This window comes from Primulina tabacum, chromosome 13, assembly GCF_025594145.1.
Source record: "Primulina tabacum isolate GXHZ01 chromosome 13, ASM2559414v2, whole genome shotgun sequence".
NCBI lineage: Eukaryota > Viridiplantae > Streptophyta > Magnoliopsida > Lamiales > Gesneriaceae > Primulina > Primulina tabacum.
The window spans coordinates 31,343,362-31,487,540 of record NC_134562.1 but is presented as its reverse complement, the minus strand read 5'-3'; the positions used below and the strand labels follow the sequence as shown (position 1 = coordinate 31,487,540).

Here is a 144,179-nt window from a genome sequence, read left to right as displayed (position 1 = left end):
ATCATAGTACTGAAGAAACTTGACCATCCCAATATCATCAAGCTTGAAGGAATAGCCACTTCAAGAATGCAATATAGTCTCTACTTAGTTTTCGATTTCATGCCTTCAGACTTGATGAAAGTTATCGCTCGTCCTGAAGGAAGGCTCACGGAACCTCAGGTAAACAAAAAGAAAAGAAAATTGTCCCTCTAAACTTTACTTTTGAATCGTGAAATGATGGTGCTTTTAAATATTGAAGGTCAAGTGTTACATGCAACAATTGCTTGGGGGTCTGCAGCATTGTCATGAGAGGGGGATCTTGCACCGGGATATAAAGGGATCAAATCTTTTGATCGACAAGAATGGTGTGCTTAAGATTGCTGATTTTGGGTTAGCAAATTTCTATAAAAATAAGCCGAAACGCCCCCTAACGAGCAGAGTAGTGACATTATGGTATAGAGCTCCAGAGCTACTACTTGGCTCCACAGATTATGGAGTTGGAATCGATCTGTGGAGTGTAGGATGTATTCTTGCTGAAATGTTTGTTGGACGACCTATTATGCCGGGTACCAATGAGGTAAACAAAATGCTCATGATTTATTGTTGTAGTTGTACCAAAATCCATAGCTATCGAAACATTATATTATGCTAAAATGATCCTATTTTAACTGTAAAGTGAGGTGGTTAATCTACTCTATGTTATTTTTTTCATGACGTTTTTTTGTATTAAGATCGAGCAACTTCACAAGATTTTCAAGCTCTGTGGTTGTCCATCAGAGGATTACTGGAAGAAATTGAAGCCACCGGCAACTTTTCGACCCCAACAACAATATAAACCAAAATTCCGAGAAACATTTTCGTATTTCCCCGAGTCAGCATTCAGCCTCCTGGAAGTACTTCTAGCACTTGATCCAACCAATCGTGGATCCGCTGTTTCTGCCCTTCAAAATGAAGTAAGTGAGAAAGAAAGTAATCATAGTACAATGCATCCTGAGATTGAACTTAACGAATGACAGACTGATAGGCACTGTCACGCCCCTATTCGTGAATATTTTATGCCGAAATTTTCACTGCTTCCTCTGTATTTTTTTTTCAGAGGTATCTTTCTACATAAGAAACTAGTATATAGTGCAGAAAGCTTACTCTTGAGTGATTTTTGGACACAGTTCTTCAAGACGAGCCCTTTGCCGTGTGATCTCTCTGGTCTACCCATAAATGAGGCAGAGGAAGATGGCCATATTCAATCCATGGATAGAAGGTATGCTATATAATTACAAAATGAGGCATGTTTTCTTGTTTCTGGACAATGTTTCATTGTTCACATTTCATTTCATTTCCACCAGAAATAAGAACTTCAACAAAATGCTACAACCTCACGAAATCCAAGCACGCCATAAAAGAAAGGTCTCATTCCCTGAACTCATTGGAGAATATGCTTTCAACACCAAGGTGGTGATGAACTATTTCATGCTACATTTTCATTTTATAAAAACTGATGATTGGATTTGATTTTGTATATACCTTATTATACTTGTAATAATAACAACAACAATAAGTTTCAGAATCAATAATATATTATATTTACAGGTTATTAATATGGCCAAGAACTCCTCCCAAATCCAAGAAACATTCAATAGTTCAACAAGTGAATCTTCAAGCACAAAACCGAGCAGCAACCAAGAAATTCCACCACGTTCGCCTACACCAGCATTTCGTTCTCAGCACACCCGATCTGCAAAAACCGAGGCTCATCCTAATGCCTTGAAGAACATCAAGAACTATCCTCTCTTGCTAGCATCATTGACCGAGGCTGCTCATCACCTTGAAGAGAGTAATTCGAGACTTTACCGAAGGTCTATCTCGAACATTGATTTTAGGAATCTTGATCTCGAAAAGATCTCAAAGTTGTTTGGATTAGAAGATCAATAAGCCACTATTCTTGTTAATCATGATACTTTTAGATGCATTTTTTGATATGATATGAAGCAATATATATTTGTTTTTAGAAGCGGAACATCAACTAATGACAAGTAAATAAAGTTTTTTCTTATGTCTTGCTTTATATATTTAAATGTTTCATATTGCTGCAAGTTATAATAGCTTTGTTTCATGAATCCTGATCAGATAAACCAAGCCATGATTCTGCAGCATACTGTTTAACTTGTATGCTAATTGATTTAATCTGATCATGTAAGTCTAGTGCTTCTGAAAACTACTTTAACTTCTCAAATTTCGTGGATCATCTTTTGCTCAACGTTTTCGAACTAGTTGCTGCTGAGAGCCTGAGACCACCCAAAGAAATTCACCATTTTTTGAGATGGAGCTAGAGGAATATCCGACTGCAATCGGGCCCGGTTTCGAGAGCATTTTCCAAGCTTAAAAGAGTACAAAAACAATCGAGTGATGTATATTAATGCCAAAAGAACATCACAAGTACACAAACCAAATATATATTACAGAACCTCACAGGGGAGGAGAGAAAAAAAAACTATTCAAAACTAGATGAGAATTACTTGATTATATAATCACACACTTGAAGCAAGCCATGTATGTTGGAGCAAAACTTCTTGAAAAGCAGCCAATCGAACACCTTGTGTCTTCTTCTTTTACCTCAGGATCATTCATACTAATTATCCGTGAGTTTGTTCTTGATCCACTTAAAGCTGTTTCTTAACGATGACTTGAACTTACCTTCCACGGCGAACTTATTATATCCGGCCACCCTTTTCCTCCTCTTCATCTCCGGGTTGTCAGTCGGGCCATTGAAACTATAGGACTTGGCACGATCTTCGAAGTCGAATCGTGCTTCGGCGTATGAAGTGGAGTAGTAAGGGAAAGATATGCTAGTGTCCATGATCAAAACACAAGAGGTTGACAAAGGAGAAGAAACAAATTGGTTGAAATTTATAATATTAGCTAGAAGAGAGTAGGAAAGCATTATGTGTACTTTTAATGTGGGTTGTATGGGTCATGATTTTGACATTGATAATGTAACATCACATAGATTGATATACATAAATCCAAAACCTCCCACGCTTGAATTGCACACAAATATTTATTGGATACTTGGCAAATACGTGCATGTCTCCAAACTTTTCTAAAATAAATAAATAAGAGAATCTTGATTTCATATTTGAATCTATATATAGGAGCACTGTATATAGATTTGCAAATATTTTATAGTGGGGTTAATTACATACACCATGATAGGATCGATTGAGAGATAACTGTTGAGATACAATATGTCGGTTCTTGAAATATTGAATACTGAGAAATTAAATCGAGTTTGATTTTATAACCAAGCCGAAAGAACTCAAACTAATCACCCTAAAAACCTATTAAACATTTTATAAAATATCTAAAAGATATGCAAGTTGACTGTGTAAAAACATTTTGATAGAAGCATTTTATCGACCACTTGATATGCAATATTTGGTATTTGAATAACACATAAAATACTTCAACAATACATCTTAAAAATAGTAACAATAAGTAAATGAAATAAAGTAAGTATGCAGAAATTTGTTTATGGATGTTTGGAGAATAACAACTCTTATGCCATCTCTTCTTCTACCTAGGAAAGTATCACTAGAAGACTTTGATTTATAAAACTCTTGTACAAACTCATTTCAAATTAGGACTTATTTCTTGCTTAATTGAAACTCCTAGCACACTCGATTGTAGGCTGCAATCTCACAATCTGTATAATATTTAACATCTATTATGTCAAAACTACAAACACAATATTTAATGTCTTTGTGTGAAGACTCACTCATCTGAACTTCGAAACTTAACTGTCATGTGTATGTGTGAGTGACTGTGTGTGAGGATTTAATTTTTTTATAGTGTATCTATATCTCAAATTCATCATCACAATTGGGCTTTCTCTCATTCTAACAAATTTCTTCATGTAGGTTAGTTGCTCATGCTTTGAATCCACTTCCAAAGCTTGTATTTGATATTCAAATTGTTGTATTTATGATCTCCAAAAATGATATAAACGTTAGATACAAGAATATGACGGTTAGTAAAGTTTCTATATTATTTCCGACATTGAAAGAATCATATTCGCGATTATGTCCACTTTCCTCATCTTCTGTTGATTTTGGGCTCTTCTGGATGTAGCAGCTACCGGTTTTCAGTAGCCATCTCTATTAGTTTGTGCTTTGCTGCACTACGAGGTATGATTTTCAGCACTCACAATTTCAACATTCATGATTTCAGTAGTCATGTTTCTTGCTTATAACTTTTTATTCATTACTTTCTGGATAAAGTGATGAACATGAAGTTATATCTTCTTTTCTTATCTTTCCACGGAATTAAGAATCATATAACTTAGAGCTCAAAGAAGAGTGTTATGCTCGAAAAAAATCAGTCGCGTTAGAGATTCTGCTCTAGTGACTTTTGAGCAATCTCGAGATTTCACAGTACTTATGCAAGCATTAACCTTTTATAATTCATTAAACAATTTACCATGTGGGTTGTATATTGTATTGTAGAATATATATCACTTTAGCCATGTATTCATATTTTTAAAAGATGAATTATTGATAACTTGTCATGATTTTACATATATTATGCTGGTGCAATGCAACCGTGTGGGAAAAGTTTGTCTATTTTGTGGTGCGTTAGTGTTCATCGCTTAATAATCGTCATTTTCTGAATGGGTGGTGGGGCCCGATATTTATAACACGATGTGGAATGAGCTCCTCTAGGGCCCAATGGGTTCTAAAACAGACAGCATAATGGTGGATTGGAAGGGCCCACTTAATTGAGGCTTTTTTTGTTCATTCATTTGTGGGCCTCCAATGTCTTCACCATACCATTCATCCCAAACACATCATTTCCAGCTAATTCCATTTCTTTTGTTTTTTTTATAAAAAAAAAATAGCATAGGCACAAGTTGCACTGTGCAAAATTAATATTAACAAGTTCTGTTATATAATAATAATAATATTGCATATAGATATCTATTTTAAATATAGTTTCTTAAATATTGAAATTATAAAATTATATATTTAATCTGTGAGACGGATCGACTCGATCCATGTATACGGTCTCACGTAAGTTTTTGTGTTAAAAGAATTATGCTGACATTCTTCAACTTTTGATTTTTCGAAGCTGAGTTCAAACTAGATCAAGTTTATTAGCTTGATCCTTGAATTGAGCTTCACCAGCTTACAATTTGACAGTAATGCACTAAAAAATAAGACAAAAACTTATGTGAGACGGTATCACGGATCGTATTTTATGAGACAGATATCTTATTTGGGTCATTCATGAAAAAAGTATTAATTTTTATGCTAAGAGTATTACTTTTTATTTTGAATATCAGTAGGATTGACCCGTCTCATAGATAAAGATTCGTGAGACTGTCTCACAAGAGACTTACTTAAAAAATAATGACACAAGGTCAACTCCGAGGTAGTTAGTAAAATAATTTTGATCAATTTTTGTATTAAAAAATAAATTTCCTTCAAATTATAATAAATTATAAATACAGAATTTTTAACATTGAATGTGTAATATTTATAACTACTAGTAAAGGATACTTTGAATGTGTGTAGACAGACACCTAGCTATGATAAAAAAATGTAATAATATCTGGAGAAAAAGAATACCTAAATTTTGACAAATTGAATGTTTTTGCGTGAAAAAATCTATAAAGAATTTTGAAAAAATATCGCCATACATAAATATGATGGCTGGCTGGATCACATGATGCTGGGCAGAACTCAGTTGAAACATTATGTTGGGAATGCTGGCGCACATTGTAAACCACAGCATTTAGTTGGCAACAGTCTCTTGTCCTAATTGATTTGAGACACACAGCTTCTCATACAAAATAATTACGCTTCCAAGAAAATATCTTCCCTATGAAGGGTTAGAGAAACAAAATCGAACCGACATGGTCTGACACGAAAAAATCATGTTTGGATTTGAGGTTTTGAGTTCGGATCAAGTTGAATTGGGCCCGATATCTGACCTCCAAAAAAATCGGGTTCGGGTCGGATTCAAGTCACTTCGGATTTGTTATTTGATTTAGTAAATATAATTTAATTTTCTACTATTAGAATTTTAGATACAAATCATATATAAAAGAGAATTTGTTATTATGTGTTTAAATTAATTTTTTTTGCATTTTATTACTTTTTAAAAAAAATTAAAAAAAATCAAAATCAGATTGAGTCGGATTCGGATTGAGCAATTTTTAAAAGATCTTGACACCCCCTAAAATAAAGGATCTTCAAATGGAATTCAGGCAGTGATCGATGTATTAATATTTATTATTATACCTTTTAAATAATTATTTTATTTGCGTATAACATGTAATCTAATCCTTTTATTCCTAACCCTAGAGGTATAAGTTATGATAAGCGTTTATCACTAGACCAAAAACTATAGTTTTTATTTTCTTATACTCGTGACAATGTAGAGTATACCTATTTGGATGTTAATGAGTCGAGCTTTTTAGGCCCATGAGTTCAGAGATGTGCGTGTCTATCTGCTTGTATTGTCTCATATCTTTTTGAGATCAGTCTTACCTTTTTCTTACCGTCGGTTATGTCCCCAGCAGAGACAATATTACCCGTTAAGATCTGATGTCATTCTTTTACGTCACATCTAGCCATTATCAATAGCTTGATGCACGAGAACTTCCAATGATGTCCTTCATTCCAGTACTACTCTCAATCACGCACGCTTAACCCAACATCCCTTAATAAGCATATAAATATGCTTCATAGGAGATTTGAACTAATAACCTCGCTCTCATATTAATTGTTAGGATCAAACGTTTATCACTAGACAAAAAAAGTATAACTGTCTAGCTTTGATCCCTTGAACTACCTATATCAACTGACACAACTATCGCCGGTATGGAGGTGATTCTTCACCGATCACATAAGAAAAGGTCTCGCCCCAAGTTCCACCCCTGACCACAAGCATCACTCAAATAGCAGAGGGATAGCTAAAGAAATCAGCACCGTTTTCAACGTCTTCCGTTTTGATACTCCCACATTGAGCCATTAGTATTCTGTATATTCTCTTGGAACAGACTTCACCCAATCTCCTATCATCACCAAATAAGCCTTCCAGTATCAAGTCCTTGAGCAAAAATTCCTTCTCGTACACCTAATATTTTTAGTAAGATATAATTAAAATAAAACAAACATTCCATCATAATGTCTCAGACAATATTCGAGCATTTTCTGCATGAGATGAATGAGATTCCTAATGGTAAACCAATAAAAGGTGGAAAAAAAAAAAAGTAGAACTCCCTCCACCAGGTTAAGAAATACGTGGAGGCTAAGAAATACCGGTGAATTTCTTCAGACGGCAGAGAACTGAAGTTAAAAAGACTGGTGCAGAAGTTGGTGTTAATAGGAAACAAGCATGAAATAAGTGTTATAAACATAATTTCTCATAGCTTGATGTCCTAATAACACATGATAATTCTCAAACTCGATGAAAATTGCCCTGGAAAAAGTATGTTTTCTGGTAAAAAAATTCAGTGACCCTTATTGAACAGAATTGCAACCATCGATAGTGAGAAGTATGGCACAAAGCCTTCTTTACAAAACTAGATCGGCAAATCTAACCTGCAATACCAGGCTTGCAACATTGTAAAGCTAGAAAACGTCACATCAAAACCAAGAAACTTGATATTCAAGACTCACAGATTTAGTAGGGTCCATGTAAACTCTCAAAAGAGATTTCATCGTGGGGTATTTCTTCCATATAGCCATGGCAAACCTTGGTTGTACCTTGGGTATGGATATCAGCGCCTTCAGCCTACATGAGAAATGAATTCAAAGGATATCTGATACACAAAAGAGCATCAATTTGATAACGAAATTAAAACAAGAACACATTCGAAGACAGGCATGAGAAGGTAGCATAACAGTTCTAAGAAGATATTTGTACGTCAATTTGAAAAAGAAAACAAAGGAAAGCAAAAACAGAGACTAATATAATAAGCATAAATGTATTACAACCTTGATAAGATGTCAACTAAAAGCATACATGATGTTTCAGAGTGAAGGAACTAGTCATGTAGTACTACCACCTGATGTTCAATGGTCATGTATTACTACCACCATTCAATGACTAGGACACAACCATTTTGATGCATCAGTACCTCTAAACATTTACTCCAGTTTCCCACCAAAACATCTGCAATTTGTTTACTGATCAGGCAGATTAGTTGGAAATAATCTTGTAGATAGTATTTGATTGACTTTTTCTGTAAATAGAATTGCATAAATCTCTGACTTTGAGGGATTCATTATTTCCTTATTTTCCCTCAATTTCCTCTATATATAGGACTCTAAAGACCGTGTATTATGGATCAAATTTTTTTATAAAACTTACCGCAGTTTTTAATATATTCTCTCCTCTTTTGCCATTAACTATGTCTTACAAACTTGGAAAGATAATCATGCATCCATAAATACTAACACTGAATGAGCAAATGTTGATCTCATTTTGTGAAGATATAAATATTTTCACTCTCTACCATCAACTGATCAATATGACAAATTTTCGTAGCTCGACAATTTTAAAAGACTACATACCACAAGTTTTTCTTTATCAAACTCTTGTCAATACAATCGTTTGGAATAATGGATCCATTAGCATTGACAGATAACCTCGTCAACTTTTTCCTGCATCATAAAAGTGGAGAAAATGAGAGTGAACAAGAGGGACACTAAGTACTGCTTCGGATCAAACAAATAAATCATACAAACATATATAAATGTTGATACAGTCATAGGATCAAAACTAATAATTTATTACCTAAATTGGCAAGAGGCGAGGCTGCATGTTAAACCAACTACGTGTTCAGCCAATTCAGCTTCATCAACACACTGCCTTGAATGTACTTTGAAAAAATCAGTGGCTAATTTTGATAAAACCTATGAGAAGAAGATTATTCTTTATAGTCAGACTTTCACATGGCATAACCAAACATACGTCGAGACTCCACACACTCAAAGTTTGTCATTCAGTAACCTCCTCTATCGCAGGGCGCCTCCAACCAGTGCTGCTGGCAGGATTCTTGTACTGTGCTTGTTCCCTGTGAATAGAGCCAGACATCAGTCACTAAAGTTATTAACAAAATGAATTAATTAATAAATAAATAAACAACAGCAAGAAAGAGTTTCCAGAAGAAATGAAAAAACTTCACTTAGAATTGTTCATAATTGTACAGAAGAGCTACAATGCTTGTCATCTATCAGTAAAGTGTTATGGACCTTGGTGATAGATCAAGGCCCACAAATAAATTTGTATACACTAGAAGGCCCAATGCCCAAAAATAGCATCACGCAGAGATGAAGGTAGCAGAAAGAATATTAGGGGAAGGAAGAGAAAAGTGTTGGTTATTCTGAAAAAGGTGGTGGCATTAGAGGTGCAAACGGAGGGACGTTGGCAAGAGATGGAATACAAAAAAATATAAGGGGAGAATATCGTCACACCAAAAGCATTTGCAATGCAAGGAGAAGGGTTTATGTTTCAAATGTGGTAAGCCTTACAATATGTTGCATAAGTGTAAGAACAAGATGATGCGCGTATCATTCATGACAGATGATGAAGAAGGACAGACTTTGGGGTTGCAGGAGATAGAAGAGTTGCAGCAAGAAAAAAATTCAGAAGTTGAAGCCACAAGCATTATTCTCTGTCAGCCCCAAACTATGAAATTAATGGGGAAATTGTGGGGATGGATGTATTGGTAATGATAGATAGTGGGGCTAGTCACAATTTGGTATCATGGGAATTGGTGGAAAAATTAGGTGTTGAAGTGTATGATAAGGTGAAATTCTGGGTAGTTTTGGAGCATGGGTGTAAAATTGCAGGACAAGGGGTGTGTGTCCATCACTAAGTGTGGATTTGGGGGTTTGTCAGTAGACTATTGAGGGATATTTATTTGAGCTGCATGGGTGAATCATGAATGTTATTTTAGGTGTTGACCGGCTAAGAATATTGGGAGAGGTGGTGGTGGATTGGAACAAAATGAGGATAAAGTTTGTCAAAAGTAGTTGAGAAGTGATTTTGCAGAGAGACCCAACGCCGTAGAGAACGTGGGTGTCTTTGCATTCAAATAGAGTTTTGTGGGGCCCTCTTGTATCTTAACAAGCTTCCAAAAGAACAGAAGGGTGAACAGGTTGAAAAATATCCAGCAGCACTTCAAAATCTGCTAAGCCAGTACGCAGATTTGTTTGATAAACCTCAAGGTTTGCCCCCAGAGAGGTGCCAGAACCGTGAGATTCAAATCGACGGATTATCGTATATCTGATAAATATCCTCCCAGTTATAGATGAGTTGCATAGGTCCCTAAATTAGGTTTGAGATGGGGGTACCATCAAATTCGAGTACGGCCGGAAGATGTGGCTAAAACAGTGTTTAGAACTCATATGGGTGACTACGAGTTTCTGGTAATGCCATTTAGCCTAAAAAAGGCTCCATCGATGATTCAAGCAAAAATGAATGAGATAGTGACGCCCTATTTAAGAAAATTCTTGCTGGTTTTCTTTGATGACATTCTCATATATAATAAGAGTTGGATGGAGCGCACGAATCACCTCCATAAAATATTAAGAGTACTGCAGGCTTATAGACTATTGCTGAATAAAAAAAAAGTGAGTTTGGCCTCATGGAGGTCGTGTACTTGGGACATTTAATTTTATCCCAACGTGTAGCAGTAGACAAAAGGAAGGTGGAGAGTGTTGAAGTGGCCAGAACCTATCAATACCAAGGGGGTGAGAGGACTTCTCAGTTTGACGGGATATTGCCGGATATTTATTTGTGATTGTAGGAAAATCATGCCATGGTCCCGAGTTATAGATTGTGTTACGGGCCGTGCAAAGGAAAATTCTCTTTATTACCAAGGATCCTAAAATCACCAGATCCTAGATATTCTAGGGTCCCTATGAAAACCCAACACTGGTATCCTAATATGATTCAAACTCAAATAACAATTCTAAATCAAATAAAAGACTAGACCAAATCTAATCTAAAACAATAAAAATCTAGACTCCTACTTTAAATTACTAGTCACCAAACAAGAAATGAACTCTTGACCGCTACATTACTCTTTCACTCGAAAGGGTGATTGTCCTCAACTACCAATGACAGGTAATGTTATGTCAACGGCATCACGTACTCCCCTTAATTTGTTGATGTGTCTTCAATTCCTTCAAGCAAAAATAGCTTCTTGCAACAGTGTCTCGCGGTGTAAACTCCATCATAGTTGTAACAGAGCACTTTTGCCCTTAGATCCTCCATCTCAGCACATCAATTTTTTTATGGAGTGTGCAGTGGGTTGTTGTTGGCATGCCTGAAAGTGTAGGACAGATCCTCCCATTGAGAAGTGTATCGCCGTTCACCAATTCCTCTAGTGAGTAGCTTCGGATCGGTGGTCCAAACCGTAAGTTGCACTGATTCTTGAACTGTCCCCACTGCATATTGTGTCTGTCCATTTCCAATTTCAAGAATCATAATTGTGCATTACCCATGAAAGGACGTGATCTCTAGTTTTTCATGCTCTAGCATCTTCTGATGCCGAAAGAATTGGTTGCAGCAACTAAGCCATCCAAGTAGGTCTTCACTACCATCAAATCAAGGGAAGTCCATCTTCGCAAATTTTGGCAGGTAAAAATTTCCCTCTCATCCCTTGTTGCCTCGCGGATCCTCAAGGCTAACATCATGGCAAGCGCGATGGCTATTTCCATCTAGATCAGATTGGATGTGGTGCGAGCGGCTGAAACTTGAAAAGATAACTCTGCCAATTGTGTGGCAACTTTGCTTCTTTTCTTCCTTATGCATCGCAAGGAAAATTTAAAATTGTTGCTGAAATAAGTGAAAATCTCCAAGTGAAAATCTCCCAAAAACTTTTGGTTTTGATACCAATTTGTTATGGTCTTAAAATCAGCAAATCCTAGATATTCCAGAGTCCCTGTGAAAACCAAAAACTAGTTCCTGATATGGTTCAAACACAAATAACAATTCTAGATAAAATAAAAGACTAGACCAAATCTATATCTAAAATAATAAATATCTAGACTCCTAATGCTTTCAACTACTAGACACTTAATATGCATGAACTTTTGACCATAACAAATCACTCTCACTGAACTATCAAAAAAATTTGGACGGAATGAAGAAGCAACCAGAAGAGCTTAAGGAAAGAATTTGATCAGCCCAATGATTAGATTGCAAGATTTCAGTCTACAGTTTGACATAGAGTGTGATGCACTGGGAAGGGGAATTGGAGCAGTGTTAGCTCGAGGGAGGCCAATTGCCTTTTTTTAGCAAAGCATTGTCTGAATGGGCGCTAGCTTATTTGCCTTCTCTTCCATTGTTTTCTCATTATTGCTTGCTTATTTGTTTCATCGAATCATTTACTTGATTTTACGTCCTACATTATACATTTTGTTTAAGTTGGCAAATGATTATTTTAAGTATTGAATCTCACTATCCTCTGTTCAACAATATATGTTTAAAGACCCAATCAGAATGTCTATGGAATATCAAATATCTAATCTTAGTTCAGCCCCATACTTAGATTCATGTACACCGAAATAACTCTAAACGGGTACATCCTACTTAGCAAGGACCTTAAATGCAAAGACAAATTGGTAAAGGCCCAAAGGGTCAAGGTTAAGAAAAAATGTTGCTTGTAGTCTTTCGAATGGAATAAGTTTGTCCGGCTAAAAGAATTCTATTTAGGATCTAAAATAGCAGAGAGAACAAAAGGCAAAAAGTCTACTACTCTCTACCTTATAATATGAATACCAAACAAACGCATTTAGCATAGACAATTTAAGGAGCATAATTGAAAGTCAATGACACTACTTTTGATAAATTATTAAAGTTGGAATTCTTTACTAAAGATGAGCTAAGGACAAACACTGAGAACAGTATGGTACAAGCAACTACCTTCAAACATTGTCAGGCTTATCAGAAACATCAAATGGCCACTAAGTTACCTAAAATTTAGACTTCTTTATCTCAAAAAGATTCCACAGAAACCATCCACCGTCTGACAATTTGACTTGTCAGCTGATAACGATTTAAAATTATCTCTTATGTATTCTGTTTCAACAAACAAATTTGGGTACATTGATTCCAAACCACATATAAAAAATCCTTAAAACAAAGTCAAAGAAAAGTCACAGCATGTCTTTGTGAATTTCATTAAATTTTTAGTCAACATCTGATGGAAAAGACCCTTGAACAAAAGCAATGAAGAAGGGTATTCCAAAGATTCTAAACAAGCACTGAAAGGGCAATTAATCCATTTTCATTTATAAGAAATATTGAGTTCTTGGCAAGTCTATAATGGACTATCTAGTTTAGGAAAAAAAATTGGTGAATTGCGTGTGCGAGGAAGGTTCAACGTGCCAATACAAATCAAGTTAATCTTCAAATTTATCATCAGGGTAGAAAAGTTTCACTCACCTTTTATTGATGTAGCCCATAAGCCTATTTGTTAGATAACAAATAGTATGATGAGGATAAAGGCGTTGAACACCTTGGATATGATCAGAAAGAGACTCATTCACAATTTCATTACAGAACTCCTCGGCCTCGTATATAATTAACACATAAGGAACCTTAATTCGTTCAGATGAAATCTGCGACAAAGTCATGCCACAAAACGTTTACATATAGTCATGAAAGGTATGAAAAAAGCATAAAGCCTGTAATAATCTAACAGAACCACATGGTTTTCATCTGAATCAGAGTTCTACAAAATCTAAAGTTAATCGCGTTGGAATAGTAAAAGAATCAATACAATATGTGGTTCATAATCCTGATAGGCATAAATGAGTCAAAGATAGAGATTCAAACCATTAAATGGAGTATTAATAGAAATTTTTATTTTAACCAAAGTGATTATATGCATAGTGCCATAGCATGATCATCCTATGACAATTTGCCAGCATCAACAATTATCAAAATGTAGACATCATAAACATTCAAATAAGTGGTATTATTTTAGTCAGGTCACCAAGTTTCATAAAATCTTTTTTTATGGATAAGACGGTGAATGATCCAACCATAAACAAGAAATCAGCCATTGGTAACATTCAAAGAAGACCCATAAACAGAAAATAACATAGAACAGGTGGCATAGCTATACGAGATGCCATCCATTGAAATTGAATAAAGAAAATAGATGTAGTATTTCATGATGTGAACCAGCATTTATCCAGGAAAAAAACAGCAATTACCGCAGAGATTTCTTCCGGAGCAACCATAGTCCATACAATAGATCTTTCGATTGGATTTGTCGTTACACGGTATGAAAGCCCTTTTTCTGAAAACCTTGTGAGCAGTTGACCTAAAGTAAGAAACTCAGCCGATGAAAGTAGTTGCTAATGGAAGCATCTTGCTTAGATAGAGAAGGTGATGCGAGGGAAAAAAGAAGAAGGAAAAACCGGTAAAAGGAAATAGCATTACCAGATGAAATAATAGAAAATAAACCAAGGGAGCCTTTACCTCCAATGGACCCCAATTCAACAACTTTTCTGTCAATTTCAGCAACAATAGATTTTAGAGCATATTTCCCCTTTTCCCACTTTTGCATTTCTTTCTGACGTTTCTTCAACTCAGCGGCTTCTGCTTTCGCCTCAGCTTTGAGCAACCGTTCTCGCTAATTTAAAGAACATGTAGGAGCAATCAATTTCAATACAAAATAACCATTAAAATGCAAGCTTGCATACAAATATAAAAAAAAAATTAAAGAATTAAAAGCTAATAGTTACAAAAGCGTACAAGAAATTCGTAAAGGTAAAAATGGAAAAACAGAAGCACTTATCATATCAACAACAAATATTACTCAAATCCCTCACTAAATTAGAGATCGAGAAATTCCTAAATGCTACATACTTCCCAATCCAACCAAATGGCCGAATCTTAATCTTGTCCCAACACTTTTCATCTGACTCCTTGTGATTATCGAAATTTCGAAATTCCTTCTATTCCGCTCTAGCCAAATTGATCGGCAAATACAATGAACTAACATTGTCCGAAAAATTTCATCCCTCCTACTAAGATCACGTCCAAGATCTCCAGCAAAAAGTTCATGCAAAGATCTTGGAACTATACAAACCAAACTCATCTTCTCCAAAGCTCCGAACCAAATACAGCTCGTGAAACGACAATGAATAAGTATGTGATCCCGAGTCTCCACCTTTTTCCGACAAAACACACCAATTCAGACAAAGAGCACAGATAGGCCACCTCTTTTGCATCATATTACAAACTGGTAGCTTACCCATAAACGCAGTCCACGAGAATACTAGAACCTTTGGTAGGATCAGTGATTTCCAAATAACATGAAAAAGAGGAAAAAAAGAAAAATAGTTGATCGAAAAGGACTCATAGAAATATTTAATTGAAAAAACCCTAAAGGATCCCCATCCTAAACCCTGATATCTACACCCTCCTCAACCAACATGACCCTCTCTAAAGATCCTAGCAAAGATCAACTTATTCATTTCCTCATTCCTCAAGTCCCTCCAAAAATGCAAATCCCAAGATATAAAAGAAGAAAGAGAAAATTCCTTCGACCGAATAAAATGAGAAATAGGCTTGTCATGAAATCGATGCATAATGGACATTACTTCTTTCTGTCGTTTCTTTTCTTCCATCAGGTGATATCTTTCCTCTTTTGATATTATATTTGGCTTCATTGCTTTGGTTTTCTGCTTCTTGTTACCTTCATTATTATCTTGTTCAGCCATGAGTCGATCCATAGTCTCAAAATTGTAAGCTTTATCAACATTGGTGGCATATGCCTACACCAGAAATTTTAAAGGGAATTAAAAACAAAGATAAAAAAAGAGAACCAGTCTAGGCATCAAGCTCACAGCGAAAGAACATAAATAAAAATTTATAACAGCAGTCAAAGAACTCTTAAAAAACACAATGATATTATCAACCATTTCAGCCACTTTTCTGTCTGTTGTTGAATCACAAAAATAAATGTCAAAAATGGCAGCAAAACAGTAAAATAATGAAGTAGCTTAAGTAAAAAAATTAAAAATTTATCGTAACTAGAAAAGTAGCAAATTTTTTAAAATATTGAAACAGTGAACATAAGCAGAAAAAAGGTTCAGATAATATCCATATACTGTAAAATCCTTATCTAAAAGAGAAAATGCAGATTCCTTGCACCAGAATCCACAGAAATTTAGATATTAACATATAGAAAGTGAAGGAAATTGAAGGTTCTAGGATATGGATTATGGGGTAACGACAACTTTGGAACAAATGTGTCGTAGCTGAATCTTCATATCTGAACCTGAGAAATTGCCGATTTATATAATCCAAACTTGGAGAGCAGTCATCTCTCTCTACGGTCGTAAAATGATTTGTCCCCAACTTAAAATTCTTTAGAGAAAAAAAATTATCTTATTTGACAAATAAAAATTTATGAAAATTAGCTTCTTCAAGCGGCTAAATCTCTGCATATCTAATTGTGTTTGTGATCTTACAGCACAGTCCCCCTGCGCAACTAGTACCAAAGAACAAAGTAATAATTAAAGTTGAAATATATCGTGTACCTTTTATTGTAATCTTATTTAAAGTAAAAACGCTATTTTCCAATTCGGGTCTTTTTCATGCAATTCTCTATTTATCTTCTTGATCCCCAATCCATAGTCTGTCCTCCCATATTCGTCGTGTGGGGAAACCTAAAGTGCCATCAAGGTACATGCATTTAATTGGATTTGTTGACAAAAATATTGAATACCCATGACGCATTTTATAAAGAGATTGTGTGGCATTATAGTTACGCTTCATAGAGTGGTTACCATGTTGGAATTCGTCTTTTTATCTCTTCTAGTTAGACGGCATAAGATAAAATTATCGATGAATATGGTGCACACAAGATTTGGCTCAAAGACAATCACGGCAGAACAGTTATGTTATCTGACAGGAGAGTAGAGGAAACACATCAAACTATAGAAGACCGTGTCAGCAGCGAGTACTTTGATGCACAAGCAGATTCTCAAAAGAGTGTAATGAGACCAGATTCAGATGTTGGAGAACATCAAGTAATGAGTTGCATTACGGACACGACACAGCTAGAAATAAATCTTCAGAGGAGCTCAATTAGCTCATGGCAAGGAATGTAGGATACAAGATCCTATCTTTAGCTTAAAGTTCTGAATTTTGGTGCTATTATAATTTTCACAATTATGGCTCAAAGTTTGGATTCACTAAACTATATTCTTGTAGTGTGAGGCTATTTTATTCACTAAACACACTCTTATTATTATCAATTGAGTTGTTTCTCATAAAAAAAAAATCGAATCAAATTTTATCATAATCAGGAATCGCATATTTTCCTGGTGTAGATAGTCAGGTGTGTGCAAACAACTTCAATTTGGAAATGTACATCTCAACATTTAAGCTACGCATGGGAGTAAGTAGTAGTAAATCTCATGCATTAAGACAACTCACCGACGATATGTCCTTTTCTGAAACCCTCAGGTAGGAACAGCCTTCTGGCATCGGCATGTTATCCACACTGTCCATTGAAAGTTTCTTCTGTAATTTTATGGAAGAGCCTGAAAATCATTTTTGTGCAACTTAAAATAATGGTTTCAGCTTTCGTAAGTAGGTTGACATCAGATGACATAATATAATCAAGTATTAAATACATACTAGCACAAAGAGAAGATGAACACTGAACAAATCTGGAATCGGATTCTGACTTCTCCATCAACTTCTCTGTAAAAGCATTTTCATTATGCTTACAATCTCCAAATGCACCAGTATTTTCAGACTCGGTATCTGATTCCAAGCATATCAATCCACTGATTTCTAAATTTAAAAAACATGAAATTTGGGGAAATATTGGTCAAGCTCAAGAATAAACTGAAAGGAGCACATTGCATGTTACATCACATCAAATTTTCAAAGAAAAGCTAGCATGCAATACTATATAAATTTGAAGTATTTAAGACAAAAATGAACTCACCAGGACACACATGGTTTAACAGCAAAGAGCAAGTTGGTTCGCATCCAGAGACCCCCGAATTGCATTTGACAGTAGTAACTTCTGATTTCATAAGTTCAGACATTGGAGTGTCTGGAACTACACGTTGCTCTGTAGCTAAAGCTTCACAGAAATAAACAAAAAACACATTCATACACAGCGGATATCAATTAAACAAATTTGATTGCACTGCATTTTGTGCAAGTCTGAAATCGAACATGAAATGGAGATGTACATATTATTATAATATTATATATCATGAAGGAAATCTAAACATAACCAAAACAGTAGAATCATAAAATAGAAACAAAAGAGCCCATGAATAAGCTGTGAGGCTTATATTCCTCGCAGAATAATGACATTAGGAAACTAGTCAAGACCTCTGCACCGGTAAACAGGAACATTAACATTGCGCAAATGCTAGGTTTGCCTCTGCTTACACGGGAAGGCTAGCCCCAAATCAGAATTCAAAATTTAAAAAAAAAAAAAAACTTCCGAAACGAATCACATTCCAGTAACTGAATTTGATGCATAAAAATAAAACTTTACGCTAATAACTGAAATATTTGACTTACCCGCGGACGAACATTTCCTCATAGAACATTTGACAATGGAAGCCGTAGAGGAGAAGGGTGTCTCGGCGATGAAAGAACCGGAGGATAACGCAGGACCCATCGAATATAACTTTTGTTTATCCGGCGTTGGATCATCATCGATGATAAAGACTGCGGAATCGCTAGGGTTTAAGAATGCATCTGTCCTCTGTTTCTTCTTGGAGTGAGGGAATGGAGGCGGGGTGATGAGGTCTATGGTGTTGGTTTGAAGAACCCGGGTTCGCCTATCTTCTTCTTCGGAGTCGGAGGGGATGTCCACAGGTACTGGCTGAGACATTTTCGCCGGCGAAATTCGCAGAAATCCGGAGATAAAGTGTTCGCGTGACTAGTTTGCGCGGGATCAGAACGTGGCGGAATTTCCGATCGGGCCTTTCGGGCTAGGAGTCTAGGCTAATTTCGGGCTCCGAGTAACGTCACCGTGACTTAGATAAATTTATTTTTGAAAAATAAATCTTTTAAAAAGTGGCAATTCATGGTAGAAAACGAGACAATTAAAAGTGAGGTACCTAAAATATGATATTGGATGTGAATACATAGCTGATAAATTTAAGTAATATTGTGCTGAGAATAGGACCCTAAACGAGCATCCAAGGAGCATGCAAATTCATTCAGGATTGCCTAAGTTATTTTGGGCTAATGAAATTAAGACAACAACTTACTTGATCAATAGGAGTTCATCAGTGCCTCTAAATCACATTATACCATAGAAGATTTGGAGCAACAAATAGGTAAATTATTCATTTTTGAAAGTGTTCGGTTGCCTCTCTTTTGTTCATGTTGAGGTTTATGCTAGAATTAAACTTGATCTAAAGTCCAATAAATGTTTCTTTATTGGATATGGTGATACCGAGTTTGGATATTGTTTCAGGAATGACCAAAATCATAAAATTATCATGAGTAGATATATATTTTCAATGAACAAGTGTTGTACAACGACATATTGGATAAATATTTGGAAAATGAAAATTCTTAAGTAAACAGTCATGAGTTAGTTCAGTTGAAAGATTTTCCAATGAATGATTGGAAATTACATGTTCTAATTAACGAAGAAACTGTACTCCCAACAAACCAAGGAAATGTAGCCCCATAACTACTCATGCACCAGAGTTGAGGAGATTGTCTAGAACTTCTAAACCATGTCAGATATTCTCTTCATCTCTCAATTATATTTTGTTGACTGACATAGGTGAATCAGAATGTTATGCGGAGGCAATGCAGGTTCATGAATCAATCAAGTGGGAGTTAGTCATACATGATGAAATGAATTCTTTGATGTCTAATCAAGCATGGGAGTAAGCGTAGATTCCACAATGGAAGAAAGCCTTGCATAATAAATGGGTTTACCAAATAAAAGAAAAGCATGACGGTAGGAAGTGCTATAAAGAAAAATTGGTGGTGAAAGGTTTTCAACAAAAAGAAAGAGTTCGTTACACTGAGATTTTATTTCGGTGATTAAACTAATCACAATCATAACTATTATTGGGTTAATGTCGCAAGAAAATCTACATCTTCAAGAAATGGATGTAAAAATGATATTTCTTCATGGTGATTTGGAATAATAAATTTATATGCAGCAACCACAAGGTTTCAACATAAAGGAGAAAATGGTGTGTAAACTTCAAAAGAATTTGTACAATTTGAAATAGGCCTAGAAAGTGGTAAAAAAAGTTTGAAATTTTTATGAGCATTGATAGTTTTTTGAGATGTCAGACAGATCATTACTGTTACATAAAAATGTTTGATAGCTCTTGTATCATTTTACTACTCTATGTTGATGATATAATGATTGTTGGAGCAAGTCAGGTGTAGATTGATAAGTTGAAAAAGAAAATGTCTGAATATTTTCCGATGAAGGATTTTGACTTGCATTGCTATGTTATGCTGACTCGGCCGATGATGTAGATGGTAAGAGTACTATTTGATTTGTCTACATTTTGGGTGGTATTGCAGTTAGTTGGGTTTTGAAATTACAAAAGATAGTTGTACTTTCTCTAACTGAAAACTGAGTTTGTTGCAATAACATAGACTAGTAAAGAAATGATCTGGTTGCAATCTTTTATGGAAAATTTGGTCATAAATATGAAAATAATTTGTTCAATGACAGTATGAATGTTATTTATTTGGCAAAGAATTTTGTTTATCGTGTTAGGACAAAGCATATACAAGTTCGATATCACTTCATAAGATCAGTGTTGATGATGAAATTATGGCTCTTCAAGAGATTGAAGGAAGTCGTAATCCAACTAATATATTGATGAAGAATGTGGCAGTTGAGAAACTGAAGTTATGTACAACTTTAGTTGAACTTCTCTACTGAAGATTGAGGAGTCGCTGCCGTTGTAGGTAAAAATGATGGATGGCAGTGGATTAATCTCCAAGTGGGAGATTTTTAATATTTCTCTGGAACTTAATTATTTATTTAAGAATATTATTATGCATTTACATATTAATGTAGCTTGATATTACTTATATATGTTGATAGTCATCATTGTATTAGTATTCATATTCAGATAAAAAGACAAAGAATGACAAGAAAATAGTTTTGGTAAGAGACAAGTTCTTGTAAAAAAAATTATTTATTCTCTTGGTTTCATTATAGTGGAAATTTGTGGTTGTGCAGATGGATGTAGCTCTCACATAGAGAGTGAACTGCAATAAATCTTGGGGTGTTATTGTGTTTATCTTTCGTCTTCTTTTATCGCTTTCGGTAATCAAAATCATGATCATAATTCCTAATAGAGCTTGCTTGAGAAGGCCATAAATATGTCATCTTCTAACGCGGTCTTATAAACTTACAACAAAACAGAGCATGCAACTTAGTATTGAATCAAGATAGCATATGCAGTAACCATCCACGGGAAAATGGTGTTGCATCAGGTTGAGCTCTGAGGGGATAATTTCATGCTCAACACGACACCAGAAAACTCGTATCTTGGGGGGTATCGATAAATTCCAAATGAAATTACATAACTTATCTCGGATAATCAAATTGTTTTTCAGGGATGCTAAAGAGACCATTTGCCTCTTTATAACAGTCCTGAATAGAATAATTCTCTTTGTCGTCGTATTTCCAAAATTGGGTACCCTTAGAGTTTCATGGGATAAGTGGGATGGACAAGATCTTTGAGGCAATAAATGTGGGAAAGAGGTTCTTTATGGTGATTGTATTCCACCTCCGTTGACCATCAACTCATAGACTCAGTGGCTTCTAAAAAGTTCCAGTTTCATATGAATTTGGTTCACAAGCCTCGACAGCCAATGATCTCTATATATGTTTATATCTTAATCATTCCCAACTCTCCAACACTAACTAGATTGTAACTAGCTTATCCCCCAAAAGATGGATCTCTAGATATAGGACATGTTATTCCGATAGATAAATCCATAATATCCTGATGTTTAAAATATATATCTTTAGAACATGGGCTAGAAGTGAGTCGGGTCGGATAATCCTCTAGACTTGTTTAAATATACAGCTTGGTTAGAAAGCACCAATTTTCTAAAACCCATCACACCCCGACATTTTGGCTGACATAAGAAATCCCAACACTTCTGGTGCATAAGTTTGCGGCCATTGGCAATATCCCACCAAAATTAGTATATAGGCTATCTATCTCCAGGCATATGGACAATGACCAATGGAAGAATGACATGACAAATTTGAGAATGGCTTGTAGAACATATTTCACTAGAGCTTCTTTACCTCTAACTGAAAAGAACTTGTGCCCCCAATTTTTAATACGTCTAAGCACATTCTTTTAATATCGTTGAACTGAAAGCTTTGAGCAAGTTGGGAAAGTATAAATCATGGCCTCATATTACTAGAATCGTAAAGATGGACTTAATAGTCTCAATCATGGCTTCCAGCGTGTTCAGACTAAAAGAAATAGACGAATTCTCAAAATGATAAGTTGGCTAGAGATTTTCTCGTAAATGCATAAGCATTTGCAGATCTGTACACTTTTCTCTTCCTTGGTTCTAGAAAAATAGAGATTGTCTTTGGCAAAGAAAAGGTGTGAATAGGAGAACGTGAGTTATGTCGGCAAAAATGGGAGGGGGGACCAATCAAGTCAAGAAAGGCAGCAGGCAGCAAAACATGTGTTGGCAATTTCGTGGAAATATGAATACGCGTTTTTAACGCGTATTCACACGGTCAAAGGGCTCTATAAATAGAGCTCCCCCCTTCATTCTGAAATCATCCCTTCTTCGAGTTTTCTCTCATCTTATAAGCATTTGAGTGCTTAGTTCTATAATATTTGTGAGGTGTTTGTTCTCCTGTATTAAGAGAGTGTGTGTTCTCTTTGGAAACACAGTGAGTGAGTTGTACACCACAAAATATTATAGTGGAATTTTTTTCATCTTACCCGTGGTTTTTACCCTAATAATTTTTAGGGGTTTTCCACGTAAATCTCGGTGTCCAGTTTATTCTTTATTTTCGGATTTTATTATCTAAAATTCTGCACGTGGGACCAACAAGTGGTATCAGAGCCTTAGTTTAAAATTTCTTAAAATTCTGAGTATGCTCTGTGGTTGCAGCCTAGACTGATCTTTCACATCAGAAAAGATTTTTTGAAATTTTTTATTTAAGGCGGGATTATTTTGTCCAGTCTACTAAAATTGTTGTAGACATAATGGCGGGAAGGTACGAGATAGCAAAATTCAACGGAAGCAATTTTATGCTATGGAAAATAAAATACAAGCAGTTTTAAGAAAGGAGAATTGCTTGGCGGCTATTGGAGATAGACCGGTGGAGATTACGGATGATGGAAAGTGGAATGAGATGAATGATAATGATGTTGCCAATTTACACTTGGCTATAGCAGACGAAGTTTTGTCAAGTATCTCTCAGATAAAAACAGCAAAAGTTATCTGGGATACTCTAACAAAGATGTACGAGGTCAAGTCGCTACACAATATGATTTTCCTAAAGAGAAAGCTTTATACTCTTCGGATGACGGAATCCTCATCGATGACCGACTATATCAACATACTAAATACTCTATTTGCCCAACTCACTTCAATGGGGCATAAAATAGGGGAAAATGAACGTGCGGAGCTTCTACTTCAAAGTCTACCAGATTCATATGATCAACTTATCATCAACATTACCAACAATATTCTCATGTGCTTTCTAAGATTCGACGATGTCTTAACTGCGGTTCTCAGGAGAAGAAAGCCGGCGCAAGAATAAGGAAGATAGGTTGGTAACTTCAAAGCAGGCAGAGGCTTTGCCGATGATAAGAGGAAGATTTATGGACCGTAACTCTAGTGGGAGTCAGAGACGAGGTAGATCAAAGTCAAGAAGTAAGAAGAAAAATATTTACTGCTTTAAATGTGGCGGTAAAGGGCACTTCAAGAAAGAGTGTACGAGTATCGATAAAAGCTCTCAAGGAAATGTGGCCAGTACATCAGGCAGTGGTGAAATATTATTCAGCGAAGCAGCAACTGTTGCAGAAGGCAGACACACATTTTGTGACACATAGATTATGGATTCAGGAGCGACGTGGCACATGACGTCTCGGAGAGAATGGTCTGATCATTATGAACCAGTCTCAGGAGGATCTGTATTCATGGGAAATGATCATGTCTTGGAAATCGCTGGGGTCGGTACTATCAAAATAAAAATGTTTGATGGCACCATTCGTACAATTCAGGAAGTACGACATGTGAAAGGACTGACGAAGAATCTTTTATCCTTAGGGCAATTGGATGACATCGGGTGCAAAACTCGTATCGAGAACGAGATCATGAAAATTGTGAAAGGTGCGCTTGTGGTTATGAAGGCGAAAAAGATTATTGCAAATCTGTATGTACTTTTGGGAGAAACACACAAAGAGGCAGAACTAGCTGTTGCATCAATTGGTTCAGGAGAAGAATTAACAGTGTTATGGCATAGAAAGCTCGGGCATATGTCAGAACGAGGGTTGAAAATTCTCTCAAAACGGAAGTTGTTGCCGGGACTTACAAAAGTGTCACTACCCTTTTGTGAGCACTGTGTTACCAGTAAACAACACAAATTAAAGTTTGGCACTTCTACTGCCAGGAGCAAAAGCATATTGGAGCTGATTCATTCGGATGTTTGGCAAGCACCGGTTGTATCCCTAGGAGGAGCTAGATACTTTGTCTCGTTCATTGATGATTTCTCTAGGAGATGTTGGGTGTATCCTAATCAAGAAGAAATCTGATGTTTTCCAAGTCTTCAAAGATTTCAAAGCGCGGGTTGAACTTGATTCTGAAAAGAAAATCAAGTGTCTGAGGACTGACAATGGAGGAGAATATACCAGTGACGAATTTGATGCATATTGTCAACATGAGGGCATCAAAAGACAATTCACGCCGGCTTACACACCTCAACAGAATGGAGTGGCGGAACGGATGAATAGGACCTTGTTGGACAGAACAAGAGCTATGTTGAGGACTGCGGGTCTAGACAAGTCATTTTGGGCGGAGGCAGTCAAAACCGCTTGTTATATTATCAATCGCTCTCCTTCAGTGGTGATTGATCTGAAGACTCCGATGGAGATGTGGACCGGGAAGCCGACAGATTATTCTCATTTGGATACATTTGGAAGTCCTGTGTACGTTCTGTACAATGAGCAAGAAAGATCGAAGTTGGATTCGAAATCCAGAAAATGTATCTTCTTGGGTTATGCTGATGGAGTAAAGGGGTTTCGCTTGTGGGATCCTACTATTCACAAGCTTGTCATCAGCAGGGATGTTATCTTCGAGAAAGATAAAAGTAAAGAGAGACAAATGCACACCGAATTCAGAAACTACTATTTTTCATGTGAAAAATAAGACGGACGAAGGTCAAGTTTCTTGTGAAGTAGTACCAGAGCACGAAGAACAAGAACATGTTGAGTCTGAGGTTTCCAATGTGAGGCAGTCAACTCGAAATAGAAGACCACCAGATTGGCTTTCGAATTATGTCACTGAAAGTAACATTGCATATTGTCTATTATCAGAGGATGGTGAGCCATCGAGTTTCCACGAGGCTACTCAAAGCTCGGATGTATTCTTGTGGATGATGGCAATGCAAGAAGAGTTGGAGGCATTAGACAGGAATAAAACTTGGGATCTTGTTACACTGCCACGAGGAAGGAAAGTCATTGGAAACAGATGGGTCTATAAGATCAAGTGTGATGGCAATAACCAAGTAGATCGATATCGTGCTAGATTGGTGGTAAAAAGGTATGCTCAGAAAGAAGGCATTGACTTCAATAGATATTTTCTCCTGTGGTTCGACTTACAACAGTCAGAAGGGTGTTGGCATTGTGTGCAGTGTTTGACCTACATCTAGAACAGTTAGATGTAAAAACGGCATTTCTTCATGTAGATCTTGAAGAAGAAATCTATATGATCCAGCCAGAAGGTTTTGCAGAAAAAGGCAAAGAGAACTTGGTTTGCAGGTTGAACAAATCTCTGTACAGTCTCAAACAGGCGCCGAGATGTTGGTACAAGAGATTTGATTCCTATATCATGAACCTTGGATACAACAGACTGAGTGCAGACCCTTGTACATATTTCAAGAGGTCCGGTGATGATTATATCATTTTGCTGTTGTATGTGGACGACATGTTGGTAGCAGGCCCCAACAAAGATCAGGTCCAAGGATTGAAGGCACAGTTTGCTAGGGAATTTGATATGAAGGACTTGGGACCAACAAACAAGATTCTAGGGATGCAAGTTCATCGAGACAGAAGTAACAGAAAGATTTGGCTTTCCCAGAAAAATTATTTGAAAAAAGTCTTGCAACGCTTCAACATGCAAGATAGTAAGCCAATTTCGACCCCTCTTCCTGTTAACTTCAAGTTATCCTCCGAGATGTGTCCTAGCAGTGAAGCAGAGAAGATGGAGATGTCTCGAGTACCGTATGCATCAGCAGTGGGAAGTTTGATGTTCGCTATGATCTGTACAAGACCGGACATTGCTCAAGCAGTGGGAGCAGTTAGTCGGTATATGGCAAATCCTGGACGAGAGCATTGGAGCACTGTTAAAAGGATTCTTAGATACATTAAGGGTACTTCGAATGCTGCATTATGTTATTGAGGATCAGATTTTACACTCAAGGGCTATGTCGATTCAGATTATGCAGGTGATCCTGATAAGAGAAAATCTACTACTGGTTATGTGTTTACACTTGCAGGGGGAGCTATAAGCTGGGTTTCAAAACTGCAGACAGTTTTGGCGTTATCTACAACAGAAGCAGAATACATGGCAGCTACTCAAGGTTGCAAGGAGGCAATATGGATTAAAAGGTTATTAGAGGAGATCGAACACAAACAAGAGAATGTTCCTTTGTTTTGTGACAGTCAGAGTGCCTTGCATATCGCAAGGAATCCAGTCTTTCATTCCAGGACTAAACACATTGGAGTACATTTTCACTTTGTGCGGGAAGTAGTAGAAGAAGGAAGTGTGGATATGCTGAAGATCCATACAAAGGATAACATATCTGATTTTTTGACCAAACCATTGAACAGTGAAAAGTTTGAGTGGTGTAGATCCTCAAGTGGTCTAGCAGAAACGTAAGCAGCAGGGAATGACAAGATTGAAAGGATGTGCGGAGATGTGTTTGATTCTCAATCAAATCTCCAAGTGGGAGAAATGTCGGCAAAAATGGGAGGGGGGACCAATCAAAGTCAAGAAAGGCAGCAGGCAGCAAAACGTGGGTTGGCAATTTCGTGGAAATATGAATATGCATTTTTAACGTGTATTCACACGGTCAAAGGGCTCTATAAATAGAGCTCTCCCCTTCATTCTGAAATCATCCCTTCTTCGAGTTTTCTCTCATCTTATAAGCATTTGAGTGCTTAGTTCTATAATATTTGTGAGGTGTTTGTTCTCTTGTATTAAGAGAGTGTGTTCTCTTTGGAAACACAGTGAGTGAGTTTTACACCACAAAATATTATAGTGGAATTCTTTTCATCTTGTCCGTGGTTTTTACCCTAATAATTTTTAGGGGTTTTCCATGTAAATCTCGGTGTCCAGTTTATTCTTTATTTTCGGATTTTATTATCTAAAATTCCGTACGTGGGACCAACAAGTTAGCAATCCATACCCCCTCTCCGAAAAGCACGTTGGACTCTAGGTTTCTAAGAATAGAAGACAATACATGGGTGCATATTACAAATAAGTATGCAGATAGCGATCACCTCTGTCGCAAGCCTCGTTGTGGAATCAACGAACGAAGATCTTCTCGTTAAGAGCAAAGGAGTATCTTACAGTATAAACACAATTCAAGACCTTCCCAACTCACACTTCGGCAACTTGAGCATTATCATCTCAAATAATATCCACTCGATTTTATGGTACGCTTTACTCATATCTAATTTCAAAGCACCAAAACCATTGTTGCGGTGCCTGTGATTATGCTCCAGTGAATGCACTCAAACCTCAAAGTTATATTATATGTGATCAAACGGTTTGGTACAAAGGCGCTTTGAAACTCATCAATAACATATTTTAGCGAAGAAAATTAATGAAAGCTCGTGCCACAATTTTATAGAGTACTTGGGACGAACTGATAGGGCAAAAATATTTCATTAGCATTGGATTAGACAGTTTTAGAATTAAGGAAATTATGGTATCATTCCAGCCTTGAAGATAGCGTCCATCGTTGATAACCCCCAAAAATGTGGCAGTCACTTCAGTCCTTATAATATTGCGATAATTCTGATAGAAGAGTTCCGACATGTCATCAGTTCTCGGTGCCTTGTCCGGGCCTGAATAAAGCATCCTTCACATATGTCGATGAAAACGGTAGGCATAGAACCATATTCATAGAGCTGGTAAATTTTGGGCTAATTCTTTCTAGGGAAGCATCAATGTTAGCTTCAGCAGGGGCAATGGAGCTTTGGTCATGCAGAAAATTTAATGTATATATGGACTTTATTATTGTATGAATAGACATCACACTGATCATCCCCTGTATCTGAAAGTTAGAAAATTTTAAATTCAGATGTTTTCTTGTTCTAGTCTCTGGGAAATTCCAACACCCGTTTCACCGTTGCTGGAAATTGTTTTGAGATAAATGAAAAGAACAAATTGCAAATGCTTTAAAAATAAAATATATTGATGATGTAGAAGAAGATTAATTCGATTACTTAATAATAAACTAAGTTAATTTGATGTGAGGTTGTTGTCTTTGTGTGGTAATTGAAGGCTGGACAAGTGGCCAGGATGCCAAAAAAGATACTTCTGGACGGAGTCACACTTGATATTTATTGGTATTTTTCAACCCAATATATATTTTATATTTATATCGGACACGTTCAGGAAACATGAAATGTTTGTATATATTTATTTCGAATAAATTATGCGGACATGTTTATTATTTGATGGTTGCAAACAAGAAATTACATGATACTATTTTTAGTATTGAAATTACAACTAATGAATGATTTTGGGCTCATGTTAAACGTTAATTTTAAACCGATTCTTGCTGTGATTAATTACCCTAACCAAATTACATGTTAAGAACTGCACATATCTTGAACCTTATTGTATGTGATGCTCTTAAAAATATGAATGGCTCCCTTATTAAAGATATATGTTGTATCATCTCTTGCAGGCTCAAGAAGTTTAAATCTTTTGTGGAGGATGAAAAGATTTTTTGTGAGGGGGAGAGAACTAAACCTATTTGATGTTGGAGCTACAGAAAAGTTTGAATAATCTTTGAATATTTTGAACTGGTGGAGGCTGCATTGCAAGAGGTGACGATCATTCTTGTATCAATAGTAGCATCTGAATCTGTTTGCAGTACTTGTGGTCGCGTCCTCGATCCTTTTCCCAAAACCTGTCGAGAGTTTCATTTGTGTGCGGAATGGGCTTCGATCTTCATCAAGTTTTGAATGGGGTTAAATTATTTATTTGTTATCAAATACATACAAAAGTTTTCTGCTACTTAGGTTTGGTTTGATTTGGTTTTTAATTAATAACGATTTGATTTGGCTTGGTTTACAACTTCACAAAATCGACAGTATTTGTCGGATGTGATTATACGTGGATAGATCATATTGTGATTATTAAACTAATTTTATAGGATGTGAAATAATGATGTATAAGTAATAATATATTTACTTTGATTGATCTATTTCGTGATTAAAATTATGATTAAGTGACGAGTTAAAATTTTGTCATTTGTTTAAAATAATTAAATTTATATTTAGTTTGTCTTTGTAAAATTTGGATTGTGATTTTTTATTTTTATTGAAGAATGTAAATTATTATTAATTAGCATATAAGTTGTTTTAATTCACAAAATTATTGTATATTAAAAATCTAAGGAATAAGGATAAAATAAAATGAAAGATATTAAAGAATATCTTAAATTATTTGATTTTTTATTCATGTTTTATAATATTTTAAACGGATTTTAATGTATTACTTTTAAATAAAGTAAATAGTATTAATGTAATTTTTCCTTAGTTGGAAAAAGTATTAGTTAAAAAATATCATTTATCACACATTTTATTTGTGATAAATCAACAAATTTTAAAGTCTAAATTAGATAAACATGGATGAATTTTATGAGTCAATATGAATCATAAAAAAACAAGTAAACATTGGATTGATAGAATTGTTTGGTATAATCATATGTTTATCATAGCAAATAAACAAAGCTTTAAGGCATAGTTTGGTACACATGATATGATAAACATGTGATATATAATATAAGGATAAGTTAATGATAAATAAGATGTAGGATATTATATTTAATGTTTGGTATGATTTTAATGAGAGTGGTTAAATTTATATATTAGATTGTAATGACAAAATTAACATTATCATAATAAATTTTATAATTTCAAAATTGTTGCTTGAGTTCATATTTCTTATCTGTTCATACGCCGACAGTGCTTGCATGATTTTTTATTTTTACCTAATTTTATATATTATGTAATATGATAATTGAGCCCTTGATTTTGTGAGTCAAGTCAAATATCAACTTTTAAGGTTAATCGAGTGATACTAATAATTTTATTGAGATTTATAAAAATCATTTATATAATTATCTCGATTTCATTTATATAGTTATCATATTATATAATATATAAAAATAAATAAAAATATTTATTTGATTAGCTAAGCTTACAAGTGAAATGAGATAATGATAGTGTTTATGATTTTTATATATTGAGGGCAATTAAGTCATTTTTTGTGTTTTTTTATCATTAAATTAAAATTATCACATATCAATTTTGTTAGAAAGATCTCCGATCTCATCCGATCCACGAAAATATATTATTTTTATATCAAAAATATTATTTTTATATCAAAAATATTATTTTTTTTACTATATTTATATATCAGATCAACCCGTTTAATTATATATAAAATACATGAGATCGTATACCATGATATTTACTCTTTGATAGTTGGGACTTTTGCCTAACCATGGTGTCGAAATTTCCTTCTACGTGATGAAATAAAAATCTATATAGTTTCCACTTAAATTAGCCCACTGACACACGCAATAGACTTAGTTTTGTGGACTGAAATCACACCTTATCAAACAAAATTCAGCAAGAAAAATACGTTTTAAAACCTGAAATAAGGTAGATTTTGCACGGAATTTTCCCAACACTACTCCAACCATTATCGATATATTTAGTTCTTCTGTGAAACTTATAAAAGTTTTTATGCATCTAATAAAATATATCTGTTGAGACATACATCCCTCAATATAACATATATCACCAGTATTAAAAAATCGAATAGAAAGCATAGGAGATAATTTGTTTACAAAAATAAATTATTTTGGACGAGGTTTTTCTCTTTAACATAATATCGAATACACGTTTTTCTCCTATTAAAATATGTTTATTTCACTGCATCACCAAAGACGTTGGCGTTAACATAATGATTATGTACGAGTTTGGGGTTGAAGGTTACTGTGCACGTAATGTTCTCAAATGTTGGTCACAAATGGTTGGCATATTACTATTTCATCTTCAATATTTAAAAAAAAAAAAAAGAAATTCATGTGGGTATTCGAGCAATACAATTTTTAATTAATGATCCAAATCTATGTTTTTTAAGGAATATTGGTCACAAATGGTCGGGGATGAGACTTTTTGAGATTTAATTTCCAGACAGGTTTTCCATAAATCAAAGATTATTACTCTCTTAAAAAGATGTGATATCAATTTCAGAAGTGCCAATATGTTAACTAGTTTCAGTTTAAATTTTTTGATCAATCAAAAAATACTGTGATTTCATATTATTTGTTAATATATTATGCACGTTATTCAAAACTCAACAAATAAAATGCACGTTACCAATTTAATGCATATTTAGATTATCTAGATGGCATACTCCTAAGACGTATATTTATTTTCTTATATTCGTGATGACATAGAGTGTATTAACTTTAGTATTGATGAATTTGATTATTATGCTCATAAGTCCAGGAAGGTGTTTGCCAATCTTCTAATGTTGTTCATATGTCGACCTTGTCCCCAACAAAGATAATATTACTTATTAACTATGACAGTACTATTTAACGGTTCACCTAGTCAACTAGATCAAGCAGCCTAATGTCAGCAGTTTGATGGCTGAGAACTTCTCAAGCATTCACTCATCTCAATACTACTTTTACTCATACATATTTAACTCAACATCGTTCCTCCAAAAAATTCTTATATGGTAGTGCGATCTAAAATAATTTGTTCGTAAACGAATCGAGTATGGCTTTAATTAATCTGGTCATCATCATGTATGTAGACAACATTGGCCACTTGATTAATTATGTACAATAATTTTTTTAACAATAGTAAGACAAATAGGAATTTGCAAGAAACTACTCACTACGTTCCTAAAATAAATTAAGAATAGTGAATATGGAATTTGGATACATATCTATGGAAATATAATTCAAACTAATTAAATATACACGCTATTAACTTCAATATAATATATATATATATATATTGAAACAAAATTTTTAAAAGAAACAAAATACAATAGAACAAAATTTCAAATATGAACTTATAAAAATACTTTAACTTCATTATATTTCATATAAAAATTATTATATATAAATAAAAATTTTATATTAAAAATTAATTATGTGCATGCATTTAGTGCGAGGTTTACTGTATATATTAAAGTTTAGAAGCGCTTATATTTCTTAGACGAGTTTGTATATAGAAGTTGTAGTTTAAATATATGTTTAAATAAGTCCAGATTTTTAATTTTTTTTATTAAAGCAGAAGTGATTTTGAGGTTTGGATAAATGTTGAAAAATGATTATGTTATTATTTTTAAATTGGAGCAGAAACAAAGGCCCTCGACCCATAAATTATAGGCTCAGTTTGGACAAGTACTTTAAACACTTCTAATGTTTTATAAGTGAAAAAAAATTTAAAGAATATGTTTGAATAAAATTTTTGTATAACATTTTCTGAAAAATATTTTTAGATTTTTTTTCTGTGATTATAGTTTTAAATAGTTTAGATATGTTTTTTTACGTTTATTTTTCAATAAAAACACGTTTTAAACGAGAATTAAAATGTCTATATAGATTAATTGTTCAAACGCTTTCTTAATCATTTTTAACTATTAAATTGTTTTTAAAATAATTGTTCAAACACATTTCCAACTTGAAAAACGTTTTTATAAAATATTTATTCATACAGATATATATTTTTATCGTTTTAATTTTTTCATCCAAACAGACTGTTAGTGGGGTGTATTCAATTCAAAGTTTTGATGATATTTAATGAATTTTTCAAATGATACACTTTTATAGATTTGATAGATTTTTATTGAGTTTTACAGAATTTTACAGATTTATAAACAGATTTATGTGGATTCATGTAGACTTTTTTTGCAAGATTTTTACAGATTTTTGTGAAATTTTTTTTATAAAACTTGTGCCATTTGTAGTGTACTAGTGGCTATAGGCTTCGTCCCATCCGCGAAGCTGAGGCGGGATAAATTTTATAAATTTTGTACTTAATTATAACATATTATTTTTTATTAATTTATTTGAACCAATAATTAATTGACATACATAACATATTCAGTTTGAAATAGTTTTTCAATATTTATATTAATAAATAAATTTACTTATTTTAAAATTAAAAATCATTTAATCTTTACATGTGCATATATGTGGGTTTGTATACATGTTTGTAAATTTTTAAAATACATCAATTAATGAATCTATAACCTCGTTTTTGAATTGATAATATACATGTGAAAAGAATATTATTTAGTATTATGTGAATATAATTTTGTATAAAAATATCACAGCTTACATATTAATTAAAAATACTAAAAAGAATTTAAAAAATCATGGTTGTTGCGAGCTTATTCAATTATTAAGAATTAAGCGATATTTTTTTGGATCATCTTTTATTATTATTGAATATTACATTAGTTTATATAAGTCATAAATTAAAAATCACAAAATCAATTCTAGAATTCAAAATTTCTTATGATATTAAAATAAAAAAATTATTAAATGAACAATCAGCCAAAAAATGAAAATTTGAAAAGGAAAGATGAAAATATATACAGAGATACACTTCGAAAATTTGAGAGAGCGATAGAGATAGATGAAAGAAGAGAAGATAAGAAGAGAGGTTACGTGAAGCGACAGAGAGATAAATAAATAGCTTATATATGAAGGCAAAAACTTGTGTGAGACGGTCTCACGGGTCGTATTTGTGATACGGATCTCTTATTTGGGTTATCCATGAAAAATTATTACTTTTTATGCTAAGAGTATTACTTTTTATTGTGAATATGGATAGGGTTGACCCGTCTCATATATTAAGATCCGTGAGACGGTCTCACATGAGACCCACTCGTATATGAATTAGAAGTTTTAAAAATCCATCCAAATATTTGGATTGAACCAAATACAATTTTTGACAATTTATAGTTTACCATAGGCTTTAATATTTGTATGTTAATGAATTCCATGAAGATATTAAAATTCTATTGAAAATTTAAATATCTCTATATTTTTTTAAAAATTAATGTTGAATATCACTTTCTTTCTCGAAACTCTATAAAAATTATCATTAAAAATCAATAAATCACATGCGTTGAACAGTGAGGTTGAATTGTATTTCCAAATTCCATATATACGCGCTTCATAGTTATTATACCTATTTATGGCCTTGGTGATTCATTCCTTTACGATACTTTTGGTTGATAGCGCGGACTCCTAACCTGTTTCGTGATTGTTGCGACCATCGGAGGTTATAGGGCAGATTCATATACTCTACAACAGATTTGCATAACGATGGGCAATTGCTTCTCTGATGTGAAAGGTGGTCAGCAGGCGATTGGTGGTACCGGCGCCGGTGAGGGGCATAACGACGCGGTGGACTTCTTCTTCAAGGCCAGAGGTCAGCAACCCCTTTACACGCCCATACAGGTACTTACTTCAAGCGTGACTTAATTTTTTCTGCTAACAACAAACCCGTGCTCATGCACGTGATTGGTATTGGTGTAGATGATTAATTTTGGTTTTGATGCTTAATTTTTAAATAAATTATGAAAAAAACATGGTCTACTTTTTCTAATATATTGTTTCAATTGAACAAAAGTAAAGGCCAGATGAAAATAGTACGTACGTAAGTATCTTTTTTGTTTAAAGCATGTAACTTGATGAAAATTGGTTTTCATCATAAAATTAGATTTATTTGTTTTTGTCTTATTTTTACCGAAACTACTAAATCTATTTGATATTGTTTATTTAACATCGATATTAATAAAACTGAATTACAGATTAAAATCTAACTTAACAAAAGGGAATCGACACTCTTTCCTCCTATTTTGAACTTTTTCCCACTTGGTCTTCTGTTATGATGAAGTCTACTCGTCTCATGAATTCTTCTGGTACCCCTCCTTTTCTTATGTTTAATATTTAACTGAAACAATACATCTGAAAAAATACTAAGCTAAAAAATGAGAATAAACTAATGTTTGTTATACACTGTTTGCATGGGCTGGTAGCTGGGCCACCGCCCGTTTCAGTTATGTTTTCAAGAAAATAACACAAAACTTATCCATAATTTATCCCAGTCAGCCACCATCCGTTTATGTTTGTTGTACACTGTTTGCATGTGCTGGTAGCTGGGGCAAAAGCTAGAGAATGTGTCTCCCAAGTAATGTTGTCTTCTTCTTAGGTATAGTTTTGTACGTGGGATAGGATGACCAAATGTTATGGATATGCAATATCAGAGATAAAAAATACATTAGACATTATGTAATTTATGTATTGTAATTAATTATATGATATTTTGTGTGTAGGTATGCAATCAATGATTATTTTCTTATCCACACCAAGTGGTGTTTGAAAGTATTATGATGATACCTTAAAAAAGATGATGAAATATCAACAATTTAAGATTTTGGTGAAGCAACAGTAGTTCAAGAAAGCTAAATTTTATCTGAATATCAAATATGAAATCAATAGTTTCCACAATTAGGTGGGGTGGAAAATCTGCTTAAATGTCATTGTTCTCTATGTTGGTGATAGAATAATTTGCCGAAGTCTAGAGGAGGCTGAGATGTCATGGAAGTGGTGTCATTCTACAACAATCTTCATACCAACGTGAAGAATTCTTTATATTTCTTGTATGCAGTCATACATAGGACAAACAAAGAGTTTCCATGTTGATCACGGTCTACGCAATAGTTATGATGCAGTCGAAAGATATTGAGAACCTATATTTTGATTATTTTTTTAAGATCAATTCCATTTCTCTTTTAATTTACATGGAAGCTAATTTGACATGTGGTAACCAACAATTTGTTATGTTTGAATGACCTGCAGTTATCTCTTTCAGCTTCTAAGCTTCTTGATTGTGATATCACATCAAAGGTAAATTATAGCTTTTAACAGTCTTAAAACTGTTGATGATACTAATATTTTTTACTGAGGGGTCAAATTTTTGTTTCTTGCAGAGCGATCCCATGGCAGTGGTTTACTCCAAGAAAAGGGATGGGAAACTCGAGGAACTTGGTCGAACTGAAGTAATATTAAACAATCTCAATCCTGCTTGGGTTCGAAAGATTAATATTACTTACCAATTTGAGACTGTTCAAACATTGATGTATGTTGCCATACTCTCTGTATCTCAATATATATTTCTCTCTGAATTTTCTTTTTTCTTTTTGCATTATTTTTCCTTTCAAAGGTTATTTTACCCAACCTATGGCTATTTTTCAGCTTTCACGTGTATGATGTTGACACAAAATATCATAATGTCCCTGTGAAGGTATGCTGAGTTTCCTGATATTAATTAAGGATTACATTACTTAGTTCACTCCTTTTGCATATTGAAATGCTTTGAGAATCTTCAAAAGAATTTCATACTTAAGAAGTGTGTTGCATGACACGATCTTTTTAAGTTCGGCTTTAAAGTGAATGGAAAGAATAAAAAACTATAAAGATGTGCATGCTTGTCTGCAATTGGCCGAATTGTGTCGATTATTTTGTCTTTCTAATTTCTCATATGAAAAGTATATAAATCCTTTTTCAGATTGTTTAGGGTATATAGACAAGTGTACTATTATTTACCCCAACGGGGATGTAAGAATCGTTGTCACCAGAATAAGATTTTGGTATATGACTTTGTAGAAGGCTATATAAGGAGAAAACTGATCTTCTCAGACCGATGAGATAATCATTGGTAAAGGCATTTAGTTTTATTGCTATAAGGAGAAAACTGATCTTCTTGTAGCTATCTTATTTTTTATTGCAAATGATATTTACTGCTGTTACTTAAAGTTAATTTGGGATAAAAGAAGTGTCGAGATGCACTTTTAGAAAGATAACATTTGCTTGGAATGAACATACTTTTTTCAGAAGTTATCAATGAGAAATTATCAGGAAGGTCCGAAGGTTAACTTTCAGTTACTTTTGTAGGAGCTGCAGTTAAAAAATCAGGATTTTCTAGGCGAAGCAAGTTGTGTTGTATCAGAGGTGAGTTGCTTGTACTCCATTAAATTTTCATTTGTGAATAATTTATGTAGGTTAATTATTTATATTGTTCATGACAGATTGTGACGAAACGGGATCGGAGTTTAACCTTGAATATTAAAGCCAGCCATGGTTTAAAAAACTTGGGGACGCTTATTGTTCATGCAGAGGAGACAGCTGTTTCAAGGAATGTTGTGGAGATGACATTTCATTGCAAAAATCTTGAGAATAAGGACCTATTTTCCAAAAGTGTAAGTATTTTGAGAACCATTATTCATGAAGATTTGGTTTCTTTTCAGCAAATTATATCTTTTAGTCTCATCATATTTATTGTTTAATTGTTTCAGGATCCTTTCTTAAGAATCTCTAGGTTCATGGAGATGGGAGGTCTTATTCCAATTTGTAAGACAGAAGTCGTGAACAACAACTTGAATCCTGTTTGGAAATCTGTCTGTCTAACCATGCAACAATTCATGAGCAAGGTATCTTCTTGAAAATTGCATTCTGGTAATGAGCAAAATGGCCAAATTCCATTAATTTCATGTCTATCAGAAATCAAATTTGATCTAATAGTCACATATCTTCTCAGAGCATTAATATTATGAACTTTGTACTTCAGAAATGAGATATAAATACTGAAAAAAATTACACCATGCCTTCTCTATTCCAGTTGTCTCTTAGCAAGTGTATGAATTGCAGGAGAACCCATTGTTGATCGAGTGCTTTGATTTCAATAGCAGTGGAAATCATGTGCTTATTGGGTATTTGTTGAATCTTCATATTTTCCTTGGCATGTCCATCTATTCAACCTTCCTCTAGGTTATCATATAATATCTTTTCTTCTCTTTTTTGTCAAACAGAAAATTACAAAAATCGATTTCTGAATTGGAAACCCTGTACCGAAGCAAAGCTGGTGCAAATTTAATCTCTCCATCTTCTGGATTAGGGCACCATGAAAAGGTGTTCTCATTCTCCTCTAGTACACATCTGGATTTGTAAAGTTGCTTGCAGAAAAAAATTTAATTTTTTACTCTGATCTTTAATTTAGGTTCTGCAGGGTAAAATTTTTATCGAAAGATATGTTGAGAAACAAATGTACAGCTTCCTTGACTACATCTCCAGTGGATTTGAACTAAATTTCATGGTTTCTGTTGACTTTACTGGTAGCCAAATTTTCCATTTTAAATTTTTTCCTATTATATCCCTCTATATAATGTATATAGAAGTTCCTTAACTCGTGGTTTAACTTTGGAAAGCTTCAAATGGAAATCCCCAAAGTCCAGATTCTCTGCATCACATTCATCCTTTGGGCCACCTGAATGCTTACCAGCAGGTAACCACAAGACCAAATGTGCCTTTACTTTGGATCCTAACTATATATTTTTATGTGATTTAATTGTTGACTTTTTCATTCTACTGAATAGATTATATTGTATACTCTTATTTATTTGCTAGCAGAGTGCCAGAAAACTTATGGGCATAGACCAAAACGCTGTCTTATGGATCATGATGGCCATTAAAAAATATCCTCTACATTAAGTTCGTCTTTATAGAATATTTTGTTTAAACAAGAAAATAACAGATAGTGCATTTGCTAGTTGAAGGTAGGAGCCATGACATCAAAATAAACTTGAAAATGGAATCTAAAGGAAAACGGGCTACAACTAAAGTGCTGCAATGAAACGAGACCTCTTTGATTTTACTATTATGTGGATACATCCTAAAAAATTTGCATGTACACATGTATATGTTCCTTTCACATTGCATTAGGATTTGAGTTGGTGTTAATGCTGCAATACCATGATTTTAGGCTATATTGGAGGTTGGGGAGGTCATACAATTCTATGATTCAGATAGACGTTTTAATGCTTGGGGATTTGGTGGAAGACTTCCCAATGGCTCAGTCTCTCATTGTTTCAACTTGAATGGAAGCCTGACAGATTTTGAGGTAAAACAACATTTACATGCTATATTTATATCTGCTTCTTTAAGGGGATTTACTGTAATATGAATTATATTCTATGTTTGGTACAGGTGGAAGGCGTTGAAGGTATCATGGCTGCTTATGCGAGTGCCTTGCGTAATGTTGTTCTTGCAGGACCAACACTATTCGGCCAAGTGATAAATAAAGCCGCTGAGATAGCAGCTCATTCTGTTTCTTGCCGCCATGCTAAATATTATGTGTTATTGATTATTACGGTATGATCATACGGTTCCTATTATTCGTTAGTAAATCATGTGTACATGCATTCATGATACCATCGTTAGTAAATCATGTGTACATGCATTCATGATACCAAGTTTCATTAACTTTAATTTGTAGGATGGCGTAATAACTGATCTTCAAGAAACCATGGATTCCCTAGTCAGGGCATCTGACCTCCCACTTTCAATCCTTGTTGTTGGAGTTGGTAGTGCTGATTTCAAAGCAATGGAGGTAATTAAGTAATTAAATAATGTTTTCCAGGCACAATTTTAACAAAAAAAAGTATTATTTTGATGATCATTGGAGTTGGTAGATTCTTGATGCTGACAATGGGCGTCGATTAGAGAGTTCAACCGGAAGGATAGCTACACGAGATATAGTTCAGTTTGTTCCAATGCGTCAAGTGCTGCATAGTAAGTGTATATATAAATCTCTTAATTTGTAAATAAATAAACAATCCGACACATGAAAAACAAAGCATATTTCTTGGTTGAATCTATGCAGACGGGGGAGGTTCAGTGGTTCAGGCACTTCTCGAGGAGCTACCGTCTCAGTTTCTATCCTATGTACGCAGTAGAGATATCATACCATTGAATGCTGACCCCGCAAATGAAGCTGATTCTTAAGTTGTTTAACAAATAGAGAGTACCATATCGTATAACGAAGAAGGAACTATGCCTTTGCTTGCTTGCTTGCTACTTTCCCTTGCTTAATGTGCATAATTACACATTACATGTTTCTATTAATATAGGAAATTTAACGAGTTTTAATTGCTTTTACTGATTTTAAAAGCTTAGATATATTCAATCAAGGCTTTTTTATACACTATAAAAATTTACTGGTATTTAAAATAGATTTTGTAGAGTTTTAAAAAATCAAATGATATTAAACTTTGACTTTAAAAAACTCTATCGAAGCCTATAAGTGTTCGAAATTTAAATAATTTTTATTAACTTCATGGAATTTTTTAACATATAGATCTTAAAGTTTGAAGTACAACAATAAAATGTCAAAAATTATTTTTGGTTCTCATTTCAATCTATCCACAGTCTTCTCTCATCTCTCTCTCCCCCTCTTCATAAATCTAATTTTTTAAAAGTAGGCTTTCTGTATATTTGTATTTGTGTATGTGCGAGAGATTGATCGATCTGATTTATATATGCAGTAAAAAGAAATATTTTTGACATAAAAAATAACATTTTTTCATAAGCCGGTTAGATATTTGTCTCACAAAATTAAATCATGAGATGATCTAACAAAAGTTTTGTGATCTTTTAATGGTTTGGTTCTAGATTTTAAAGAAGAGTGTATCTATTGTGAGACGGTCTCATGAATCTTTATCTGTGAGAGAGGTCAACTCTACCGATATTCACAATAAAAAATAATATTCTTAATATAAAAAGTAATATTTTTTTATGGATTACCCAAATAAAATATCTGTCTCACAAAATACGACACGTGAAATCGTCTCACACAAGTTCTTGTCTTCAAAGAATTGGTAATATGTGAAATCGACCCCATTTTCAATTACCTTTGACAATAAATTGATTTGTATAATATAGTTAAAATAGGCTAGTGAAGTAACAATGATACACTCACCCTTTAAAAAGAAAAAAGAAACGTAGGATTGAAATTTGCTCAGTCTGTCTGTCTCATACACACAGCAATCAATTGCCTATAACCAAATTAAATTGGTGCAAGTATAATGTGAAGGCGGCCATGTCCCCGAATCAATATCGTTCCTTGTTTGTAAACTTATTCTATGCCCTAAGAGATTTACATATAAAAGTAATGTTTACAGTCGTTAAAGATACAAATTTAAGGGACGAAAGTCATCCAAACGCACGGCATATATTCACAAGGCTCCTAACATATTAACCAATTTCGTCTCCAAATATATATTTGAAATTGGAATCATGAAGTAAAATATCTACAACATCACATTACATTATCATGGGGCCAAAAGAAAAGAGAAAAATATAAGCCAAGACAAAGGAGCAAGCAAGAAAGATGATACATACATACATTAAATGTGACAGTGACCAAGTGATTGACCAATAGTCCGTCAAGCATGCGACATTGCAGGATTCGTAATCCCATCCCAGGCACTTGATGGAGCCCAAGGAAATATCACTCCAAACATTTCCATTATCAACTCCAGAATATGTCTAAAATTGGTCATTGTATTCATCGGGGAGCTCTCTATTAAGCAAAAAAAATTAATAATGAAATATTGATTAACGATTTTGCAGATAAAAATGCAAGAAGATCGTTTTTCATAGCGAATTATAATAGGAGTCTTTTCTTTTTTCATGACAGTGATTATTAACGGTATAGACACCGACCGGTCAATGTCTTGGACAAGCGGCCCTTGCTAGAAGCAAATCGAGAAACTTAGTTCGACAAGATGAAATATAGTTAATGTATTTTTCGATCTAAGACAGAGATAAAATTCTCGTACAGGAAAATAAACAGATCGAAGTGTTGTTTTTTTGCTATCATGCATTTTGTTAAATTGTAATCTATAAGAAACAAACAAAAAATCGCATTCAATTTCTAGATATTTGGTGGATATTTGATTGGATGTCGAGATATTTTGTGATGGTATGATGGGTGTACAAAAGCTGCAAGTTGAATAAAATAATCTATTAAACCAATTTAATATTATTATTTCGTTAATGAAAAAAACAAATAGCCTCCTATTCTTGTTTAGTTTGGTTCATTTGATAATTCCGTGATAAGAACTGTCTAATTACTTTGGAAAATTGTACTTGAAATTTCAAACAAAACTAAATAGATTATTTTGATAAATTCAATCTTTGATATGATGTTCACACATCGTGTCCACCTCTATGTTCACATCTTAGATCACCAAATGTTTGGGAGTTCTTATATTTGATCGTTTTCCTTCTTCTTGTTTCTGGATTTTTCGTTCGTGCATACCTTCTCTATATTGTTCAGACCTCTAGTGAGTTACAGACAGAGTTCGAAAAGATCTTTGATGATTTCAACATCTATGATTGAGTTCTGAAAACTTCTGCATAGGTATCTGAACCAAATAAGGATAAAAGGATTATGAATAATATATTGTTTGATATGTTTTTAACTTACGTAATTATTGTGTTTACTATTTTATACTATCTGAAATCCTAATTCAAAATCTAAACCAACAATGATTGTCAAATTATATAATTGTAAAATTTCATTCGTATCATACTTGTCAAATGATCGTCATGTTAGTTGATATGAACGACTAATACAACACACATATAGTATCATATCGGGCAAAATCGTAAATTTGGGATGAGTAAAAAATAGGACAAACGTAGCTAGTTTAGTTACGAACTAAACTAAAACCAGGCAAAAACTTGTGCGTCTTTTAATTTGATAAGGCATCAATAATGCCAATATAAGCTGGTTTGTCTTAATATAAGAAAATAATGGATAAAGATATTAGACCAATTAAGTAAGGAGAAAATGTTTAAAATTAAAATATATCCTCGATTTCTCGTTTAAAATATTTTCTTTCATTTGGGATTTATTTTACGAAAAATACAAATCAAAGTCACATCTTATGTTACTTATCAAAGAAAAGATCGGCAAGGCAAGCCATGTGATTTTTCATAGTTGAAAAATAGGCTCTTTCGAATGCCATATCCCGATAATTAGCGCATGTCCCATGTCTCCAATTGTCCTTTTCAATTAATTCCATATCATTTATTAAAATTAGAAACACCCCAGATGGATCGGAACACCCCAGATGATTGATTAATACCATCGCAGTTTCGTCAAAATCGTCGCTAATTAGCGATGATTTTAGCATAACCGTCGTTAATTAGCGACATATCTCGACGGTTCCCTTGCATTATCGCTAATGAGCGGCGGTTTAATGACGTTTTATAAACTGTCCCTGATATTTGCGACGACACATGTTTTTTTTTTAGTGTAATTGTCCAACTTTAATTTGACTATATGAAATTTAATTTTTATGTACCTCATATATCCAAATCAATCTTGAACAGTTTGATCTAGCATCAGGGCGCATTACCCCCTGAGGCAGCAAGAACTCGTCCATATAAGAGACGACCACGACGATCTTATAAGTATGAAACAATAATCAGCTGGTAAGGCCTTCAACGGCAATAATCACATACTCTAGAGAAGCCACCAAGAAACCATGGTGGATTTTCATGTGAGGATAGAAAGGAAGATTGAGCCATGGACTTCACATCATTAAGGTGGTTTTTTCCTCCAAAGTGGATGATCTTTCCACAAGGGAAGGATGGGTCTTCAAGCGACCCCAAATTGGCGACGATTTAAAAATATTTAAGTTATGTCGTAATTTATATATGATTAATTATACGTATTTGGTTTAACGATTGGAATCAAAGTCAATATCACAAACTATAAGGATTCATGCAAATATATTTAGGAGGTTAGTAACAAAAATTGTTTTCTCAATCTTATATGGTTGTTTTTTTTTTTTTTTTGCACAAAATGGATGCACGCTATCGTCATCAGCAATAACTTTTTACATGTCATGGCCCGTTTCGACACGCAGTGAAACAAACTCATTCATTTCATGTAAAATTATGCTACCATTGAACGACTACTCTCTGGTCTGCCATCACGTAGTGCTGTGCAGGGAACAATCTGATCAAAAGAAAACAATAGATATATAATTGTTGAACTCAAAAGGCTTCTGTTTTGTAAGTCTGTCGAGCAAAATAATTGTTGCATATAAAGTCTACAGAGGCCAACCAAGCTAGAACTTAGCAACATTGATGGGAAGTCTGTCTGTGTCAAAAAAAAGGGCCCTAATATCTTATTCATTTGCTGACAGCAAACTTCCCGACATATGAATAATAATACTAAAAGTTTTTTTGTCTATAAATAAAAAGGACATCTCATTTGAAGATTCAAACACATATATATATGACCGAAATTTCTCTATTTGAGTTTAACTTTCAGTGCCAAATGAATATTCTTGAGATGGCTTTTTGGCGAACCAAAAATATCCTTCTCGTCATCGTGCTTTTCTTGGTTTTGTTCATCTCAATCAATGCTGAGTCTCGAGGTACGAGTCTAGTTTCTTGAATATATTAGAATGATGTATGCAAATACACAATATGGTTTTTTTATAAAAAAAATTTTAACAAACACACACACACACACATATATAGCAAAACTCATGTGAGACGGTCTCACGTTTCAATTTTATGATACGAATATTTTATTTGGGTTTTTCTTTAAAAAGTAATATTTTTTATTGTAAATATGAGCATAGTTAATCCGTCTCATGAATATATATGTATGATATATGAGCATAGTTGATCCGTCTAATGAATAAAACCAATCTCAGCGTATATATATGATATATGAATATTTTGGTTTTGATATGGCGTTACGTAAATTCATTAATGTTTTATCATGTTTATAAAATATTTTATGGAGTTAATTTACAGTTTGTATGGCAGGAAAGTTGGTATCAGAGAATCGCATTCAATTAACAGAACTTACGGACGTAAATACGAATGAAGTGCATGGAAGAGAAGAAGAGGATGAGATTCCAAACAAAATGGACCAAGATTTGGGTGTCATGGATTACACTCCTGCACGAAGAAAAACTCCCATCCATAACTTATAAACTCTACTACTATATTTTAATTATCTTTTGTCATAATTAATAAATCTTCATATATACTCAATTTTCATATATATATATATATATATATATATATATTGTATGGGTCGGGGGGTACTGCATGTGCTTGCGAAAGCATGCGATATATATTTTCTTGTATGTTGCTAGAACGAGATCAAACTGCTTTTGTTGTTAGGAAACATTTAGTAATTTAGTACGTTGTCGCTAAAAGAGTTTTATTTACATTTTAATTGATGCTCAAGTGTTCTTCAGACAAAGATCAAATATAGATATAGATATAGAAAACAAAAGTGTACATACAAATATACATCACATAAAAACTCTGTTTATATAAAATGAAATAAACAAATTTTTGTTCTTCAAATATGCAAATCATACAAAAGGTATGGATAAAACTAGGAAAAATTCCCTTTGGGTACCCAAAGTGCATCGATGATTACCTTTACAAGAAATAATTCATCAGATTCCATTGAGTGAGATTTAATCAAATTATTTCAATGTATCAAAGCACTATCTTGCGACTCCTGCACAAGAAAAATAAACAAAAGAAAGCCATTGCACATGCGGCAACATTTGATCACCTTACTACTCTCTTTCTATCAGAGCTTAAGAGGAGGGCTGCCTCGAATAATATTTTATATGAGCACTTCAAAAACCAGTGTGTCAAGTTTTCTCCAATTTCTGTATGATGATTCTGTACATATACAAGATCAACCAGCTTCTATAATCTTGTATTGCTCTGCCGGGGGTCGGAAAATTTGTATGTAATGTAACAATTGAAAAGCACAAAAAATTGATTAGCTAACCTAAAATCTTGAGTCAATTCATTTTCTCGTAAAACAGCATACTAGCATTTGCACCTAAAACATCTTTCTCTGAGACACCATGCACATCAGAATCCGAAATACAATACCATTGCTCGATTGCAGATTCCAGTAGAGCTACTGGATCTTCTTCGTCTATCTTGGCTGTCACCTTTCTGTAAACTGTATAATGCCCACTGTGATCGCTTCCAAAGTGCTCCACAACAGAAACTAGCCGATAATTTTGGCGTTTTAAAGTCACCGAGGGTAGATTAACACCCAACTGCAACAAGAACGCAATTCAACAATAACAGAGTCAAAAAATGGTGCTTTATTCATTTGCCAGACAAAAATGCAACTCATGAATGGTAAAACAAGGACGAGTATCCATCAACCGTATATACGCCATGTCCTCCTTACGGGGAGATCATGTGATACTCAATAGCTAAATAAGTAATAAATATAGCCCATGTAACCCTGTCAACTTATTATGAGTTCCAATTTACAAAAAAAATTTAAATATATATATATGTAAATTGACTGTTCACAAAAGTACCAAAAGACATAATTGATATTAATGATACAACTTGATTTTTAAACTATACTGCAGTCGTAGCATCATGATTCAGTTGTTATGCAATATGGGCAAGCAAACCAGACAATGGGGTCAGGTAATGCTACTCGAAATTCCAATTTCATCTCCATGCATCCACCCCCAATTTTAAAATTTTTGTTGCATAGCTTACTCCTAGTCAATACCTAAGGCTCCCCCCAGCTTATATTCATGGTTATCTCACCTTAATAATGCTTACGCCTAAAACTCATTTAACAGAAAATAATTATACTTTTTTTACGCTAAATAAATATAACAGTAATCCACAAAAGGAGAAGAAAACTAACATTGCCTTCACCGAATTTTCTAGACCTGAACGAGCTTTGTCCTGCCTCAGAAGATTTCAAGGAGAAACTAACATTGCCATCAGAATGTCTTCTAGAATTGTTGGAGCTTGATCCTTCCTCAGAAGCATATAGACAATGACCACCCTGGTATATAATGGCTTTTCTTTCATGTTCCCCGGAAACCTCTGTCTCAGATGGAATACTTTTTGCCACAAGGAGTGGCATTCCTAAATCATGTTGCAAATTTTGGTAATTCGAATGAGGAAAGGAGTGCTTAAATTTCTCATTTGATGACCCAAATGGAGATATTTTCTCTCTTTTCTCATTTCCCACTTCAAAATTTATAAATGGAGACAAATCCAATACTGAAGGAAAAGACAGATGACCCTGGAAAAGGAAAAATGCATTCTCGATTACTAAAATATAGGAAGATATTGCAAAATGCAACTGTGGAAAAACTTTTACAACAATATATTTTAAGACTAGTTCAAAGTGATTATGATAATTGCATCTGAGAAATGTTAATAATACACTGATGGGAGAAGTAAGTACACATAAAATAGCTACGTCACACAGGCAGGAGTGACAAAAGGCCTCAAAATTGAATAAACAGTTAGACGAATAATGAATTAATTAGGAAGAATTCCTGTAAACTTGGTGCTTTTTAGCAATGTACCAGAAGCTTTACTGACTGCCCAAACAAGTTAAATGAAGCCCGTTGCAGATGAATACAGAGAATCTGCATGTAAAAGATCATTGTGTTAAAACAGGAAGAAGTGCCAAACAAAATTTCAAAATATACAAGTATGGTGAAAAATATTGTGTATTTTATCAGGCATACGTGGACATACAGCAATATCTTCAGTCCACATTTATTTTCCATGTCAGCAGTATCAATGTAACCTGGTTTTGATGTCTTTATATAATTTTTAAACTTGTTCAGAATAGCCAAATGGGCAAATATCTGAAATTTTCGCCTCCTCGAAGAATTCATTTTTGAATCCCAGTATTTTATATATTCATAATCTTGAATTTATTTCTCATCAACCCATGTAGATTTTCTCAAAAGCTATATATGGCGCACAATATATAAATCTGCATAAAATAACCAAGCGACGAGGAATATAGACATAAACAACAAGATTCTTCTCTTTGTTTCCCTTATTTTTTCCTTCTTTCAGTTCAGTTGTAATCCATTCCATCCTCTGTCGAGAATGATCGGCTATACTATTCCTTGCATTTAAAAGTGGGAACTAATGGTGTCCAATACTATTCCTTGCAGTTCACACATTGTAATACTTATTCCATAAAATTTTATTTCAAAAAGAGAGGGAAAAAGAAAGAGCAACAAATTCATGTGTGTCCATGTAATTCGTAGTTTCACAGAAATATTTTACTCATTCAAGAATTTGACCTGATTCATGGACTCAGTTACATATTCCAGTGGTTGCACATTTCAGCCTGATTACTCTAGATTCATAGCTTTTCAAATGATTATCCTCAACGGCCAAAGGTGATATTGACGGGTTAAAAATGATCATCTCCCCAAACCGAGTTGAAAATGATGTTTCAGTACACCTAGTAAGTCCTTAAATTTGTTTGTCACCAACAATAACTCATAGTTGTAGTTCCTAAAAGGCCATAGAATTAAGTCCAACTTTAACTCATAAGCCTCTTCATTGAGATAGAAAGAATTTTCAATTGAAAATGTTCATACCTTAGGACTCCGAGCCAAACTCTGTTTTTTGAAAGTATGAGAAGACATATTTGACCAGGGAAATGCTTCCAGGGAGAAGAGAGTTTTGCAGCGGCAAGAATCGTTCCTACTACAGCATTGGAGTGTTTCAATATCTGTCTATGAGAAGCGTACAAAATTATATGGGAGAAACTAAATAAAAATATTGATATTAAGTGTTAAATAATGAAGTGTGTTCCAACATGTACCATAAATTGTGAATATAAAATTGCAATAATAAAGAACAGCATGCAAAAGAGCCATACAGAAAGTTACCGTATCACCAGCTACAGAAGAGACATATTTAATCGCAGCATTATGCCAACAGTGGCAGCAGCGATAATTCTCGATATGTTCTGCAGCAAAAAAACGTTTAAGGCAATCCTCCAGAGTACACCCATCCACCTACATTTTGATTCCAGAAATATAAATATGTGTGGCTGGAGTGAAATAAAGATTACTAGGGGAAAGAATAAAATTTAGTGCCAACATACAATTGCACCATCGCTGCCGAATGGAGGTGAAAAGTGTAAACTGTGAAACTGCTGAAAATCAAGAGAGATCTGTAGATAGAAGACGTAAACAAATAAGTAATATATTCAAAGGAACATAATGAAAAATTGAGACAAACACCTTTGTTTTGATCGTAAACAAATTTTAACAATTTCATTTTGTTATTTCAACCATAAAATTTCACATTTGTAGCAGATCAACAGTTACTTGATTGCTTTTGTTGAGCAACTGACGTTCAACCAATCATACATTCCTAATGTAAGTTCAAGAAATCCTAATGACATAATGCAATATTCTTACTAATACAATTCAACCTGAAACGAGCAGTTTTGGCAGTATAAGATACTCCCAAGAATTCCATCAAAAGGCCCAAGAAATATCCGCCTCCATCTTCGCCAATCACTTTCCTCTTCACTGATCTTTGTGATAATTCTTCCACAAGGAAAAGCAGGCAAATCAGATAAAGAGCTTTTACTGGGGACATAATGTTCAGATAATTCTTCTCTCAACGAAGACAGAAGATAAGAAAATGCTTCCTCAGCATCCTACATTCAAATTAAATGAGTCATGAAGGATTTTATATTTATAAAAAAATGTGAAACGCTGAAAGAAGCACCTGCTGTCTGGTTAGATTGAAATTTGGCAGATAATGATCTAATGCAAGCATCACTTTTCGAGGACTAATTGCAGTTTTTCTATGACGGACGGTACATAGTTCTGCAGATGTAATAACATATATCTGTCACTGAAAACAACCGGTGATGTACTTCTTGCAGAAACAAAAGTGGGATAAATCGAGGGCATAATGGTACGATAACACAGAGTCACAGACACCAAAGCCAGCTAACCAGAGCTGAAATAGCATGCAAATAACAAAGGCAATCATCAAGGCCCTTAAACTTTACTAAACTTGTACCTGTAAACAAACTCATTATTACTATACCTTAAGAAGAAATGTCAAAAAAGACTACGTAGAAGTTCCTTTTATTGTCAAAACTTTCCTAAACCTTTGCCGGAAAAATTTAGACTAGCAAAACAGATAAATCCGTGATGGGTATGAGGGTGCAAGACAACCTTAACATATCTATAATAATCCAGAATTTCACACATCTTAGCAAAGGGCTAGTCGATTCCCCACAACTTCAAGTTCATTATGCAGCATAGCTCCAGAAAAAAAGAATCTATCATAACAAAATCGCACTATAGCAGACAAGTGTGTTACAACAGCAAGATAATACAACTTGAAATAATGCAATCGCCACAACCCTACCCATGAAAATCACAATCAGAATGCACTATGAAATTTATACAAGGTGGCCCATCTAGTTAAATAATCCCTTCTATATCCTACTAGGACTCAGCCTAGTTCAGTTTCAAGTCATCAGGACCTAAATTCCATGCTTCTAAGACAACTTACCTTCCACTAATGAAGTCAAAGAGTAAACCAGCGGCATAGTTTCATCTCCTCCTTCGACCGATAAAAGTTCATATTCCTCCAAAATCTCTCCAAGATACTTCCGAAAGCTTGAACAGCTTGCTAGAGCCTAAACTCACAAAATAATACACTAAGGTCATGATTGGTAGCAAATAATAAGAGTGCACAACTCAAAACCAAACCATCCAATTATTATTGAAAAATAAAATACGATTACCTGTAAGATTACATTCAAGAAACAATTGTTCCCGTGATTTTGCAATCCAGGTACAGCCCACCCCCTAGGAGAACGAATCCCTTTATTTGATGATAATAGCACACATATAGAGTCGCGGAATTTATTATCTTTTGTAGACAATATTATGCCAATAGCACTCAGCACGCCAACGATTGTTGATATTTTCAGCCCGGATGAAGAAATCCAGTGAACTTGCAGTGGAAATTTTGATCCGTGCTTGAATTTGTGAATGAATGAACTGAATTTCAAGCTTTCTTGGATATTCATTATCAACCAACTGAGCAAAGGACGCCGCTCTTCTTAACCTTTGTCTGGAGTTTTCAAGGAGACTTTGAAATTATATTTTGCTACAGATTCCAATCCAAATATATATATGTACTTTATCTGTGTCACGATGAGATCTCCGAATTCAGAGGGATTTGGGGAAAAAAACAATTGTAAAATATATATCACATTGCAATTACAATTTTATTTCACATTCACAAGTGGGTAAGAAATTTAGAGATTTTCAACAAACATGCTGATAACCCCGTTACATTACAAAGATTTCGAAGAATCACCCTGTTTCTCCCTTTTTCTGCCTCACTCTTTTTCTTTTATTAGTTCTCTTGTGAGACGGTCTCACGAATATTTATTTATGAGACGGATCAACTCTATTGATATTCACAATAAAAAATAATACTCTTAGCATAAAAAGTAATAATTTTTCATGGATGACCCAAATAAGAGATACGTCACATAAAATACGACTCGTGAGACCGTCTCACACTGAATTTTTACTTATTTTTTTTTACTTTCACTACTTGTCATGTGAGTCATATCATTAGAAAAAATAACTACGTGCGGACACATTTGTGAAAGTTTCGGTCGATAAAAGATATTTGATATGACATAAAGAAGAAATATTGCATGATCATTTATTCCATTATTACAGTCTTAATATAAAATATTGTAGGGCTTCAAATGTAGAAGGCCAATTTTATCTTGGACGAGTAGAGTTGAGATAATTTAATTTAATTATAGGCAAAAACTTGTGTGAGACGGTCTCACGGATTGTATTTTGTGAGACGGCTCTCTTATTAGAGTCATACATGAAAATAGATTACTTTTTATGCTAAGAGTATTACTTTTTTTTATTGTAAATATCGACATGGTTGTCCCGTCTCACAGATAAAGATTCGTAAAACCATCTCACAAGAGACCTACTCTTAATTATATATATTTGACTCAATTGTTTCAATTTTAAATCAACTTCATGATCTAATTGTTTGAAATCAATGGACGTCAAAATCCAATGTCTTTAACCAATGGAATAGTGTTATTCTAAATTTATGAAGGTTATAAATATGGGGAAATTGTGAAAACAATATCTAATTTTATAAATAAAATTCACGAACTTTCAATTGTTCACTAAAAAAACACAAAAAGAAAACAAGAAATGGCCAATGGGATCTCCTAGTGGGCCGAAAATTACGATTAAACGGGCTGAAACTTCTACTAAAAGCCCAAAGAAGAAACCCTAATTCTAATATACACGCGCCTCTCTTCATATTTGTTATCCTGGTATAATTTTTTCCTCCTAATTCTCCAAAGATTCGCAGCGGCCGCCTGAAAACTTTAACGTTTGGCCGGGCTCGAGATTTTCTGCTGCTTCAATCCTTCATTGGATATCGATCTGAGATTGTTTCCCTTTTATTACCGATTTTTCTGTATATATATGATTTCAAATTTCAATCCTCGCATGAAATATAGGGGCTTCTAATCTTTCAATTCCATCGGGTATCGAATGAATAATTCAGGTTGCCCGAGGGGTGGAAAAAGTCTCCGAAATCAAAATCTTTATCCATCCATCACTTTGCCTGCAATTGTATTGAACTTTCTGTGTTTTTTGCTGGCCATTAAGGTATGGAAAATCGTTGGGTTTTTTTGAATTAATAATTGAAAATTGTTAAAAGAAAGAAGTGTATGATGACAAATCCAAAGGCTTGTTTCTCAACAACATTCGCAGTGGCCGACTGAGAGCTTTCGCCTTCGCCGGGCTCGAGAGCTGATGCTGCTTTTCTCCTTCCTTGGATGTCTGACACCGCTGTTTTCCAGTTTTCTGATTTTTTTTGTTTAATTTAAATTTATATGCTTCGATTTTTAGGGGTATTTTTTAAAAAAAACATAGGTCAATTATTTTTTTAAAAAAAATTAATCTTCGAAATAAATAATTGATCAATATTATTTTATATATTTCCTCATTTTTATTAACTAACTAGCGACATAAATATTATCATATTGAGTAGGTCTCTTATGACACGGGTTTATGAATTTTTATCTTTGAAATGAGTAACTCTATCGATATTCACAATAAAAGTAATACTTTCAGCATAAAAAGTAATATTTTTTCATGAATAATACAAATAAAAGATCCGTCTTACAAAATACGATCCGTGAAATCGTCTCACACAAATTTTTTCCTATCATATTTTTATAAAAACAATAAGTTTTGACATATTTTAATTTACTTTCTTTACATGGTATATATAATTTCAGATTAAATCAAAAGGATATAATTATAAAGTGTATAAGTAATAAAATAATGAGCCACAAAATCTATTTAAAAAAAACTAGACCGGTCAAACTTATTATTTTTTATGTTAACCAAAAACTATTTGTTTCCACAAAATTATGTATATAGCGGGGGTGTTGGGTGGAAAAGTACACCAAATTAAACGAAAATTGTAAAAATATAACTCTTCATAAATCAAATGACGTGATTCTCATCTTGACTGTTAGTTGAAGTCTACCAAGCTAAATCAACTCACCAGATAAAGGAAATTGATGGAAATAATACTGGAAATTGAAGAAAACAAACTTCAGCGTGATTTTATTTTCATAAACCAGCGTAAATACAAAATTATAGAAATTACAATAAAACTTGCAAAAATATAGAATAAAAAAAATGTAAAACACCTGGAAATATAGTAGAACTGAAAATGCTTTAATATGAAAATTAGAGATTTTGAATAATGTTTGCAAGTTGAGCGATGTTGTCAATCTGTCGATTTTCTCTTTTGTTTCATCATCGGAGAGTTTTCCGCTCCATGTTCTCGCGATATTTATGAACTTTACTCACGATTTTCTCCTTTTTGTCTGCTATATCACCCGGTCAAACTATTTTGAATAATTAATGAACTTTACATTAGAGGTTTTTAACCTTCGGATAAAACAGAAAAAATCAAACATCGAAACGAAAGTCAAATTTTTAATTAAGATACAAATGCTAAAACCAAAGTGTATTTGGTTCAAAATAAACTTCGGTTTCGGATTATATATGTCAAAATCGAACCGACCGAAAAACCTAAAATTTCATTAAAATAATAATTTTATTTATATTATATATTTTTTTAGATGATATTTAATGAAGAAATAATCCATTAGAATAATTTTTAGTTGATTGTTATTTATTTAATTTTTTTAGATTTTATATTTAAATGTTTTACTAAGAAATCATATATAAAAATAACATATTATATTTTACAATATATTTATATCATTAATTGAAATAATTGTATCAAAACCGAATTAACTAACCGAAATAACTTAACCATTTTGGTAGAAAACAAATCGAAAGAAAATGGTTCAGATTTCATATTATATATTTTTAAAACAAAAAAATGAAAATCGAACCGAGCTGACTTATTAACACCCCTACTTTAATTTATTGGTCTAACTATTCATATGGCTTAAACCAAATTAATTGGCCCCTATTAAATTTTATCTAAAACAAATGCCTCGCAAGACATTGGCACATTAGACCAAAATGCTTAAATATTAATCCTCTAATGAAACACATTTTTACTAGTGAATTCTATGAAACTCAAGCCTAATTTTACTTACAGAAGTTAGATGGTAGCCTTTGGAGAAAAATTCAAGGATTGAGGTTATGTGTCTTATTCAAAAGCCACATTAAAAATTTCGATTGCCAGTTTTTCTTTATTCTTTACCAAATTGTAAACTTTAATATTTTTAACAAAAATGTTAATCCCTTCGGTTTCCATCCAATTTCTTTTTTTCATTTACCGGTTCAACACGCAGTGGCTATTTCACAGTAAATTTACCACTTCATTATTTGTTGTCCATAACCATTGTGCTACCTCTACTCCGATTATGTAGCACCCAGCCAGCCGCTGCATATCTTGCTTTGGATTCCCAATTGACCATTTCCATTACTCTTGTTGCTTCTGCGACGCACCATTTCATCGCGCTGCCAATAGTTGTCAGTAGCTTCATGCCCAAACTTTCTCACGTACGTTCTTCTTCTATCTCACGCCATTTAGGGAGTTTATGTCATCCAGATTTCTTGCTTATTACAAATTCTAGGATCCATAAGGTTAGAAACCTATCAGTGTAATCAAAAAATATTATCATTGTAAAGCAGTTGGACTTTTTATTGTGTAATCATGGAATCAACTCCTCATTTTGTGTAGGTCCTTACTACCTATTAATGTGATTGTTTTTATATTTATTTCAGCAATGCAATCGAGATCCAAGAACTCTTGTGGCTGTTGCACCTTTTTTTGAAACTAAGGAATCATGGAAAGTATCACAAACAGTTAGTGTTGGAACATTTCATGTTCGTAATTTTGATTTTGATGTTAACAGAATTTATTATTATATTTCTAACATATTTACTCAAGTGTGGAGTTATTAACACAAGAAGGAAACTGAAATTGAGTTTAGCCAAACTAAAATTTTTGGCGAGTTTTTGTGTGTTGATGATATCTCTCAATTTGTTGATTCAAATAACAATCCAACAACATGACCGATTAAAAAACTCAATTTGAAACAAGTTGTATTGCACTTCAGTTGGGCAAAATCAAATAGCATCTAGGTCAAACTGGTTGTTGAATGATCAAACTAATTGCACAAAAACAGCAATAAGTTGGGTATGAGCAGTTACGGTATTTTTGCCATATCTCTCAACTCGGTTATTGAAATGAAGTGATTTAGTATGAATTGGAAAGATAAGATGATGATATACAAATCATCTTCAGAAGTCAAAGTCTGAATCGAAACTTAAGATGATGATAAATGATGATGAAGCTACTGGTTTTGCATAAACTGAAATCAGCAAGGTTGATTTCAACACACCAGATTGAGCTGCTGACCAGTTCAGTTTCAACCGCTGACCAGTTTTCAACTGCTGACCAGTTTCAACCATTGAACGACCAGTTTAAGTTCGGGAAAATGTCCAGTAAAGCGAATTTGACCGTTACAATTTCAGAAATAGTATAAAAACTTTCCAAACTGTCATATTCTTGTGTCTAATGTATATATTATTATTGAGGCCTATAAATACATCATCTTGAAAGTCAAACAAGAGCTTTTGAAGAGGATTCAAAGCATGTGCAGCTGATATAAAGAAATAGGTTATTTGAGAGCACGAGCCTTTGTGTGGGGATACATTTGAGATGTACACTTTAAATGATAAATTTCTCACACACAATCAATCACACATATACAAGCGAGTTGAATTTTAAAGTTTAGTTGAGTGAGTCTTCACACAAAGACATTAAAGATTACGTTTGTAATATTGGCATAAGAGACTTTAAATACTATGCAGATTGTGAGGTTGCGACCTACAATCGAGAGTGCGCTAGGAGTTTCAATTAGGCAAGAGATAAGTCCTAAGTTGAAATGAGTTTGTACAAGGTGTTGTACAAATCAAAGTCTTCTAGTGGATCTTTCCCAAGAGGAAGAAAGGATGATGTTGAAGTTGTTAATCTCTGAACATCCATACACAAATTTGTGTCTATTTATTTATTGCATTTACTCATCATTTCCAATGTTTTTAAAGATTCATTGTTGAAACATTTTATGTGTTCTTCAAATACCAAAATATTGCATACAAAGTGTTTGGATAAAATGCTTCAACCAAAATATTTTTACTCATTCAACTTACATATATTTTTAAATTCTTTATAAAATGTTTAATTGGTTTCTACGAAGGATTATTTTGAGTGTCTTTCACTTGGTTTGAAAACCAAACTCAATTTTAATTCATCGACGTTCAATATTTCAAGAACCGAGCTATCGTAACTCAACGATGATCCCCCTAATCGATCCTAACAGTTAGTCAATAAACTCTTACCTTTGGCCCAAAAATTGTTGGCCTTACTGTTTCTCGGTTGTCATTTTCTTGCACATCTACACATCACCAGAGTCACCTTCTCCGTTTCCCCCACCAACACCATGTATTTGCTTTGAGACCTGCATGCGGTTGATTTTCTATACATATTATGCTTGTAGGTTTTGTTGATGATAGTTGTTGTTGGATTGGGTGGTGATAAGCCATACTTTGGCCCAATACCGTACTTTTATTCGATGGGGTTGAGGTGAAAGGTAAAAATGCTCTCTTATTGCGGAAAGTAATAGCAAAAATTTGTAAATAACAAATACAATGAGCAATACATAAATACGTCATATGACCAGAAACAACGTATTACATTAATAACAAATCAACAAATATTTGAAATGATTACATAAATAATAATCGCCTGTTTGTTTTAAACTTGAAAATATTTATAAAAACAGTATAGTTAAGTTGTCATATCATATATTTGCCAATCTACAACCCACCTAGCACATTTAGTCTATCATATAACATTGTGGATCACAAATATTTTTTGATTAACTTCAATTTCGATAAGCTTCTTTTCTGCTAATGAGTTGCAAGTGATATGAATAACAAAATCACACGGGCAACATAAGTATTTGAGAATAAATCATTCAGTATTGTCAAACAACATAGGTATTTGAAAATAAATAATTCAGTGTTGTTCAAACACTGTATCATATAAAGTGGTTTTATTGATTTGTTGAATAGCATCTCACGACCATCAACTCTGAAAAAAAGTTAATGTAAAATGCACATCGCGACTCAAGATTATCGAAGTTCCATAGAATACTTCATCAAACTAGTTAAATTCTTACTATTTATTTTTTTTTCAAATTCAACAAAACCCAAAACTTTCTTGATATTGTTTAAATTGTTCAAAACGATTTTGAGATAAAATCGAGCTTAATCAATTATTAAAAAAAATATTCAAATTGGTTTTTATATTATTTAATATTGAGCTAGATTTTTTTATTGTGTCAACAATTCAACATATAATAATAATAATAATAATACTAATTCTGGGCCTCTCCAAAGCCAGGCCCCGAGGCGGTGGCCTTTTTGACCTTACATAAAGTACGGCTCTGCTTTGGCCCAACTCCTCGTTGTTTCTTTGTCACGAGCCAATACATATGCAACACATGTTATTTTATCTTTGCACTTAGCCTTTTGTGCAACATTGTCCTTGGGTGATGATAAGGCCAAATCTTGAAAAGATTTTAGAGATTTAATTTAATAATATTTGCCCTTATCTAATATTTTTATCCCTAATTATGTGCTTAATTGAATTAATAATTGTAGATTTGAATAAAAGAGGAAAATGATTAAATTTGGAATAAAAGATAATTTACAAGACTTCAAAGAAAAAAAAATATCAAAAGAAAGGAAATAAAATATTTTTATTCCTTGATAATATTGAAATCTTGAAAAAATCTATGTAAATATTGATAAAGACCTTATCTACACTTCCTTTTATTTGAGATGGGCCTTAAAAAAGATTTGCAGGAAGAGGCCCATTGATAAGGATAAAAGAAGCGTACACGGAGCAGCCGTAAGAACAGAACGTACAGGAAGAAAGAAGCGCAGAAGACCGCGGAAAAAAGGAACAGAAGCTACTGTGAAGTAGTACCACCGCGGAAGAAGAACATAAGGGAGGAAGAGTGAAGGGCAGAAGCAAGAGGAATTCCACACACACGCTACAAATCATTGAGAATTCTTTTCCTTCTTTCTTAACTATGTTTTCTTCATTGAATTTAAACACTGATTTTGACTTTTATTTTAAGTTTATGGAGTAGATTTTTATAGACTAAGGCCACGATATGGCCGAGACATATTATTTTTTTGATGTTTTGAATTTAATTCAATTAGATTATTTATTTTATTAATTGATTGATGTCGTTTATCATGTGTTCTTTTAATCTGGCCAATTAAATTGAATATTTGTTGGTTAATCTAAAACCGGAAGGCGATAGATTAATATTTGCTTCAGACATCAATCAACACATGGTTAAATTGACTAGAAATAATATTCGATTTCAGTGTGCGAATTTAGGTTGAAAAACTGGAATTTCACAGCGATCTAATGCGGTTGAATCTAATTAAATTCAGTTAGCAATAATTGGACTGTTAGATTTAATTAGGTTTATTAATTCGAGGAATCGTTTAATAAATAATTTTGGAAATTCCGTCGTGAATTAAATAATTAATTTAATGAATATGAATTTGACACATAGATTATAAGTTGTCTCGGTACCGTTGTGCGCCTTAGTCGTTTCTAAAAAATTTGAATTTTCGTCTAAATTAATAGTTTGGATTATTTTTGCTTTAGTTAATTTATTTAAATTGTTTTATTTAGTTTTAATTAATTTATCTCCCATCATTTGAATTTTATTAGCCTAAATTAGGAAAAATTATTCACATTCTAGTAATTAAACATCAATCTCTGTGGGTACGATACCGGACTCATCTCCAAATACTATTACTTGACCTAGTCCGCTTACTAGATTTATTACCAACCGAAATCGTCTGTCCGGTGACATTTTATTCAATGACTTTTTTGCATATCCGTGTATTTTTCTTATGACTTACATGTGGTTGTTCCGCAATACTTGCATGCAATTTCACTTGGGTCATATTTCTTTTTTTTTTTTTTTTTTTTCTCGGGGATATGTTATTGGTGGATATTGTTTGGAAAGTGGTGATGACTTATATATGATGTCGGATATTGAGAGAGTTGTGATGGGTATACACATGATGTTAGATGTTTGGGGATTGATGACAAGTTTGTATATGATGTTGGATGTTTGAGAGAGTGATAATGAGATATTCTTGTTCCCTTACCTAGAGTTGTCTAAATAGCCAAAATTATTTTACCTAAATTAATGAGATATTCTTGTTCCTTTACCTAGAGTTGTCTAAATAGCCAAAATTATTTTACCTAAATTAATGAGATATTCTTGTTCCTTTACCTAGAGTTGACCAAATAGGCTAAATTATCTTCTCTTTTCACATGAGGTCATATGTTGGCCAATACACACCAGTCCCTAAGTGACCCATAGGCCTAATTTTAATGAATTTAAGAATGTTTCTTGTTCTATCTCAGATGCTCAGACTAATTGTATTATCAAATCACTTCTAATTTGCAGACGAGCCCTGTTATGCAATTTGCTTATGGTTTTCTTATTATGTAACATGATGAATGTTACAAAGCAATCATTATAAGTTATGTCAGATGCAAATTCTATTACTAAAAAGGAAAATCTATCACAAATTATTTTTGTACTTGCTCTCTCAGTTTCTACAGCTATCACACAGTACAAAGCAATCATTATAAGATATGAATATCGTCAAAACTAGGTTTCAAAGCAAAATGAATGATAATTTTTTCTCAGATGCATTGATGATATTTAATGAAAAAATTTGTTAAATTATATTGGTGCTATCATTGAAAATTTTAAAAAAAATTTAAGGAATATCGAATTTTTTAGCCAACTTTTGTTTTTGTTAAAAATATAAATGCATACGATACTTAATTAAATATAATGGATGAAATATTTGTCTTTTTCTTTTAATTATTTGTCAGTCTTTTGTAAGCGGCTTCCCAAAGCCTAAATCCTATTTCCGTCCTTGCATCATAAAATTAATTTGGGCAAATATGACATTTTTTCATAAAATTTAATACTAAATATACATCATATTTCATCAATATATCTTTTAAAAAGTATTCTCGAAAAAATACATTGATCATGTTTTTTTCTAATTTTTGAGAGAAAATGTTCAGACAAATATTTGCATTTTTTGCTAAAACATCTGCATGACGGTAAATTGGGGGAAATACCCAAAATTAAAACTTTTTTTAAGTTCAGTCCCTAGGTAATTATATTTTAACTCTGTACTCTCTAGTGAGATAACATCGTATTTTTCACCTCTCTAAGTTAATATTATTTTTTATTTTAAAAGGAAAAAAATATAAACCGAAAATCTCATTTTTTGTTCTTGTATCACAACCTAGCTTATAAAGTTCCACGTTTTATGTCAAATTATACCACATTATCGAAGGTCTAGTATCACAAATTCATGCAGACTATATATCAACTTAGATTTAATTAATATCATCATTCTATTCAATAACAATAACTATATCATATATTATATGCAAATTTAATGCAATGATATGAAATAAGATATAAAACTAAGTTTTAGTTTCATCATTTATCTTAAATTATCAAACATTCCATAATTATTTCATCACTTTTGATGTCTTTTTGTCATAATTCAAATATTTTTATCAACTTTTTTTCCCCAAAGAGAACAATATAAGTTGTGTACAAATTAGTTTGAACATTTTTTAATATAAGTGTTATGGTATGGTACGTTTGTGACAAATGATATATATGAAATGATATTGTCGTTGTATATGTTAAGGTGTACCATATGTTCGTGTTCATTGTACCACAATCTAGCTTATAATGTATTATGTCTTGTGTCAAAGTGTATCATATTATCGAAAATCTAGTACCACAACAATTCATGCATACTATATACTAACTTAGATTTAATTAATAGAAAAGTGTTTTAATAGAGAAATAAAATGAAAAACGGAAATAAAATTGAATTCAAGAGGAAAATTAGATAAAATATGAAATTGAGAGCGAATTAAAAAAAAAAATTATATATCAAAAGTGAAAAATATAATTTTAAAACATAAAAACTGAACATAAAATTGAGTTTATGATCGATGGTCGTAAATGGCTAAAAAGGCTAATCTTATTTACCAAACCTAGGGCGGCATTTTTGTAATTTACCGTTTTTATGGGGGTCAATGTCAAGTTTATTCTCTACTTGTTCTCGAGGTTTCCCCCATTCCGAGCTCGTTTTCTGGTTTCATTTCTGTCGTTTCTACCCCTTATATTCTTCGTGTCTAGGGTTTTATTTTTCGATCTCAACAAAATAATCAGTTACTGGAATCTAATCAATCGAAATGGTTAGCGAATCCTCTTCTCCGACTCTCAATTACGACTTTTTTGTCCATCGTTCAGATCTCGTTCTGTGATTTTTAAGATTTTTCACTTTTATTTTGCAGGAAAATGGAGGGGGGAATTTGGAAGCGCAAATTGAGTTGTTTTTGAATGTCGAAAAGCAGATGAGGCAAGCAGGTGATGTGGCAGGCACTCGTAAGGCCGTCACTGATATTCTGCAGCTGTGCTTTGAAGCCGGCGCGTGGAAGACGCTCAATGAACAGATTGTTCTTATCTCCAAGCGCCGTGGACAGTTGAAACAGGTCTAATATTGTCCCTCTTGTTTTTCGTTGTGAATGGTACTAGATTAGGGTTTTTTAAATTGATGTTATTTAATTGCTGAAAGTTGGTGCTTTTTCAGTTTTTGGATTTTAGTTTTTTTCTTCATTTTAATTTTAGTTCTGGCAGTTAATTTTTCTTGCATTTTTTGGGTTTGTATTGTTGTTTTTTGCTCAACAAAAGTTGGTTTGATACTGATTTTGGGTTTGTATGGATGGAGAGTGTATCTGGATTTCAAGTTATGGTATTGTAGTTTGTTTTCTGATTGATGGTAGAATAAGAATTATGAATGGAAGTTTGATTCATTATGAGGGTCATTCTGCTAGATAAAGTATGTTCCTTACATGGGAAATCGAAAAGAACAAGTGCTAAAATTTTGACAGGTTGATGCTGTTTTGAAAATTTACTCTACAAAATGATTCTTCCATTCTTTCTTAAGCTGTATGACCACCATTTTTCTCCAATCCATCATAGCTGGCTAGCAAATATAAGAAACTGCCCAGGCTACGTAAACAGTTATAACTTATATATGGTTGAGAACTTGACAAAGTTTACTATAGCAATGCAATTAAGTAAGTTGTACCACAATCACTCAGGGAGAGGGTGGGATAATGTTTAAAACTTGGATGATCAAGCTGACTGAGAGGCTGTGCCTCTCTGGGTGATTCTGTTTGGTCCGTTGAAACTCGTAAACATGGCAATACTGAAAACCTGAAGTAAATTATGATGATCCTTAGTGCCCGTGATGTTGTACCTCCTACTCTATCTCCATTTTGATCCTGAAGCATTCCAAAGAGCAAGTGTAGCCATCCCCTGATTGTTCTAACTCTTGTTGTTGAACCACGAGAGAGATTCGATGGGTACTTACTCATAGTCACTCTTTTTATCTAGATCAAATCACTTACTAGACATCATATACTTGTTTGTGCCCCACCAAGTTTCAGATTTAGATGTTTGAAATTGAATATATCATTATCTGTATGGAACTATCACATTGAAAAACATTGTTGAGCTATAATGTGCTTGTTGACAGATCCGCTGATTGGAGAATGTAGAAAGTTTCTGTAAATACATGACCATCTGTGTTGTGTCTTGCGGTGATGGCTCACTTGTCTCGTCACCTCATATCTGAATTTTTTTAGCAATTATTGTTGTATATCCTCTGGAGTTGCATAATGGGTTTTTTTGGTGTTATTATGTAGGCCGTACAAGCCATGGTCCAACAATCGATGCAATATATTGACCAGACTCCAGATCTTGATACTAAAATAGAACTTATAAAGACACTTAATAGTGTATCTGCTGGAAAGGTGATCCACTCTCATACTATCTCTTCTTTTCGTTTATTAGAAGACATCTGTTTTTGTTTTGGTAAAATCAAATTTATATTACGTCTGACAGATATATGTTGAGATTGAGAGGGCTCGGTTGATTAAGAAACTTGCAAAACTTAAGGAAGAACAAGGACTTATATCAGAAGCTGCAGATTTGATGCAAGAAATTGCGGTTAGTGAATGATAATCCTCTTTATTGGCGCTTTAGTTGTGATTCATGAGTCATATTATTCCTTTTGTCTCGAATTGTGCTAAAGTACACTGCTTAAACAAATTCTCTATTTCATTGACTCCTTGTATTAATTATTTGATGCTTTGATATGGTTGAACCTCTGGTCCTTAGTTATCGTGTTTAATGGTATTCAAGTATGTTTTTGGAAAAATTGTCTTAAGGTTTGCATAACAATTGCGTTGAGCCAATAGACATTTAATTTACAAGGCATATCTGATCTTCCTATCTGTTAATTGCTTATGGATATAATCTACAGGTGGAAACCTTTGGCGCAATGGCAAAAACAGAAAAAATAGCTTTCATTCTTGAGCAAGTATGTGGTTACTCCGTTTTTGTCCTTTTATTTCTTGATAGTTTCTGAAGTACTGGACTTTAGCTTATCTGATGTAGTGATTTCTTGTCCAAATTCATAGGTTCGCTTGTGTTTAGATCGCCAGGATTACGTACGTGCACAAATACTTTCAAGAAAGATAAGTCCTAGAGTTTTTGAAGCTGATATTTCTAAAGAAAAGAAGAAGCCTAAAGAAGGTGATAATATTGTTGAAGAGGCTCCTGCTGATGTTCCATCGCTGTTGGAGTTGAAGCGGATATACTACCAATTAATGATTCGGTACACACCATTTAGTTTTTATTGTTATATTTTCTACTGCTAGGTTTAATTTAAACCATAACTCCTACCAAACTATTGAACACGTTCATACGCAGGCAAAACATAAGAATATTTGGTGAGGTAACTAGTAAGGTACAACACTAGATATGTTTAGGCTTTACCATTGTTTCCTCTTAACTTTCAGCAGTAGGTTCTTATTTTCTTTCCATTCAGGGTGATTCCTGGTGCATGAAATTGTTTGTTTGGTCTTTAAGAATGCATACTCCGTCAAACATTTCTACCGTTCGACAATTGACGATCGTAGTTTTGCGACTTTAAATACCATAGAGTTTACTCTTGCTATTTAACCTTTTGTTCTTAAATATTTATCTGATGAATTTCTGACATCAAGATGGCCATGCCCCATGCTCAAAATGTTTAATTGACTTCCATATGGTGTAGGTATTATTCACATAGCAATGATTACCTGGAAATATGCCGGTGTTACAAGTCAATATATGAGATTCCATCTGTGAAAGAAGACACCGTGCAGTGGACACCGGTAAGGCCTTTATTGCTTGGTTCTGTAATGAACCTTGTAATTGCTTGAAATAAGGTGTATTATGAGTTTATCTTTTCTTCGCTTATATTTTTGCTTCTTTTTATCCCCTGTTTCTGCTGATTTTGTCTTTGGCACTTTGGCCGTATTTCATGCAGGTGTTGAGAAAAATATGCTGGTTTTTGGTCTTGTCGCCTCATGATCCGATGCAGTCTAGCCTTCTTAATGCAACTCTGGAGGATAAGAATCTTTCAGAGATCCCTCATTTCAAGTTGGTTTTTTAAATATAGTTGTGGTTGTGCTTTGCCGTTTCCTGTTCTTTACACAGTATTGTCCTCAATTTCATCAATACTTGTCTTGGCTGCCATTAGGTCGATGTTGAAGCAGCTAGTTACCATGGAGGTTATTCAATGGACATCTTTGTGGAACACCTTCAAAGATGAATTTGAGAATGAAAAGAACATGCTTGGTGGTTATTTGGGAGAAAAGGCAGCTGAAGACCTTAAACTCAGAGTAATAGAACATGTAATGCTCCAATACCCTGGTTTTTGAGTGTACTCTGTAATTAATCTTCATTGCATATTTTGATCATATATTACATTATTCTGGTTATCAGCAATTAAGATCTTCTACGTTACATGATTTTCATGCAGAACATCCTTGTCGTGGCAAAATATTACTCACGGATAACTTTGAAGAGACTTTCAGATCTATTATGTCTTAACATACAGGTATATGCCATTATTCTTCATAGAACTGTTAATTATGCTCTTCAACCCCTTCTGTGTTTGTCAACTGATATTGGTAATTTTTTTATCTGAAATGATTCTTTGATTTCGTTTGGAGTTCTCCTGAATTTTTGTTTCACTTTTTTTGAGTTTAAAGAAATCACTGCTAGAAAATCTGTTTACTTTTGACCAAAACATAAGATGTCATGAGCCAATACCGCATTCTGTTCGGCTTATTGTCTCACTTGCAAGAAAAAAGCCATGCAGTAGGAAATTGAGGAGTTGTGTATGAATGTCCTATTTTTTTTTTTTTTAAAGAAGGAAATTGAATCTGTTTTGATGTAATAATGAATATGTTGAAGCGAATATACTCTTCTCTTTATCGTCACAGGAGACTGAGAAACATCTCTCTGATATGGTGGTCTCAAAAGCATTGGTGGCGAAGATAGACAGACCTATGGGTGTAGTTTGTTTCCAGGCAGCCAAGGACAGCAATGACATTCTGAATTCTTGGTCTATGAACTTGGAGAAGCTGCTCGACCTTGTAGAGAAGAGTTGTCACCAAATTCACAAGGAGATGATGGTCCACAAAGCTGCACTAAGGGTTTGATTGAACAAAACCTTTTTCGAAACAAAATTTGTGTTTGAATGAATCTGTGGCAGACAACATGGTTTGCCATTCTGATGACTGGGCAACGACACACGTCGCTTGCTCCAATTATTTGGCTCCTGACATTTCACAGTTTTTTTCTGAAGTCCTATCTTATGCTTGAATCTTTCATTGCTACAATTAAGATTTACATTGCTGCTGAGGAACAAGCGAACTTCTGTGCTTGTACTTTGTTGTGCTCAACCTTATCATTTACTGGCAAACTTGTATGCTGCTGATACCATAATACCTAAAGATGAAGTGAACACACCTAGTCATGAATCTTGGCCTTTTCTTGTGCTGGCTTTTTTTTTTTTTTTTTTTTTATCGATTTGAATTGATTGCATGTGACGATTTGTGGTTTTGCTGTTCGTTACTTTTTTGTTTTGTTTTGATTATGTTTCTTTTTCAATGGAAATCCTTTCGCGTATACCAAGTAAAGTGATATTTGTTTTCATAGAGATTGTCATCTAGTTATTATGATATAAAATATTTGATTTAACGTGGATTAAATCCAAAAAATGAATATTTTGTATAATTAACTAGCCAAGATGAACTAAATTATTCTGAAGTAAATAATGCCATTTAATCAAGCGACAATAAAATAAATATTAAGGGAAATTCAAATTTTAAGAAAATGACGGAATGCATGATAGATCCCCGAGTTTTGGTAACGACAACAATAATTTATTGTATCATATCAAGCCCTCGTTTGTTTTGTGTTACAGTCACTCAACCGTTTCAGTAAAATCCATTCAACCGATCTTGTAATTCTAAGTTACTCGATGTCTCATGCGCATCAAACAGGATTTCAGAATATCGGAATGTTTTTCACAAAAGCCTACGCACAGAGCTAGTTACTTTATGTTGTCAGTTGTCATTTTCTATCATATTTGGTAATTTTCAATATGATAATCAATTGAAAGGTGTGGTAAATCAAGAAAGGATGACGGTTGCATTAATGCTCATTTAATGGGCTACATTCGAATGTTAAATGGAAAAATTCAAAAGATAATATAAATAGAGAATGTCAAGAACTAAAAACAAATAGAAAGATGATTAAATTTTGCATTCTTAAAAGACTTCTGAACACTTTTCATTTTGATTTTTTCTTACTGTTCATCTGTCATCGCTTCAAAGAATACTTATTCAGATCATCAAGGATTTCAGTCAAACTACTCGATCGTTCCTTACCAAGATTGTTAGAGAAGTTTTTCGACAATATGAATCAAAGAATTCTTCATCTTATTTCTGTATTGTATTGGTTGTCAGGCTCTTTGTGATGCATTGCTTGCTCAAACTTCGTTCCAGACCTTGCACAGAGTCTAGGCCTTGTTTTTCGAGATTTTCCTTAGCTCACATCTAATCATAGTTCCTTGTTTTCCAGGCTAATTCTAACGTGGCATCACAAAGTTTGATTTTCTTTTCTATTTTCGAGCTTTCTCCATATTTTAATCAAACCTACATACAATAAAACAAAACATGAGATAAAAATGTCAAATAAGTACGAATACGACAAAATAAACTCATAAATTCGTTATAGGATTGGTGCTTGTCAGGTTCTAAGTTGTGATAAAAAATTCAATCCAAACCGATTTTAAAATTATATATCTTTAATTTTATATATAGATAATTTGATTTTTTTATATAATATGATTGGTATTATAAAAAATTGGCAATATATGTTACTTTTATAAATTTTAGATTTTCGATTATTTAAATTGAAGTTGAATGAATGTAGAAGATAAGAGTCTCACTTTTTTGAAGTGCTATAGCAGATGATGGTGGAGTTTTTTTAAAGATAAACCACTTCATTCTGATTTTTTAAAAGGAAATTCTTTAGGTCACTATCATGCATTATAATGTTAAATTGTTTAATATCTATATACATATTGATTTTTATCTATTTATAATAGCTATTTTAAAATTTTGCAAGACGGATCTCTTATTTGGGTCATTAATGAAAAATATTATTTTTTATGCTAAGAGTATTACTTTTTATTGTGAATATCGATAATGTCACATATAAAAATCCATGAGAACGTCTCACAATAGAGCTACTCGATAACAATCCGAGTAAGAAAATCATGCACAACAAACAAATGCCGTGTTGAAACAACTTCTAATCTATAATAAAAACAAAACCACAAAAAAAAAATATTACGAGAATTTTTTATCATCCACATGATTACATGAACTCGGATGGCCGCCACCGCTGCTCCGGCTAAGTTCGGTTCCACGTTTAACGTCCAATGGTGGTTCAGCTACTGATGTATAAAACACCGGGCAATGGGGTAACTCTGATGAGTAACCCGAACTCGAGCCCGTAGAATCATGCCCTTGTGTATCATCACCAGGAATCACCATCCCCGAAGAAAACCTTGAACTCGAACTTTCAAACTGAGATTGGCTATAGACAACAGGCTCCGAATAAGTCGAAACTGCGAAAACCTGTTTCGAATAAAGATTCTTTTGATTTTGATCAGGCTGCTGTATAAGCCTGACATTTTCAGGGAAGTTGAGCTTCGCTTTGCTGCCACGGAATTGTAGTGCTGCTTCGTCGTAGGCTTGAGCGGCATCCTCGGCCGTGTCGAACGTGCCTAGCCAGACCCTTGTGGCTTTGCATGGGTCCCTTATTTCGGCAGCCCATTTTCCCCAAGGCCTCTGCCTCACACCCCTATACTTTCTGTTGGTTGGTTTTGAGGATGTCATGTATTCATTGGTACTGATTTTGTGGTGATGATGTTCGTATTCATATGTTGCCGCTGCTGTTGATGTTACTGTAGTTATTGTACTTTTAATCGTGCTTGGAGTAGCTTCTGTAGTTTGTATCATCAAGCTATAAATTAAGAACATGGTAATGCATATACAGCATAACTAAAGTTTATGGAAAAAACTAAAGGATCTCGATCGCCGATCGGCCTGGTCCTCAAATCTTTTTCTTTTAACGTAATTTTTGACAGTAAGAGTTGCAAAGTTCATCCATGTTTTGATAGAAAGATTTGTAGTGGGATTTCCATATTCATGCACACTCACACGCGTACATGAATTTGCATTATGGAAACGAACATTTACACGTACAATTAAGAAAATTAAACCTGATAAGAATGTTGCATTGGAACTTCTAATCGGATGTGCTCTGCAAAAAGGAGAAAACTGATCATCATCGGTATAATCACGAGTAGTTTCCTTCTCACGCCTCCTTTTGTGTGCAGATATTGAAGGACGGCCACCGCCACCGCCCCCACCGCCCATTTCCACCGCCGTGTGATCACAGGCAATCACGTGAGTTAAAGCTGACACCATAACCGACATTTCTTGCTCTTTGTTTACTCTAGAAGCCATTGGCATAAACCAACAAATTTCTGGGATTGCTCTCTCTCGGATACACACATGTAACGTTCCGTACCTGAAGAGAAATTTATATTGATATGATATGATACAAAGGAATATATATATATATACTCACTGTAAATTTAGGATCCGATTCCAGCAAATGTCACTAGTCCACACGCAGATTTCGAAATTATCCCGAGCCTGAAATCAAGAATAAGACCGTTAGAAGGGAGCCAGGAGAGTGTCCTGGCTTAGCCCCTCCGACGCTCAAGTCAGAGACTGAGGATATAAGTGGAGAGCAACTGAGGGTGCTGCTGAAAATAATATAGTGAATGAAATATCATACGCTTAAACCTGACATTTATAGGAGAATACTTGAGCCCTTAATGAGCTTGTCTTCCATTTGGGCTAGGGATGGGCCAGGGATAGTAAACTCATCCATAAGTTATCAATTAATATATATATATTATATATATATATATATATTTGCATGGATCGAGTATATATAGAAATAGTATTATACGTGGAAAGCATATATATAGATTCTAGAAAGTTGACAAGACCAAGCTTCCGCACACGGACCGTAATGTAGACAGAGACGTCGGAGGGCATTTTATATACTAATTAAGATTCTTTTGGGAGGGGGACCATGGGAGATGAGAGAGGCCTTTTCTTTGCATGCAAAAATGAATTTAAACCCAAATCAATTAGGTCTAAGCCTAGAAACTGGAGGATAACAAGAAGATTATAAGTCTATTAGTGATTAAAAATGGTTTGAATAAGTCGTGTAGCGTGTAGTTAATGGACGAGATCGTGGAAAATATCATGGGCAGTGAGGAGAATGGGATAACCATCCGGACGTCTGAAGAAAAAGAAAGAATCGGCACGAACACAAGATACACACGCACACATTGAACTGAGCAAATTCTCTGCAAATTTCAATCTTCATATTTTAAGTTTTCGTAGAATTTCATTAGGATATATAATTAGTTTTTCAGCATCTTCATTCTAATTTCTTTAGTCAAATTTATTATAATTTTTAGTATTTGGTGAATTCCTGCTAGTTTGTGAATTCAAAATTATGTTGGGGATTTATTGCATCATTTTCCAATTTTAATCATTTTGTTTTAAGGCATATCAATTTAGAAGATTAGAACTAAAGATTGAATTTAGAGTTCACTTTCGCTTTATTTATGGAAGTTAGATTTTTATGTTTTTCACACAAATCGTTGCATGTTGAACCTGACATGCCCATAAATCAACAAAATTGGCACGCTCAGTGGGACGTGAAATATGCCATCAGAGAAAAAGAAATTCTGAGAAATGAATGATCAGGAGTTCTGAAGATGTAAAGGTTCAACAGAGAAACATGAAAGCAAACGATCGAGTTTAGCGTTATGAAGTTTAGTGAAAAGTATTTGTCACTTAAATCAACATATATTATACATGCATTATACTTGACATAAAAAGTAATATTTTGCACTCTAATCAACATATATTTCTCCATAACAGAATTTAAAAAAATAGATTTTTGCAAAAAAAAATATACTAATGACTATAAAAAGTAATATTCTTACCCAAATTAGCATATATTTCAATATTTCTTCAATATATAACTAACAAAATCATATTTTTATAGTGGAAAATAATATTTTAGATATTAAAACTAAATTTTTCTTAGTTCGGGTACAATCAAAGGATATCTGTCTCACAGCCATGAGAAGGTCTCATTAAAGTTTTTGTTATTAAATTCATCATGAATATGATATTATCGATATCAAGATAACAAAAAATAATGCGTTGATCAAGATAATTTTCATCATATCATATACAATCATGCTCGTACCTGAGGTAAGGCGCGTGAGGCGACCGTCTTAGGGGCCATAACCTACGGGAGTCAAAAAAAATGTTTTAAATAAAGTAGTATGATATTTGTATGAATGAACATTTGTCATTTTCCGTAAGTCATAGATTGTGGTAATGATTTAACTCAAATCTCTTAAATTGTATAATAACTCAGCTTCATATTCCGATTTCTCTATCATGCAAAGACAATTATTGCATCAATAATATCTCTCCCGATAATTGCACTTTTTACAATAAAAGTAATTGGACCCGTGGCCTTGACTCTGATACTAATTGTAGAACCAAATGTTTCCCACTTTACTAAAAGATTGAGGTAATCGAATTTAAAATTTACTTTAAAATATTTTCTAAAACATTTGTATTAAGAATTCCTAAAGGAATTTTTTGTTGAAAAATTTCAATGTGTCTACGTTGCATTCTGGATTAGGCCCCAAAAATTAACTATTATTTTTCATTTTTCTCTTTTTTTGTATTGATAAGTCCATTAATAAATGATTTTAAAAATAAAAAGTTTCATATATTGATTAGGGCATGATTTACAAATTTGTCACCTCTGCTATCAATTCATATGATTTTTTTAATGAAACGAATGTAAAATTTATACAACCGAGATATATATACACACACCAATTGAAATGCCTTCTAAATTTACAAGTTATATGACTTATAATCATCTATATAATAGATGAAAAATATGCAATATATGAATCAAGAAAGTTTGTTTCCCTTGAGTTTTGATAATCCATAGAACTGCGATAAATATGATAAAAAAAATATTAAAAACTATAGTTCAAATTATACAAATAAAGATTATGTTTCGAAACATATATTAATGTAAAAAATTTAAGTTCGACTCAGACCCCTAAAATCTAATATACGACACATTCACAGCAGTGGTGGTGTCATGCTTATTATATTAAGACTGCGTTTGGTTGGGAGGATTAGGTGGGTTTATAAATTTTAACCCACCTAATCTTATGTTTGCTAGGATTTTTATTTAGCCAAGTCATTTCTATAAATGATTAAGTTATATTAACTGGGATAAAATAATCATTCCTCACTCCCTAGGATTATTTATCAAACTCTTAATCCAACTTATTTTTTCAATTTTACCATTCTTCTATATCCAAACTCACCAACACTTCCCGCAACCGGCCGGCCGCCACCGGCCAACCGCCGGCAGATCGGCGCCGCTGCCACCTGCTGGCCGACCGTCGCCACCGCCAGCCACCACACCGCCGCCGAAGTGGAGGGCAATTTTGTCAATTGATCAAAAGATTCTTAATTATTCAATTCTTAATAATCATATCAAACATAATATTATTTTATCATTATCTACTTCAACCGAACGTAACCTAAATAATTTTCCATCTGAACTTAATGCGGTGATCTAATAATAGATCCTCCTTGTAATTAATTTAATGTATTAAATTTTGACTTGCATTACTTTACACTAGTATATAATTATTAATTTACTTACTTTTATAACAGATTTGACATAGATTGAGCGCCAAAATTTCTAGCCACCGTACCGACTGAGTCTCATCTTTGATACTCATTTTGCCCTTTAAATGAAATTTTCGAATTTTGATTTCAAATTTTTTGATTTAATCATACAAACAAAAATCAAGCGAATTTCAAATTTTCCACATGTTGAGCTGTGCAATATAAAAAGTTCTTTTTATAATTAATTTGATTTATATTCAAATATGAGTAATATCATAATTGTAAAAAATAATGACGGATCACACAACAATTTAAAATGATTACATATTGCAATTTGAATTGATTATATTTAAACGAGAGACATACTATAATTATGAAAAATAATGAGAAATTAACTTCCAATTTTGAAATAATGAATTTTTTTAAAAAAAGACAACAACAACAACAACAAAAAGGATTGAAATGTCCAATTAATTGGTCCAAAATTTACAACCTTATGCGGAATCCACGTGAATTGAAAATGTAAGTCATCGTTGACCACTGTCAATCACACCCAAAATTTATTTAAATTGTACATTCAGTTCTCCATAATACTCAAAATGACCTGGGATTGAAAAAAATAAATAAATAATAAAAAATTAATAGTTTGATTATATACTTTTGTTGTTGTTGTTATTATTATTATTAATAGGATGGTTATAAAATTTACAACAAAATCGTTCATAATTATTTCAAATTCCATGACATGTTTGGATAGACAAAATTGAAATTAATTTCAAATCGTTTTCATATAAAGTTAAGCATTTCTAACAGAAATCGTAACAAATACAATCAAGTATTAAACTCTAACATAAAGCAAATTTTTAATTTCTTCCTCTGAATCAAATCTTTCGATCTAAATACAGCCTTATATTCATGTGCGTGTCAAAATAACACGGAGTTTTATTTTTACAATCCAAGTTTGCTACGATAAATCCCTCTAGATAAAATACTTCTAATTTTTCAAACCAAATTTATTCCGAGAAAAAAAAAAGGATTCAAATGAATATGCAAGTCACAACTCAACCAAATCAAATTTGTATTTATTTATTTTTTTAAAAAAAATCAAATTTGTACAAATCCAAGAAGATTCAATTTGTACAAATCCAAGAAGATTCCACAAGTAGAAGTCATTGATTGGAAGAGTATTAATATCACATCTACACCTTCACACCCGCGCAAGACCCAGCTTGCTCTGGCTGTCTTTATTCTTCATCAGCCCTGTTTTTCTTTTTCTCATATTAATTTCGTCTCACGAATATAGATTTATTTATTTTTCACATAAATTAAGATAATCGATTTAAAAAAATTACAAACGAATTTTATTTTATCTTTACTTCATTTTTTCAAAAAATAATTATACGTTTTCAAAACTTACATGGTGGAGATGATGGGGTCGGTATTCACAAAGGAGGTCGCAGTGATCGGGTCCGATCAATTTTATTTTATAGAAGAAAAAAAATCGACTCCCATTGAAAGAAAAATGGAACCACCCGCGCTGTTAGATTTGAACCAATGACTCTCGCGGTTCCACAGTGAAAAGAATATTACTAATTATAGATACTTGATCATATATTTGGCAAGCCAAAAAAAATGACGACCATGTATAAGTGAGATGGAGGGAATAGTTATTGTATGTACATATATATATATATATATATATATATATATATATTTTTTTTTTGAAATGATATATATATAATTTTATAAATCCCAATTAACCTTCTTTGGATTTCATATGGTTTCATGATGAGAAAAATAAATTTATATTTTCATATTTTCTGACTAAAGAATTTCGTTTCTAAAAATTTCAACGCATCACTTTTAGTCATTAAATTTTAAAAAATTTACATTATTGAAATAATCTCGATTACATTATTGAAAAGTAATCAAATACTAACACCGTAATTTTAATAAGTTTGGAAGTTTTAATAATCTTATCTTCGAAAAATATAATAATAATTATTATAATAATAACAATATTTATATTTATAAAAAAGAATTTATACATTTTAGTAGGGATTACAACTTTCTTTGAATCCATTGGAGATTACGATAACCAACTCAAATGGAGGACGATGTTGTGAGATTGTTTTAGACTAGACTAAGGCAAAAAATTTTGTGAGACGGTCTCACGGGTCGTATTTTGTGAGACGGATATCTTATTTGGGTCATCCATGAAAAAGTATTACTTTTTATGCTAAGACTATTATTTTTTTATTGTGAATATCGGTGGGATTTACCCGTTTCACAGATAAAGATTCGTGAGACCGTCTCTTTAGAGACCTACTCCTAAACTAAATCATGGGTAATCGGGTTCGGGGATGGATGATAATGGTTGGAAGTAATAAAAAAATTATTAATATAAAGCTTAAGCTATTTATGTGAGATGATAGTGTTGAGATAAACTATTTCTAATATTTTGTTATTTCTTCCGTTATGTTTAATTTTTTTCTTATTCGTCTCTTAAAAATTGTCTAAATATGTACATATTATTGAAATAATTCAAATTTAAAAAACAGAATTATAGATGGTAATAAGTTATTTGTGCAAACTATAGATATTTAATCTTTCGAAGAATATAAAGATGATAACGAATATTGAATACCCGACAAAGATGATGACGAAGATTGAAGTGAATTGGACGGAGAAGAAGGAATTCGATTTATTGTCATCCCTAAATTTCAGCATGTCAACTAACAAATTTACAATTATGATTTTTTTATAAAATAAACCATCCATTTTAATTTCTATATTTTTAAACTAACAAATTTACAATTATGATTTTTTTATAAAATAAACCATCCATTTTAATTTCTATATTTTTAAATGATTTATTATATACTTTAACTACAAATTTTAATCAATTAGATCCTTTTATCCAAGCTTTGTTTGTGTTAATAATTTATATACAATACTATTATAAAGTTTCGATCATATATACAATAAAAATAATATAATATATATTTATATATAGATATGTGATTATCTATTGTTCGGTTAAACGTGTATGAGTGAGATTAGTATTGGGATAGATGACCTCTTGAGAAGTTCTTATCGTCAAACTGCCGACGTTGTGCGACTTGATCTGATTGGCTAGGCAGGGCACAAAAGAGTGACGTCGGATCTTAACAGGAATTATTGTTTATGTTAGTGACATGGCTGACAGTAAAAAATAAATAAAAGACTGATCTCTAAGAGATATGAGACAGCACCAGCAGGTAGTGTTGGAAATTTGAATCAAATTTAGAGTTTGAATAAAAATTATGTCTCATGAATGTGGGAGTCTCTTTTGGCTCTCCACATTCTTGAGTTAGTTGTGTTCATTATTGTGGAAGTGTCTTTTTACTTTCTACATTCTTGAGTTAATTGAAGAGTTTTGACTCTTCATATTCTTGAGTTAATAGAAAAATTAATTGAGTTAATTAATCTTGCATAACTCTTGGTGTGCATTTTGGGGCTTATAAATAGCGTATTCATTTTCTCATTTCAAACATATGAAAATCTTCTCTTTCAAATATTCTTTTGCATTTCATATTGTTAGCTTTTCATTTGGTCTCCGTTAAATCTCGGTGATAAAGTAAATGTACGTTTTCAGTTTGCCGTAGTAGTGTCTCGTACTAAGTCACTGCTGGTTGTTTCGTTGTATCCTAGGAAACAGACGTCCGTTGAAACCTCGAAGAACATACTGGATGGAGCGAATCTATTTTAAGGAAACTGTAATCGCTACAGGCCTCAGTTTGATTTTGATTTCCTTTGCACGATATTCTTACTGTAAACATCAAACTTGATTCGGTTACTGCTTTATCTTTACGAGTTTGTTTCTACGCTACTGTTATTAGCATTGTTCCCAACATGTAGACACACATCTCCCCTGACTCATGCGTCTAACGGCCAGACTCATTATCACTTAAGTAGGTGCACTCAACGATAGAGAATTAGTAAGTCAGATTTCTAATAGATATAAGACAGCACCATCAGATAGGCACACAACTCCCTAGACTCATGGGCTTAACAATCCGACTAATTAGCACCCAAGTAAATACACTCTGCGTTAGTATAAGAAAATAAAGTTGTATCTTGGTTACCATCATAATTTTAGTTTTTAAATTTTTTATTCATTTTTTGCCTCTAAAATAAAATAAATATCCCAATTTAGTTATGGTTATATTTAAACATAAAATTAACAATGGGGATTATTTTTGTAATAGTTTTTAAAGTTAAGAAAATATTTAGAGATCAAAAATGTTTTGGTAGAAAAGTATGAGAACTAAAAATATATTTCTCACATTCCCTATGATGATGACATAACAAGTGGATGTATAGTAGAACAATTACGTAATTAATCTTTCAAACACTCTATCAACCATAAAATTTGTCCGTTTGTTTCTAGCCATGGATTTGACGGTTCTAGAAAACAAAAATCAAAACCAAGACCAAGTAAAAGATTGTTCAAATTACACCATTGCTGTATCTTCACAGATATACATCACCAATACATGTAGAATGGCACTAAAATTTTCCATACACGTTGAATAGGCAGATCGGAGTTACGAGTAACTACAAACACAATACCAACAACTGAACCTCTGCACATTAACACTACAATTTAACATGTAAAATATGTTCAAAGACCTATTGTAACAAAGGTTGAATGACTTTTCTGCTCTTTGTTTTTTTAAAAAAATTTCAGTGAACTTTATATTGTTCATTCATCGTATTCTCACCCGGAAACCGTACCATTTCATACTGGAAATTCTTCGAGATTTATAGAGATGTTGTAGTGGTTGTAACAAAATAAATATGGAGATTTGTATCGACGGGCCAACGACAAACAGTCTATATATAGATATTCTGAAACAAGCATGTTAGAATCACGCTTAATTCCATTTAACAAACCACAGATGCATCAAATGGGTAATACAAGTCTTTTTCCTGTTTTTGTGAATATTTTTCTAAACTATAAAGTATACGCTACACTAAACATCAGTTTAACTTCAGAAATTAGCAGACATTCACCCATCCATCTTTGGGGAACCATGAGGATTACAAGTGTCAGAAGGACATCTTGTTGGCCAAAAGCACTCCCCAGCGTAACTAGATATTGATTCATTCAAAGCATAGGAACCAAACACCAAAGTAAAGTTTACTTTCAAGCTCTTAACTTCCACAGGCCATGCACTCTTCTCGGTTAGTCAAAGAGCATACCATTTGTGCCATCTTCGAGTTATCGTCCTCAGTTTCCACCTTCAGGGTATCCTGCAATTAATCATAAAATCACATCATATTCAAGTACAATCGCAGTCAAATAGGAGGTAACACGATAAAGTTCAACCTTTATCAGAGAAGTGTCAACTGTAAATTTGATAGCATCAGCTGCAGCACGAGATCTTAGATAATACATTCCTGTCTTCAAACCCTTCATGGAAAAGTACGAGAACATGATAAATCTGATAAAACTACCAAACCAAGATGAACAAGCAATGTATTTAAAATCCAAAAGCAGAGAATACGCACTGTGTTCGGTAACCTTGAATAAAAAGGATAGAATGAGAAAACACTAAATTTGTTTTTTGCTTACCCTCGACCAAGCATGGAAGTGCAAGGAAGTAAGCTTTCCAAAGCTGGGTTGGTCCATGTGGATATTTAGGCTCTGACTTTGGTCTATATAGCATCCACGATCAACAGCCATATCCACCAAGATTCGTTGTTTGATCTCCCAAACAGTTCTGAAATGGAAAGTTGAACTAGCATGGGAAATAGGATGTTTGAAGGAACATAACATAAAGCTCACAAAGTTCAAAATCATACCTGTAAATCACTTTAAGCGCTTCAGGAATCTCAGGAATCCTCATAACAGAACCATCCTCATAAATTATCTTATTCTTAAGAGCAGGAGTCCAAAGGCCCAACTCCGTCAAATCATGCAGAAGATGCTTGTTCACTACAACAAATTCACCACTAAAAAGAGCAACAGGATTTAAATTACAACCATGTTAACAAATGTTGGATTTGGTTAACATTAATGAGTTTTAATAAAAATAACCTAAGAACTCTGCGGCTGTATATATTGGAAGTATATGGCTCAAAGCACTCGTTATTCCCAAGAATCTGGCTAGTTGAAGCAGTGGGCATGGGTGCAATAAGAAGTGAATTTCTTACTCCATTCTCTGCTATCATTTCTCGAAGAGCATCCCAGTCCCATCTATCTGAAGGTTTCACGTCCCACATGTCGGGCTGGAGAACTCCCTGAAAGATACAGAAGTAATTTGATAGACAGCAACAAGGGTATAAATGTTTGTTTAAATGTACAAACAAAATCATTTATTATTGTCATTAATAATTCAATATCTTGTCATGAACAAATTCTCAGGTAACTGGGATGGCCGAGCTCTCATAGAAAGACAACAGTGAAAACTAATAACATGTCAGACAGATAGGAATGAAGTTGCAAAAGCTCTTCCAAGTATACCTTGCTTACAGGACAGCCATTATATGTCTCATAAGGACCTTCTCTTTCAGCTAGTTCACATGATGTTTTCAAAGCATGGTAGTATATGGTTTCAAATATGTCCTTGTTCAACTGTTGAGCCTGTAGTTGAGATTAGATGTGATAAACCTAAATAATTTAGTAAAGTAAATAATAATTCATGAAAGCTTAACAGCATACCTCTGGAGAATCAAAAGACATTCCAAGTAAGATAAAAGTGTCAGCAAGGCCTTGTACTCCAATTCCTATTGGCCTATGACGGAAATTGGACAGTTTTGCAGTTTCAACAGGGTAATAATTGACATCAATTATCTTGTTGAGGTTAGCAGTAACTATAGCAGTAACCTGAAAAAACATCAAATTAGGGGAGTTGAAGACCAAAATTTCTAAGCAGATTACATGCATCAACCATATCGCTAATTTAATTGAAAATCATAAATAAATTAAATCACCTCAGCCAGTTTATCAAAGTCAAAATATCGGTTTTTAGAGCCTATGCTGCCAACAAGCTTTGAGGGTTGTGATTCCAATGGCACACCCTACGACAAAAAATATGAATAGATATGAAAGTCAAAAGGTAAAACAAATGCAGGAATCTATAAAAATCATACGCTTTATGTAGATATCAACCTTTTCCATTACATATCGTGGCAGAGCAATTGATGCCAGATTACAAACAGCAGTTTCTGTTGGACTTGTGTACTCAATTATCTCTGTACACAAGTTAGAGGATTTTATGGTCCCCAGGTTTTGTTGGTTGCTTTTCCTATTGCAAGTGTCCTAGACAACGAAAGAAAAACAGATATCAGTTAACAGGATGAATTCATTCAAAAGAAGCATGAAATAAATTATAAACAATGATGTGACATAATAGTCTAGGACACCTTATATAGCATATAAGGAGTTCCTGTTTCAATTTGTGATTTCAAGATTTCAAACCAAAGAGAATGTGCTTGAACAATCTTCTTGGCTTTGCCCTGCATAAAAAATAAAAGGTCAAATTCAAACCCCGTTCATTAAACAAAGACCATCAGGGACTCGCATTAAACTGTCAGAAAGCAGTTCAGCTCACCTCTCTCTCATATCGAGTGTATAAGGCCTCAAATTCTTCACCCCAACAATCAGCCAACCCAGGAGATTCATTTGGACAAAACAATGACCACTGTCCATTAGATTGGACTCTTTGCATAAATAGATCAGGCACCCAAAGAGCATAAAATAGATCTCTGGCACGATGCTCCTCCTGAAAAGGTAGGAAATGGAAAACCATGATGACATAAACAAAGGGACTACAACCATCACAATTTTGTGGGCACAATAACAAAAACAATTACAACACACGTGCATCTTAATCAGTCATGATGTAGTCCCAACAGTTAAAGCTATACCTTTCCATGGTTTTTCCTCAAATCTAAAAACTCAAAGATGTCAGCATGCCATGGCTCCAAGTACACAGCAAAAGCACCTGTTTTGTCATAAACAGTGAAAGGATGTCAATATATGACATTTATGCAAGTTTTCTACCAATGAAACAAAAAACTAGGCACGAGGCAAACCTTTTCTTTTGCCACCCCCCTGGTCCACATATCGAGCAGTGTCATTGAACACTCGAAGCATCGGAACAATTCCATTTGATGTACCATTTGTTCCACGTATGTAACTTCCAGTAGCACGAATATTATGCACAGACACACCAATTCCTCCAGCAGATTTGCTTATAATTGCACACTCCTTCAGAGTATCATATATTCCTTCAATGCTATCATCTTTCATGCATATTAAGAAGCAGCTGCTCAACTGTGAGAAAAAACCATGTAAGTTGCCAAGATGAATTGCATTGCTGCAAAAAATAAATAGAAACCCTTCCAAATAAAACCACGTAAATAGGATTTTCACGCCCAAATAAATGATGTAACTTTCAAAAAGTCGATAGAGTTACAGCCTTCATGCTCAACATACTTGAGGCTTTGGTGTTCCCGCGTTGAAAAGGGTAGGAGAAGCATGAGTAAACCATCGCTGGGACAACAGATGATATGTTTTTATAGCTGAATCTACATCATCCTTGTGGATCCCAACAGCAACCCTCATCAACATGTGTTGAGGCCTCTCAACAACCTTCCCTTGGATCTTTAAAAGGTAAGACCTTTCAAGGGTTTTAAAACCGAAATAATCATAGTCAAAGTCTCTGTCATATATGATTTCGCTGTCAAGGCGAGCAGCACTCTGTCAAGAGAAAATGAAGCAGTATTAACACATCAGCATCAGCAAAATAATATTAGAACACATATGTTAGCAGCAACCTTCAATAAAAAAAATATCGCAGCATAGTTCTGAGTGTCTTGTTGTGACTGGCTTTGTTTTTTTTATTAATATTTTATTTTTATAACTTTTTCCATTTGGCTGATTCACAAAGTTACCATAAACCAAGTGCATGACCGAACAGCTTATAAAATTAACAGAATTACCCTAACACATTGCGGTCCAAATATTGTTCCCTAATGAATCCGTTGTCAATTAGCACCATAGACAAATGCTACTTTTATTCTACAAGTTGGTTCAAAAGTAATATATGAGAAAACAGAAGTCTGAGATACCTTCATAATTATCCCATAAACATCATCCGATATCAAAGGAGCCTTCAGTCCTGATCTCTCACTGACATGATAGTACATATCTTTGATCCTGCGGTATAAATTATAATGTAAAATTAGGAAATGAATCTAATAGAAACGAGCAAATTTGTGATAGTGAATGCACGTATATGCATGTGCGAATCACTTACGTCTCCGAGAAAGATTTCTTTGTATTCTTGTGTAGATTAGAAACAGCAATCCTTGCCGCCAACTGCATCAGTTTAGATAAGCTCTAATAAAATTCTTTACTCAAGTCTAATCACATGTTCATTAGAGAATATCTCTTTTTCCCCTTTTGGCCGATCATATTTTAAAACTAACTAAAACCCACAAATTCTCAAACACGAGTATGAATCATACACTTGCAAGTATGAATAATGGGAAAGAAACATCAAAGTCAAAAATTAAGAAATTTAGTCATTGTGGAAGAGAATTTCATAACCATTTTCAGATATCCATTGCACATCAGATCTGCGTATGTTGATATAATTTGTAAAGAACTTATAATCTAAATCAGCACCCAGATCGAGGACGAATGAATTGTTAAACAAAAATCATCAAAGAAACATATAATAAACGTAGATGTCAATAATACGCTGAACAAGACAAACAAAAGAATCACCAGAAATGGATCACTTCACAGTAATTACAGAATCAAACAAAGTGAAGCAACTGAAAATGAAACAGATCATCAAAGACTATAATCTGCAACAAACAAACACTATTAATTATAAGAGCCGAGAAAAATTCAAAACTTACGGAGGCATAATCAGGGTGGTTTGCAGTCATGGCAGCCGCAGTCTCGGCGGCCAGCTCATCAAGCTGGCTGGTGGTGACACCTTTATATACCCCCGCGCATACTTTTTGGGACACCAGAACGGGGTCACAGTGCTCGCTACTCAGCCCATAACTCAGCTTTTTCAGCCTAGCGGTAATCTTGTCAAAGTGCACAGCCTCCTGCCTCCCATCCCTCTTGATCACATACATTTTTACCAAGAAATTCAAGATCCTCACTCACAGAATAATTTTGTCGAACAGATAACGCTTAAGAAGAAGACCTTGAAATCTGCACACAATGAGAAGACATATATATATGCACGGTGTTGCCAATCTTTTGTGGATTTGAAAATTGGGAAGATTTCCCTCTAAGTTTGCTTGGAAGTTTTCCCGCCTAATTCAAGAAGAAGGAATTGGTGGCGGGTCGCTTGTGTGTGTATTGTAGTTAGTACTTGGTAGGCTTCATTTCTTTTCCAAAATTAAATACTTGCTCATAGCACATTTTCTTTCCCAATAATTTGAAATTAATTTTTTTCCCTAATTATCTAAACTCTTTTAAATTATCATATTACTTCCACCTTATAAATTATTATATTACATAAATTTAAAATAACTAAAAAGTATTTAATATAAAAATATATATATATAATCATGTCGCATACCAAGAAACGTTGGTCGATTATTATTGAGTATACGATCTTTATTTTTGTTAAAGACCGGATTGACCGGTCTCACATATCAATTTGCAAGATCGGATTCATCATCTCACAAATATAAATATTTAAAACCGTGTCACAATATACATATTCAAAAACTAATATCATTATTTGATCATTAGGGTGAGTATAAACGGTCAAACATTTTGCATAAATTATGATTTTTTTTAAGTTCATAGTTTAAAACTTGAAGCTTCATATGGAAGCTTGTACGTATATTCGTGAAATCAAATATAAAAAAAAAAAAAAAAAACATGGTCGGAAACTAATATCTTTTGCTGTTAATTAATTAAGATTAGGTGATGGTCAAACATTTTGCATTCTTATTATATTTTTAAAGTTCAAATTTTAAAATTTCGAAGTTGGAAGCTTCACGAGAAAGCTTTGCGTGTGAGTGTTGCATCTCCATCTATACCAATCAGGATGAGTTGCTCTGTCTATGATTATTGCTTTTTTTATTATCCAATTATTTATTTATTTATTTTACGTGAATCAAATTATTGAATTTAAATTATTATATTTAGTAAATCATATTACTAATATTTTTTAAATTATTCAAAAAAACAAAATAATAATTTATGATCATATCAAATTTTATAAATCAATTCAAACAAACTATAATTTATCAATCAAATTAAATATTGTATCAACTATCAATTTTTATTTATTTTTTATTATATTGTATTATTATCATATCTTTAACTTTAAATGGTGTCTACAACAAATATATTGTAGAACGATATTGACAAAATTATATCATGAGATTTTTCGTAAGATTTTGATATTATATTGTGAGATTTTGTATTCAATGTATCGTAAGCTTTGATAAATAAAATTTTCATAATGAATTTTTTATAGTGTCAAAATTGTTGTACAAGTTTCGTTGTACGTGTATCGTTACTCTCAATTTATAATACAACAAGAAAATTTACATTAATTCACCAACTTGTTCCATATATTTGTAATGAATTTTTTATAATGTAAAAATTGTTGTACAAGTTTCGTTGTACATGTATCCTTACTCTAAGGTACTGTTTGGTTCAAGTACTTGTAAGTACTAATATAAATAGTCCTATCATATCACTTGTTTTGTACAAGTATTATTTATCTCGATCAATCAAATTATTAATTATTTATTTCACATCAATCAAATTTGTAATAATTTAACTCACATCAATCGAATCAATAATATAAAATTACGATATTACCCTTAATAAATAATATTATTAATATTCTATTAATATTTTCAACAATGAACAAAATGGTAATATCATATTATCTCAAATTTAATCAATTAAATCAAACAATATATTAACTATCATTTTCTATTTATTTTATTATTACAAAATATTACTTATCTACGTACTATATATCGCATACCATGAACCAAACGGTACCTAAATTTATAAAACAACAAGAAAATTTACATTAATTCAACAACTTGTTCCATACATATGTGGAAAAAATCTTCTACCAGAATAAAGTACATTGTTTTAAAACTAATTTTGTGAGTGAGCAAATTAATTTCGGATTAATATTGTAATTTCAAATTACTTTGAGATTAATGTCCTATTATCAGTTTGCTAAGATTCGTTACGTTTTGTCGAAAAAAATTGCTCGAACCCTTGCCGCCATTTTGACTGGCCGATTTCCCTTACCGATAGGGGTGTAAACGAACCGAACACGTTCACGAACTTTTCGAGCCGGTTCGAATAATATTTGGTTCGAATTCGAAATTATCGAATTCGAGCCGAACTCGAACATGTTCGAATATTTTTCGAATCGAATTCGAGCTAAAATTATATTGTTCGATTGTTCGCGAACTGTTCGCGAACTTTAGCATTATATTTAAAAAATAAATAAAATATTATTAAGTATATATATATATATATATATATATATAATATTATTAAGTATATATATATATATATAATATTATAATATATATAATATTATTCGAGTTCGAACTCGAGCCTCAGTTCGAATCGAGTTCGAATCGAAAATAATAAAAGTTCGAGTTTCGAATCGAGCTTCGAATATGTTTATTCGAATTCGAGCTCGAATACTGAAAATTTCATAAAATTCGATTCGATTCGATTCGTTTACAGTCCTACTTACCGATCACATATTTGAAAGCTCTCGTCGCAAGCTATTTTTTGTTTGATTTACGCGATTTTGGTTCAATTAAACTATGTTTGTTGTATTATTGGTTGTATGTACAAAATTTTGAACCGATTGGAAGTATCAATAGAAAATTTAAAATTTCAGCCTATAATATGCCGATATTTTCGAATTTTATTGTTGGGTAATTCAAGTTTGTTAAATATATTTTTGGAACTCATAGTTTTGTGAGTTTTTGAACTAAAAATGTTGATTTAGAGGATTTTAAATTTAGTTTGAATATCGCAATTTTGGACTTTTAAATGCTTATTTTTATTGCTTGAAGTTAGGATTGATCGAAATTAGAATTTTTTTAATTTCTTAGTTAAATTAATTATGTAACTGCGGATATTTTTATAACATTTTTTTTATAATTGCATGAACAACTTCAATAGTGTTTTTCTTCATCTTTCGAATGTAATGATTATTAAATACTTTTGTTCAGGAATTTTAATATTCATATAATTTTTAATTTATATTTATATTTTTTAATAAATTATTTTATGTACAAATTACAGTCGAACATATGGTGGAGCCAACACCCGATACTTTTGAATCATGAATCCGCCTCTAAGTTTTCCAACCAAATTACAGGTCGATTTGACGGTGCAATATATTGCAGACGTTTCTGCAGGTTGAATAAATTTCAGACATATACAAATCCAAAAATTCATTTAATTTTCTTTCTTTTGTGTATTGTTTCTGCGCACAGCCAACCATACGCCCGCACGCTTCTCCCCTCCCTCGGCGTGCATGCGTCATGCTTCGACGATGAGCTGTTGTGTTCATGCTCTCATCTCCAGCCACCACAGGGCCCTCTATGACCCCGACTCCAGCCATTACAGTGCCTTGACCAAGGCTGGACAGGCCCTTGTGCAGCGTCCCTCTTAGCACAACTATGGCGAGCCTCAAAACCCTAACCGAGACTCAGTCTCTTTCTTCCTGTTCCAGCCTTATACCCTCGGGATAGACCAGGTTGTGCCCGAGTCATGGACGATTCTTGTGCCCTGGTCACGGACGACCTGGGATATCTAGCAGATAACTCAAGTTAGGGTAAATCTATTAGAAGGGTCATAGAGGCCGAACAGTTGAAAGACCGAGACGACTTCTCTTCGGGTTATTGGATGCCCGGGCTCTCATTCAAGCTCTTGAGAACTTTCTACCCGGGCCACCTCGACATGAGCACCGCACTCGAGTATACTAGCAGAATAGGATGTGGGCGACTGTCCCATCTCTGACACCAAGCCGATGGGTTGACAAAATCAGATGGGCTGGATGTGACCAGTATAAGATTTGACATGTCAGAATATAAGGTGTGCTCAGCCGTCCTACTATAATTAGTATGTAGCACGGAGAACGAGGTCATCATTACTTCTCCTACTATAAATATCAGGTTCTCTCTTTACATTTACATTCATTCATTCACACAAATATCACAACCATCACTTGGTTACATTGGTTCTTGGCTTGAATCATTCACTGACTTAAGCATCGGAGTGGCCACGCCGGACACCTCTCCAACGCCCATTTACGTGGGTACCTTCTTGAGTGCAGGAAATCATCTCCGCCCGGGAAAGAAGCTTCTGGTTCAGATATCTACATTGCTCTTATTTCCTTCATCATTTTGATAGCAGATCCGGTGGAGCACCTGACCCTGCTCACTCATTTCACCCGGGTTGCATCATTGGCGCCGTCCGTGGGAAATTCTGAGTTCTAATGCGTTGATATGGCCCCTACTAGAAGAGCAAACCAAGACACTTCTCGAGTCCAGGAGGAGAACAATACTCGTCTTTCTGGTGCAGGTGGCCCTCCCCCTAATGGTCCTCAACCCACCATTCATTTAACTCCCGAGGAGTTAAAAAAGATTATAACTGATGCTGTTATGATGGATACGGCAAAGAAGGCCACCACTCGTCATTATAGTCATCCTGAGCAGCAACGTGAGCAGCCAGCAAGAGGAAGAGAGAAGGGAGGAGGAGAGGAAATCAAGTGCGGGTTCTAAGTCCCCCACCGTTGCGGAAGAATTAGGGGAATTGAGGAAGAAAGTCAAGATATTGGAGCGACAAGTTGGTTCTAAGGGCAGTGCACCAGTTGTAAAAGGTTGCCCGTTCTCAGATATCATTGTTCGAGAACCACTACCCGGGCATTTCAAGTCAGCCAAAATCAAGGACTATGATGGGAGTTCCGATCCCGAGGAGCACCTCGCTCGTTTCGAAAACATGGCCATGTTGCATTGCTATGGAGACCAAATTAAATGTAAAGTGTTCCTCACCACCTTAGTGGACTCCGCACAAAGATGGTTTGAAGGGTTGACGCCACAAAGCATCAATTGCTTTGAAGATTTCAAAAAGGTATTCTTGCATCAATTTAGCAGCAGCAAGAAGTACAAGAAGACTGCTTTCAGTTTATTTGAGGTAAAGCAGAGGCAAGATGAAACCCTAAGGGCATATCTCAAAAGATTCAACCGAGTAGCCCTGGATAAGCCGACCTGTGCACCCGAGACGAAGACTACAGCGTTCATGCAAGGGCTGTGGGAAGGGGATTTTTTTCGATCCTTAACTAAGAAATTGCCCGGGAACTTCGAAGATCTCTTATCTCGAGCAGAAAAATACATTAATATGGAAGAAACGCAAAATCAGAAAAGAGAGGCCTTGAAGAGATCAAGAGGAGACCGGGCTGTCAACCCGAAGAAAGAGCTCCCAAGAAAAATGGCCCGGGACATTTCTCTCATGTACCTTTGAGAATTGCCCGGGACCGAGAGGTTCAAGAATGCAGCTCGGATGTAGCCCCGCTTCCCAGTCCTGTGGCGAGAGCGTCAAGGCCAGAGCAGAAAGGGTACTGCACCCTCCATAAAGATTGTTCCCATAACACCAATGAATGCCGGATCCTGAGGAAGAAATCCATTATGCACCCTATGCCAGCATCCCATCCTCCTCGAGATAAGTCTAGACAGCCACCTTGGTTGTCTAGACGTCCCGGAACGAATGTTCCTCCAAAGTCAACAAACATCCCGAGCAGAAGTAGAAGGGGAGAAGTAAGTTCTCGGGAAGAAAGGGGCCGACCAGTAGAGAGGAAGGACCCTTCCCCAAGCCGAGGAGTAATAAAAATGATCTCGGGAGGGTCCACAGATGGTGATTCCAATCGAGCCCGGAAAGCAAGGAGTAGGAGGGAGTGTTTGGAGGTCGATGGAGGGAGGAAAGACGAACCAGTCATAAGCTTTGGACCAGAGGACCTTAGAGGAGTTAGTCTACCTCACAATGACGCTCTTGTCATTCAGGCCCTGAGTGGCAAACTATGATGTATTGAGAGTATTTGTTGACAATGGCAGCTCGGTCAATGTCATCTTTAAGGAGGCGCTGGTCCAAATGTATTTACAAGAATATCAATTAGAGGCGGTTGAGACTGCCTTGTTTGGTTTTGCTGGACATGCTGTGTACCCTGAGGGGGAAATCACTCTACCCCTGACCCTGGGCACAGGAGACCTGAGGAAAACAGTGATGACTGTTTTTACAGTGGTGGATGCCCCATCCTCGTACAATATCATATTGGGAAGGCCGGCCATGAATGAGATGAGAGCCGTGGCCTCCACTTATCACCAAAAAATCAAGTTCCCGGTGCGAGGACATGTTGGAGAAGTTAAGGGAGATCAGCCCTCTTCTCGGAGGTGTTATGGGGAGACAGTCCGGGTAGATCAAAAGAAGGCAAAGAGGGAAGGAAGGAGAAAGAATGTCAAGAGGGGGCCAAGGAGAGAGAAGTGCACTTTGTCGCTGAGGAAGAACAAGAAGTGGTGGAAATCGAGCCAGGAAAGCATGTCCGGGTGGCCCGAGACATCAGCACGTCCACCCAGGTAAGTCTTTTACAATGTTTGAAAACTAACATCAGTGTTTTTGCCTAGTCTCAACATGAATTGGCCGGGATCTCGCCCCAAGTGGCCGAACATAAATTAAATATCCTCCCGGGATCCCAGCCCGTGAAGCAAAAGAAGAGGCATTTTGGCCCTGTAAAAGATAAAGTAATTGAAGAGCAAGTAGGAGAGTTGTTAAGGGCCGGGCATATCAGGGAAGTCCAATTCCCTACCTGGCTATCAAATGTGGTTCTCGTCCCAAAATTTACTGGGAAATGGAGAATGTGTGTGGATTTCAGGGACTTGAATAAAGCATGCCCAAAAGGTTGTTATCCACTCCCCCGAATTGATCAGCTGGTAGATTCCACTTCTGGATGCGAGTTATTAAGCTTTCTGGATGCATATCAGGGGTATCACCAAATCCCCTTAGCTCTGGAAGACCAGGATAAAGCCAGTTTTATTACCTCCGGGGGCACCTTTTGCTATGTCGTTATGCCTTTTGGATTAAAAAATGCGGGGGCTACGTACCAACGCTTGATAAATCTTGTCTTCCAAAAGCAAATAGGTCGGAATATTGAGGTATATGTGGACGACATTCTAATCAAAACCCGGGAAGTCTCCCACTTCATTGATGATTTGCTGAAACTTTCACCACTTTAAAACAATATGGAATAAAGCTCAACCCAGGCAAGTGTGTGTTCGGGGTCAGGAGTGGTAAATTTTTGGGTTTCTTGGTAACTGACAGGGGAATCGAAGTTAACCCTGAGAAAATCAGAGCAATAATGGACATGCCTTCTCCTCAGTCTGTCCGAGATGTGCAGAAATTAACCGGGAGGATTGCTGCCCTGTCGCGCTTCATTTCCCAATATGCCCATCGGAGTTATCCATTCTTCCAAGTCCTAAGGAAAGCGCAGAAATTTGGCTGGGACAACAAATGTGAACAAGCTTTTCAGGACTTGAAGAAGCACCTGGCCGATTTGCCTATTTTAGCCAAGCCCGAGCCCGGGGAAAAATTATGGGTCTATCTCTCCGCCACTGAATTTGCTGTTAGTTCTGTGCTCATCAAGGAAGAAGGAGCCGATCAGAAACCAATATATTATGTCTGTCATGCCCTTCGAGGGGCAGAATTAAAATACAGTGAATTGGAGAAGGTAGCATTAGCCCTGGTCATGACTGCTCGAAAGTTGAGGCCATATTTTCTCTCACATCCCATTGTGGTCCTCACCAATTCTCCTCTTGGAAGGATCATGACTCATGCCGAAGTCTCCGGAAGAATGGTCAAATGGACTGTGGAACTCGGGGAGTATGACATTGAATACAAACCCCGAGCTGCTATAAAAGCCCAGGCATTAACGGACTTCTTAACAGAAATGATTCAACCAGTCGAAGAAGAGGTATGGAGGGTGTTTGTTGATGGCGCATCAAACCTACAGGGTGTGGAGTGGGGGTTGTCCTAATTGCCCCATCAGAAGAGAAAATCAAGTTGGCTCTGAGGATTGATTCTAGGGTCACAAATAACGAAGCAGAGTACGAAGCTGTTTTGGCAGGGTTACAGGCTGCCCGGGAAGTTGGTGCTTCCCGAGTCATTGTTTATTCCGACTCTCAGTTGGTCACACAGCAGGTCAAGGGAACATATGAGGCCAAGAACGAAAAAATGCTTAAATATTTAGGGCTCATCACGGTCCGGGAAGCGTACCTGACCGACTGGAGTATCGAACAAATTCCCTGGGAGGAGAATGCAGAGGCCGATACCTTAGCCAAATTGGCTGATTCCATGACCGATATAGCTACCCGGGAGATTCTCTGCTTTACCCGGTTGGTGCTTTCTATTGATGAAGAAATACCCCCGGTCCAGAAAAGTTCATGGATGACTCCTATCATGGAATACATAATACATGAAAAGCTCCCAGAGGACCGAGCCCAGGCTGCGAAAATCAAAAAACAAGCGCCCAGGTTCGTCTTTTTGAATAATGTTTTGTACATGCGATCCTATCAGGGCCCATTACTCAAGTGCTTGACAGAAGACGAGATAGAGTATGTCCTCCGGGAAATACACGAAGGATGCTGTGGTGAACACCTCGGTGGAACAGCTCTGTCTCGGAAAACTATATTGGCCGGGTTCTGGTGGTCTCAGATGAATCAAGATGCTGCCCGACTTGTCCAAAAATGCCAGGGTTGCCAACAACATTCTAATTTTCACCACCGCCCATGTGCAAGTATGCAACCAATCTCCGCATCATGCCCTTTTGACCAGTGGGGTTTGGATATTGTGGGTCCTTTCCCCATAGCCCGAGCACAGAAAAAGTTCCTTCTGGTGGCTGTCGATTATTTCTCCAAGTGGGTAGAGGCCGAGCCATTAGCCAAGATCACCGAGGATGAAGTCATGAAATTTATTTGGAAGAACATTGTTTGCAGATATGGCATTCCGAGAAAACTAATTTCAGATAATGGAAGGCAATTCCAGGGAAAGAAGATCACCTCCTGGTATCAAGAAATGAAGATTATTCAATCATTCACCTCAGTAGCTTACCCTCAGGCTAATGGCCAGACTGAAGTGACTAACAGGATCATTGTGCAAGCATTGAAAGCCCGGCTCCATGGGAAAGGAAAAGATTGGGTGGAAGAATTACCGAGTGTCTTATGAGCATACCGAACTACGCCTCGATCATCTACTCGGGAAACACCCTACAGCCTTGTCTATGGTTCAGAAGCAGTCCTGCTGGTGGAAATTGGGCAATCTTCTACTCGGATAGATTCTTACCCGAGCAACAATGATCAATCTCGGGCCATTGAACTTGATCTGGTTGAAGAAATGAGAGACAGAGCTGCCATTCGAATGGAAGCTTATCGCAGCCGGGTAATGAAATCTTATAATAAGCATGTTCGGTCACGAGACTTTCAGATAGGGGACTTGGTCATGAAAAAGGTCAAACCAGTGGGTGATGTAGGGAAATTAGAAGCCCGCTAGGAAGGACCCTTCAAAATAATTCAAAGAATCAGCTCAGGTGCATCTTACTATCTTGAAAATTCTCAGGGACACTCTCTCAAGAGGCCATGGAATGGTTTTCATTTAAAGAAATATTATGTTTAAAAGCACGTGTATCTATTATTTCTTCATCAAATAAAGAAATGGTTCAGGGAAATGTCTACAAAGTCCAGGGACCCGTACCCTGGCCCAAGGACCCGCACCCTGGTTATCTACTAAGTCCAGGGACTCGTACCCTGGCCCAGAGACCCGCACCCTGGTTATCTACTAAGTCCAGGGACCCGTACCCTGGCCCAGGGACCTGCACCCTGGTTATCTACTAAGTCCAGGGATCCGTACCCTGGCTCGGGGCTCCGTACCTCGACCATTCATGAAGGCCAGGTCTCCGCACCCTGGTTATCTATTAAGTCCAGGGATCCGTATCCTGGCCCGGGGACCCGTACCTCGATCATCTTTTAAGTCCAGGGACCCGTACCTCGGTCATCTTTTAAGTCAAGGGATCCGTACCCTGGCTCGGGGCTCCGTACCTCGACCATTCATGAAGGCCAGGTCTCCGCACCCTGGTTATCTATTAAGTCCAGGGATCTGTACCCTGGCTCGGGGCTCCGCACCTCGACCATTCCTAAGTCCGGGAGATATGAGGCCCCGGCAATCTATTTTAAAGCCCGGGAGACATAAGGTCCCGGCATCTTATCTCAAGTCCATAAGACACGAGACTCCGGCATTTCATCCCAACTCTGGGATACATGAAGTCCCCGATTCTTTTACAGACAAACTAAATATTTTCCATGATCGGGCACACAAGACTAATCGGGACAGCGAGTATTACTCTAGCACGACTATTTAAGGAGGGAGTGATGATACCCTCGGGATAGACCGGGTTGTGCCAGAGTCATGGACGATTCTTGTGCCCGGGTCACGGACGACCTGGGATATCTAGCAGATAGCTCAAGTCAGGGTAAATCTATTAGAAGGGTCACCAGAGGCCGAATAGTTGAAAGACCGAGACGACTTCTCTTCGGGTTATTGGATGCCCAGGCTCTCATTCAAGCTTCTGGGAACTTTCTACCCGGGCCACCTCGATATGAGCACCGCACTCGAGTATACTAGCAGAATAGGATGTGGGCGACTGTCCCATCTCTGACACCAAGCCGATGGGTTGACAAAATCAGATGGGCTGGATGTGACCAGTATAAGATTTGACATGTCAGAATATAGGGTGTGCTCAGCCGTTCTACTATAATTAGTAGGTAGCACGGAGAACGAGGTCATCATTACTTCTCCTACTATAAATATCAGGTTCTCTCTTTACATTTACATTCATTCATTAACACAAATATCACAACCATCACTTGGTTACATTGGTTCTTGGCTTGAATCATTCACTGACTTAAGCATCGGAGTGGCCACGCCGGACACCTCTCCGACGCCCATTCACGTGGTTACCTTCTTGAGTGCAGGAAATCCTCTCCGCCCGGGAAAGAAGCTTCTGGTTCAGATATCTACATTACTCTTATTTCCTTCATCATTTTGATAGCAGATCCGGTGGAGCACCCGACCCTGCTCACTCATTTCACCCGGGTTGCATCACAGCCCTTTCCTAGAATGTAAAGAATTCTTTTTTAAGACTTTTAGACATAATCTCCATTCTCTTTAATGGCAGCAAATTCCTATGAATCATAGCATGACTCAAACAAGCATTAAAACTTCAAAGTTTTACCATAAATTATTCACAACGTTAAATAAACTTGATTATCGAGTTTTTTTATTCAAATTATCATAAACATACATAATATAGCTTGAATGATGCAAAAGAAAAGTTTAGAGAAATGCATTTGCATTTATAACACTCGAAAATTGATTATTGGCGTGAAGAGGCGAGAAGGAACGATCGAGGAACGTCTTGGCCTTGCTTCTTTTTCTCAAACCTCTCGAAATATCTTAGTTTTGTGGCAGCAAGGTGCACGGCTGCTGCAGCCCTCACAATCATTAATTTTTGTTAGTAACTTTCGAATTTTTGTGTTCAGGAGTCTAGGGTTTATGTATTTATGGTTATGAAATAATTAGATCCACTAATCCTAGTTAAATGAGCCTAATTAAAGCCATTAAATCATGCACAAAAAGTTTATTTAGGAAAGTTTATAAAAAAAATCTACGAGTCCTCAAAAAGTCATTCGTTTGGCGAAAATCAGTTTCTAGAATAAATAAGATTCGATTCGTAAAATAATTTGAATTCTAGCATTTTTAGAAAATTTAAAAATCCTATTAGGCATATTTTCGAGCCTTTAAAATAATTATATAAAATATTGTTATCTCAATCGTCCCCGATCTCATTTCATCATCCGATCATCAAATATTGCTTGAAAATCCTTAGTTATGAAATCATGCAAAACTACATAATTAAACATTTAATTATATTCAAAATATATCATTTATGCATTTCAAATCATTCGATTAAAATAAATTAAAAATTTAACAATCGTAATGCATGCGGTTTACGTAATGGATTTTTGGATGTTACATATGTTAGAGTAGATGCCCTGCAAGCCAACGGTTGGCTAGGGATTTTTTGACTTAAGTGAAATAAACAATCTTTATTTTAATATAATTTAACTTTTAATGGTTTCGTTACACTTTATCTGTATACCCATGCAAACAGCATAGATAAAGTCCTTGATTATGCTTTATTACAAATGAATCGTAATTCGATGTTGAAACTCATTTGTAAACACTGCATATTCTAAATTCGTTCCTAGTCGATTCAGCCGCCTAAAACATGGATAAAGGTCGCTTGAGCTCGAGACTAGCATCTGTGATGTTGTGTACTGCGTTTCTTGGTAAGGGCATAGAGATGTCCAAACATACAGATGTGTAGTCATATGATGATTATACCGAACAACCCTTCCTCGGACTTTCCAAGTGGTTATCATTCATCGAGAGGATAAGTCCGTGGTTATGATTGTACACAATTAGTCCTTACGACCCGGGACAACACTGAGGCTCTATATGCTAGAGCTGTGCTTTGACTCGTTTACCGGCTCCAGCAGAGTCATCAGGTGACGAGGTTGGGTACAGTTGCGACTCATATAGGAGCCAGTGCATTGTAGTCGGGGATTCACCGCTCACCTACGGGTGTGGATATCCTATGTGATCTGATGAAATTATAGTGCATGGAATCTCTGGCCAGAGTACGTGATGTACGTTGGAGAAGGAGTTCTCCAAATAGTACACGCGATGCCACTATTATAGTTATCACATAGTTATCGAATTAATATGCAACCCTCGATGAACCAATGGTTGCAGATTCGATCGGGATATATGAGATGAAGGGACCGTACTGTACGTTAATCATAATCTACTGGTTCTTGCAGGGACTATCAGTGATACCTAGGGGATAATGGGGCGATGCTACTAGACGCTCTTACCATGATCCGATGGGTGCAATCAGAAATGAGTTCTGACATTCTTGATTAAGGTGTTGATGAAAAGAATGGGGCTAACTAGGGTAAGCCCGAATAAAGGATTATGTCCTGAATCACAAAGATCACGGCTAGCTGTATCCCTGAACCATTGAGGGTCACACAAGCATTGGATTGTTTGTTCCCGTTGAGAGAATAAATTCAAGTAGTTGAATTTATATTATGATATAGTAAATTCAAGGAGTTTAATTTATGATAATTAAATTTTGAGAAAAAAATTCAAGGAGTTGAATTTGTGAGATAATAAATTCAAGAAGTTGAATTTATGAAATTTGGAGAGAATAAATTCAAGGAGTTGAATTTATAAAATTTGATAATTTAATTTATTAAACTCAAAAGTTGGGTTTATTAAATATTAAATTTTGGAGGTGATAAATCCAAGAAGATTGAATTTATAATTTAAATATTAAATTCAAATGTTGAATTTATAGTCGATTTAATTTATTAAACTCAAAAATTGAGTTTATTAAAAATTAAATTAAATATAGTGGGAAGTATGTTTAATGGGCTTGTAGGAGTACAAGTCCAACATACTAAATAATTAAAGTTCTTAATGGACTTTGATTAATTAATTAAACTAGTTGGACTGGCCCAATTAATTAATCAAGTCCATTAATATTAATTATGGTAATTAGGTCATGGAATTTTTTTTTAAAAAAATTTAGACCTAAAATCATAACCTCCACAAATTTGGATTGTGAGATTTTTGAGAATCAAATAGATTTGTTGAAATCTAGTTGTTTAATTAATGTGATTAATTAAGATAACAACAATTAGTTAATTAAATAAATGACATATATGTCATACTTGACAATGGGATGACCGAAGGTTTCTTAAGAAGAAAAAGGTCTCCAGCAACCAAAAAAAAAAAAGTCTCTCGAAAATCTCTTCTCAAAACAAGAAAAATTCGGCTTATTGTGTTGAGTCGATTTCTTCTTCGTGTTTCATCTCTACGCAAAAGTTCTTCTAAATTTCTAGTGCAATTTAGAAGAGGAACAAAAATTCCAATCGTGGACCGGATTAGGAGATCGAAGAACGTTCGTAAGGATTTACGATAAGAGCTACGTCCGCTAATACCGGAGTAGTTGGAGCCATGTGATTTATTCGCCAAAGGTATAACGATTCCAACGCCCTATGAATGTTTATGATAAAATCATACAAGCACTCAAAGCAAAACATATTTTGATTGTCAAAATAAATAAGATTTTTAAAACTTCCGCTGCGTTTGGGCGTGTAGAAAATCAAGATCCAACAGTGGTATCAGAGCTAGGCTTTCTGAATCGTATGGTTTTAAATCATATTGAATAATTTATTTCTAACCACACAAGAAAATTTTTCAGAAAATTATAGCACTATGAAAAATTATTTTTTTTCAGAAAACAAAAAAAAAATATTTTTCGTTTCTGCCCGGAACTGTTCCGGGCAGCCCGTGCGCGTAGTGTCGCGCACGGGGGTGGGCAGCAGGCGCGCAGAGACGCGCAGCGTGTGGAGCGTCCGCACGCGGGGCGCCGCCAGCGCGGCGCGCTGTGCAACGCAGCGTGCGGAGCGTCCGCACGCTACGCGCGGCGCCGCGCGTGCCTGTGCGCCCTGCACGCACAGGGGTGCCGCCACTGCCCGAAACGTTCGGGAAACGGGCGAGCAGCGAGGGCGGCTACCCGGGATCGTCTCGGAAAACGTGATGGATGATGGGCTTGAATTGTTTGGACCTAGGGTGTAATTTTCTGATTTTTCAAATTTTTGGGCAAAATTGATATTTTTTAAAATTGGTTCAACTTTTATTTTGGAAAATTAATTTTTGAAAAACTAATAATTTTCTTGTAAAATAAATAATTAGAATATGATTTTAATTATTTATGGTAAAAATGAGTTTTACAAGAAATCAATTATTATTGATTTAATTGGAAATTAAATAAAGGAATTTATTTAATTTATTAAATTCTTTAATAATTGTAGTGGTTAGTGATAAAATTATTAGATATATGATTTATCAATTAATTAAATTGTTTAATTAAATTGATGTTAATATTTGATATTAAATGCATGAAAGATGATCGAGAGCCTTGACCAATGTGTTAGGTGTATGTTAGGATATTTTTTACGTTTTTATTCGTTTTTAATATTTGATATTATTAAAGTGGGCCTGGTTTATGGCCTGTTCCCACTCCATGAGATGTATCCCTTATGTGTCATGGCTATTTAAATGTAATTATTAGAAATAGTGGGAGATCAAGACTGGAAGATGGTGGGACCGATGAATGAGATGAAGACATGTAAAATATTGGAAGCTCTTGTAATAGTTGCATTTGCATCCCTGCATTCACCTAGGTTTTGGACCTGGATCCATGTTTGGCTCACATGGATCTAATAGTGTTGGCGATCGATTATCTTTATTTATTGTTGAATATCATATTATGATATATATATGAGATATATAGTAGTATGCATGTATGTATATTATTAGATAATATAGTTGCATGAATCCGGCAAACATACAAACTCGTGGCACGCGATTTTTTAAATTAAAATGATGAGATAAATTTAAAATTAAAATCCCTCATTTTGAATATGATTCAAAATTTATATCAAACCGAAAAAGTAAAAATTAAAAGAGTTTAATTTTTTCTTGCCTTCCATCAACCGTGGTTGCATGTTGATCGCTACCCGCGGACAGTGTCTGGCTCATATTATTGGGGAGGCCTGGACGTCGGAAAGTTGTGACTTCAACCGGACATATGATGTGAATTGAGTGGAACTCCCATGACTTCGGCTCATATTATTGGGGGAACTCATGGCGACCGTCTACTACAATTCAATATTGATGGGTCGGTTTGACACGCGAAAATAAATGGCGTCATATTATTGGGTCCTTATTAAACGTGAGGCAAAACACGCGGAGGTTGCATAGGGATGCAATTGGATTCTACCTTTTAGAAATTATAATTGGCTGATATTATTCGGGATTATAATTGGCTAATTGGACTCTACGTGCCTACTAAGAAAATACGATTTTCCTTTTTCATCAGAGGGTGGTGGAAATGTCAAAATAGTGGGAGGGAGATTTATAAAATAAAATCCATATTTTATATCTTAAAATAATTTTAAAATAATCAGCAACCATTATTCTGTTTCCGTATCAGTATATTTTCGATTTCGTCACGTAATCCATTTTGATTATTAAAAAGCTAATCGAATCTAATTTTCAAGACTGGTTGGGAAAATTGTTCTAAATTCGGAGAAAATGATATACACACTAATGTCAGTCCTGCTGAACTGATAATCCATGCAAGATGGTGGGACCATAATGTGCAAACTAAAGTGTAATATGCTCGCTTTTATGTCAAATGAACTGTAGGGATAGTTTGAGGAATTGTTGAATGTTGCTGACATTCGAATAAACATGCAAGAGTTGCATGGTACATGAAACTCGTACAGTGATGAACACCATTTTAAAAACTCTGGCCCATGAGCGTGGTGTACATATGATTGAGCTTATTGAAAATGTGGTGGGCCTAGAATATGTGATTTCTAACGAGTTAATTGATAACATCAATTTGTTGTCTTTCTCTTCCTCATTTGACGGGGTTATGGTGAACTTCAAGTTTAATAAGATATCTGATAGCCTTGAAGAGCTAGTCAATATGCTTATAACTTATGAAATCACCATAAAATAAGAAAAATTGTTGTTTTTATAATGGGCCTTTCGTCAGACGAAAAATGACCCACAAGGTAAGGGAAAGAAATGTTCTGCCCCTCACAAGAAAAACAATCCCAATAAGAGGCAAACTCTGAAAGACACTTAAAAGGCCTACAAAGCCCGATAAGTTAGAACATATTTATTTCACTGCAAGAAGTCCGGACATAAGAAATTATATGTGCCAGAAATGTTCTGAAAATGATAAGTGAATGTCCAAGTAAACATGATTTCAACAACAAACAAAAGAAAGTTAGATGATCCAAATCCCACACAAATATGGCACGCTAGACTAGGTCACATTTCTCAAAGAATGATGCACAAGCTAGTGGGAGAATTCATGTTTGACTTGTCAGACATAAATTCTCTACTTACCCGTGGGTCATGTCTGAAAGGAAAAATGACCAAGACTCCATTCGATGAAAACGTAGAACGTGCACATGGTCTACTGGATTTGATCCACACAGACGTTTGTGGCGCGCTAAGTGTTAGCACAAAATTTTGGCATTCCTACTTCATTACCTTTACTGATGACCATTCGAGGTATGTGTACGTTTATTTGATGAAACACAAATCTGAAGCATTTGAAAAGTTCAAAGAATTCAGATCTGAAGTAGAAAATCAGCTTGAAAGAAGTATTAACGCACTTCGATCTGATCGAGGTGGAGAATACTTAAGTGCTGAATTTTTGGGTTATCTAAATGAGAATGAGATTCTCTCACAGTGGACTCCACCAGCAACACCACAATTGAATGGTGTCTCTGAACGTCGAATCGAACCTTGATGGACATGGTTCGATCTATGATGGGATTCACTGAATTGCCTATATCGTTTTGGGGCTTTGCGCTTGAAACTGCGGCAATGTTGTTGAATAATGTCCATACAAAAGCAGTGGATAAAACACCATATGAGATAAGGATGAGAAAAACTCCCAAATATTCTTACATGAGAATATGGGGATGTCCTGCTTACGTGAAGCAGACAGTGTGAGACAAATTGGATAATAGATCCACTTTATGCTACTTTGTAGGATATCCAAAGAATTCTGTTGGATATTATTTCTATCATCCCAATGAAGCAAAAGTGTTTGTTTCAAGAAATGCCACCTTTTTGGAAAGAGAATTTCTATTAGATAGAAAAGGCAAGATGATAGAACTTGAAGAAATTCAAGATACTCCCTCAACTATAGAAGTTGAACCCATTTCCCAAGAACCAGTAGTTGAAGTACAAGCTCCTAGAAGGTCTGATAGGGTTATTAGACCGCATGCAAGATATACGCTTCTTCATGAACAAAGCCACGATGAGCATTGTGTTGGATGTGATCCAATGAATTTCAAAGAAGCAATATCTGATACTGATTCAACCAAATGGCTTGAAGCCATGCAGTCAGAAATGAACTCTATGTATTCAAACCAAGTCTGGACATTGGTGGATCAACCTGAGGGAATCGTTCTCATAGGATGCAAATGGATCTACAAAAGAAAGCTTGGGGCGAATGGGAAGGTAGTGACCTTCAAAGCAAGGCTGGTTGCAAAAGATTATACTCAAAGGCAATGAGTTGACTATGAGGAAACTTTTTCACCAGTTGCTATGTTTAAGTCCATTAGAATACTACTAGCCACAACATCATGGTATGACTATGAGATATGGCAAATGGATGTTAAGACTGCATTCCTCAATTGAGACATCAAAGAAGAAATTTATATGTCTCAATCTGAGGGATACACATCAGTAGGAAGTGAGCATAAGGTATGCAAACTTCAGAAATCAATATATGGTCTCAAGCAGGCATCAAGGAATTGGAACCTTAGATTTGATAGCACTATCAAAGAGTTTGGTTTTGCTAAGAATCCTGAGGAACCGTGTGTGTACAAGAAAGTTAGTGGGAGTGCAGTGACATTCCTAGTACTTTATGTTGATGATATCCTGCTCATTGGGAATAATGTAGGATTACTGCAATCAACTAAAGTATGGTTAGCCAGTAAATTCTCCATGAAAGACATGGGTGAAGCATCCTACGTATTGGTAATACAAATCTATAGAGATAGATCAAAGAGGATGCTCGGACTCACCCAAGCCACTTATATCGATACCATTCTAAAGCAATTCTCTATGGAAGAGTCTAAGAGATGATACTTACCAATGTGTCATGGTGTTACTCTATCTAAAGCTTTGTGTCCCAAAACTGATGAAGAGATAGAGATGATGACACGCATTCCATATGCGTCAGCCATTGGTAGTATCATGTATGGTGTGATATAGACACGTCTTGACATTGCTTATGCTTTGAGTGTTACAAGCAGATATCAGGCGAACCCTGGTCCACTACATTGGAAGGCCGTGAAAGATATTCTTAAGTACTTGAGTAGGACTAAGAACTTGTTCATGGTCTATGGAGGTGGAGAATAAAATTGGAAGGCTACACTGATTCTAGCTTCCAATGTTACGTAAATGATTCGAAATCGACCTCTGGCTTTGTATTCATGCTTAATGGTGCGGCTGTCTCTTGGAAAGGTTCCAAGAAAGACACCGTTGCGGAGTCCACTACTGAAGCTGAATACATTGTTGCATCTGATGCAGCAAAAGAGATAGTTTGGATGAGGAATTTTGTCCAAGAGTTGAGTGTTATTCCTAATGGAGTTGATCCAGTCCCGTTGTACTGGGACGACACTGGTGCCATTGCGCAAGCAAAGGAACCGATGTCTCATCAGCGATCCAAACATGTACTGAGGAAGTTCCACATCATACGGGAGATTGTGGGAAGAGGAGACATATCAGTCGAAAGAGTCCTCTCTGCAGATAATGTTGCTGATCCACTTACAAAGCCTTTGCCAGAACCATTGTTTGAAAAGAATAGCGAAGCAATGGGATTAAGGGTAGTTGGCTATAGGGCAAGTGGGAGATTGTTAGAGTAGATGCCCTGCAAGCCAACGGTTGGCTAGGGATTTTTTGACTCAAGTGAAATAAACAATCTTTATTTTAATATGATTTAACTTTTAATGGTTTCGTTACACTTTATCTGTATACCCATGCAAACAGCATAGATAAAGTCCTTGATTATGCTTTATTACAAATGAATCGTAATTCGATGTTGAAACTCATTTGTAAACACTGCATATTCTAAATTCGTTCCTAGTCGATTCAGCCGCCTAAAACATGGATAAAGGTCGCTTGAGCTCGAGACTAGCATCTGTGATGTTGTGTACTGCGTTTCTTGGTAAGGGCATAGAGATGTCCAAACATACAGATGTGTAGTCATATGATGATTATACCGAACAACCCTTCCTCGGACTTTCCAAGTGGTTATCATTCATCGAGAGGATAAGTCCGTGGTTATGATTGTACACAATTAGTCCTTACGACCCGGGACAACACTGAGGCTCTATATGCTAGAGCTGTGCTTTGACTCGTTTACCGGCTCCAGCAGAGTCATCAGGTGACGAGGTTGGGTACAGTTGCGACTCATATAGGAGCCAGTGCATTGTAGTCGGGGATTCACCGCTCACCTACGGGTGTGGATATCCTATGTGATCTGATGAAATTATAGTGCATGGAATCTCTGGCCAGAGTACGTGATGTACGTTGGAGAAGGAGTTCTCCAAATAGTACACGCGATGCCACTATTATAGTTATCACATAGTTATCGAATTAATATGCAACCCTCGATGAACCAATGGTTGCAGATTCGATCGGGATATATGAGATGAAGGGACCGTACTGTACGTTAATCATAATCTACTGGTTCTTGCAGCGACTATCAGTGATACCTAGGGGATAATGAGGGCGATGCTACTAGACGCTCTTACCATGATCCGATGGGTGCAATCAGAAATGAGTTCTGACATTCTTGATTAAGGTGTTGATGAAAAGAATGGGGCTAACTAGGGTAAGCCCGAATAAAGGATTATGTCCTGAATCACAAAGATCACGGCTAGCTGTATCCCTGAACCATTGAGGGTCACACAAGCATTGGATTGTTTGTTCCCGTTGAGAGAATAAATTCAAGTAGTTGAATTTATATTATGATATAGTAAATTCAAGGAGTTTAATTTATGATAATTAAATTTTGAGAAAAAAATTCAAGGAGTTGAATTTGTGAGATAATAAATTCAAGAAGTTGAATTTATGAAATTTGGAGAGAATAAATTCAAGGAGTTGAATTTATAAAATTTGATAATTTAATTTATTAAACTCAAAAGTTGGGTTTATTAAATATTAAATTTTGGAGGTGATAAATCCAAGAAGTTGAATTTATAATTTAAATATTAAATTCAAATGTTGAATTTATAGTCGATTTAATTTATTAAACTCAAAAATTGAGTTTATTAAAAATTAAATTAAATATAGTGGGAAGTATGTTTAATGGGCTTGTAGGAGTACAAGTCCAACATACTAAATAATTAAAGTTCTTAATGGACTTTGATTAATTAATTAAACTAGTTGGACTGACCCAATTAATTAATCAAGTCCATTAATATTAACTATGGTAATTAGGTCATGGAATTTTTTTTTAAAAAAATTTAGACCTAAAATCATAGCCTCCACAAATTTGGATTGTGAGATTTTTGAGAATCAAATAGATTTGTTGAAATCTAGTTGTTTAATTAATGTGATTAATTAAGATAACAACAATTAGTTAATTAAATAAATGACATATATGTCATACTTGACAATGAAATACGATGAATTTGTCCCCTGATCAGTATCCAAATTATTGGAATAGCCAAGTGTTTACAAAATTATCAGAAATTCGATTTCTTATACTAACACTTTATCGGTGGTTTGCCTAGTGTGGTTTACATAAATAGAATGGTTGGTAGGTTATTACATTTGGTCGAATAAATTAGGTCGAAAATTTATTCAGCTGATTTCATCGTCCCAAAGAAAAAAAAAAAGAAAAAGGGATGAACTCGAAGAAGAGTTTGATTTGGGCATTATAGGCCATTTGTCCTTGAATAAGCCCATGTGATATATATATGTGCATACCAGGCCCAACCTTTATCCCAAGAAGATAAAGATATTTATTTACGTAGTTCCCCATTTACATCCGGCTCTCTCGTTTTCGCCAACGTATTGCAGAACCCTAATTTGGTCTCTAGCGGAGCTAGGGTTTCGAGCGATAATCCAATTCATAGGGCTGGTAGCGATACTCATCATTACGAGCGGCTTCAAATCTTCGAAATCAATGGATTTCGACGAGTACGATTACCTTGAGAAGGCAGTGGAAGAAACCAACGGCTCGTCAAAGAAGGAAGTTCCCGAACAGAAGGAAAAGGACAGAGAGAAGAGCGAGAAGGGCTACCGAAGAAGAGAGAGGAGCGATGAAGACGAGTTCGATGAAGAAAGGGATCGGAAAAGCAGCAGCAAGAAGTCGCGGAGCGAAGAGAAGGGGAGGGATAGGGATAGGGATAGGGATAGGGATAGGGACAGAGATAGGAGCTCGAGACATAGGAGTCGAGAGCGGGATTCAGAAAAGGAGAGGCGGAGCTCTAAGGATATGGAGAAGGAGAAGGATAGAGAGAGGGAAAGGGACAGAGAAAGGGACAGGGAAAGGGAGAGGGAGAGGGAGAGAAGAGAGAGGGATAGAGAGAAGGAGAGAGAGAGGGAGAAGAAGGACATGGACAGGAGGAGTAGAAGCCGATCGAGGCTGGACCGTGAAAGAGAGAGGGAGTCGATGAGGGAACCGGAGCGTGATGAGAGCAGGTGATGTCAATAATCTTTTCATTGTCAAATTTTTTTATGTATATATGCTATGGCCTGATTAAATTGCCTCCTTTATTGTTGTTGCAATTGGCTCTTCCTTGTGGATGTAACGTTAAAAAATATTCGCGCTTGGAAATTAATTTTATGTCCTTGCATATTTAACTGTGGAAGGAACCTGGTGTTTACTTGTATTATTAGTTGATATATTTTCACAGTTGCATTCTAAGACATTATTAAATTTCGGTGGGTGGTATCGATGAATCTGTTCCCTTGTTTTCATCTGGGTATTTAACAAATTTGGTGATTCTTGACAGTGGAAGTGGAAGTTGAAGCATTTGATTTTGAAATATTTGAATATTTAATTGTTACATTATGCTCTTAAACATGTAGTAAATCCTGGTTTTTTCCCTTGATATCATCATACATTTAGTCCTCTTTACTGTTTCTGTGGTTCATCATTTTAACCAGGTGTAGACCCCTAAAAACTCTTTACTACCAAGCAACCTGTATATGGATGGATATCCTCGTTTCTCAAAGGTCTTAAAATATATGAGTAGGTGAAGTTTTCTCTTCACATGCAGCTTTATGATAGAGTTTAAACATGAAGAAAATGCGCAAAGTGGTCTTAAGTAGAGAAAAAAATATGACTTTGTGCGTAGAGGATATAATATTCTAACTTGGGTTGAAATCGTAGATGGATTTTTTGCACATCTTAATGGGATAACAATGCGGAAACCCTTGAAGGCTTCTTCACAGAAGAAAGTGAATTTCTACATGTTGATTTTGATAAGGTCTGTTGTGTTCCTTTGTTTTTTGACTTATAGATTGGCTAGCACTTCCAGCGTATTTTTGTTTTGCATAGCTGGATTTAGGGATTCATTTTTGCATTTGAGCTTGCAATGTTGACCGATGATGCATTCAATTTATAGGTCTGCAATGATTGTGGTGAAGCTGTATCAATTTCAGTCCTTTTCTTCACCTCGAAGACGAAAATTGATTAGCTCATATTTGTGGCCTTCCCTTTGCTCTGAACCAGGAATTGAATAGTGTATCTGTGTTTTGTACTGACCCAAATATTATGTGTTGTGATTAAGTTCTTAGCTCGACCCTTTGAAACTTGTATAGTTTTGATAATAATATTAATTCATGGATTTGCAGGAGAGAAATTGCAGAATTCCTCAATAACTTCTTCCACCTTTCATTATATATGATGGAATAAGAGTGGCTTCACAAATTTTGCTGCCTGTAACATCGATAGATATATTTATCCTACAATTCTTTTAATGCAGATTATCCGAAGTGCTGTCTTGACATGTAGGTTGCAAACTATGTTCAAATCCTATATGAAAATATATATTACTCTTAATGACAAATTGGTGGTCCTGAAATTCGCTTTACTGGGCTTTTGTTTGTAACGCAATGAAAAGTGTTTTGAATCAAGTCATTGCCTTCATTTAAAAAAGTTGAAATGATCTACGCATTTTGTGGTGAAAAGCCCATTGCCCTTCTATTGTTTTTATTGCTCAGCAACTTTTCCTCTGGTAGTCCAAGTGCTTATAATATCTCCATGTCTGGCGAAGTGCTCGTCGTGGTAAATCAGATACTCTCCCTGCTTTTATTTTTACTAGTGTTCTGATTTAGGGCTTAGCCTTTCCGTTGGGACTCAAATAAGGGTGCTGGCATGGAGTTTGTAGGTTCAAAGTAATTGAGCTACAGGTAGAGAATGGGTTTGAGATTATTTTTTCCAACAATTCTAGGACTGATTAAGAAGGATGCATTTATTGGGAAGTTGAGGTTTTCCTGTCATCGGATTTGTGCTCATTCTACTCTGGGTATTTGTTGCAGGAGATTTAAGGATAAAAAAGAAGCTGTGGAAGCTGAGGCTGATCCAGAAAGGGACCAAAGAACTGTTTTTGCATATCAGGTAAGAGCTTTGATTTCAAATGCCAACATCTCAGCTATCATTGTACTTAAAACTTTTTGAATACTACTACATTTAAATGGTTCTATGGCCTGATTTTGAAATGTCTTTTACTTGCAGATGCCCCTGAAGGCAACTGAGCGAGATGTATACAATTTCTTTTCACAAGCAGGAAAGGTTGGTGAGGTTTTTCATCAAAACATTTTTGATCTTGAAAAGAAATTCCTCAAGTTTTCAATCATTTAGTATAATAATTGACTTTTTTTAATTTTCAAATCATTTTCCTTTGTGATGGAGTGTAAAGTTCCAGTAATTGTTTGAATTATGAGTTACACATTTCTTATTTCAAGTAAATTTTCGAGCAAGTAATCTGTTTCTATTAGTTAATGCACCTCAATGTTCAGTTACAGGCAGCGTTATTAGTGATTTTCTTGTAAGTAATTAATATACTGGGGGGGTTTTAGTAACTATTCAAAACTGATGTACCTTATTCAACATTCTGAAGAGGGTGTCTGTTAGATATTATTCTCATTTTTTATTTTGCTACTTCATTGATTTTTGTATTTCTTATGTTTACATTTTTCTACCTCAGGTCAGTGATGTGAAACTAATCATGGATCGAAACTCAAGACGTTCAAAAGGAGTTGGGTATGTCTCCATATTTCTACTTTGGTTTAATTATACTTCTTCCCCCCTTGAATTATGAATAAATTATGTCCGATTTTCTCAAATCAATGATTGCTGTATATGAAATCATATATCGGTTGAACTTTGAACCTAGTATTTTCACATTAGTACACTGTTCCTCAGGGATAAGAACATGGAACAGTCATTGCAGCCTTTATATGTCATTCACATGAGATTTTCTGTCTCTCTTTTTGCATATTCAAGCTTATAGTTGTTGAGAGCATTGTCTTTGTTTATAGTTGGTTCCAGTCTTGACCACATCAGAAGATTTTTTCGAAGCATTTGAGGAAAGTGGATGTGAAAATTTAAGAATTGATATATTTGAAATTGTAAGAATCTGGTACTGTATTTATTGGTCTTGCTTTTGAAAATTTGTAATCATTAGAAGGTCCCCGGCACCAGAGGTAACTTGCTTTTTGAGAATGTTAGTTTTTGGGTTATTGTATACAGTATAATCAATACCTACATCATTCTACATCATGCATTTTTGGTCTATAGATACGTTTAATTAATATTGCCGATGATAATAACAGGTATGTTGAATTTGATGATGCTATGTCTGTGCCGATGGCTATCGCTTTATCTGGCCACCTGTTTCTTGGACAACCAATTATGGTAAAACCTTCAGAGGCTGAAAAGAATCTTGTTCAGTCAAACACTTCTGCTGGTGGTTCTGGAGTTGTCGGACCATATGGTGCAACAGATAGAAAGCTTTATGTGGGGAATTTACATTTTAATATGACAGAATTTCAGCTTAAACAGGTATCTCTCACTTGGAGCTACAGCCCATTGCACTCATTTTGTTTGTTCTTCTATGATAATACCATTTTGGACTTAGGAGAACAGCTCAAATTCTCTATGTTGGTACTTTCCTCATTCTTCAACTTTAACATAATTTGACAGCACTATTCAGACTTCTCAGCCCATATAACCGGATGCACAAATCTCAGAGGCAGCTATTTTTGTGCCCTATTCTTGCACCTTTGTTCTTCCCACCAATTGTGTAGGATCTTAGCCTCTGCAGTGAGTAGCCTTCCGATGGCCACAGTTGTAGATTAATCCACTTCCAATTGCCACTAGATTCGCCCTGTATTTTGTGGGCGATGCATTTGTTATATTTAACATCCCCTGTTTGTGATGTCTTCTTTAGATTTCTGTTAATTTGTGAACTGAATGTTTTTTTTCGTTTTGAATTATTTTATTTGTCATTATTATTTGTAGTTGTATGCCTGGCTTGAAATTCTCTTGACATTAGTTTTTTGCTCATGCAAGTAGTCTATCAGAGTGATATGAAATCGCTTTTATTTGTTTATTTCCGAGTTTGTCGGCAGACCTTTGCGTCTGAGTTTCTGTTCTGTTTTCCAACAATGTTTAATCACTAGCTTTTTCAATATCTAGATTTTTGAAGCTTTTGGGCCTGTTGAGCTTGTGCAACTTCCTACAGACCCAGAGACAGGACATTGCAAAGGTTTCGGGTTTATTCAAGTCGGTATTTTTTTAATGTGGATTTTTTTTATGGTCATTGTGCTAGCTTTTCACATTTCCTCCACAGAACTTTATGTAGATATTAATTAAATGCAGTTTGCGCAACTTGAACATGCTAAGGCAGCACAAAGTCTGAATGGGAAGCTGGAGATTGCTGGTCGAACCATTAAGGTATGGAGCTAATATTTTGGTTTTTATTGATTAACACAGATAGTTTGACCTCTTCGATGTTTGGAATCTCCTTTTTATTTGTAAATGCCAGGTTTCTTCTGTTACCGACCATGTTGGAGTACAAGATTCAGGAGCAAAAACTGCAGATTTTGACGATGACGAGGGGGGTGGCTTGGTGAGAGATATTTGAGTTTCATAATTGAATATTTGTTTCTCTTAACTGCTTGTACTCAACTGTTTACTCGTGTGCAACATTTGCAGGCTCTAAATGCTCAGTCTAGAGCGTTACTCATGCAAAAGCTCGATCGCAGTGGCACTGCTTCAAGGTCTGTATACATTCTGCATCTCAGTAATCTCATCTGTATTTGGATGGATGCTGACTTAATTTTCCTCTTTGTAGCGTTGTGGGTCCCCTTGGAGTTCCTGCATTGAATGGGTCAACTTTTTCACAAGCTACTACCTTACCTACCAATCCGACAGCAGTACTCCCCACTTCAGTTCTTCCTGCGCAACTTGTTTCCATGGCTCCAGAACCTATTGGGACGCTCAGTGAATGTTTACTATTGAAGAATATGTTTGATCCTGCAGCTGAGGTTAGTATGTGTTCGACTTGTTAGTGGTTGGAGCATCAGAATACCTTTTTTTATTTAATTTAATCCTTTTTTTACTTTTATGTGATTGCAGACGGATCCCGAATTTGATCTGGACATTAGAGATGATGTGCATGAAGAATGCTCCAAGTATGGGAAGGTCAAACATATCCATGTTGACAAGTAAGCATTCGGTGATCCCTTCATGCACGTAAAAATAATGATTAGCATGGTAGTAGATGTGACAAAATGGATGTTTGGCTTTTAAATGTGTGAGAGGTTTGCTTCTGTACTTATCAAATAGGACCCATGTGTTTTGAATGTACTAATTTATACAATCAGAGCATGCATAGTCCTGCAATATATACAGTGTTTTGAAGTGTGTAGTAACATTTTTTTAACAACCTAAGGTGGTGGTAGTATTTTACTAAATTACATCAAAGGTTAGGTGCCATTTGAAATCACGCATATTCTATCCAAAAAAAAAATGACGGCACAGCGTTACAAATGGACAGCAGCAAGATTTTCATATTATCTGAATTTACTTATTTTCTACAAAAACTTGTTTATGTATCCCATTTCAGATTTTTGTCTGAGAATGTCTAATATATGCCAGAGCCCAGAGGAATGACAGATTTGTTAAATAAATTCCACATACCGCACGTCATTCATCTAGACTTGCTATTGGGAATACAGTTTTAAATAAAACGTGTGAAATGAGCTCTCACAATAACAGAAGCTTCAATTAAGGTTCCCATAATCCCCTCTATTTGCGGTTACTCATGTGTGCTTGTTATATAAAGAGTGGGGAGGTTTTTTTTTTTTTTTTTTTTATATTAACAGGGGGTGGCATGAGCTCAAATTTGGGTTGACAATACTATAGCATGGTAAAACCCAGCTTTTTTTTTTGTGTTTTTTTATGGTTTCAAAGAAATATTAGAATCTGTAAAAAAGCTCCCACCCACCTTGGTGGCTCCTTGTACCTTGATAATTATGGTTTATGCAAACACAGATGATGAATGATATGCAGTGCATAGATTTATATTGTTGAATTTGGGGATAATATATTCTATACTGATTGTCAGGGTGCTTGTGTGCAAGGCTTTCCTGTGTTCCCCTTGGTGGTTTTGCTATATTCGTGCTATGTTTGTTTCGTATCAGCTTTGCATATTGACTACTGAAAACACCCATTCCCTCACTTCACTACCCCAAAAATCAAGCAACTTGGGTCTCAATTTCATTAATTGTTTATTGACTTGCAGGAATAGTGCAGGCTATGTCTATTTAAGGTTTGAAAGTGCGGAAGCATCGGCACGTGCTCAACAAGCAATGCATAAAAGATGGTTTGCTTGTAGATTGATCTCAGCAATATTCTTGGTACTATTCTAGTTTTAACAAATCAGTCTCCTCATTTAGCATGGAGAATGATCCAACACTTCTTCTTTTAACTAGTTTGAAGGAAATAAATAGATCGGTTTTAGATGCCAAATTGCATGGTGACCATATTTTTGCCATTGAGTTTGCTAGAACCTTGTAAACATAACCCAGCATGTGAAGTCCCACTATTTTCTGGAAAAAAATCAACTCTTCTTGGTTATTCCATTTCTTGAAGAAATTTTAGCTCTAAACATCTCTCCAGTTAGTTTTTGGTTTGACAATTTTATCGATGTTTCTGATCTAAAACCTTCTGTTTTTGCAGCAATCTTATGAATATGATGCCAAATTCAAAGGCGCAGCTTGATCAAGGTTCCCTGGTGCAGAATTTGAGTTGTTGAAGGGCAAATATAACCTCTTCTTGGGCTTTCCATCGAAGGATATCTGGATATACTTCGTTAACCAATGTATGAATCATTTGTTGAATTCGTAAACCATTGGGATTGTGATTGTTTCTGGACTTGCTATATTGTGGAGTTCACTCAAATGTTTGAAAGAATGAATTTGGGTCATCTGATAATTTCTATTTTTCTATTAAGTTGCAGTTTCCGATGCATGGAAACGAATATGCGGGATACAACCATGGTAATTTTTAAAAAAGCTTGATGCGTTATGGAATTGTATTAATATCGTTGGGGGAAGTAGTGATTTCAGTTTTGTAAATTGGTAATTTTTAGATTTTAAGCTTATGGATTGTCAAGTTCTGGTTTTTATTTATTAATTTGAATTTTTTCATCCTTTTCGTTGCGATCACAAAATGCATGGATTGTTCTCTCAAGTTATTTTTGTTGTGAGGATAAAATTTATAGCACATATGCTAAAGTATGTCTAGATAAAAATTGAAAATGGAATTCTTGAAATATTATGCGTTATTTTTGCTATTTATTATATTTGATATTTATTTAGATGAATTTTATGAAAGTTTATATAGATTTTATTCATGTCATATGAATGGTAAGAAAGAATCAATGTAAAATAAATAATATTTAATAAATTAAAATAAATAATATTCAATGAATTTGAAAAATATCAAAATTTATAACAAAATTAAATTATGATATGAACATGAATTTTGGCAATTTACATAACTATAAAATCTAAAATATATCAATAAAATTACAACAAAATTAAATTATGATATGAACATGAATTTTGGCAATTTACATAACTATAATAATAAAATCTAAAATATATCAATAAAATTACAATTTTGTCATTTGTTTTGTATAGTTGTGTATGTGCATATAATTATATCTAATAACACTGTGAATATATTGGCGCAATATATTACTTTTACAATTTGCAATAAAAATTAATTAGACGCCATTTAAAAAAAAATGGAGATCATGATACTAGATAATCAAAATATCATTATTGACTATTTTATGCATGATAAAGATTACGATTTTATGCATAATCAAAGCTCGTGGCGGTATTCATAATTATAAAGAAACCAAGGAAAAGTTTCTTATTTTAGTTTCTAAATCAAAGTCAATATCACATTCTGAGGCAAAATCATTAAATTAATACATAATCATATGTATATGACGGCAAGCAATTTTGGATCATCGAAGGCATATGAAAGTAACCAAGTCTAAGAACGAATCATACCAAATAAAGCAGCAAAGCTGAGCAACAATCTGGAAGACACCTTGTAGTCGGCGACAAGCGGCGATGGTGTTGAAGAATAGAAAGCGCAAGTTTTTTAGGTTTTCAGAGGACTGGAGCGAGAGGAATGCGGGGAGTTTAAAGATATTTGGGTTTTATTAGAGACCAATTTCATATTTCAGCCTCAAATTAGAGACCGAAAAAATATATCGGTCTCAACTTAGAGACCTAAATGAAAATTCGGTCTCCAATTTGTGAGTAGAATAAAAAATCGAGATAAAAAATAATATTAAATAAAAAAACGTGACGAAAATAAATGTAGCGACCGATATTACAAATTTCGGTCTCAATTTAGAGACTGAAATAAATGTCGGTCTCTAATTCGGTTACAAATCTCCGTTTCTTTTGTAGTGCAAGACCTGAAATTTTTTATTTATCGGATTCATCATCTTTCCTTGAATATTATGATGTTTGCAATCAAATGAAATTAATGTGATATTTATATATAGTTGGCTGTATATACAATCGCCAATAGTTCTTCCCATCCAAATTATTCATTTTTTTGTTGGCAAGCTTCATATTCAACGACTCATGGAAAAATATTACTTTTTATACTTATTATTGTAAATGTAGACAGAGTTAAATGGTCTCACGGATCACAAGAGACCTACTATTTCTCGATTGTATCCTTGGAATTCTCATGTTAGATTCTGATAATATCTTTTCTTATGTTCTTCATGTCCTCATTTAGTCATTTTGATTTGCGCAAATGTGTTAAAAATGCTGAAATTATAGCATCTTAATTTTGGTTCAGGCTTTCTGGGAATATGCTATTTATAAATATCTCAAAGATCTAGGTAAATATATGTGTATATAATTTTCATTTGAAATTATACAAACCTCAAACTTTGTCCATCAAACATATACAGATACGATTATAGCCATTAAATCTTTTTTTTTTAAACAATAACTTATTTTACGTGGGGGAGATTTTTTTTTTTGTCAGGCTTTTAATTTAAGAACAATGCTAGTTAAGATAGTGTGATTCGTCTCATTAATTTCATTTTGGTATATATATATATATATATTATGTATACTCTGCATGGATATTGATAGATAACCATAAGCAACTCGCAATCTCCTCGTCAAGATTAGAAAATCACAGCGAAATGTTGCAGATTAATTGATGGGCTTAGTAACCACGTACAGATTCTGAATACTTCGATACCTGGGAAACTTCTTGGTAAAATCCGAATTCGCGACCTTTCTCCTCTTGTTCATGGGGACATATTTACTCGGAACATTGTCGTCTAACTCTCCAAATAACTCGGACATAATAATCTTCAGGGTTGGCGACATTTGCTTCTGATGATCTTCCGGCGTCCGTAAGCTGCAACATTCTTGGGTTTCGCACGATGAATCCATGTTTCCAAGAACCGAGAAATGGTTTTACGTAGTATTATAGAAATTAAATATGATTCGAAGCTGCCAAGCCAAGTAAACGCGTTCATAACTACATGCGAAAATATTGGAGAAACAGCTGTGTTGCTTCCTCCCAACTTCATAGGATGCTGCGCGCGTCTTGTCTAGTCAACCACCACTCCATCTTATGTATGTATATAATAATTATGTTATCTGTTGACGTAATAAAATATAACAAATATAAATATTGTTAGTTAAAAAAAGAAGATTTCTCCTGCACGACGGTCTCACTGGTTTATATCCATATTCGTGATACAAATCGACCCGATCCATGTTTGAAGTAAAAAGTAATATTTGTGACATAAGTCATATCGGATCAACATATCTGTCTTACAAAATTTTTTGGAAAAAAATTAGAGATAGGTAACTCTCTAGCTATTTTCAAATTTATAATGAATATAAAAATTATTTTTTTCGCCTTGAGAGTGATAGTTATTTAAATTCATATAAAATTAACACAAATCTTAGGGTTAAATTTGGATAAGATTGAAATAGTTTACGATAACTATAACATAGACATTAATTTTCATTTTTATATTATAATAAATAAAAGGTTAAAGTTTTTGAAAACACATTGTGTAGAGAAAATAATTAATTTGATTATTAGTGCGTATTATATATTATAAGAAGAAAATATGTAAAGTTTCCACTATTTGCAGTGTTTGGTTATACTTAATTCTTACGGCATTGACTTTGATTGTGAATGGATCATTCCTTGCTGACTTCGTACGTTGACTCACCACTTCACCCTAAATTTATATATATTATTATATTAGATATCTTGTAAGACGGTCTCATGAATCTTTATCCGTGAGACGAATCAACCCTACCGATATTCACAATAAAAAGTAATACTCTCAGTATAAAAAGTATTATTTTTTCATGGATGACCCAAATAAGAGATCCGTCTCACAAAATACGACACATGAAACCGTCTTATATAAGTTTTTGCCATACTATTATCGTCATCATCATAATTTTTTTTTACAGATATATAATTAGTTTAAATTCTAACATTATATAATAATTGATTTTCATTTTTTTTAATAGATGATTTTACGACAATCATAATATAATAAACAAAATATCCTCGAAGATTTTATTGCCTTTATCATATCAAGGTATGAACAGATCCTCGGAGTATATATATTCCCAAATTTAATACTCGATTTAATCCCTTGTTAATATCCTATTAGTATCTTTTTACACTCAGCATGCATATACATAAAAATTGCAATTAAATAATTTTTTTATTTAAAGAATCTAGAGATTATTTATACCAAAATTAAAAATAATCAAATTAATTAAGACAAAAACTTTGGTGACACGTCTCAAGAGTCAATTTTGTGATACCAAATCTTCTATTTGGATCACTCATTAAATAATATTATTTTTATATTAAAAAATATTACTCATTATTATAAATATGAGTATTGCTGACCCATCATAAGAGATAAAAATTCGTGAGACCATATCAGAAAGCTCTACTATTTAACTAATGAGTAGATCTCTTGTGAGACGGTCTCACGAATTTTTATCTGTGAGACGGGTCAACCCTACCGATATTCACAATAAAAAATAATATTCTTAGCATAAAAATTAATAATTTTCATGGATGACCCAAATAAGAGATTCGTCTCACAAAATACGACTCATTAGACCGTCTCACACAAATTTTTGTCTTAAGCTAATTAGGGAAGGACTGATTGTGTGGTTATCAGTCCAAAAGGCAAGAAATCTTTCAAAAGTAGTCTTGAAGACATAATACACACACACACACCTCTATGTAGACATATAGATATTACACACAAACACTTGTGCATGAAGAAACCCATGAATAAAGTGACATAATTTCTTGATCAAGTGATTGATATCCAAATCAAGAACATACAAAAATATACAAAATCTTTAAAGATTGTTTGTTTAATTAACAAAAGAATGATGTTTTGATGAGACAGATATATTTCTGGCACTAGCAGTAATCAAAAGAATCAATCTAAGAATTTCAAAACAGATACAGATTGAATGCAACTCCATGTTAGAGATATCATATCAAGCAATCCAGAACATGTTGAATCTGGAAACTCAGTCATCACAGTTGAGCCCACATATTTCGAGCACGGGACCATCTCTTGAAACAAAAGGGTTGATCCGTACCCACACGAGCGTTATTATTGAAGCCAAAAGAATCGACCAGATCACGACCACCGTCGGGATTTTCTCTTGTTTCCCCATCATCCCCTTGAGGAATGGATAGAGATGCATTATGACCCAAAACGCAAAAAGTAGCTTACCAAACAACAGACCCCACGATTCGTATCCGTTGTTGATGGCATTTGCAATTCCAGCCACGACCCCAATTATGTTTACTATTAGTAATGTCAAAGGTGGTATTAACAATGACGTCCATTTGAAGAGATATAGCTCAGAAAATTCTCCATCATCTCCCCCTTTGGAGGTGACCGTGAAATTTGTGCTCACCCCTGCTAGAACTTTGAGTAATCCTTGGAAAAGAGCAAAGAGGTGTGAGGAAACTCCTCCGATGACCCAGAACTGCTCGTTTCTCCACCAGTCGTCGATTCGAACACCACCCCATTGCATTTCGAGGCTGCCCGTTGCAGCAATGGAAATGAAGAGGGATATAAATATGATGCTGGCGTAGTTACTTATCTGTTAACATAGAAACGGTTCACCAGATTTAAACCTTCAAATAATAATGTCTAACATACAGAGGAAATAATCAGGTTTTTCTTTGATGGTCAAATGGGCCATCTAATGACAGCAATTACATAATTAACTCAAGTTCTATAATCCAAGAATCTCTGTGCCATAAAACAAAACAAAGAAAGCACAGTTTTTCAACTTTTTTTTGTAACGATGCACATAAATCCATATTGTCCTATTCATTTTCCCCATAATAAAGCATCTTAATTGTAAGAGTATGGCAGATACCTCGGGTACGATAAATTTTCCCGCGAGAAGGCAAATAGCAGGCAATGTACAATATATGACCAATGGAATGGAAGTCCAGGGATATACAACAGAATTTATGTAGGAAAGTCGTTCCAACCACTTCAATCCACCTCCATAACCATACCAAATGGGGCAGTGTTTGCTCAAAAAAATCTCGACCGATCCAAGAGCCCATCGAAGCACTTGGTGGAGACGATCTGAGAGATTGATTGGAGCTGATCCTTTAAAGGCAGGTCTCTTCGGCATGCAGTAAACAGACCGCCAGCCATGGCAGTGCATCTTGAATCCAGTTAAAATGTCCTCAGTGACAGACCCATAAATCCAACCAACCTAGTTTAATTTTCTTTTGATAAGTAAATTCACTAATAATATAAGTACAACATTGGAAGATAACCAGTAAACAAGCTATACAATAATTACTTTGGCTATAATGGGTCCAATTAATAATGTACAAATGGAGTTCTTTAGAGAGTTTACCTATATCTGCCCCAAGTGCAACACCATATTTGATGCTTTCTCAAAGTAAATGAGACAATAAATACATGTAAATAAAAGAAGATTGGAGATCAAACAACTTACTTCCTTTCCCCATTCGGTCTTATCTTCATAACCACAAGTGATAACATGAATGGCCTCTTCCAAGAGTGATGTGGAAGTAACTTCTTTAAGAACACCACCATTCTCGATTAGTGCTGAAGCCACGAATACCGGTGACTGCCCAAATTTCTTCTCGAGTTTTTCATGGGAAATAGGACTTGTGATATCATTACCTGCATTAGAAAAATAAAAATTACTTTGGTTGAATATATGAGTGAATCATCATTTTTATCGATTCTTTTACCCTTAAGGCAAGAAAATTCAGCAAAAAAGAAAATTCGGCGAAAAGGTTAATGCTGTAATAGAGTGTGCAGTGATTTTCTCATAAAAAGATTTCAACCTTCAATCCCTTCTTCGATGGTCTCAAGTGCATGTATCTGCTTTGATGTCTCTCTGAGCTTTGACTTCTTCATCTTGTCTTTCTTTGTTTTTCCTCTCTTGCTTTTCCGAGAACCACAGCACAAACAGCACCACTTTGGCCAGCAGTTACAGGTCTTGCTAGGCAGCTTCTTTTTGGCAGGAGCATCATATCCATAAAGTGCTTGCCTTCTAAAGACACATCCAGTTCCGACATAAATAGGTCCTTGCAAACCATCCAAACCCTTCATATTGATCTATATTGAATTAAGTCGTCAGTAACTACATGCTGCCCAAGAAACAAACCATCAAACAAAACAAAAATGCATACATACATCAAAGAACACGGAATTATGGTTGGAATATCTATCGTGAAGATCAATCCCATCAAATCTTTGCGGAAACTGAACATAGCATACTCCCTTTCCTGAAGTAGGGTCCATCATGAAACACATGGCTTCTCTCAGGGCCTTGCTGTTGTTTATGTAGTGATCACAATCGACATTCAGAATATAAGGAGCATTTGACAGGACAGCAGAAACCCGAATCTGAAAAATTTACAGATTATAGGCAATAAGCTGGATCGAAGATTGATTAGCTTCACAAGGAGCTTTGATCACATAAAAGAGTTTAAAACTGCTATTTACCAGTGCATTCATGGCCCCAGCTTTCTTATGATGCTCAAAGCTTGGTCTCTTCTCACGGGAAACATAAACCAGGCGTGGCAGTTCATTCTCTTCAACATCATGAAGACCATCATGACCCAGGAACACCTGTTATCAAGAGCAAATTCAGGAAATAGAAACCACTAATATCCACTCACTGCAAAGATAACACCAAAATACTATCATACATAACAGCCATCTGAAAGACAACAAAAATGAGTATCTTGCCATAGACGCACCTCAAGCCATGTGCTTAATGCAAGCCCAACAACTAAAGAGGAGATAGTTAGTTGTGTTTTAGTTTTTGATCTATAAAATATTGAAAAAAAGTAGGAAACCAAAAATTGTATTTGAAGTTTCAAACAATCAATCGAAATGGACTTCATAATTTATTTATAAAGTAAGGTTTTAAAGAACTAAGAAATTAAGTCCTTGGATTCTCTACAACAGCATGGCAATTATTGATAAGAGCATTCCATATGAAACCGAAGAATTATTAGGCACAAATATGCTTCAGATTTCAATTTGCTGCAGCCAGTCTTGATCTTACTTAGTTTATATCTTAAAAATACAGGCACAATAAACACATCATGCATAATAATTTTTACACTATGGAAGAGGATTCGTGAGTACCACCGACCTGGATCATACCAGGATGATCTCGAACACTATTTCCAGGCCAAGGAGTTCCATCCTGCATTGTCCAGCCATCTTCAGGAACCTTTTCAGCCATTGCCACCAAATGATTGATTCGAACTTTGAACTCCTCATACTCCCTCTGTACCCAAGTTAGAAAATATGCCAATAACCATTAGAAAAATTGTGGTACATCAATTGACACAGAAAGGTCCAATCCTGTCACCTACGAGTTCACATGCTCAGGCATGTACTTGTTTTAGTCAGGTTATTTTGCTTTAGTAACATATACAATTATAAAAGATACATACCTTCATTGCGCGCCTTTCCCTCACAAATGCTGGGTGGACTTTGTTTTTCAAATAATCCATCTTCTGGGAAAAATACCATTCTGGAGCTCGTGGTTCAATGTTAAATTTCTTGCAGAAGGGAACCCATTTTCGAGAAAATTCAGATGTCTCAGAGAGAGCTTCAAAAGTAAGCATGGCGGCACCATCATCAGATACATAGCATGAGACTTTGTCAACTGGGTAATCCACAGCGAGAATAGAGAGAACCGTGTTTGCGGTAATCAGTGGAGGTTCTTTCATTGGATCAACTGTGCTGACAAATATGTCTATGTCAGCTAATTCTGAGTGATTTCCTTCTTTCTCATACCTGAGAAACCAAAGAAAAGTAAAATGTCATAACAAATAAGAGAATCCACGTGCTTAATCAGTTACAACGGCCATAAAATATTATACTAATGAAATCATGAGATGGGAACCAACAAAACTTAGCCTACTTGTGGGCATTCCCCTGTGTGTGTTTGTGTGTGTGTGCGCGAGAGAGAGAGATGGTTCTTCTGTAATCAAGATTCAAATCTTCCGCCTGGTCAGGTGGCTCAAGTCCATATAATCAGCAACAACAATAATGAAGTCAAATGGAGTTTTGAGCTCATTTAAATTGAGAATCACCTAAGTGAGAGTCGATCAAGGTAGGTCTCTCGCTCAACTGGATACCATTTCGGAAACTGATCAAGTATCCATGAAGCAGAGAACCATATTTCACAAATAACCGAAGTCATCCACAAGCCATATGCACCAGGAACAGGATGGAGGATCCTATAATGGAAAAAAAACCCAAGAACCACAACACGAAGTATAATTATCAATCTGTATGGGTTTATCTTGCTTGAAGATATGGGCAATTTCCTTGAAAGCGGCTGCCTGCCTTCATCCATCCTACAAGGGCGATTTCAAAGTAAGAAATGAAACACAAGAATCCAAAATAAAATATAACAAAGTGCAGTGCTATATCCATCAAAACATTCCTTAATGAAAACACCAAATTACATTACAAACAAATAACTTATTTTCTAATAATTATATTACTATTTCTAGAATTCATAAAAAAATAGGATTCTGGAATTCACAAACATGACCTATATTTCAAAGGAAATAAATAGATAAACGCAAAGAGAATCACGATGGAAACCAATCATACGAAAAAATAATGATAATAACAGTAATGGACTGGCGAAATCTTTATGACAACCGGATAAAACAAGCTACAAGGAAAATTTTAGATAGTACGTACCAAGCATATCCATATATTCTATTTATACATATCTTCACCATGAAAACAAAAATCTCATGCTATTCATGATCAAGCAGCTCTTCCTATAAAAAAGAGCAAGCTTCTACTTCAAAGTAGCAGACTTTCATGAATTCAAAAGTAGAATCAAGCATGAAGGGGCTACACATGATGTCAAATTATAAGCAATGCAAACTACAGAACTCTTTATGGAGTAAAATCATAGTTCTTGGTACATTTTAGGCAGTTCCTTTCCCAAATAGCTGTATCATTTAAGCCAGAAAAGCAATCAGCCTTCCTTAGTCTATAATAGAGAACATAAAGGCGCTACACACTACTGGCATATTTTGAGAGAAAATTTTACTTACATGGATAAATCAGGTTCCAATTCACTCCCATCAAAGTCCCCAGAATCATTATTCCCTCGATGTTTGATCATCTGAAGGTTCTCGCTTTGCCTCTTCTTCCAATCCTCCATCCGATCCTTCCATGAAACACTTCCATAACCATATAATGCTATGTCCTTCTCTCGAACCATTGGCCGGGATGGCACTGTACATGATAAATGCACCTATTAAAATCATGTGCAAGGTGCAAGGAATCTTAAGTAAAGAAATCTGTGCAGAAAAGATGACTCAACGATGTGCTGATGGCCCAGGAGATGACAAATGCATCCCATCCCCATCATTGACAAATGGGGGTATTATAATAGCATGCTGATCATAAGAAACCTGAGCATCCTAAATAATTAGCAGACAAAATATTCATATACTCTGCAGCAATCTTGAGGTAGAAATAGAGATAAAGGGGATAATTTTTTAAATACCTCTTCACTGTAAGTCAAGAGAGGGATTTCAAGAACTTGAGACGATGAATCACGACTTGTGGATGAGGCTAATCGAGTATGAGCTTTTCTTGTACAGCCTGGAACATCATTATTTCCATAATCAAACTCGTATTCCAAATCATCAAAGTCTTCCTCCTCTTCATCACCATCAACCCTGGGGCTACCTGAAATACTGGCGCACACCAATCATTTATTTATTCATCAAATCAGAGAAGATTAAAGCTAGTCATCAATATCTATTTATGCAAGTGAATACAGTAACAAAGTAACCTTTAATGCGCTTGTATCTGGTTCTGCACTGAGGACAGGTCTGATTTCCCTCCTTTCTCTCATACTCATAGCAAGTCCGACAGACAGGGAAGGCGCATTCGTTGCACGCAACAAAGAGTTCCCCTTCAATAGTTATCTCCACTTCATCCCCACAAATTTGGCATTTTTGTCCACTTAGTTCTTGGACAGAGTTGATCTAGAATATCACAGAACATAAATAGGTTCACTACCCTTTCTTCAAATCCTTATTTACAACAAGTATGATTTGGTTTCAATTCAATGGAATAAAAATTTCAAAAGAAGCCATGGAGAAATGCACTCCCAAACTATATTAATGCCACAAAAATGCTTATTTCTAATGGCCAGTTGTTGTTTTGTCAAATCTTACTCCCAAAGTTTAGCTGGTAAAAAAAAATAACTCGGATTATATTGATAAACTTTATAAAATTATTAATTTTTGACATTCAACTAGTGTGTTCGAACATGCAAGAAATGCAACTCAAACAATAGCTAGGTGTCTTTATGTGCTCCCATGGTAATGTAGAATCCCAAATGCATGGGGAAGAATAGTAGCAGTAAAGTCACTGTGATACAACAAAAACATCCCCACAAGCAAGAAAACAGCATTTCAGGATCGAATCAAGAATTAACAACAGTATAATCTAAATATGGAGAGGTTCACGGAAAAATAATTAGACGAGACTGTAAAATATGACCAAAATAAGAAAGTTTATCAAAACACTTACCCTTCCTATTTCATCAGCATTTATGAGCACAAATTCATTTCTATTATGAGAACCAGCAACCAGTCTTCCTCCTGTATCCATCACCATGCCTTCCACCAAGAAAGTTTGCCAACAAAATCGCCCACTCTTTAAATTTTACCACCTAAATAGTCATGTTCTCTAATGCAGGAACACAGCTGGCTTAACGTAAAAGAACCAACTTTATGGGCAAAAAATTGAACTTTCGAAATAATAAATAACCCACCAAAAATTGGACGCCTGCAGTGCAAAAAACAACAAAAATGGCCTTAAACAGGACGCAGTTTCGCAGAAAATCAGTAGCAAAAAAAAGAAGGAGAAGAAGAAGAAAACTTTAATAATCAAGATTTTGCTTTCAATCCACACAAACAACAAAAGATTCAACCTTTCAATACAATGGCCGAAAAAAAAAACTAGCTTTTGATCTAAAAGTTGAGTATTGGAGCATTGAGTGTAGACCCCATTGGAAGACAGCAGGCAAACCCAAGTACCAAACCAAACCAAACCCCCGCATTAGGAAAAAGCACTCATAATATAAAGCAAAACCCAATTAGAGGAATGAAACAATAAATGGAAATGACAAGAAATGGTAATATTAACATAATGTGGAAAGTGAAGAAACCGAAAAGGCAGTGAGATTATCGAAAATGTTTGCGTGAACAAGTGTATGAATGATGATTATATTCAAGCTAACGCAACACCGTTAGATGGACAGGATTGATGAACTTTTCAGATTAAGAGTCATGAAATGAGAGACAGAGATGAAAAGTGCACTGCACACACACACAAAATAGAGCAAAGAAAAGGAGCAAATGCGAGTGGTGGGTGGAGTTTGAAGGAGAGAGTACGGTTACGGTAATAATAAAAGCTCAAATGCGTGTGCAAAGTGGATCCCAGGTTGCGGGCGGTGGAGGCGGGGGCGGTGGTGGAGGTGGTCGCTTTATAGCTTTGAGTTAGCGTAGGCTGCGTAATAATAAAAGCTGAATGTGTGTGTGTGTGGGTATTTAATCTGTGTTAACTGCACACACCACCAATGCTAAATCACTGAATTGTTAAAAATTCTATGAAAAAAATGATATATTAATTTCAAGTGTTTCAAATTTGAGTAGGTATTTTGCGAGACGGTCTCACGAAATTTTATCATGTGAGACAGATCAACTCTATCGATATTCACAATAAAAAGTAATACTTTTAATAGATGACCCAAATAAGATATTCGTCTCACAAAATACGACCCATGAGACCGTCTCACACAAGTTTTTGTCTTCAAATTTTAAGTTCATGATTTTAAATTTTGAACAAATACACTCTTGTTCGTATGTATTTTTCAAAACTACATGTGTTTAAAATTTGTAAATACGAGAAGTTAATAATATTATCGATTTTCAACGATATAAACAGAGTAATATATGTAATTGACTTATATTTTACGTGGATTGAAGAAAAACTTTCCGACCCGTGACTGCTGCTGGAAAAGTTGTGACCAAGAAGTGCATGTTTCTCGGAAAATCTTAACACCTAAGAAATAAATTTAAAAAAATTAAATCTGAAATAATTTCACAACAATTCTCTCCACTAGGCATTAAAGCAGATTAAATTTCTTTTTTAATTACAGGGAACGTTGAACGTGATACTACTAGTTTTTTATTCCTAGGATTTTAATTTGGACAAATTTTAATTGCAATTTTTTAAAATAAAGTTGCGGGTTTATTAATTAAAATGTTTTGTCAACCAATTATAATTTGTATCTCATTGTTTTTTGTTTTTGTTTTTTGGAAATGGAGTTAACTGTCTAGACTACCCGTAAAATACCGAGATTTCCAAAAACCCTCATGAAAAAAATAGCTTTTAACTACTCGTGTTTTCAAAATTTGAACACATATAACCCTGAAATCACTCACAGAGTTGAGGCATGAGATGATCGTCTCAGGTTCATATCTTTCTCCCCTACAAGGGGAACGAACACACGTTATATATCAGGGTTTTCCCTTTTCTTGTGACATATTCTCTCTATTTTTTCTATTTTCCTTACGTTTTGGTTCCTTATTTAGCTCGACCTTTTAGCTATGGTGTGTCTGTTTCATTATGTACCAAGAATCATTAATATTCATCCGAAAAATATCTATATTTTTTTAAAAAGAAAAATATGTTTATGTTCAAAAATACTTTCATAGCTCTGCATATAAAAAGCCACACTGAGACGTTTGGATTCATTTGCTTCATAAATTGCCATTCATGTAATGTCCTATATATGTCAATTGACCATGCAATTTAATTAATTAGTTCGTTTAAATACATACTCATAAAATAATCGCAAAAACTCACGTGACACGGTCTTACAGATCAATTTTTGTAAGACATATTCTATTTAGTTCACTCATACAAAAATATTACCTCTTATGCTAAAATTATTATTTTTTATTATAAATATAGATACGATTGACTCATCTCACGAACAAAGATTCGCAAGACCATCTCACAAGAGACTTATTATAAAATAATAATTGATTTTGCTGAACTAAAAATTAATTCATAATTAAACTAAAATTTCAAAGAACTAAAATAATTTGAAATATATTATATATATGTATAAACAATTCGTTGACCGCATCAATACTCAAAATTATTAGCTATTAAAAGAAGAAACGAAAAGGTGTAAATCATTTTAAATATTTTGATATTGGTGCATGTGGAAATGTTCCCAAACCCTAATTATGTATATATGCTTGTAATTTAGTCAAATTTGGATTGCCCTACACGTGCCTCCATGCTAAATACATATTGAACTTTAATTTTAACATAATGTATTCTCTGTGACGCAAATGTTGACGAAGATAATATTTTATAATCAAATAATCATTAAACACCCCAAAATAATTATCTTATATTTGATTTTTTCGAGTTTTCTTATTTTTAAACAATTATACAATAATTTTATAATCAATTATTATAAATATTTTTTTTATCTGACAAGATAGTGAGTCATCACTCATTTTATTGTAAACACCATCTTTACAGTCAATAAAATAATTAATATAAAATATATTATTGTTAACAATTTGATGATTTGTTTAAAATTAATTTATTGTTTAATAAAAAAATTAATTTCCATTAATTATATAGTAATGTATGACCAATTTTTTTCAAAAAAAGAAAAAAAACTATGTAACATATAACATAAGATGTTTAGTTTAAAGTTTTAAAAATCCACAATAACTTAATTATTGCTAGAGTAGGTCTCTTGTGAGACGGTCACACGAATATTTATCTGTGAAACGGGTCAATCCTACCGATATTCACAATAAAAAGTAAAACTTCTTAGCATAAAAAGTAATACTTTTTCATTGATAACTCAAATAAAAGATCCATCTCATAAAATACGACTCATGAGACCGTCTCACACAAGTTTTTGCTTTATTACTAAGATAATTTATTGTTTTTATTAATTTCCTTTCCGTAATACCGAAGGAAACTATGATTTTTGTGGGATCCAAACCATTCAAATTCCTATAGCTTTTCTCTACGCGTATAACCCACTTCCATTGAATGAAGATTTTCAGTTTATTTTGGGCATCGTCTGCTGCCTGGATGATTACAACCCTCGACTGTTCGATTCCTTTCATAATTTTTAAATCGGTTCCTAAAAAAATTGTAAAAAATGACAACAACACTAATCCATGCATGCAACTTAAACATCGTGTTCTTGATTCGATACTTCCCCACCTCATTATTCTAAAAAAAAAAAAAAAAACTTTAACGTCATCTTTGGTACTTCAGAATCATTATAAAAAATCTTAATGCACTTCTGTTTAATTTCTTTTTTCATCGGTATACCTGACGTAGCATCAGATAGGGACGTGCCATGCTTGGGAGCTTCCCACAAGTTTAATAATCTTTAACGTAAATTTTAGTATCGTATAGTGTTACATACCATAAACTTTAGCTTAAAATGCATATAATAATAAGTTTTCTCATTCAAACTTTATGCTTAAGTTTTGAGTTTCTTATGTTTATGTAGGCATTTTGGGAAAAATAGCAATTTAGATTTTTTTTGTTAATGTATAACATAATGATTAAACCGTCACTAAAATTATGGACGATTTTATGAATTTTATCACTAATTGAGTTTTTTAGTGATAGTTAATAGACTATTTATCTTATTGGGTTTTTTTTTTAAGACTTTCTCCACTTCTCTTATTTAATATAATATAAAATATAATTTAGTGTACTACATAAACTGGAGAAATATATAAGTAATCATAACTATCTGAATATTATATGTGTGTGGAAATATGAATAGTGAAACATCGAGTCTTATGAAAAATACTAAAGTTGTAAAACAAATAACTTAAACTGCTAAAAATTGGTTTGATAATACATATGACTAAAATCGCTAAGATACAAATTAACACACAAGATCAAATTTGCAATCTTTCCAAATATACACACACATTTGTACGTGTTTTATAATTTTCTTTCAAATATTTTAATTTATTTTTTAATTATTATTTTTTATTGAATTGATACTGAATTATGAAACGTTTTATTAGTTCCCATTCAACTTGTCATTCCTTCTATGAAATGGATAGGGCAAAAACTTGTGTGAGACGTTCTCATGGGTCGTATTTTGTGAGACGAATATCTTATTTGGGTCATCCATGAAAAAATATTACTTTTTATGCTAAGAGTATTACTTTTGATTGTGAACATCGGCATGGTTGATCCGTCTCACAGATAAAGATTCTTGAGACCGTCTCACTAAGAGACCTACTCAATGGATGCAATTAATGCATACATTTTCTCACGCTTTACCCATGTGGAGTTAAATAAATTCAAATCACACTTTTTTTTAGAAATTAAAATGAAAATAATTTCTTAAAAAAAGTAACTGATATTAATTATATATATTGCTCCAAATTAATTATATATATTGTAAACACGAAACTTAGCTTAATGTAACAGAACAAAATACAAGCAATCCCGTTGTCAGTGGGATTACAAATCCCTTTGATATGGCAATGACACCATTTAACAGTGCCTAAGAAATAGATTGAAAACGGACGTATTTTAAGTATCATCCCATCAAAATAACAAGGATCAATAGCTTCCATTACCACCATAAAATCTCGAGATTGTTAAAAATCTCATATGAAAAAAGCTATATGTTTTCAAATTTTGAGTACATAATCTCATTGTCTGTACGTGTTTTCGAGTAGGTCTCTTGTGAGACGGTATCACGAATCTTTATCTGTAAGACGGGTTAACCTTACCGATATTCACAATAAAAAGTAATACTCTTAGCATAAAAAGTAATATTTTTTCATGGATGACCCAAATAAGAGATCCGTCTTACAAAATACGACCCGTGAAATCGTCTCGCACAAGTTATTACCCGTGTTTTCAGGGTTACGTGTGATCAAAAAATGAGAAAAAGAAAATGAACCATCATAAGATATTTTTAGCAATTTCGTGATTTCACAGCCCAAATAACAATCCCCTCCCTAATTTGAGATTGCAAATCCCTTGATTTTTGTCGAATCATAAAACAACAGAAGTCACAAACTAAAATCACGACAAACTAATTATAAAAAAATAAAATCATTCTACGAATAAAAATTTTCCCTCCTTGATGACCCTTTATAAATTCCATCCTCGCCATCACAAATTCTCAAACTTTTCATCGAACAAAAAAAAGAGAGTAGCAGGCAATTTCTAGCAACCACAAAATCTTGTTACACTATCGATCGACACACAAAAAAGAAGAAGAAGAGAATCATGGTTGTCAAGGGTTATCTTTTGTTGATCACAATGACATGTTTGATGTACTCCACCATCTCAACGGATCTGAATGAAGACAAATTCAATCCGGCGAATGTAGTTGGTTGCTTGAGTGCCATTGTCAAATTCAAGCCTTGTATCGGCGAGATTATTCATTATTTGAAGACGACGGGGAAGCGCGATATAAGTCCAGAATGTTGCGGGAAGATCATATTGATTGCTCAACAATGCTGGCCAAATATGAACCATAACATGAAAACCACTTCCATCTGTGGGCTACCCTTCTCCGGAAATGGGAATTGATTTATAATTAATCAAGTGATTTTCATATATAATAATTTGCTTATTGCAATAAGTTTCTTCTATTTTATTTTTATTGAGTTTCATCAATTCTCAGAAACAGATAAATACTTGATTGCTCAACAATGCTGGCCAAATATGGCTCAATGCATGCTATCAAACAATATTGTATAATACTTTCAACTTTGATTTATTCAAATGCATGTGGGATCAGGGAAAGTATACTTGTTGTATAGGATTTTCAGTAAGAAAAGTCGTTTGAAAATCACCAACACTAAAAAACTATACAATCAATCTTTCATACAGTAATTGGTACTAAAATTGGAGTTGGAATTGCCGTTGCCAGATCCATTGGACGACGTGAAGAGTTAGTTACCTTTGACTTTGAGCTCGTAACTGTCGTAACCGCAGTCTACAGACTATCGAATCAGATGTGATCATGTCGGCCGTGACGCTTATGTCTACGGTGTCTCCTAACGTTCCTGCCACGGCGTTTCCTCCCAGCGGGAATTCGCCAATCAAATTTAGGATGTGGAGAAACGGGAACATTATTCCGTTCATATTCTGATACAGGATCAAGAGGCCGGGATGATGGTAAACTAAGATTAGAGTCCTTATGATTGACATTGAAGAAGTTGTTGTCGATCAAGCCAGTGACGAGAATCCCGTCGATCCCATGTACAACGAATCTTGACCCGAGAAAAAGATCAGGCTCCGACAATCGAATCCCGTCGACCACGACACCAGAAGCGCCGTTGTCTTGAGTTTTACCTATCAAGACCGAGTGTTGAGGGAGGAGGGTTTCGAGGAAAGAGGAGGTGTGGTTGAGGAGGTCGGAGAAGGTGAGCCGGCGGTTGGGGATGACATGGTAGCGGAGAGTGCTGATGTATGAGGCGGCGCTGGATTCCATGTCGAGGGTGAAGAGATGCACGTCTTTAGGAGCGAACAGAGTGAATGGGTAAGCGGCGGCGGCGGCGGCCGAGTTGGTGGAGATCAGTTGGAGTTGAATGTCGGAGGTGGTGATGCCGTTGGTGAAGAGGGTGAAGCCATGGTTTCTAAGTGTTTGGAGAGTTGTTTCGAGTTCTTGGAATGTGTTGTTTGTGGCGGCGTCAGCGGTGGTGCCGATGATTAGGAGAGATAGAAGGCAGGCGGCGGCCACGGCCGCGGCGAATGGTGGTGTCGGAGAAGAAATTACCATTGGGAGGCTCCGTAGGATGGATGTATAGAGAGAAATCTGGGTGAAGCTGTTCTCCAGTTGACACTCTTTGTTCTGATATTTGCAATGTGAGAGGCAGATGGGTATGATTTCTCAGCCCATTTAGCAGTACTATAGTCTCCCCACGCACTGGATTAAATAATAATAAATTAAATAATTAATTATCATTATTATTACTCAAAATTTTAAAATGCTATTATTACTCTATTTTGAGAACAAAAGTAATTGATTTCAAGTTTTGATTATGGTTTGAGTTTTAATGTACAAATAAAGTTTGATAATTGGGTTAAATATGAATGAGTGAGAGTAATTTTTTTTATTATCAGTTCAGTTTGTATTTTCGGTTTAACTGAATAATTGCACACCACTAAGATAGTGTTTGAGAGAGCTACACGAAAGTACTTTCTAGTGTTTGTGAATGTAAATTTTACTTTCAGTTTCTATAACTTTGATCAAAAAGCTAAAAGCAAGAATGCGATGTTTTTTGTTGGGTGCAATAATTGTCTCTATTTGGTGGAGCGATCGAACCGTGGTGCTTGAGCTGCTGTGCGATTTAAAAGATTTGAGTTGCACCATTACCACTAGCTATAGCTTTTGGTAAAGCGGTAAGCACTCGGTCCTACAATTAGTATCAGAGCCAAGGTCACAGGTTCGTTTCTCATTGATTGCAAGGAGTGCAATTATTGGGAGAGAGATTGTTGGATGCAATAATTGTCCTTTTTTGGTGGAGCGATCGAACTGTGGTGCTTGCGCTGCTGTGCGGTTTAAAAGATTTGAGTTGTACCATTACCACTAGCTATAGCTTTTAGTAAAGTGGTAAGCACTCGATCCTACATTTTTCTTTATCCTGATTTTTTGTTTAGAGTTTAAATTTATAAGTTGACATTTATATCGTTAAAAAAATATATTTTTTCAAGCATTCATGTTATAAAAAATAAAATAATTTTGATACAATATTTATAATGTAATAAAATTATATAAACACATTGTCGATGATGTGAATATCAAATTTTAAATAACTAAAAGAGATTAAGTTTATAAAATTTAATAATATGATTGTCATTTAACTAAAAAATTAAGCTTGAAAGTAATTATTTTCTAAACATTCAAACTTTAGCTTATGTCAGCTTTAGATTTATATTCACACTCTTTCTACTTCAACTTTTCACTAACTTCAAAATAACTTATAGAATAATCACTTTAAAATAAACAAAAACTCTCCAAAACACTCACCAAGTATAATATAGATTTCTAAAAAAAAGTAAAATAATTTTATTGATCCCCATATGTAATGAATTTTCAAACTGAGACCAAAATTTGAGCTCGAACTCACGAGGGTGCTCGAGTCAATTTTTAATAGAATTGCTTGCTAGCACTAGCAGCTAGGCTTCATTGCAATCTCGAATCGGATTTTTATATTTTAGTTCTATATTTAAGGAGTGTTCGGAAGAGCTTGTAAGAATCTAGTCCTGTAATCGAGTTGAGCGGAAGTGCTTTGGGCTGTTTGTGAATACACTCGTCTCATCTTTAAATTTTGTAATTTTTAGTTAGATGCTAAAAGTAAGATTGAGATGTTCGTTTTATTTGCTTGGCTATTTTTTAATGATTTAAAATTATGATTTGATATTTTTATCCTTAAAAAACTTGTGATATTCCACAGTTTACCTCAGATTTTATAATTATTTTTCGAGATTTTTAAAAATGTAAAATGTTATTTATGTATGAGTTTTTAAGAGTTTCCAAAGAAGTATTCAAAACACTTTTTTAATTGACGGTACACGTGAAAGTTTCATAAGAAATCAGGTACGGGAACTCCATTTATATTTATATCTTTTAGTTTCATGTTTTAAATGATATATAAAATCAAGATTAAAATTTGTGTCAAGCAGTCTCACGGGTCGTATTTTGTGAGACGGATATCTTATTTGGGTTATCCATGAAAAAATATTACTTTTTATGCTAAGAGTATTACTTTTTATTGTGAATATCGGTAGGGATTGCCCCGTCTCACAGATAAAATTTCGTGAGATCATCTCACAAAATATCTACTTTAAAATCAAATGTTAAAAAATGTGACAAATTTGACAACCATGTATATAATAAATCGTTAATTATTTTTCTCATCGATATAACTTGCAAAATGAAAATGGACTGCTTCGATTATAATAGATCTATGGTCATTATCAGTCAGAATGTCAGACTAATGTGAATAAACAAAATGGAAATGTTTACGAAATATTCATAACATATTTCTATATTATGTATAGTCAGATATCATCTAACTTTTTTTTTTTGAAGTCATAAAGATCACTGTTAGTAAGGTTTCCTATTTAGACGAAAATTCTTAGGAAAATGTCTCATGAGTCAATTTTATGAGACGAATCATCAAACCGACGTGACTCACATTACTTTTTGTACCAAAAATATTATTTTTCACTACAATATAGATCGATCAATACGTCTAACAGATATAAATTTGCAAGATTGTCTCATAAAGGAACTAGTCTTATATATTTATGTATTAATAGGTTTTTTGTGAGACGGTCTCACGAATCTTTATCTATGAGACTGGTCAATCCTACCGATGTTCACAATAAAAAGTAATACTCTTAGTATAAAAAGTAATACTTTTTCATGGATGACCCAAATAAGAGATCCGTCTCACAAAATACAACCCGTGAGACCGTCTCACACAACCTTTTGCCTTTGTGTATAGGGTCATGATAGATAATTGATTTTAGAAGAGAAGTGTTGCTAGATCACCTTTCATGATTAGAGTAAACAACCAATGTAACAGATCACCTCTGTTCACACAACAAAGAAATATGATCTTATTGTTTTGTGTTCACAAGACCCAACAACCCATATTAGAATGAAGAAGAAACATGACAATAGGCAACATATCAACGAGTCTGCTCGCCATTAAGATGATTGTCAATACTAGCATTTAGGTATTGACTAATGAATTCCTCACATCGATGACGAAGCGGTACCTGACATCTGACTTGGCAAGACGTTCCATGGCCGTGTTGATCTCGTCCATACGGATGAGTTCAATGTCCGACGTTATGCCATGCTTCCCACAGAAGTCGAGCATTTCTTGCGTCTCTTTTATGCCACCGATGTCGCTCCCACCGACAAGCTTCCGTCCTGTACCATGAAAAGGAATCACGAAACTAAGTACTAAGTTCAGCCCCTACTCACAAGTCCTTTTTTCCCTTTCCCAGTAAAAGAATGCCTAAACCAGGACTCGTCTTACCCAAAACGAGAGGGAAAATAGGTAGCTCCAGAGGTTTATTAGGGAGGCCAACCGTAATCAATTTCCCGTTCATTTTCAGCAAACCAAGCAAGGGTGCCAAGGAATGAACTGCAGCAATGGTATCGATAATGAAATCTATTGTCCCAAGAGCAGCCTGCAACAAGCAAACATCAAATCTTCAACTCAGAAATTAAAACCAATCAGCCTCATTGATCAATACACCACAATAAACTTCAGTAACAACCAAGATTTATGTCACTAATACATAACAAAGTTCATGAACCATGCAATTAAAACATGGGCTCAATGATTCACTAATTAAGCAACTGTAAGACGGCATCGATCACATTGGAATGTCTCAGGTTTTTGTTTTTACAATGTTCACACGACCATTTTATACCTCATTTTCCAGCTGACTTGATTCATGCAAAGGTAATAGGATTCATTCCATCTCAATTAATTAACTGCACAAAACTTATTATTTTGGGAAAAAAAAAACCAATCAATTACCTTCAACTGAGCAGGATCAGAACTGACAATGAAAGCATCAGCACCAAGCTTGTTAATGGCTTCATCTTCCTTGTCCGAAGACCTACTAATAACAGTTACTTTTAACCCAAAAGCCTTTCCAAACTTGACAGCAACATGGCCAAGCCCACCAAGTCCAGCCACACCTAAATGCTTCCCAGGCTGATCAGTCATTCCATAGTACTTCATCGGGCTGTAGACCGTGATTCCAGCACAAAGCAAAGGTGCGCCTGAATCCGAGGGGATATTGTCCGGGAAGCGTAGCACAAAATGCTGGTCGACGACGATTATATCAGAGTAACCACCATAAGTCTTCGTTCCATCTTTATCTAATGCGTTGTACGTAAAAACCAATTTGGGACAGTAGTTCTCCAAGTCCTGTTCGCAGATACTGCAAGTCCTACAGGAGCCTACTATCACTCCCACTCCAACTCTGTCACCCACCTTAAACTTTTGAACATTTTCCCCGGTTTTGGTCACTAGACCAACCATTTCATGTCTGTGAACGGGAACAATAGACAAGTTGTAAAGCTTTTCTTGAGCATACAAAAGAATCAGGCAGCAGTCAAGGCACGTAACAATCGTTCTAAGGTGAACAAACCATTGGATTTCAATGGATCAGGGACGCAACATCTATAACAATATCACTATCGTAAAGGACATAACTGATAAAACATCAGATTTCAGTATGCAGCTAATGTAATAATAGAAAACAAAGACATTAAGTAACCTTAAGTGATCAGCATTTTCGTATATCCTGGTGATATTAAAATCTTACCCAGGAACAAGAGGGTAATTCGTGAAGCCCCATTCGTTCTTGGCGTTATGCAAGTCTGAGTGGCAAACTCCACAGTAGAGTACTTTGATCGTCACATCTTCAGCTCCATTTTCCCTGTCGGACAAAAGCAACAACTTTTCAGTACAACTCAACAGCAGTGTCGTACCTGGGAATACGGTCTGCCACCAGTTTTAACTAATACGAATAAAAATAACAATAAAAATAGATATATACATAAACAACAAAAAATAATAATAATAAAATAAATGTCTTTCCTTTTAGTAATTATTTACATTGGTTCAAAGCTTTTCAATTTTTTTTTAAATTTTGTATTTACTTTTAATTGTATTTATTATAAATAATAGATAAAAATAATTTAATTTCGTAAACGATAATGTAATATAATTTCCAAATACATAATATATATGGAAGTTAATTTTATAATAATTTTAAAAATATTTAATTAATAAAATTGTTTGAATGCATCAATATAATTTCTACTTAAAAATACAGATATAATTATAATTATATCATTGAATTTATAATAGATCTCTAATTCGTAACGCATTATCATAATAATATTTTCATCTTCATCAATGTTGTTTTTCATCGAAACACACACGCGCGCGCACATATTACAATTCACATCCGTCTTAAATGTATAAGCTTCTTTGTTTTCATGTGTATATTAAGAACACAAATTCACAAACAAACCAACTATTTAATTTATTCAAAAAATGATTGCACGTTTTTCAATACTTAATTAATGCAAGTATATAAGTAAAAAAAATGTTACTAAATGTAGAAATTAAATTATATATTTGGAACAAACGAAAAATAATTGACACGTATGGAGTATTGACATCCTATTCAAATTTGATTAGGTTTCTTGTGAGACGGTCTCGCGAATCTTTATCTTTGAGACGGGTCAACGACCCTATCGATATTCACAATAAAAAGTAATATTATTTCATGGATGACCCAAATAAAAAATCCGTCTCATAAAATACGACTCGTAAAACCATCTCACTCAAATTTTGATTTATCTATCAATATATATTCATCAAACATGGAAGATAGAAACATTGAGTGCCTTGTATTATTGCTCAATGAATAAAATGCACAAGCATTTACTGCAACCAAATTAGTTGCACCAAATGTTTGTTGGAAACAGCTTGCAATCCAACCGTCATAATAAATATTCACAGTTGCATGCCAATGGGCGAATGATGCACGTGTCTCAAAATCATATATATATCAAATTGATTTTATTTATATATAAAATATAAAACATAATCGCAAATAATGTATTTTAAATTAATAATATATATTCAGCCCATTATATCATATGATTTTATTTCTAAATCAAATAGAGAACTAGCTATCAGATCCAATCCGTCAATTTTAAATTTTATTATTCTAAAACATAATTTTTGAATATTCATAATTATTTTTGGTAAGAGATTTTTTTTCCATAAAATATTTATTTGTAAATTTATTATTAATTCATATTATTTATAAATGTATTATTAAAGGAGACGAGTAATAAATAGAGTCTGCCATTATCATCATTCACACCGTTAAGTTTATGCTATATTCCCAGTGCATTTTCCAATCTTGAATTCAGATGTTTTGAATTCAGACGATATTTCGATCGTGCTCATATTCATCGCTATATGAATTGGGTTCAAGCTTTCCCCAAACCCTTTTCATCAATGGACGAACATATATCTTGTATAAAATATATCGAGAATATATAGCATTTCAAATTTAACATAGACTGATCAACAATAAGCAACCAAAGATTCGTATACTGAGGAAATTAAAATTAAACCAAACTGCGTGCAATAAAGAAAAGAACAATTAAAGACCATGGTATATAGAGATAAAGTTTCTTCCAAAAAAAAAAATTTTAAAAAAGTGATAAATTGGTTAAATATTCATGGAAATCAATCAGCAGACCGAGGAACTAATGAACAAAACACAGAATGAGAAACGCATGCACCTGCGCGAGAAGTGAAAAGGGGAGAGAACGCCAGAGGGATCTGTTGCTGCCCAGCCAAAAGCTTTTTGCTGCCCAGCCATTGTTTTTCTCTCGGAGATTAATCTAAATTCCTCGCTGTATGATATAATGCAACAGTATTGGGGGTTTTTATTGACAAGCCAGTGGAGTGGAATTGGCAAGCTCTGCTTTACAGGAATGTGGACCCCAAAACTCATTTATAGCATTTTAATGCAATAATTTCCAATTAATCATTTTTTTGGAGAACGAGAATGTAACTTTTGTTTTTTTAAAAAATATCTTATTGTAGTTTACGACTTTTCATTCTAATGAAAATAATTTAAACATTTTAGTTAAGTATTCAGTTTTTATAACCTAGATTAAATAAGAACTATAAGATATTGTCATATCTAATAAGCTAAAATGGATTGTTCTGGATTTTTAAAATTTAGGAAATTCATGTTGCGGAGACCGAAACAATAACGGAGCGAAATTCAAAGTATGAGCAGTCATCATGTTCTCGAGAGAGGCCGTACATTGAAAGCAGAGTAATCATTACTTGATGCTCTATAAATACCCATGTTTTATTAATTATGAAACATTCAATTCACTTATTGTTTCCCACAAATAATCAATGTATGTTTTTTATATCGCATTTTCTTTGCAAAAAACACTTGACTGACATAACGTCGGAGTTGTTACGTAGGATAATCATCTGGCGCCCCACTGAAATTCCTTGTTCTCCGAGTATGCAGATTATATAGCCCGAAAACTACCAATCCGATCTCCCACGTTCACGAGAAGAACTCACCCGGCTCGGTTAAATCGCCCACTTAGTTCACCCAATTTACCCGGCCTACATGAGAATGGATTTTGGGGTTGGCGGTTTCCACAAACGATTATCCACAAATTCAGAAAACCTAGATTCAATTGATGAGTTGTTTCGATTCGCTGGGATATGAAGCAAAGAGCTAAAGCGAATGGCTTCCGCTTTCTCTCGAAACCTACCTTAATTTCCTCTTCCTTCCTCAGAGACTACTGTAAGCTTGTTTTTTGGTTTTCATTTTATCAATTTTTTGAAAATTTCGATTTATTACAGATAATTTGTTCACTGATTCTTGTTTTTTTGTACAGCTCGATACGAAGAAAATTGAGCCATGTTGCTGGATCTCTAGGTCATCTCCAACCACATAATCTATTTTGGTGCAAATTTTACACTAAAATAGTACGATTTCTGCATCAAATACAACATCTATCTCCAACCCATTTAATTCAAATCTTACACTAAAAAGAATATTCTCGAAATATTTCTTTTATTTTACATATATTAATTATTATATTTTATTTAATATATTTTTAATTATAAATAATGTTTATATTACATCTATTAATTTATTGTATTTGAATTATGTGTTTCAAGTTGCATTTGTATTTGGATTATGTGTTTCAATTTAGTTATGAATTGTATTGTTATATTATTTTTTGCATTTATATTTAATTATATTATTTATAAATCATTAAATCAAATTATTCTTTAATTATTAATAATTAACATAAATAAATAAATTAATATTTAAAAATCAATAATTATTATTCTTTAATTTTTATTAAATATCTAATTATTAAAATAATAAAATATATATTATACTATTATTTAAATAATCTTTATATTTTCTAATATAAATATTTATAATGAAAAAATGCAAATTTATAACAAAATAAAAAAAAATACAACCATCTGCGCCAAATTTGGCGCAGAGGAAAGGGGCTGAAAATAGCGCAGCTCCCATTAGATGGCAAATTTTTGCACGAAAATGGTGTTTTGCACCATTTTGGTGCAAGATTGGAGATGGTCTTAGGAGCCGTATATGCTCATCAGATGCGTCATGTGAGGGTAAATGTCTTTGACGGGAAGAACTTTATCATTTTTTGGAAGCTGTAAGGCCCTGTAATTAATTATCCGATAATTTGGTATAATTAGAATAATTATTGAATTGTAAATTAAAATAATTATTTATGCAAAATAAATTCAAGAAGTGTGTTAAAAAATATGTATTTTAAAATATTGGAGAAATTAATGATATAAATTACATATAGAGTTTAAATAATACACGAGAGCAAATAAATACAGACCGAGATAAATGGGCTTGTGTTACTATTTTGGTGATCAATTATTATTATTAAATGCATACAATACACACATTCCTCAGTCCAAAAGAGAAAAGAAATTAAAGAAGAAGGAAGAGAAAAGAAAGAAGGAAACCCCAATTCTCGTCACTTGAGGAGTAGCTGCGGTAAAGTCGCGATATCTCCTCCGTCCCAACTCGAAACTCAGAAATTCTTGAAGGGTTGTCTTCCTAACATCCTAAGCTTCGATCCAAGCTATAAATCGCGAATTTTGAGCAAGGATACGAGTAGATCAAAGCTGCTGTTCCGGTGCTCTGTTTCTGCGAGAATTCTTCCGGTTTTTGGGTGAGAGTTTTTGTGTTGCTACGATTTTTGTATTTCGAATTTATAGAAATGACCTAAATAAACTTTGCAGTGCTTTATGTTTGCTGTTTATAGCCATTGGAGTAATGGATTTTTGATTAGAAATGGATTTGTTATGATTTTTCTACCAAAATGTGCCAAAATCGAATTCCGAAATTGTGCTGTGTAAAACACCTATTGTATTTCGGGATTATGACATATATGCAATCAGATTCTGAACTTATTATTCAAATGAAAGTTGTAGAGATATGTCTTGTCTTCAAAATGATATAATAATCGTTAAATTCCAGTAAGAATTGTGCAAGTTATGATGATTTTTCAGAAACTGCTCAGTAGGAGATTTCTGTCCAAAAATTTGTTGAGTGGCAAGGTGTTCTTGATAATTCTGGGATTAATCTACTGAGATTTGGAAGATGATTTCTCTAGAAAAAGTAAGATATTCGAGTTATCTTTCATTTCCAATTGGCGGATATTGATTTGAGTTAATATTGAGCGAGATACGAATTTTATGCTCTTTCGTGCCAAATCGGACATGGTATGGAATGTAGTTTTAATGATCGGCTTATTGTTGTTTTGTTTAGGTCGAGAGTCTTGAAGTGAAGTTGTTATTGGATTGTCAAGTTGGTATAGGTATGTTACAGCTCGGTAACATACGACGGTAAAACATAAATTATGTTTACTTGTCATTCTGTGTTGCACTGATCGTATCTATGACTGTTATAATTTGTTAAATGTCTTCGTTGTGATATATATTTATTATTGTGACATATTATTGGCATTTAACATGAGGCATACTGTTGTGACATTCATGCTGAGCCCTATCGTTCTTGTTAGCCCATTGTTGATATCCGTTGTTATCTGGCACTGTTGTTTATCTCGGGATCATAGTGTGGCTGATAGGCCTATACACATGAGACCGTATATGTGATTGAACAATCCCGTGGTTAGTGCAGCCTTTTGAGGTGAGCGCTGAGATTGTGTCATCTAGTTCGTTCTGTTGTGCCATCCTGTTATACCGTATCAGCTGTATGGAGGCCGAGTCAGGGGTGTTATTCAGCACAGCTTGGCATACCTCGCATACTTGGCAGGGCGGTTTAGCTGCATGACTATGTAGCTCCCCTGTGTTGTTGCTCGAGCATTATTCCAGTTGTTATCGTACCGTTTGTTGGCTCATGTTATCCCAATTATTCGTTGAGCCTTTCATGCATTGTATATTATATTTTATTATATATGATTTATGTTTATTGTTGTTATTGTTGAACTGTTTCATACCAGAATTCTAACCTCAGTTGTTTTCTGGGGAGGCTGCTGTGGCTGCTATTGGGCACCATGGTAGATCTCTCGAGTCGTTTTGCAGCATCAGGCCGAGGTTCCGCCAGTGGAGCTCGGGATTGAGGTTGGATTGCTTGGTTCTGTTAAGTGGAGTCTCCCAGTTAGTTTACATGTATGTCTAGAGTTTGTTTTAGTCTTGTATTGTAGTTTATTTGCCAGGGAGATGCCCCGTGTATCTGTAGTGGTATTTGATTGTTTTTGTGATGTTCTAAGTTGACTTTGTGATTCTTTTGATCTGGTGAGTATTTGGTAAGTTTTAATTTCTGTTTAGTTCTGGCCAGTGCGGCTATAGGTTGTTGACTTCGGTTTTTGTTTTTATGACTTTAGTTGGAGTATATTTTGATATAAAATACTGCTTGAGTTTTCGGGATGTCCTACTTATGGGAGGTCATACCGAAATTTTTATAGGCCCTGAGGTCCATTTTAAAGTATTTTAAACATTTTTCTACTGCAGCTTTAAATCAAACCATTATTGTTTGATCATTAATTGTCATTAGATTAAATGGGCCTCACAGAAGCAATCGTAGTTCGAGTTTGGGTCATACTATATGTACAACGATGTAACTCACATTGAGTTATAAAGTACATTTGAAATAATCAAACTATGCTAAATGCATTTTTGAAATAGTTTTTCAAATAAAATGTAAGGATAATTTTGACATTTCAAATATATTACGTAACTCAATTTATACATATGATATTTTCCTTCGAGTTTTTGAGATGTTAGTCGGAAGTATAGCAATGTTCACGGAATCAATGTCGGAACTTTAGGGAAAATTTTGGAGCCATTCAGCCAGAAATCAGAATGCTAATCAAATAATTGCATCTGCTTTTATCAAAGAAGTTGATAGCCCGATAGAAATTGATTTAAGCCCAAAACTCATGGATCAAAAAATTAGAGAATGGGCGATATATTCTATATATTTGGAATGGAGATGGTCAATATAATAATAATTAAAAGACAATATAATTATATAATTAACTACATTATGCTTGTCCCAACAAATGAAACAAATGTATCAACTGGCTGGATTCGTGGGTTCAATTAATTGATTTCATTGTCAGCGGTTATTTATTGATCAATACATTACTAAACAAAATAAGGCTAAAAAGGAAGCAAATTATAGGGTAATGGACAAGAGATTTGCGCTTTTTTGGGAATTCAACCAAAGTATTACATTGAAAATACACGAGAAAGATGATATATTAGTAAAATGAAAAAATATCTTCATTTATGTGAAACTTTTTTGGGTAAAATTAAAAATAAATCCATGAAAGCTTTGATCCAAGTATTTCATGTAAGGTATGCGCTCCTAATACAGCGGAGAGATGTGGCCTCGAGGATGGACGGGTGGGATTGAGGGGATGCCCAGATCTTTTTGTTATGGTGATTACATAACAAAATAAGATATTTGATTAACATAAAAATACTATTAATTTATATCATTAAATAATATAATTAGAATAACAAATAATAATAGTTATTATTATTCGTGTGAGTATTTGTAGTAGAAACGATAATTATATCAATTATTATTCATGTGACATAATAAAAATAAAAATAATAAATATTAATTTTTATTGATATAATTTTAATTGTATAAATAATTAATTTATAACTATAATTAAATAATAATGTTCATAATCCCGTACAATGTTAATTAATACTTATTGTTGTTAAAAATAAATAATCAGTAGTCATAATTATATTAATTATAATAGAATTTATATTAAAAATATTATTTTATAATTAATATCGGCCGTTAATCAATTTATATATTATGTTAGATGATTAGAGTATGATTGAGATGCTTATAAAACATATGATGATAATTAGTCGAGTTGGTATTTTGGAAATTAATTCAACGTGGGATATTTTGAGAATTTAGTTGAATTATTTAAGTTGTTGGAATGATTCAAGTAATTATTTGTCCTTGATATATTATTTTAGGCCGAGAAGATAAAATTTGATCATTGGAATTTGTTGAGTTAGTATATGTATGTTATAGTTTGGTAACATACTAAGTTTTACGCATATTGATGTGATTTATATGAATTTAATGAGTTATGTGAACTTAAATGTCTTGTCATTTATATGTTATTTTACTTGACATATATTATATGATATTTAGAATAGGGCTGATATGTACATCATCATATTTTGAGCTCTTTCATCCTTGTCACCCCTTTCTTGTTGTATTGTATTTTTGACACACGTTACTGTATTGGTATCAGTGCGTGGCTTTTGAGTCGAGTCATATCTGAGACCGAAAATATGATGTATATTTCTGATGTATTTTCTATGTGATATGCTCTTACCTTGCCTTGCAGACTTATACCAGTGCGATTTAGCTGAATGACGATGTGGCTTCTTGCATGTTGTTGCTCGAGCACTGATTCAATTGTTATCATATCATTTATTGGCTCTTGTTATCTCATTTATATCGAGCTAAGTTACATGCATTGCGTATTGCATTTAATAGTATGTTTATGCATGATTCAACGGATTGGGGGTTTTTATTCACATCAAATATCAATACTCCCGTCTTACAATAACTTGCTGTTTTACTCAAAAAATGAAAAAAAAAAGGTTGAAGAAACTAGAGTTGATCACCAGGCTTGTCGTCTGATTGATCGGTAGAAACTCACCATGATTGTCATCTGGATGCC

General features: G+C 34.4%; 12 protein-coding genes, 1 long non-coding RNA gene and 2 other non-coding genes across 22 annotated transcripts in view; 8 read left to right on the top strand and 7 right to left on the bottom strand.

The window, feature by feature from the left end:
• The window catches only part of LOC142523356 (cyclin-dependent kinase A-1-like), a 3,640-nt gene extending 1,035 nt beyond the window's left edge, over positions 1–2,605 (top strand). Inside the window, exons 2-7 of the mRNA XM_075627129.1 lie at positions 1–159; positions 239–556; positions 711–932; positions 1,146–1,237; positions 1,323–1,428; positions 1,567–2,605. The exon at positions 1–159 is cut by the window's left edge and continues 126 nt beyond it. Of these exons, the coding sequence (XP_075483244.1) occupies positions 1–159; positions 239–556; positions 711–932; positions 1,146–1,237; positions 1,323–1,428; positions 1,567–1,908 (1,239 nt within the window). The 3' untranslated portion in view covers positions 1,909–2,605. The remainder of the gene's footprint in view (positions 160–238; positions 557–710; positions 933–1,145; positions 1,238–1,322; positions 1,429–1,566) is intronic.
• Positions 2,606–6,655: 4,050 nt separating this feature from the next.
• Positions 6,656–19,031, bottom strand: LOC142522617 (crossover junction endonuclease EME1-like). 4 transcript variants are annotated; one of them, XM_075626114.1, is made up of 13 exons: positions 18,568–19,031; positions 17,975–18,115; positions 17,659–17,724; positions 17,455–17,561; positions 15,612–15,785; positions 14,485–14,638; positions 14,217–14,326; positions 13,441–13,616; positions 8,995–9,058; positions 8,779–8,897; positions 8,556–8,645; positions 7,659–7,773; positions 6,656–7,113 (listed from the first exon to the last, which is right to left on the bottom strand). In XM_075626114.1, exons 1-13 carry the CDS (start codon positions 18,881–18,883, stop codon positions 6,931–6,933), a joined length of 1,815 nt encoding a protein of 604 aa, XP_075482229.1. In that variant the 5' UTR covers positions 18,884–19,031; the 3' UTR covers positions 6,656–6,930. The 4 variants fall into 4 exon arrangements, with proteins under 4 accessions (XP_075482229.1, XP_075482228.1, XP_075482227.1 ...); XM_075626113.1 differs by having other exon boundaries at positions 6,657–7,113; positions 17,659–17,817; positions 17,975–18,109; XM_075626112.1 differs by having other exon boundaries at positions 6,658–7,113; positions 17,659–17,817; positions 18,568–19,030.
• Positions 19,032–34,729: 15,698 nt separating this feature from the next.
• LOC142522513 (protein BONZAI 3) lies at positions 34,730–40,537 on the top strand. Of its 2 annotated transcripts, none has more exons than XM_075625951.1 (16): positions 34,730–34,999; positions 36,404–36,451; positions 36,535–36,683; positions 36,800–36,848; positions 37,499–37,555; positions 37,633–37,803; positions 37,900–38,034; positions 38,252–38,313; positions 38,413–38,512; positions 38,610–38,715; positions 38,809–38,885; positions 39,363–39,500; positions 39,587–39,751; positions 39,876–39,989; positions 40,072–40,171; positions 40,263–40,537. In XM_075625951.1, the coding sequence occupies exons 1-16, from the start codon at positions 34,865–34,867 to the stop codon at positions 40,382–40,384; spliced, it is 1,728 nt and encodes a 575-aa protein (XP_075482066.1). In that variant the 5' UTR covers positions 34,730–34,864; the 3' UTR covers positions 40,385–40,537. The 2 variants fall into 2 exon arrangements, with proteins under 2 accessions (XP_075482066.1, XP_075482065.1); XM_075625950.1 differs by having other exon boundaries at positions 38,601–38,715.
• A 5,235-nt stretch (positions 40,538–45,772) lies between these two features.
• LOC142522452 (ubiquitin carboxyl-terminal hydrolase 27) lies at positions 45,773–51,474 on the bottom strand. Of its 2 annotated transcripts, none has more exons than XM_075625864.1 (10): positions 51,027–51,468; positions 50,792–50,918; positions 49,991–50,091; positions 49,689–49,919; positions 49,356–49,424; positions 49,138–49,266; positions 48,844–48,981; positions 47,803–47,865; positions 47,127–47,513; positions 45,773–46,509 (listed from the first exon to the last, which is right to left on the bottom strand). In XM_075625864.1, exons 1-10 carry the CDS (start codon positions 51,312–51,314, stop codon positions 46,243–46,245), a joined length of 1,800 nt encoding a protein of 599 aa, XP_075481979.1. In that variant the 5' UTR covers positions 51,315–51,468; the 3' UTR covers positions 45,773–46,242. The 2 variants fall into 2 exon arrangements, with proteins under 2 accessions (XP_075481979.1, XP_075481981.1); XM_075625866.1 differs by having other exon boundaries at positions 46,274–46,509; positions 47,152–47,513; positions 51,027–51,474.
• A 1,373-nt stretch (positions 51,475–52,847) lies between these two features.
• LOC142523580 (small nucleolar RNA snoR99) lies at positions 52,848–52,963 on the top strand. Its single transcript, XR_012814766.1, has one exon. It is a non-coding gene; the product is annotated as a small nucleolar RNA snoR99 (small nucleolar RNA).
• Positions 52,964–53,007: 44 nt separating this feature from the next.
• Positions 53,008–53,132, top strand: LOC142523490 (small nucleolar RNA SNORD14). Its single transcript, XR_012814681.1, has one exon. It is a non-coding gene; the product is annotated as a small nucleolar RNA SNORD14 (small nucleolar RNA).
• Positions 53,133–62,036: 8,904 nt separating this feature from the next.
• On the top strand, positions 62,037–66,901 carry LOC142522549 (26S proteasome non-ATPase regulatory subunit 12 homolog A-like). Its single transcript, XM_075625997.1, has 11 exons — positions 62,037–62,194; positions 62,294–62,491; positions 63,710–63,817; positions 63,909–64,013; positions 64,330–64,386; positions 64,487–64,683; positions 65,125–65,224; positions 65,380–65,492; positions 65,593–65,746; positions 65,875–65,952; positions 66,341–66,901. The coding sequence occupies exons 1-11, from the start codon at positions 62,192–62,194 to the stop codon at positions 66,557–66,559; spliced, it is 1,332 nt and encodes a 443-aa protein (XP_075482112.1). The 5' UTR covers positions 62,037–62,191; the 3' UTR covers positions 66,560–66,901.
• A 1,775-nt stretch (positions 66,902–68,676) lies between these two features.
• Positions 68,677–70,030, bottom strand: LOC142522833 (uncharacterized). Its single transcript, XM_075626390.1, has 2 exons — positions 69,697–70,030; positions 68,677–69,417 (listed from the first exon to the last, which is right to left on the bottom strand). The coding sequence occupies exons 1-2, from the start codon at positions 69,947–69,949 to the stop codon at positions 68,759–68,761; spliced, it is 912 nt and encodes a 303-aa protein (XP_075482505.1). The 5' UTR covers positions 69,950–70,030; the 3' UTR covers positions 68,677–68,758.
• Positions 70,031–78,224: 8,194 nt separating this feature from the next.
• On the bottom strand, positions 78,225–83,670 carry LOC142522517 (ribonucleoside-diphosphate reductase large subunit). The gene is made up of 17 exons (XM_075625956.1): positions 83,168–83,670; positions 82,558–82,619; positions 82,370–82,457; positions 81,735–81,998; positions 81,332–81,572; positions 81,164–81,240; positions 80,848–81,018; positions 80,660–80,752; positions 80,406–80,555; positions 80,228–80,314; positions 79,956–80,120; positions 79,758–79,877; positions 79,332–79,534; positions 79,097–79,246; positions 78,867–79,014; positions 78,621–78,704; positions 78,225–78,544 (listed from the first exon to the last, which is right to left on the bottom strand). Exons 1-17 carry the CDS (start codon positions 83,393–83,395, stop codon positions 78,446–78,448), a joined length of 2,430 nt encoding a protein of 809 aa, XP_075482071.1. The 5' UTR covers positions 83,396–83,670; the 3' UTR covers positions 78,225–78,445.
• Positions 83,671–87,787: 4,117 nt separating this feature from the next.
• Positions 87,788–89,359, top strand: LOC142522010 (uncharacterized). The gene is made up of 3 exons (XM_075625186.1): positions 87,788–87,915; positions 87,965–88,792; positions 88,837–89,359. Exons 1-3 carry the CDS (start codon positions 87,788–87,790, stop codon positions 89,357–89,359), a joined length of 1,479 nt encoding a protein of 492 aa, XP_075481301.1.
• A 15,714-nt stretch (positions 89,360–105,073) lies between these two features.
• LOC142521680 (uncharacterized) lies at positions 105,074–112,596 on the top strand. 2 transcript variants are annotated; one of them, XM_075624808.1, is made up of 14 exons: positions 105,545–105,764; positions 106,459–106,555; positions 107,610–107,688; positions 107,806–107,862; positions 108,278–108,333; positions 108,906–109,134; positions 109,771–109,857; positions 109,954–110,028; positions 110,120–110,203; positions 110,290–110,354; positions 110,429–110,621; positions 110,713–110,801; positions 111,881–111,995; positions 112,318–112,596. In XM_075624808.1, exons 1-14 carry the CDS (start codon positions 105,755–105,757, stop codon positions 112,357–112,359), a joined length of 1,278 nt encoding a protein of 425 aa, XP_075480923.1. In that variant the 5' UTR covers positions 105,545–105,754; the 3' UTR covers positions 112,360–112,596. The 2 variants fall into 2 exon arrangements, with proteins under 2 accessions (XP_075480922.1, XP_075480923.1); XM_075624807.1 differs by lacking the exon at positions 106,459–106,555 and having other exon boundaries at positions 105,074–105,764.
• A 4,384-nt stretch (positions 112,597–116,980) lies between these two features.
• Positions 116,981–124,721, bottom strand: LOC142521679 (cellulose synthase A catalytic subunit 2 [UDP-forming]-like). Of its 2 annotated transcripts, XM_075624805.1 has the most exons (15): positions 124,212–124,721; positions 123,809–124,066; positions 123,063–123,258; positions 122,772–122,956; positions 122,586–122,685; positions 122,314–122,497; positions 121,327–121,593; positions 120,682–121,027; positions 120,375–120,512; positions 119,717–119,842; positions 119,405–119,617; positions 119,053–119,326; positions 118,695–118,885; positions 118,095–118,445; positions 116,981–117,812 (listed from the first exon to the last, which is right to left on the bottom strand). In XM_075624805.1, exons 2-15 carry the CDS (start codon positions 123,893–123,895, stop codon positions 117,228–117,230), a joined length of 3,243 nt encoding a protein of 1,080 aa, XP_075480920.1. In that variant the 5' UTR covers positions 123,896–124,066; positions 124,212–124,721; the 3' UTR covers positions 116,981–117,227. The 2 variants fall into 2 exon arrangements, with proteins under 2 accessions (XP_075480920.1, XP_075480921.1); XM_075624806.1 differs by having other exon boundaries at positions 122,586–122,676; positions 123,809–124,721.
• A 5,504-nt stretch (positions 124,722–130,225) lies between these two features.
• On the bottom strand, positions 130,226–131,156 carry LOC142521681 (fasciclin-like arabinogalactan protein 19). Its single transcript, XM_075624809.1, has one exon. It carries the CDS (start codon positions 131,100–131,102, stop codon positions 130,332–130,334), a length of 771 nt encoding a protein of 256 aa, XP_075480924.1. The 5' UTR covers positions 131,103–131,156; the 3' UTR covers positions 130,226–130,331.
• Positions 131,157–133,931: 2,775 nt separating this feature from the next.
• Positions 133,932–137,873, bottom strand: LOC142522664 (putative cinnamyl alcohol dehydrogenase 9). The gene is made up of 5 exons (XM_075626185.1): positions 137,691–137,873; positions 135,686–135,799; positions 134,890–135,406; positions 134,380–134,533; positions 133,932–134,270 (listed from the first exon to the last, which is right to left on the bottom strand). The coding sequence occupies exons 1-5, from the start codon at positions 137,768–137,770 to the stop codon at positions 134,068–134,070; spliced, it is 1,068 nt and encodes a 355-aa protein (XP_075482300.1). The 5' UTR covers positions 137,771–137,873; the 3' UTR covers positions 133,932–134,067.
• A 526-nt stretch (positions 137,874–138,399) lies between these two features.
• Positions 138,400–138,862, top strand: LOC142522261 (uncharacterized). The gene is made up of 2 exons (XR_012814433.1): positions 138,400–138,727; positions 138,822–138,862. It is a non-coding gene; the product is annotated as an uncharacterized LOC142522261 (long non-coding RNA).
• Positions 138,863–144,179: the final 5,317 nt, after the last annotated feature.

Coding starts and splice junctions, on each gene's coding strand:
- LOC142522549 (XM_075625997.1), top strand. Junction 64,684..65,124: donor TACTACCAATTAATGATTCG/GTACACACCATT, acceptor CATATGGTGTAG/GTATTATTCACATAGCAATG. Junction 65,953..66,340: donor TATTATGTCTTAACATACAG/GTATATGCCATT, acceptor TTATCGTCACAG/GAGACTGAGAAACATCTCTC.
- LOC142521681 (XM_075624809.1), bottom strand. CDS start 131,102: ATGGTAATTTCTTCTCCGACACCACCATTCGCCGCGGCCGTGGCCGCC.
- LOC142522452 (XM_075625864.1), bottom strand. CDS start 51,314: ATGAATATCCAAGAAAGCTTGAAATTCAGTTCATTCATTCACAAATTC. Junction 49,267..49,355: donor TCGGCAGCGATGGTGCAATT/GTATGTTGGCAC, acceptor ATCAAAATGTAG/GTGGATGGGTGTACTCTGGA. Junction 46,510..47,126: donor GAAAATTCGGTGAAGGCAAT/GTTAGTTTTCTT, acceptor TTCTTGTTGCAG/TTGGGTGTTAATCTACCCTC.
- LOC142522617 (XM_075626112.1), bottom strand. CDS start 18,883: ATGTCTCAGCCAGTACCTGTGGACATCCCCTCCGACTCCGAAGAAGAA. Junction 17,818..17,974: donor GTTAAACCATGTGTGTCCTG/GTGAGTTCATTT, acceptor TTTTAAATTTAG/AAATCAGTGGATTGATATGC. Junction 14,327..14,484: donor TGAATTGGGGTCCATTGGAG/GTAAAGGCTCCC, acceptor TTCTTACTTTAG/GTCAACTGCTCACAAGGTTT.
- LOC142522517 (XM_075625956.1), bottom strand. CDS start 83,395: ATGTATGTGATCAAGAGGGATGGGAGGCAGGAGGCTGTGCACTTTGAC. Junction 80,753..80,847: donor ACACTCGATATGAGAGAGAG/GTGAGCTGAACT, acceptor TTTTTTATGCAG/GGCAAAGCCAAGAAGATTGT. Junction 78,545..78,620: donor TTGACACTTCTCTGATAAAG/GTTGAACTTTAT, acceptor GATTAATTGCAG/GATACCCTGAAGGTGGAAAC.
- LOC142522010 (XM_075625186.1), top strand. CDS start 87,788: ATGGCCCCTACTAGAAGAGCAAACCAAGACACTTCTCGAGTCCAGGAG. Junction 87,916..87,964: donor ATTCATTTAACTCCCGAGGA/GTTAAAAAAGAT, acceptor ACGGCAAAGAAG/GCCACCACTCGTCATTATAG. Junction 88,793..88,836: donor GCCCGGGACATTTCTCTCAT/GTACCTTTGAGA, acceptor TCAAGAATGCAG/CTCGGATGTAGCCCCGCTTC.
- LOC142521679 (XM_075624805.1), bottom strand. CDS start 123,895: ATGGTGATGGATACAGGAGGAAGACTGGTTGCTGGTTCTCATAATAGA. Junction 119,618..119,716: donor CTGGGGCCATGAATGCACTG/GTAAATAGCAGT, acceptor TAAATTTTTCAG/ATTCGGGTTTCTGCTGTCCT. Junction 118,446..118,694: donor AGACCGAATGGGGAAAGGAA/GTAAGTTGTTTG, acceptor AAATTAAACTAG/GTTGGTTGGATTTATGGGTC.
- LOC142522833 (XM_075626390.1), bottom strand. CDS start 69,949: ATGCCAATGGCTTCTAGAGTAAACAAAGAGCAAGAAATGTCGGTTATG. Junction 69,418..69,696: donor CAATGCAACATTCTTATCAG/GTTTAATTTTCT, acceptor TACAAACTACAG/AAGCTACTCCAAGCACGATT.
- LOC142522513 (XM_075625950.1), top strand. CDS start 34,865: ATGGGCAATTGCTTCTCTGATGTGAAAGGTGGTCAGCAGGCGATTGGT. Junction 36,452..36,534: donor ATTGTGATATCACATCAAAG/GTAAATTATAGC, acceptor TGTTTCTTGCAG/AGCGATCCCATGGCAGTGGT. Junction 40,172..40,262: donor AATGCGTCAAGTGCTGCATA/GTAAGTGTATAT, acceptor GAATCTATGCAG/ACGGGGGAGGTTCAGTGGTT.
- LOC142522664 (XM_075626185.1), bottom strand. CDS start 137,770: ATGGCTGGGCAGCAAAAAGCTTTTGGCTGGGCAGCAACAGATCCCTCT. Junction 135,800..137,690: donor CCTTTTCACTTCTCGCGCAG/GTGCATGCGTTT, acceptor TTTGTCCGACAG/GGAAAATGGAGCTGAAGATG. Junction 135,407..135,685: donor AATTACCCTCTTGTTCCTGG/GTAAGATTTTAA, acceptor TCCCGTTCACAG/ACATGAAATGGTTGGTCTAG.
- LOC142521680 (XM_075624807.1), top strand. CDS start 105,247: ATGGATTTCGACGAGTACGATTACCTTGAGAAGGCAGTGGAAGAAACC. Junction 110,355..110,428: donor CGCAGTGGCACTGCTTCAAG/GTCTGTATACAT, acceptor TCCTCTTTGTAG/CGTTGTGGGTCCCCTTGGAG. Junction 110,622..110,712: donor TGTTTGATCCTGCAGCTGAG/GTTAGTATGTGT, acceptor ATGTGATTGCAG/ACGGATCCCGAATTTGATCT.